The sequence below is a fragment of the Zootoca vivipara genome, chromosome 8, assembly GCF_963506605.1.
Source record: "Zootoca vivipara chromosome 8, rZooViv1.1, whole genome shotgun sequence".
Taxonomy (NCBI): Eukaryota; Metazoa; Chordata; class Lepidosauria; order Squamata; family Lacertidae; genus Zootoca; species Zootoca vivipara.
Window position 1 is genome coordinate 84,549,384 of NC_083283.1, and position 142,336 is coordinate 84,691,719.

A 142,336-nucleotide genomic window follows, 5' to 3' on the forward strand; every position below is an offset into this window, starting at 1 on the left:
CTCACTTTCCTGTTGTTGGCTGGTCCCAAATTTGTAAATGACACAAAACTTCAGCTTTTATTTATTTAAATTTTTAGAATATATACTATACTTTTTACCACATGTCTCAAAGCAACTTACAAAAAAGGAAACTTTTGTTTTCCTTGTCCAAAGCAAAATTTCCATCTCCAAAAATGTATTTTTGGGCAGGGTCGGTATTCATCCCTCCTGGGTGAAGTGCTATATCTGTCATGACTCTAGTCAAGCAGCATTTAGATGCTATTCTCAGCCTGGCATTTTTAAAAGCCTTTAAGTCCAATTCAGCATACTGCTAACACTGCAAAGTAGAAAAATTAGAATTATTTCTACCTTTTTGGATTTTTTTTTAAAAAAGTTTTACACTGTGGGAGGGTAAAAATGGGCAAACTGTTTTGGGGTGATGCTTGCAGCTGGTAGCTGGACAATTTTCTTCTTCTTTTCTGCTGACCGTCATTGTTCTCTCCCACTATGCCCCCAGAACAAGGTTACATCAAGGCACAGCAACATGGTCCCAAAATGTTTTTTTTTGGGGGGGGGGGAGATAAATGGTAAATATGCCCCCTGAAACTGCTTGAAGACTCTCCACACCTCATTTGAGGCTTGAGTTCTATATTTAGTGTGGAAAATACCTATTAGATAGTAAATATATATATTCACCTCTCAATCACATACTGACTCAATTTCAAAGCTGCATATGTTTAGTAAAGACATTGGAAGAGACTCTTGCACATCAGGAAAAGTTAGCTACTAGTACAGTACCAAAGATTGCTGACACAGCAAAACCTATGTGGATGCCATTCTCCTTTACATCACCTTCTATAGCAGTGAATTCCACTTCATGGCTACAAAATATGGTGAGGAGGACACCATGTAATGATGGATAAACTCCCCTTGGCTCAGTCTGAAATTGGCTTGGCACCCAGAATGCTGTAATATCTTTGACTTGTAACCAGAGTTGCCATCTTGATGGCATCCTTTCATTATATAATATTAAATTGTTCCTAAATGAAATAAAACAAATCCATCCTGGAAACGAATCAGAGCTTCAGGCAAACCTTCTTTGTCGTCACCAAGTGTCATCTTTTATAGGATCCATAAAACTCCAGAGCACTGGAGGAAAGGGAGACATGCAGCCCTCAAACTGACTGACCCCTAAGTAACTTATATTTTATACAAAGATAATTCATACGTACTCTCTGTCAGCCTTCCTTTTATTGCAGAAGTGCCTAGCCCTTTTCAGTCTGAGGGCTGCATGGTGGGCCTGGCCAACTCGCATTCTAGCGCATGCGGAAAGACAACATGCACAGCCCTCCCATGCTCCCCAGGGCCTTCTGCGCCTGCGCTCTAGTCGCCCTCTTTCCCTCCGCTGCTTCTGAGCTCTACTCTCTTTCTTCCTCCTCCTCTCCACTCTTGTGTGTTTGCAGCAGTGCCCCTTCAGTCCTCCTTCCCTTTCATTTTAAAAGGGCAAAAGTCTTGGCCATAAGCATTTTGCCTGGCCATCCCTGCCTGGCCCAGGCTACCTCCACTGCGCCATTCAAGCTGCTAACGTTCTGGCTGCACTTAACTTTGTTTTCCTGGAACGGTCATATCATATCATGAGTGCCACGGGGAGGAGAATCACTTCCACTCCGCTGTTCAGATGATGATGCCTCTAAAGAGGGCATCTTTGCCCTCACTATAATGGTGCTGAGAGGTTTAAATCTCTCTGCCCAGCCCAACACTATGACATTATCTTCTTCTTCACTTCTCCTCTTCTTTATGGAGGGCAGAAGCCCTCACCTGCTCCGATGTTTCCTGAATTGACTTGCAACAGGATGATTCCTTGGGTTATTAAGTGTGTGGTGGTGTACAGGTGGTGTACAGACTGTTAAGTTGTGGGTAAGCATAGCAGATGACACAGCAATCTCTCCGAAGCAGCTCTTTATTTGGAAGCTGGAACAGAACTGAACTGCATTGCCGAGCTGGCCTGCTTTTATAGAGGCTGGCTCAAACAATGTATCAAACATAATTCAAAGTTCCCTCCTAAAACAACTGTCAAGGACCTGAGGGAAAACTATATACACTAATACATAACACCCCTCCCCACCGAGAAAAGGCATTAGTTACATTTGTAATGGTTTCAATTAGGTACAAGAGCATAACAGTTTCAAGGTACAGTACATAGCTTCTATTTACAATGCAACGTTTCAAATGCAGTTACTGACATAGTCCCATAAGTAGGATGGCCGCTTGGTGACCCTGGTGGAACGCTGAGGGCCAGTACCAGTGTCCAGGGGGTTGGCCGATTCCTGCTGAGACTGTGGCACCACCGATGTTGGTGGTGAGTCCAAGTTTCCTGTCTACGTGACTGCCGAAGGAACCGCCATGTGCGGACTCGGCGGATGGTCAGGCACAGCAGTGGCTCTAGACTCTGGGGGGCCCTGCTGAACCTCTGACGTGGCTTGGCTAGGATCCACGTCCGCCGCTTGTGAGGGAGGAGTAGATTGAGCCTCGCCTTCTGTTAGAGCAGGCTTCTTAGTGGAGTGTGGGCTGCTGGCCTTGCGGATCTCCTGGGCAGAGAGTTCAGCAGCTTCTGCGGCTGCGGCCTCCTCCATGGTCTTCTGTAGCGTGAGGTCTGGCTTGGCGAGGAGGCGCTGTTGCAGACGGATGTTCCGGATTCCACAGACGACTCGATCCATCAGGGCGTCGTCCAGGTCCCGGAACTCACAATGTAGGGCGGCCTTCCTGAGAGCAGCGATGTAATTGCTGATGGACTCCCCCTCGGCCTGGTTCCTGTGGTAGAAGGCGTGGTGGTCAGCAATTTTAGACAGCTTGGGTGCGTAGTGGGTATGGAGCTTCTCTTGGAGCGTGTCCCCGTGATTCAGAGGCTGGTGCGAACGGCGGTAGAGGCACGAATGAAGCCATGATTCCGATGCCGACATGGATGGCGATGGATGGAACACAGGGCTCTAGCCGGAACGGTCAGCTCTGAATTGGTTCTGCTCAGTGATTCAGCTCAGTGATTTAGCTCAGTGATCAGCTCATTGCATGTCCGATTCTGTCTGTGCTCTGCTGTCCTTCAATCCCACCTTCGTCGCCAGTGTTAAGTTGTGGGTAGGCATAGCAGACGACACAGCAATCTCTCCAAAGCAGCTCTTTATTTGGAAGCTGGAACAGAACTGAACTGCATTGCCAAGCTGGCCTGCTTTTATAGAGGCTGGCTCAAACAATGTATCAAACATAATTCAAAGTTCCCTCCTAAAGTTCCCTCCTAAAATAACTGTCAAGGACCTGAGGACCTGAGGGAAAACTATATACACTAATACATAACAGAGACAGTGGCATGGTTCACACGTAATGCTAAGCCAAACCATGGGTTTATCTTGAATGAGCAAATGTGCAGGTTCCAGGCTGAAGATGAGAGTGCAGGATTCCCCAGCCAGTCCTGCTGCCGCCCCACTGCCTAGGGCAAAGTCGCAGCTTGGCTTGGAGACAGGTTCGAAGGTGATTTGCTAAGCAACAGGCAGCAATGCAGTAGTACCATTATGCAGGCTTACTTGGAAGTAACTTCCACATAGTTCAGTGAAACCTACTTCCAGTGGTATGCATATAATTGCTAAGGAAGGCTGCTGTTGTGTTTCTGAGTGATGTCACCAAGACAACCAGCTTTAGGAACTGAGCACCACGGTCTGGAATGAAACTATGAAACTACATCAACCGTTCAAACTACCCACCTTGGCAGTGGATCAATGATAAGTGTTTCACCGCCTTGCCTGCCGGGCAGACTTTAGCACAGAGACCTGATGAGGTTCCCTGTAGTTCTCTTTGGTTTAATGAGCTAAATAATAACGCACTACAGATGTTTGTGGTGTTGTTGTGTGTAAAGTCTCTTGCCATTCCAATGGAGCAGCTGTGATGTAATACAAGAGGGGGGCAGAGGCTTGGCTCCTCTGCTGGTGGACTTGGCTGAGCAGCCCTGAAGTCACATACAGGCCGAAGAGCAAAGGAGAGGTGAGTTTCAGGGAGCCCAGAGTTGTGAAATGGTTAGGAAATGTTAGGTAAAGCAGGGAGAGCCCTGGGGCAAAAAGGACAGCACTTTTAAACAAAGTCTGGCAGAGAACGCAGGGAGGGCTGCAAAAGGAGGAGCTGGTGGGTCAGGAGAAGCGAGGGGAGGGGGGAGGCTTCTGAAAAATATACCATTTTCTTTAATTTCAGACTGATATTTTTGAAGCCACAAAAACACTTCCGGTGAATCATTTGCCGCTGTTCGTTGCATGCAATAGTATCTTTGGGACCCCCTTGGACTCTGGGGTTGTCGTTGTTGTTTAGCCATTTAGTCGTGACCCCATGGACCATAGCACACCAGGCACTCCTGTCTTGCACTGCCTCCCGCAGTTTGGTCAAACTCATGTTGGTAGCTTCGAGAACACTGTCCAACCATCTCGTTCTCTGTCGTCCCCTTCTCCTAGTGCCCTCCATCTTTCCCAACATCAGGGTCTTTTCCAGGGAGTCTTCTCTTCTCATGAGGTGGCCAAAGTATTGGAGCCTCAGCTTCAGGATCTGTCCTTCCAGTGAGCACTCAGGGCTGATTTCCTTCAGAATGGATAGGTTTGATCTTTTTGCAGTCCATGGGACTCTCAAGAGTCCCCTCTAGCACCATAATCCACCCGGAGCAGGGGCTGGTAAGCCACTCCAGTATTCCTGCCAAGAAAACTCAATGGACTCTGGGGTAGGGGTTATAACTGAGGTCTTTTGACCAAGCTAACATGGCCAGGCTCAGCAGCCAGCATCGTTGCAGGAAGCACAAATGAACCTTAACAACTTTTTGGCAACGCTGACATACCTGCTCTTGGGAGCTGCTCCAAATTTATGCTTAAATTTCTAATTGCACCTGTAGATCAGCCAAGCCTTGTGTTAACTCTTCCTGTGTAATTTTTATTGATGTTCCTTTGTTGGCGCCAGGCTGTCCCTGTTCCGCTAGCCTTAGATGATTCCTTAAGGAACCCAGCTTGGCAAGACATGGAGCATAGTGAAATGCCCAAGGGACTCTGAAGCACTCTTGCTTGGGGAGGTGGGGCTGCTCTGTATGGGAGGCTCTGTGCTCTGCTGCAGAAAAGAAGGGAGGAGAAACCTGGGTAAGATGGAGCGAAAATGCTTGTTGTGCCTTTCTGCCTGCACGCCAGTGGTGGAAACACTTTTCTATCTCCCTTGACGTCTCTCTGGCTGTCAAGCATTAAGTGCAAAACACTGTATGCATGAAACACACACTCCTTTTTAAGAGTTGCACGACTCCTTACTCAAAGGACCCCTGACTTCTAGGTGGCATCCTTAAAACAAAACTGTGTTCTGTGCAGTTCTGCAAAATTTATGCCATATCTCCCACTCCAAACCCTTTTGGACATGTCATAATCTTCCTGAAAATGATGAAGGCTTCATTTATTTCAGTTTGCCTTCTCCATTTGCACTCATTTAAACAAAGATGAGTTGAAATCTAGGACGCATCTTACATCCAGGGGACAAAGAAATGCATGTCTGAGCAGAATGTCATCCCAGCTCCTCCCCTGGCAATAGCAGACCCTCCAAGTGTCCCTATTTTCCAGGGATACTCCTGTATTTACAGAAGCCGTCCCAGTTTCTGATTTGGTCCTGGAATGTGCTGCTTTTCCTTAGGGTGTCCTTATTTTCTTTTCTTTTTTTAAAATATATGTTTATTATTTTAACACATACAAAAAATATTGAAATATGTGAAAAATAAAAAAATAAAAAAGAACAAAGAACAAAAAATACAAAAAAATCTTTCTTTAACAATATAATCAAAACAATTTCTTCTTCTGTCAACTTCCTCCTTCCCCCCTTCCACGCTTCTATTTATAACTAATATAGCACTCTCTACTTCTTAAATAAATTCTTCTTCTAAGATACTCATTATACGTATTATTCTTGATCCATTATAACCACAAATTTCTAATATTTCAAAATATCATTTGGATCTAGAAATCATAATATTTATTTTACATTTAATCTTACTTCCTCCTTACTATATCTAATTGCTTCTTCAGCCTCTTTATACCTCCACTTCCCTTATTGTCCGTTATTAATCTTATATTTCTTCTCCAAATAAATCTTGAATTTCTTCCAGTCTTCTTCCACCGTCTCCTCTCCCCGATCTCGGATTCTCCCAGTCAGTTCAGACAGTTCCATAAACTCTATCAGCTTCATCTGCCAGGGGTGTCCTTATTTTCATTGAAGAAATGTTGGAGGGTATGGTAGGACAGATCGTGAAGCTGAGGCTCCAATACTTTGGCCACCTCATGAGAAGAGAAGAATCCTTGGAAAAGACCCTGATGTTGGGAAAGATTGAGGGCACTAGGAGAAGGGGACGACAGAGGACAAGATGGTTGGACAGTGTTCTCGAAGCTACGAACATGAGTTTGACCAAACTGCGGGAGGCAGTGGAAGACAGGAGTGCCTGGCGTGCTATGGTCCATGGGGTCACGAAGAGTCGGACACGACTAAACGACTAAACAACAACAACATGGTAGGATGTCCGTAATTTCATAGGAGAAATGGAACGGGATGGAGTTATGTGACCCTCGAGCCAAGGAGATAAGTAACTACACAACCTTTAGAAGACACCTGAAGGCAACTCAACACCCCCCCTCTATTTCCTACTTTGAGTAGTTCTTTTACATTGATGTAGGTATGCATTTTGGGCAGCATCCAACTAACACATTGTGTCAGTGCAAGTATTTATGCTTGTGCAACAGAACACCCTCCTGCCTTTTCATTCTCTCTAGCCTTTTGTCTGTCTTCCCCAAATCTGCTTGGGGTGTTGTGTTGGGGGAACCCCTAGAACAGATTTAGCAGGCATGCAGGGGAGGAGGAGAATTGCATCAGTAGAAATACTTGCACTGGCGGGACCTAGGAGTTGGATACCTCTTTGTTTGTGTGCCACTTGCTTAACAGAAATGGTCTAGAAAAAAAATATGTGTTGGCTCACCAGATGTCATGTCAGAACAACAACTATACAATTATTTTATTTATTTTATTAATTCAGCAATATTGATGATTGTAGAAAAATTCTAAGCAGTTTATAAGAAGTATTAAGATTATAAATGAAAAAGCTTAAAACTTTTTTTAAAAAAATACAATTATGAGTAAAAGAGAATAAAACACACCAACATCTGTGTGTCTGGATAAAGGTAAAGGTAAAGAGACCCCTGACCATTATGTCCAGTCGTGACCAACTCTGGGGTTGCGCACTCATCTCGCATTATTGGCCGAGGGAGCCGGTGTACAGCTTCCAGGTCATGTGGCCAGCATGACAAAGCCACTTCTGGCGAACCAGAACGGCACACGGAAATGCCGTTTACCTTCCCGCTATAGAGGTCCCTATTTATCTACTTGCACTTTTGATGTGCTTTTGAACTGCTAGGTTGGCAGAAGCTGGGACCAAGCAACGAGAGCTCACCCCGTCACAGGGATTCGAACTGCTGACCTTCTGATCAGCAAGCCCTAGGCTCAGTGGTTTAACCCACAGCGCCACCTGGGTCCCTCGTGTGTCTGGATAGGCTTGCTTAAATAAAAATGTTTTAAGCAGGCACCAGAAACAGAACAGCAAAGGCAGCTCCCTGATTTCAAGAGGCAGGGAGTTCCTATGTGTATGGGCTACCAGACTAAAAGATCCATTTATTACAATTGTGTAGGATTGTGTAGCACTTGAGGCAGTGCCAGTTCCACAGTTAAACAATCCTGGGCACCGTAGTTTACCCCCTCACAGAGTTATAATGCCCAGCAACCCTTAACAAACAACAGGGCCCAGAATTCTTCAATACAAAAAAATGTGCCTCGAATGTGCTTTAAAGGTGTACACAGGTGACACAGCTTAGATTTGGGTAGCCAGCACCTGAGCTCTTGTGTGGAGGGGCACTCAACAATGATTGAAAGGCTTGAAGAATATTTTGACACTGAAATTGGTACCACCATGAGTTTTCATGCTTCGTAATAAAGTTAATGTTACCTAGCTGTCAGGCCTTCACAGTTACAGAGCATATGTATTTAGGCATAGCATTGTGCGCTATGTAATTACATAGCAGCTCCTGTTGTTTGGTCCCAGCTCCTGCCAACCTAGCAGTTTGAAAGCACATCAAAGTGCAAGTAGATAAATACAGCGGGAAGGTAAACGGTGTTTCCGTGTGCTGCTCTGGTTTGCCAGAAGCAGCTTTGTCATGCTGGCCACATGACCTGGAAGCTGGACGTCGGCTCCCTCAGCCATTAAAGCGAGATGAGCGCCGCAACCCCAGAGTCGGTCACGACTGGACCTAATGGTCAGGGGTCCCTTTACCTTTACCTTTATATGATGTTTTGCTTCTGGAACTCTCTCCCCAGAGATGGGACCAAGTATTTTTAAAAATTTGCTTGTGTCACATACTTTATTATTCATCCAGGGCTTTTACGTTTTCATCTGCATTTAGGGATAAATTGTTCTTTAGGAGCCTGTTTTGCTGTTTTTAGTGGGCTGGGGCCCAGGTACTGCACAAGGCATATACAGCCTTTCCTCTGTTGTTCGAAAGACTCTGTTGCAACTGTGAGCTAGGTTTTACAGTACAGTAGGGTTGCCATATTTCAAAAAGTAAAAACCAGGGCACCCTGAACATTGTTGTTTAGCTTTTTTTAAATAAAAAAAACACATGCAAATTTTTGATTGACTTGTCTATGATCCATGACAAAGCACCGCCTTTCAGAACCCCCCCCCCCCTGGACTGCAGCCATAATCTTCAGTATCAAACTATACATTTCCCAGAGTTCTCTGGAAAGAGCTCTCTGAGGGCAGTAGGGGCCTCCTAACAACTCTCAGAACCTTTAACAAACTACAGCTCCTAGGATTCTTGGAGGGAAGCCAAGGCTATTCAAAGTGATATGATACTGCTTTAGAGATGGGGTACTGGACTCCAGTGTGATGATCACAGATGCTACAACTCATTTCTCTTGGCCTCCTTCCTTCCTTCCTTCCTTCCTTCCTTCCTTCCTTCCTTCCTTCCTTCCTTCCTTCCTTCCTTCCTTCCTTCCTAATACGCCATTAGTGGCAAGAAAACTGCTATTCTGAGGCTGGAGAAACTGATTGTTTCTCCAGCCTCAGAAGAAAAATTTCCAAATATTATTTTGTTATGAACTGTTGCAAGGAGCGGAAGTACAAAACATGTACCAAAATACACCATAGTCCTAGTTTCTGATCCCAAATCTCCCTGTCTATAGCTCAGCCATTCTAGCCACGAAACCACAAGGGAGATCAGCTGAAGGACCTCTCTCCTTTGGCTTGTCCTCTTCTTTCCTACTTTGATAAGTTAAGTGCTGGAATTGACAGGACTTGTTAGATATAGGGCATGTGGGGAGGGCACAGAGTCCATGATCCCCTTTTCTTGAAAAGTATTAAGTGTGGCCAGAAACAATCCCCCCTCCCCAGACATTTCACTCTTATGACTGGCTGAGTCCTTCCACCACCATCAAAGAAGTTATTTAACAACCTGTGTCAATCACAGCCTTTTCTCTTTGTGTGTGTGTGCGCAAACTTTTGCTTCCCTGTTCTTCCTTCTAGAAACTTCTATAGTTCTTCACCCACCCACTCCCATGACCCATTTTGACCTACCTGTCCTTGTGCCAAGGACAAGACTCAGCCTCGCTCGAAGAGCCATATATCTTGCTTGAGTCAGGGCAGACCCAGGCAGCTCTTTCCCTGACCTGGGGAGGAGGCATAGCCCAAGGAAGGTTGAAAAGCCCCAGATCAAGCTACTCTTCTTGGAAAAGAACCAAATAAAGGGGTGGGGTGAGGTGCTGGAACTTGGCTCAGATCTGAGACTCGGGACTCGCTCTGGGAAGGAAAGGGATCACTCGCGGATGGCACCCGTGTGCTTGCATAGCCTTACATGCCTTCATGTCAGGAGTATTATAAACATCCTTTTCCATGCTAGCTGAAGATGTCCACGGTGGGCTGGGTTCTTTCAAAGTAAGCTGGCCGGTGTTGCCAAACAGCTGCTTTGTGTCTGCAGCTCATTGGAGTAGCAGGACTTGTGTGCTTTCAGCGGCTGACAGGCCTTGGTTAACAACTCCCTTCTCCTTTTGTAAAAATGGGTTGCACAGCAGCAAGTTTAGGCATGACCCATATTTTGAAAGAGGAATTTTTTTTGTTTCTCCTGCAGTTTCATGAGAAAATCCCACTCTGAGTCAATAAACATAGAGGCTTATTTTCTGCGCAAAAGGAGGCAGGAAGTTTGTGTTGTGTGGGTGTGTATGTATATAGAATATGGATGGGTACATCTGCATTGCAAAGAGTGCTTACAGGGACCTCCAGGCTTACATAAAATTAATCTGGGATTATTTTTCTGAAAGATACACAGCACCTCAGTGCCCTGCTTCATTGCTACAATTGTGATCTTTAAAGCAAATGTAATTTGGGTGCAGCACATAAACAAGGAATCACTTTTTAATATTTGTAACCGAGCCTTTTTTAAAAGGGGAGATTAATTCACAACAATGGATGGAACATTGGAATCTCTCCTTGTGTAGACAAGTAACCGTTATCACCTATAAGTCCTATGCTTTTAAAATTTGGGGGAACGGCAACTCTACAGTTCTGACTCTACAGTGTGACATGGCCAGGTCCCTAGCATCTCTAGCTAAAATGGTCTCAGATAGCAGGGTAGCGGGGAATAGCTGGATAACTGCTGCTGGACAGTACAGACAATACCCAGCTAGATGAAACAATTGTTTGACTCACTATAAGGCAGTTCTCTTTGTACATACAAACGCAGGTCCTCAACATGGGTGTAGCCAGGGGGCGGGGCACAGCTGCCCCCCTAAATCAAGTAAATAAATTAAAATACTTAACTAAAAATAGAAATAATAAGAATATTTGAAATGCTTTGACAGAATTTTCTGAGCACTTGGGGTCAAAAGAAAGTAATTTAAAACAACTGTTGCTGAGACATTTCATTCTGAATCTGCTAGACAGAACCAGACAGAGGATCATAGAATCATAGAATCATAGAGTTGGAAGAGACCACAAGGGCCATCCAGTCCAACCCCCTGCCAAGCAGGAAACACCATCAAAGCATTCTTGACATATGCCTGTCAAGCCTCTGCTTAAAGACCTCCAAAGAAGGAGACTCCACCACACTTCTTGGCAGCAAATTCCACTGTCGAACAGCTCTTACTGTCAGGAAGTTCTTCCTAATGTTTAGGAAGATCCTAAACCCATGGTCCCCAAGATCTAAATTCAGCACTGTCCCTGCTGACAACAAGGCCTAAAAATAAATGAAAATTTGAAAAAGAAGTCATGTATAGATTCCACTAAGTAATTAACTGTGTAAGAGCAATGCGATCAAAACCTGACAGAAGACCTTATTTGAATCCCAATAACTGCATACTAAAACAGCCACCGACAAAGAAAGCTTGGTTAAAGACCACATGTTTCATGGTCATATTTTAGTGTCCAGAATGTTTCATATCCATCACACTAGTAATTTGTATAACAGCTTTTTCCAACTCTCTGGATCCTTTTGACTGCAGCTCTTATCAGCCAAAGCCACCATAGCTATACTAGGGGATGTTGATGGAGGCTGTAGCCCACAGCATCTGGGGGCTGCCAGGGTGGGGAGGGCTGCTTTATAAAAGCCCAGTAATGAAAATACTGTATGTTCATACATTTGCATAGAAGAATGCAGCCCAATGTATATTCATGCCAGGCATATTCATGTCAAAGAATCCTGCTCTCTCCACGGTTGTTTGGCATTTGCTGCACCCTTAGAGTTGCCAGTTCACAATGTTAAAAGCAAAACTAGAAGCTCCCACTATCACAATTATACTCTGTACAATTCTAAATTGTGCAGCAGTACTGTCACTGTATAGACTACTGAGCCAGCAACCCTATGCCCCAGGGCTCCCTTGCCCACATTCCCTATTCCTTGTCTAAACCTTTTCATTCTGTAAACTTACTTCCTGCCAACTACGGACCGCCTCCCTGTCCCTAGGAATCCTGAGATTCTGTTTTCTTCAGCCATATGGCTTGGATCCAGAGACTATGCATTTGGATAGCATATGACTATCCTATCTCCTTTCAACCCACATTTTACCAGCTTCTTCACAAAAATATCATGGTGAACTTTGTCAGAAGCCTTACTGAAATCAAGACACACTACATCCACCGCTTTCCCCAGATCCACCAAGCTTGTAATGCTATCAAAACAACAGCAACAAATTAGAGTCACCTGGCATTATTGATTGACTCTAAGCACAACTAAATCTGATTCCAACCCGTGTCTCCAACACCCGTGGAACACTTTTTGAAGAGCTGAAAGGACTTTGAAAGCAGCTGAACTCAGGACTTGCTGTGGCCTTTGGAACAGCAAGAACTTTGAAGCAAAGAACCTTCTCTGGGATCAGAGAGAGATGCTTACTCGCAACAAGCGTGTATAGTGTATGTATATAGTAGTGTATGTTTGCGTGTGCCAAGTAAAAGTGAACTCTGCTAAACAACGGTTTAATGTGGTGAGCTAATCTGCTTGACTGAAACTTCCATTTGAGGGTGAGGATCCCACCCCATTGGTAAGGTCCAGCTCGGGAAGCGCAGTCACTGTGTCACGGTCCGGTCGGCGGGCGGTTGAAGCCCTGGCTGAGGATGTCAGGACCAGAGGCAAGATGGTGGTGTAGAAGCAGGAACAGGTGCAGGGTTGAGGGTCCAGCAGCAGGCAGTTGCAGGGTCAAGGAGCAAGGCAGAGGCGAAGGTCTGGGAGTCAAGGAGCAAGGCATTGGCAAAGCAAAGGTCCAAGGGTCGAGGAGCAAGGTGTCGGCAAAGGCGAGGATCCAAGGAGCAAGACATCGGCAAGGCAAGGGTCCAAGGAGCAAGGCGTGGGCAAGGCAAGGGTCCAAGGAGCAAGGCGTCGGCAAGGCAAGGAGCAAGAGGCCAGATGCAACCAGGCAGGGATAGTGTTGCTGTGGCAAAGAGCTGAAGGGAAATGCTGAGCTTTTATCCCTCCCAGCTCCTGCCACCAGGTGCAGTGAGGTATCAAGTGGCCTCACCTGAGTGACCACTCCTTGCTTCTCCAGCACAAGCTGAGGCAGGCCCCAATCCTGCAAAGCACTACAGGCCCCAGAGCCTGACTCCTGCCCATACTCCTGACACACTGGGGGTATTGATCTGGAGGTCTTGAGCGCAGGAGGACTGTGGTGGTTGTACCCACTTTCAGTGGTGACGTGGTCCAGATCTGGCATCTATGCAGATTGTGCTATTTGCTCTTGGTTCCACTGACCTCCTGCTCCCCAAGTTGTCTTGAAGTCATTGCTAGATGCCTGAGTCACGACACCGGTTGCCAAACTGTAGCAGGTGCAAGAGCACAGTTGAGTTCAGGTGCACTTCCATGCTGTAAACCTGATCCCTTTGGAAGTGGGAGTGGGGAGTGAAACTGTCTAGAAGAGGCAAGTACACATCTCTTGAATTTTCGGTGCTTAAAAAGAAACATCAACTGAAACTCATGCATGCAGTTTCAACTGGATGATGCCTTGTATAGCTCTGGCTTGGATTTGAAATCAATAGTGGCTTCTGTTGTTTCGTAACATGAACTTTCAAGAGCATTCTAAGCAAATCCAAAATTGGCATCTCTGTAGAAAATAATGATTTCAAAAGTACCTGGCACTCCTGTTATCTTCTGGCATCCTGCATTCAAACTGGTAGTATGGCTGTTGATGAAAACCTACAAGCATGACTGCGGCAATGGCAGGCCCCAGCAGGCTTTCCCATGATGGGCCCTGTCTAGCCTCCCCACATCTGTGGTGAGCTCCAAGTGGCCTCCCTGTGGCCGCAGAGGGTCTCATGGCCTCCTCCAGCCATGTGAGATCATACACATGCATGCCCCCCCCCCAAAAAAAATTGGGTGGAACCTGGCGCCTGTGGAGAACACAGAACCTGTTAGGCATCCTGCAACTTTTGAAAATCTGCATATAAATGCATGAATGAAAACTTTTGTGTGTGCTAATAGAATCATGATCACTAGCACCAATACAAGTCTGCCATGCCTTTTAGATTCATTTGCAGGCTACCTTATTTCTCCAAGACCTACAGTGGAGTGCTGGGACCACAGCAGGGCAGGGAAGATGTGTTCTCACGGACATCACCTTGCCTACAAAGGTCCGTATAGTTAAAGCTATGGTTTTCCCAGTAGTGATGTATGGAAGTGAGAGCTGGACCATAAAGAAGGCTGATTGCCGAAGAATTGATGCTTTTGAATTATGGTGCTGGAGGAGACTCTTGAGAGTCCCATGGACTGCAAGAAGATCAAACCTATCCATTCTGAAGGAAATCAGCCCTGAGTGCTCACTGGAAGGAGAGATCCTGAAGCTGAGGCTCCAATACTTTGGCCACCTCATGAGAAGAGAAGACTCCCTGGAAAAGATCCTGATGTTGGGAAAGATGGAGGGCACAAGGAGAAGGGGATGACAGAGGACGGGATGGTTGGACAGTGTTCTCGAAGCTACCAACATGAGCTTGACCGAACTGCGGGAGGCAGTGCAAGACAGGAGTGCCTGGCGTGCTATGGTCCATGGGGTCATGAAGAGTCGGACACGACTAAACGACTAAACAACAACAACAAGGCCCTCCAAACTATATAGCCTCTTCTGTCAATAGGATGAAATAATGTAATCAAAACCTTATGGGAAAATTGAGAGCTTTGATACATTGCAGTCTGTTTGAATCCTTGTTCTCAAATTCGTAACACACCAGTCTAAATTTCTGCAGGGCCCTGTGTGAGGTGACTTATCCCTGCCTTACAACATGCTTGACACATCCTGCCCAAATGGATTGTCTTTAGAAAGGGAAAACAGAGCCCTAAAAGCACTTTCAGGTCAAAGTGAAGCACAATTAAGGTGTAAAAGGGACTGCCTGTTAAGTTCCTCTGCCACCCACACATAAATAGCTCCAAGGAGCATTTGGTCACATAACCACTAGGTTTGCAAAGGCCATTTCTCATGTAGGAACATGCAGAAGAATTTGCATGAGGAAATTAGGCAACAAGCGCTGAGAATCACCTTTGTTTTCCTGCTGCTGCTGCTAAAGTCTGCCCTGCACTTCTATTCTAAACCCTGCCAACTGTCCATTATGTGGAGCATCCATAATGAAGGCAGATATACAGAGAAGGCAGAGGAGACTGGACTTAAGAAAACACCTCTTTCTGACAGATCCACACTCAAATAAAGAGGGATGGCAAATACAAACAGCAGTGGAAAAAACCCAAAAACCTAATGTGTCTCTGCTAAAATAGTAAAGGTTCTATGCATAGGAGCCAACTCCTAGGGGCTGAGGTTCAGCCCCCCAATGAAATATTTGAGAGGGCTGGCCCCCCCAAAGTTGTTGGGCATTGCCATTCAAATTGCGTGTGCCGTATCTCATGATCAATTAGGTGGGGCGAGGCTTACCAGCCCCCCTATTTTATTCAGGTTTGCACCCCTGGTTCGATGCAAATGGATGGTGAAGTTTGAGTACAAAATCCTAACTCAAATGCTGACACTAGAGCTGTTCTCATCTTCCTGCATGTTTGGGACGTTTATCTGCAAAAGTGTGTATGCAGTTTTTGCAAAATGGATCCCAGTGACTGAAAACAGCTGCACAGACCTGAATCATTGTTCCTTATTACACTCACAATTTGCTTAACTGTGCAACTGTGCAGCTTGCACACTTGAGTCACTCCTATTTCTTTCTATGCCATTGATAATCTTCACAGACCTACTTTGAGATGCCTATCTGTAATTTATAATCTGTGGCTTTCACTTCAAGACTGGAATTTTATTGATATCTGCAGCACCCTGTTACTGATTTTAGTCTGCACTGAAAAGGAGGCACAGCAACCAAGAGTTTTGCAAGCTGCAACTTGTCTGATTCCCCAGCAGTGAGAGTTTTGTTATGAATGAACTGCATGTAATTGAATGGTACAGGATCATTAATTAGGTGTTGGTGCTAAATAATGAAACTACTTGAAAGATCCCAAGGGGCACATGGGCAATAGTCCTTAGCCTTTCCAGTATGTACAAGAGAAAGCAACAGAGTCAAATTTATGTAAAATAGCATGGTCTCATGACACATGACTGTAAATTTTTTTTGCAGATAAAGTTCCTCAGATTCAGAAAGACTCCACTGTGGAAGCAAGGCTGGGGCAGAGTCCTGTCTGGTCAAGTTGCATGGGATCAATTACAGTGTGTTACCTCCGAGGATCTGAACAGGCTGAATGGACGAGTGAAATCGACCACTTGTCTCCTTGATCCTTCGAATCCCCGTGATGGGGTGAGCTCCCATTGCTCGGTCCCAGCTCCTGCCAACCTAGCAGTTCAAAAGCACGTCAAAGTGCAAGTAGATAAATAGGTACCACTACAGCGGGAAGGTAAACGGCATTTCCGTGTGCTGCTCTGATTCGCCAGAAGTGGCATTGTCATGCTGGCCACATGACCTGGAAGCTGTATGCTGGCTCCCTCGGCCAATAATGCGAGATGAGCGCGCAACCCCAGAGTCGGTCACGACTGGACCTAATGGTCAGGGGTCCCTTTACCTTTAAGCTGCCCAGAGTGGCTGGGGAAACCCAGCCAGATGGGCAGGGTATAAATAATACTGTTGTTGTTGTTGTTGTTGTTGTTGTTGTTGTTGTTGTTGTTGTTGTTGTGATATAGTGAACAAATTCTTCACCAAACAAGGGGAGTCAGGGATGCTGTAAATACGTATAACCTGCACAGTAGAATGTACATGTGTGTTGTATACATATTATTAGCAGATCTTGCAGCTTGGGTGAATTAGGTTGAAAGAATAACTTACAGTTTCTGGAGTTCAAAGGCTTTATTCATGCAGGAACTGTTTACAGGATGAGTGGAGATGAGAGAAAGAAATTGCCAGTATCTTGTCTGGAAAGAACACTGAAAAAATGGCTCCACTTTTAGGGGTGGAGTTAAGTTAGACAAAGCAAAGGCTACAATCAAGTGCTGGCTAGATTGCTAGATAAGCGGTGTCTTCTTGTGGTTTAAATTAATGCATGCATGAACTACAAACTCAAAAGAAAGAAATGCATTTACTTTACTCCAACAAATGTAACCTTCTGGGAGACTGTTTCTGCATTTTCAAGATATAGCATGCAGCCACATGCAAATGTACAAAACCATTTTGACTGGAGGCTGCAGTAGGAGAGAAGCGGCATCTATGGCATGGTGCACCTTTCACCCGCTGAGACTGATGTGTCGCCTGCAAGCCTCTTCCAGATAGATAGCCTTGTCATAGGTATCCATGCTGTGAAGGTCCAGATTAGACAACTGCAGTGCATTGTATGTGGGTCTGCCTCTAAAATTGGCAGAAAACTTCAGTTTCACTCCAAATTCAGCTGTGATTAACTGGGACTGATCAACAGGAATATATTATGCTAGTTCTTCAACAGCTATGTTGGCTGCTGCGCCATTTCTTGAGAAATTTTTAAACTGCTGGTGCTCGCCTTCAAAGCCCTGCATAGTTTGAGACTCAGGTATTGTTTATTTATTTATTAAATTTCTTCACTGCCCTTCATCTGAGGATCACAGGGTGGTTTACAACATCCTTCAGGTATCTGCTCCCACCTGACAGGACCCATTGCAGCCGCAGGAGGGCTCAACAAGTCCCATTGTGGGCTTGAGAAGGCCTCCTTGAAAATTTTGGGGGGGGGTCCCCCTCCCAGATTGCATCTTTTCAGAAGATTATCCTTGCCAAGGCAAGCTGTGTGAGAGGCAGGAGTTGCTAAGAGTCCACTGCAACAGCTGAAAGCTTGTTCACATCTTCTAGTACTGCAGAGTCTCAAGTGATCAGCAACAGACACTAAATTCCTACCTAGAATTTTAGAATTCCTACTCTCCTAATACAGATGTTGATGGAAAGGTGGTCAGGAGCTATTCGACCATTTTCAGAAATCAGAAAAGCACATACAGTACAGGCATCCTTTATCCATTTTCTGCCTCTCACCTGGCAAAGGTGCAGCTTGGCTACATAAAACGAGAGGAGACAAACCTGACTAACAGAATATGTTGAGGAAACCCACCCTTTGTCGAGGGGGGAAGGTTCTTTGAAGTAGAAAGGTGTCACAACCCTATCTTGGCGAAAGATCAATCTTTTGAAATTCCAGTTCTAACAATGAATTAAGTTAATTTGCTGCCTAACCCGGAGGGGGGTCAGGGAGGGAGGGGCTGGCTGAGCATGATCCACACCATCAGCAAATATTGCCATGGATACTGAGTCAGATGCCTGGAAGGAAAGCTTCTACTTGGTTATAAGCAGAAGTCTAGAATAGGCGATACTAATTTCAGTTGATGTTGAGGAAAGATAGTGTACAGTGCTTTCACTACGGCAGGTTCAGAATGCTTATCCTTGCCTTATTAATCCAAGGAGAACCCACATAGACAGGGCAGGTTTGGGGTTTTTTTAAAATATGTGCAGTGGTTTTGGCAACGGGGCCCTATTCCAACAATTACTAGCTATCATGTCTAGCCAGAATTTACTCTGACATGTGCTGACGGATTTTGTAGCAGAAGGCAAATTCATATGGTTTGGGCAGCAGGTACCTTAAGGTAAAGGTAAAGGGGCCCCTGACCATCAGGTCCAGTCGTGTCCGACTCTGGGGTTGTGGCGCTCATCCCGCTCTATAGGCCGAGGGAGCCGGCGTTTGTCCGCAGACAGCTTCCGGGTCATGTGGCCAGCATGACAAAGCTGCTTCTGGCGAACCAGAGCAGCGCATGGAAACGCCATTTACCTTCCCTATTTATCCACTTGCACTTTGATGTGCTTCGAACTGCTAGGTGGGCAGGAGCTGGGACTGAGCAATGGGAGCTCACCCCGTTGCAGGGATTCGAACCGCCGACCTTCTGATCAGCAAGCCCTAGACTCTGTGGTTTATTTTTTTTTATAATAATTTTTATTAATTTTATACAAACAAAACAAACAAAACAAACATACAATATAAAACTGTCCCTTCGTTTTCCCTCCACCCACCGGTCCACCTCTGCCACCAGTGGTACCCGTGGGCTTTAAGAATCAAAGAGGTCCTTTGTAAGTTGGGTTTGGCCTCCCCCCTCCCTCCTCCCCCCACATCCCCCCCTGCCACTGAAAGGACAGGAATGGAGGAGCTCTGAGGATTGGTTTCCCCCAGCTCTTTCATAAACATACATAAACAAATATAAACATAACAACAAAAGGGAAGAGTTTTAACTCCCCAATTCTTATTATCCTAACATTGTAATTGTGACTTCCTCGATACTCTTCCTCCTGGTTTTCCTAACAAACTCTGATTGCTTATGGCGGGTTTTCTATTCCAAATTAAAATCCTTTTCTTATAATATTAACTCAATCCTCCTCCTTTTCCATGCTGCCCTCCCACAGGTCCCCTCCTGCCACAAGAGGAACCTGTAGGGCACAGCATTTCCAAGGTTCCATTATATCCCTTCCTCACCCCTCTGAGCACCCCCTGCCACTGAGTATCTCAGAGTAAGGAGAGGAGAGTAGGCAGCTTTCTGCCTAGACACCTAACTTAACTTACAAAAATTTACATTAACCTAAAAATTCTTTCCTAGCCATTCTTATACTCCCTCAAGAAAACACAACTTTTTTTCTTTCTTTTTTACACTCCATCTCCTTTCCCTAAGTCTTTTCCCCCAGTTGGATCAGCATTTCCGTTAACAAGCCAAGATTTCGAAAACCGTCTTTCAAAAGCCAAGACAAAACCTTTTAACTAAAATTTTCACCCCACACCCATTCTTTCCCAAATCCATTTCCAGGCCTTTGCCCCCCCCCGCCCCTGTCCTTCCCATCCCTCAAAAACACCACCCCACATTTTAACCCCTCCAGGATCTTCAATTCCATTGATCTTTAAGTTCCTTTGCTTCTCATTTTCTTGCTCTGCTTGTTTTTCTTCCTTTTGAAATCCATACTTTGCTTCATCCCAAACATATTTGTTATAGTCCAAGTCCTCTTCAATACTTTCATCAAGTTGTTTCTCCTCACACACAGTCTCAGACTCAGCAATCTCCAAATCCAAATTGTCCTCTAAGTCCTGAACTTGGACTTCAACCTCAACTGATGATAAATTGGGATGTTGCCGTTCCTTGTAAATGTCTTCCCATGTTTGTAGATAGTTCAGCACAGCCTCCTGGAAGGCTCGAGAGTACTTTGTTTTCATACTTCTCTTAACCGCAGACAAACAGGAGGTAGGGAACAAAGGGTGCTGGAAAATTCCTTCCTCAGACGATCGACTCCATTTTGGCTGTTCTTTTCCTTTGTTCTTTGACTCAATCACAAATCCATTCTTAATTCCAATTTAAATAGTTCTACCACGTTTTCAATCAATTTTTACTGTTCACAGCAATGCAATAAATCCACCCGGTCTTTTGACAGTTTGACAGCTTTTGACAGCTGTCAAAGCGCTCTTCCCCTTAATAATGCTGTACCTCAAGGGGTGCTGGACTCGGGAGCTGAGATGGTTCGAAAAGATCTTTTTTTCCTCTCGGGTCCACAGTCCCAAATACTTTTTCGTCGTTCGGCTTAGGTTTATTTAAAGCGCCTCCCAGTTTTCCATTAGGAAGAGACCGACTTCCGTTTCTTTAAAGTCTCTCCTATTTTTCCAATTAATGAATTTAAAGTCCAAATCAAAATTCCACTTACTTCATGGAAACCTTTAATTTTATTCGGAAGAATCCGCCGCTTGCCGGGTCAGGACTCGGAGCTTCGCTTCTCGGAGGTAAGATATAGCCCAAAATGGCTCCCGCGGTTCCACCCCGCCGGCTCTCGATCACTCTATTGAGCTCTCGGGCAGCGGGGGATCCGCAAAACGGAGCAGCCGCTGGGCGCGTGAGTCACCGGGACTCTCTACCCGGTGCTTTTACGGGGAGTCCGCTCGCTCTGCGGACTTCCCCCCCCCTCCGCGAGGCCAGGGACTTCGGCACGCGAAGTCCCTGCGTCCTTCTCTCCGCCGCGACAGACCGGAAGTCAGTGTGGACTCTGTGGTTTATCCCACAGCGCCACCTGGGTCCCTTAAGGATCACTTTCTCCCAAATGAACCTGCCAGCCAGGTGAGGTCATTATTAGCTGAGGGCAGCCTTGCTTTGAGGCCCATTAAGGGACACAAAGGACTGGTTGGTAGTGGTGGTCGAGGTGGAAGCTGCAAGTTGGTGGGGCTCCTCAGGGCAGCATTGACAGCAGCAGCAGACAGCAGAAGGCCCTCTTACAGCAGTGGTGGCAGCTGTTAGCATCAGAAGCCACTGCAGGTCAGGAAGGGTGTATGGGACAAGTGGAAAGGTGTGGTGGGTGGTGGATGGATGGATGGGAAGTCAATGTTCTCTAGAATGTCTTCTAATGTTTAATACTATGCACAGCTTAATAAATGTGCAGGAAATGACCTCTGTGCTCACCCCTAAATTGAACGTCCTACCCCCCACCTGGAGATCCACTAGCCAGATACATCAATGTCGCTCCATATTTAATACCACAGGGAACTAGTAAGATCAAAATGTTGTTAATATTGTAACACAGGAAATGTATGCAGTTCACCCCTCTCCTCTCCCCTGGAGATGGATAGATCCACATGGTTTCCAGAACTCGGTAGTGGGTTTTGTAGACGATCAAGGCAACAGCTCTGTCGCTGCTCTAGTGGTGGTTTGGAATAGGAGGAGGACTAGGGTAAGTGAGGGGGTCATTTGATGGTGCCCTCTTCCCCCATCTCATAGGACTGTTCCAAAATCTCTCTCCCCCCCCCAAGGGAGGGAAAGCTGTGTTGATTGACCTTGCTTATGAAGTATGGTGAGTTTGGGAAGCTTCCTTCTTTGGAAGGGAGAGTGAGCAATGTACTTAGCCAGCTCCGTCAGTCAGTAAGCTCTGCTGGCAGGGATGTGACTAAGCAGGAGCTGCCCCCAAAATGCTCCACAAAGCGCATAATTATAATGTTTGGAGTCTGGGAATTAGTTGTGATCCAGCCCTGGGGTTTTTTCGTTTTGTTATTTTACAAGCATGTCGCTGCACTGGTAGCTTTCTGTCAGTTTCACTTGCTGCGCAGGACCTGCCCTTCCCTGAACACAGAGGGCCTTACAATGTCAATGCATGCTTTCATAACCTCCAGGCTTGATTATTATAATGCACTCTACAGCCGGCTGTCCTTGAAGCTTCCCTTCGTGCAAATGCTGCCGCACACCTTATGGATGAGAGCCATCACAAACACATTCAGCTGGCTTGGTTCCAACGGCACTTACTGCATACAAATCGGATCTGATTCAAGGTGCTGATGCTCACCTATCTCTGGGTGATGCCTCTAGATTGTTCCCCCTGTCAATCCATCCTTCCCCAGGCCCTGCTTTGAATGACTGCTTTACTCAGTGACATGCAGGGTTTGGGGCTGTGTACATAGGCCTGTTTACTTCTTTCAAGAAAGAAGATTCCACCTAAACATTAGGAAGAACTTCCTGACAGTAAGAGCTGTTCGGCAGTGGGATTTGCTGCCAAGGAGTGTGGTGGAGTCTCCTCCTTTGGAGGTCTTTAAGCAGAGGCTTGACAGGCATATGTCAAGAATGCTTTGATGGTGTTTCCTGCTTGGCAGGGGATTGGACTGGATGGCCCATGTGGTCTCTTCCAACTCTATGATTCTATGACTCTGCACCCCGTGCACTCCCACCACAGGTGAGTTGCAATCCTGCAATGGAGTTTCTTAAGAAATACTGTGTTTTGCTGCAATTTTCCTCCAACCAGTTTTGATCTGATTCGAAAATGTAAGCCATAGGAAGACATTCATGCCCCCCTCTGGTATGGGCAGACTGCGGGCAACTCAGAAACACATCCATTCGTATTGAAGTGATTTGAGATGCTGAGCAGGGTGGGGTGAATGACCTTCTTGCATTTTAAGCTGCTGATGTGTACACTGCCTTTAAGTCAACTTCCTCAGGCAGTGGGGTGAAGGGCCCACAGAGCTTCACAATTTCCCCTCACTACAGACCTTCCAGTCGGGGTGCAAAACACATCGCTTCTTTTGGGCATTCAGGTCAGCTGGATAGTTTGCCTTTTCAGCGCTGTTTTTTTTGTATCTGTTTCATTCATTTTGCCTTTTTCATGCTGCCTGAAAAAGGCAAACAAATTATTTTAATTATAAATAACAAACGAATATCAAGTGCTTGTATTTTCTGCAAGGCAACCCTCGGTACAGTACAGTATCAATAAGGAGGGGAAAAGTTTTGCATCTGGTGTGGTGGAGAGCGGCTGTGAAATAGGTGCCACGGAGCATTGTGGGGCAGCACTTTCTGTGCTGTGCTCGCTGTGACTTGAAGGAGTATGGGATGAAGTTAGCCCAGGTCCAGGTCCAGGTTTCCTTCAACGGAGGCAGCTTTGCTGCCGCTGCCGCCATTTCGCTTCAGCCAAGCAGGCTGAGGCGGAGCACAACAGGCAGCGTCCCTGCCTGTCCTCTCCAGCTGCCCTGCTTCTAGAGGGGGGGCAGCTGCCCCCCTGCCCCATGCTGGGTACGCCCATGCCATATGTGCTACTTTGCAGGTAACAGCCGTCAATTTGAAAGGCTGTCAGAGAAAAAGAGCCCTGTTTGTAGGGCTCTCTGGTCCAGGTTTAGTTTGAAGTGAAAGAAGCCTGGGAGGGGCTTGAAGGTCAGCACCTCTCCAGAGGACTGAGAAGGGGCAAAGGCCACTTTGCCATAGCCTTCCCACTAGAGGGAAGTGACATGTATGCATTTAAATTACTGCATTTAATTCAGAATCTTAATTAATTAATTATAATAAATTACACCTATACATACACATTTGCACCGCCAAATCTGTGTACTTTTTCACTATGTGTAAGTGGCCTCTCTATTTTAGGTGCCAGTAAATGAGACACTCTTAGATTATACAGAGAAAAGTTTATCACTTGAGGGGGAAATGCCTGGGGTCTGAGAAGAACCAAGAATGCATTGAAAGGAAAGGCTGTTGTGGGAAATGCCTTCCTGCGCCGAGTGCCCCCATTTTGGGAGAGGCCTTTCAGAAATGTACTCGGGATAAGGAACCCAGGTGGCACTGTGGGCTAAACCACTGAGCCTAGGGCTTGCTGATCAGAAGGTCGGCGGTTCGAATCCCTGTGACGGGGTGAGCTCCCGTTGCTTGGTCCCAGCTCCTGCCAACCTAGCAGTTCGAAAGCACATCAAAATGCAAGTAGATAAATAGGAACCGCTATAGCGGGAAGGTAAACGGCGTTTCCATGTGCTGCTCTGGTTTGCCAGAAGCGGCTTTGTCATGCTGGCCACATGACCTGGAAGCTATAAGCTGGCTCCCTCGGCCAATAACGCGAGATGAGCGCGCAACCCCAGAGTTGGTCACGACTGGACCTAATGCTCAGAAGTCCCTTTACCTTTACCTTTTACCTCAGGTTAAGAACTTAATTCGTTCTGGAGGTCTGTTCTTAACCTGAAACTGTTCTTAACCCGAGGTACCACTTTAGCTAATGGGGCCTCCCGCTGCCGCCAATGCGCAGTTAATGTTCTCATCCTGAAGCAAAGTTCTTAACCTGAGGTACTATTTCTGGGTTAGCGGAGTCTGTAACCTGAAGCGTCTGTAACCCAAGGTACCACTGTAATTGCTTCGGTGCACTTCCTATGTCACCTGTGGGTCTTGTGTATATCATTCTGTGGCATACAGGCCATAGAAGAAGCAGAGCATCGAGGGGAGCCCTGAGTTCTCACCGCTTTCCCTATCACACGTGCGGTATTTAAAGTGAGCTGTGCATCCAGGAGCTGCTCATGACACAGGAAGTGTTCTGATAGCGCTGGCCACCTAATTTCTCCATGCATCTGGATTTGTGCATTTCCCAGGCCCCCCACACCACAGAGCCCAGGCCCCATCCCCATGGGATCCTGTGGCCACTTAGGTTTGCTTCATTACTTCACTGTCAGTTCTGATCTCTGCAAACCTTCGTTTCTTTTCAATTCCTTCACACCCAGCCCTGCCTGCCTGCCTGCCTGCGGTCCCTGGCACTTCTGTCAGACAGCTGGGGGATATGAATGGAAATAGTTAAAAACCGCACTTCTCCACCCAGAAGTGGGTGTTGCCTGTGTGAGAAAACAGTATAAGAACAGTAGGAAGTTCCAGCTGGTGAGAAAAACCTTGAAGCAGCACTGCTGGGGCATTTACATCTGGCAGGACCTGTCTTTTCCTTGGGACTGTAAATATACTGCCTGTGCAGGATGTCTGAGAACAAGAGGAAGGGCAGAGGAAGGGGCAGAAAGAACAAAGAAGGGGGGACAGAGGAAAAAGAAGCAGGCCCCACAGAAGGTACTTTCCATTTTTAGCACATTTTACTGCATCTGAACAAGAGAGCTTCTGAGCTAATGCAAATGTACCAAGATACTGTTTCTGTCTCCTTCAGAAATACATTAACTATTTAAAAATAGCAACAGAAAACTAATCTCAGCAGGAATCAAGGCAGGGTGTTTTCTGGAAATGTCCATGGTCACGACTCATAAAGTGCTGATTAGAACGTTTCATGCAAATAGGCTTTTTCTTGTGTAACATCCAGAAATTCCCTGGTGTAGCAGCCAAAGAAAAAGAGAATGTGTTTGAGAGACAGAAGCAGTAACAGACCAAACATGACCCAAGGAACTACTGTTGTTGATGCAGTTGTTTTCACAAGTGATGCGCTTACAATAATTCTAAATGCTTTGGTGTAATCATTATAACTCCAGATTGTTCTTACCTGGTAATTTACTGGCGCTGGCTATCAGATGTTGACTGTCAATTAGCGGGCTAAAACGGCAAGAGGGTTGTTCGTTCACCGAACGTATTCAGTGATGCAGAGAGCACATTTGTGCAGGTTTAATGCTTCCCTTTTTTGCCATAAAAAACAGAGCAACAGGCTGTATGGTTCAACAATGCCAGTTTATCTGGAAGGAAAATTTAAATGTTTAGTAAAGATGCAGCAACAAGCCTCTCTCCATCTCTCTCCACACACTTGAGTGATGATTTCTTGAAGCAATGCATCTGTCTGCTGATCTATCAATCTAATCATCTGTCTACACCCACCCACACAACAACAACATTGTATTGGAATGGTGAAACAGTTTATTAATCTCCATTGTTGCTATATTTTAAATTTCCCATTCTTACAAATAGTTGCCTTTGTAAGCACCCATGGTCACGGTCCTCTCTATTGTATCACAATATCTCTGTGTGGTAGGCTTGGCTGAGAGAGAGTAACTGTCCCAGGATTACTGAGTAGGCTTCATGGCTGAGCTGGGGGTATGAAGTCGTCATGCTCCTTGGGGTCTCAAATTTCAACAGCACCCTGTGTGACGACGGCCCTTTTTTTTTCTAGAAGTAAAGTACTGGTTGTGGTACCCCCTGTGCCCAAGCCAGGCTCCCTGCTCAGTGGGACTAAACTGGTTGTGCTCCTCAAATGAACTTGGATCTTCCTCTTTTTGTGTTCAAGACTGTATCTGCCACAGCACACTGCCTCTCTATTTTATATTTCTAAGCTCTCATCAGGTTATGTCTTAGTGAGCCTCTGTATGAGCCCTTTTGCTTTAACTCCCTATGCAGTTTCCCCCAGTGCATAGATGCCTTTAGATGGTTGCTTGTGCCCACGTTCCTGCTCGTTTCACTGAGGCTGGAGACGTGTAAGGGCAGTAATAGTAGCCAAATGGCATGTGCTATAAGAGAATAATACACACACCATAGCAGCTGTGAGTGTGAAATAGGTGTTTAAATATATGAAACTTCCCCCCAGTTATCAGCCCCCCCGCCCCAATATGGTTAGGTCTTCATAAAACAATAAACTTCCAGAGCACTAGATTTTATGTTATGCACTTCAGAATTCTGGGAGTGAGAATATTATGAATAATCTAAATGCCCTTTAGCAAAGGGAGGTGGTTTTTATTTTTTAAAGAGAGGATCAACAGCTGTGCTAATGCCTAAAGTGGAGGCAGAGAACAGACATTTATCGGCTGCAGAGGTGACTGGATTAGATGAAGGGCAGCTTGGGATGAATTTTAACAAGGAGAAATGTAAGGTACTACACTTGGGCAAAAAAAAAGGAAAGGCACAAATACAGGATGGGTGACACCTGGCTTGAGAGCAGTACATGTGAAAAGGATCTAGGAGTCTTGGTAGACCACAAACTTGAAATGAGTCAGCAGTGTGATGCAGCAGCTAAAAAAGCCAATGCAATTCTGGGCTGCATCAATAGGAGTATAGCATCTAGATCTAGGGAAGTAATAGTACCACTGTATTCTGCTCTGCTCAGACCTCACCTGGAGTACTGTGTCCAGTTCTGGGCACCACAGTTCAAGAAGGATACTGACAAGCTGGAACGTGTCCAGAAGAGGGCAACCAAAATGGTCAAAGGTCTGGAAACGATGCCTTATGAGGAACGGCTTAGGGAGCTGGGTATGTTTAGTCTGGAGAAGAGAAGGTTAAGGGGTGATATGATAGCCATGTTCAAATATATGAAAGGATGTCATATAGAGGAGGGAGAAATATTGTTTCCTGCTGCTCCAGAGAAGCGGACATGGAGCAATGGATTCAAACTTCAAGAAAGAAGATTCCACCTAAACATTAGGAAGAACTTCCTGACAGTAAAAGCTGTTCGGCAGTGGAATTTGCTACCAAGGAGTGTGGTGGAGTCTCCTTCTTTGGAGGTCTTTAAGCAGAGGCTTGACAGGCATGTGTCAAGAATGCTTTGATTGTGTTTCCTGCTTGGCAGGGGGTTGGACTCTTCCAACTCTATGATTCTATGAATGCAGCCCATGAAAACTTGCCACATAAATGCGTTCGTCTTTAAGGCACCACAAGCTTCATTATTGTTTTTGTTTGCAGAAGATCTCTCTGATCCTTTTCAGGGATAATATCCTTCAGCTCTGGCCTTTGCATTATGTTGCTAGATTAACTAATGTGGTTTATACAGGTAACATGTTTAGTTCCCATCTTTTACAGTATTCTGTCACTTGGAGCAGAGCCTGCTTTCCTTTCTGGCTGACAGGCACCTGTGTTCTCTTCTTTGAGCAAAGCAGGCTTTTGATCTTTTTATGCCTGAAACAAAACTTTAAAATTACATCCTCCTGCTATGCAGCTTCCTTTTTTTTTAAAGTGGCGCATACATTGTTTCATTACTGTACAGTATCATGCTATTTCATGGGAATGCTGGTGTAGCCTAATACGTAACTGCTGGCTTTAATTTGAATGCTAGATGTTTAGTGCCTTGGAACAAAGGCAGGCATCCCCAAACTGCGGCCCTCCAGATGTTTTGGCCTACAACTCCCACGATCCCTAGCTAACAGGACCAGTGGTTGGGGAAGATGGGAATTGTAGTCCAAAACATCTGGAGGCCCGAAGTTTGGGGATGCCTGAACAAAGGTGTTCCATAGTTATTGATAGATCTTTCCTCCATTGATTCCACTAACCCTTTTTGGTCCCAAATGCCTGTTGTTTTCAAGTTTGCCACAACTTTTCATGTGCCCCATTTTGGAACATTTTGGTTGCCCCTAATAAAGGTGTTTCCCAACCCTTCCAACTCTACAATTCTATGGTCCTAACTGGGGATTCTGGAGTTTTGATCATTTTAGTACTTCTTTGTATTGTTTTCCAGCTCTATTGTACCCTTTTTGAGAGCAAAGCTGTACATTGTGTTATGAGTTTGGGAGTGGGGAGGAGGCAGAGACCCTCTGAACCCTGGATCCAGCAAGTGTTAAAAGCTCACCAAGCCTTCTAATTCTGGGAACTAGCCAAACTAGCTTCCTGGTGAGGGGATGAGGGATTTAGGGGCCTGGTGCGAGACGGCAATTGAGTTGGGTCCCCTCCCTCAACTGAAAAAAAAACCCCGAGTTGAGTTTGGGCAGTGATGTGACCTAGAGCCAGTGTGGTGCCACAAACTCTGGATAAACCCCTGGAACCCCTGGAATCTCACACCGCTCAGAGATTGGGATGGCAAAACTATTTCCCCATGTGATTATATAATGACATTGCGACAATGGATGCATCGTTTTCAAACAACTTCCTAAATCTGAACTATTTTCACTGCCACAGCGCACTGAGTTCTTAAGTGAGCTTTCCACGACGACTGCAAGATCTCTGTTCTAAATAGTCACCACCAAACTAGTCCCCAAGCATGTCCACCTCTAAACCTCATCCAGAGAACTCTAGTAAAACTGAACCAAAAGCAAAGAGCATTGCCGGGTGTTGTTAGCAAGATCAATATCTTATTTACCCTCATTCAGACAGATTTTTCATCTTCCCTCTGATGTGAATTTAACATTTGTAGGAATGTGTATGTTAAATCCACAGCCTGTGGGAATGTAAGAATACAGCCTTGTTTAAACAAGACTGTGGGTGGTGATCTATCTTGTGTGGTGTTATGTGGCGTTTCCGTGCGCTCTGGCTTCCATCACGGTGTCCCGTTGTGCCAGAAGTGGTTTAGTCCTGCTGGCCACATGACTCGGAAAGCAGTCTGTGGACAAACGCTGGTTTCCTCGGCCTGAAGCCAGGTGAGCGCCACACCCCATAGTCAAGTTTGACTGGACTTCACCACCCAGGGGTCCTTTACCTATTTACCTTTAAATATTTTCAAAGTGCAAGTAGATAAATAGGGACCACTCCGGCGGGAAGGTAAACGGCGCTGTCTGCGGACAAACGCGGCTCCCTTGGCCTATAGAGTGAGATGAGCGCCGCAACCCCAGAGTCGGACACGACTGGACCTGATGGTCAGGGGCCTTTATTTTCCAGGGAAACCATCATGCCTGGGTAAGTTGAAGGCACTGATGCATTTTTTGAACAAGCAAAAAAAGGAAGGGTGTCTACCTGTGCACGCACAGGCAAATTAAAAATGAATAAATCAGTATCTGTAAGGGTGCAGCCAATAAGGAAATGAGCCAACCGAGAGACAAGAGCTGGTAATAATCACTCAAATACTTTTGAAGGGAGGAAATAGTGAAATGTGTTAGAAGTGGCATTTCTTAATCTAAGCAAATACCTGTACTTAGAGTGCTCTAGCTCCCATATTGTTGAGATTACAGTCATACCTCTGGTTACGGTCACTGCGGGTCACGTACATCACGGGATACGAACGCACCTGTCAGGGGACCTCCATACAGGGAGCCTCCACCTCTCCTGCTGACCAGCACATCGCCCAGCGAGAGCAGTGAGAGCAGCAGCAGGAGGTCAGGGGAGGGGGAGGAGGAAGTCAGGGGGGTGGAGGAGAGAGGGCTCAGAGATACTGCGGAGCCCTGGCACTGCCCTGGCCAACGGGCTGAGGAAACGAGGCAGCCACTTCCGTCGCCCCATTTAAAGCATGGTACTAAGCGTAAGGAGGGGAGTCGGCATTTTGGGGTGCCCAACCTCTTATGCTGGTCACATAACAGGAAATGTCCACTCCTGGATTCTGCGAGTTTCTTGGCATCTCTGCACTGTAAATACTATGCACAATAAACCTGTTAAAGACAGGACAGACTTTGGCGTCTTTACTCAAGAGTAGCCACACACAAGCCTTGACAGAGCCGAACCCGGAAGTACCGGAATGGGTTACTTCCGAGTTCGGCAATTTGCGCATGCGCAGAAGTGCCAAATGACACCACGCGCATACGCAGAAGTGCCGAATCGTGTGACGAGCATGTGCAGATTCGGCACTTCAGGTTGCACACTGCTCAGGTTGCGAACGGGGCTCCGGAACGGATCCCGTTCACATCCAGAGGTACCACTGTATTGTATTTTTGTTTAAATAGATCTGTTGCATTTTGTGTGATGAAATGGTTTATTTTAATGGACAGTGCTTGTAAATTACAGTCCTCCTAGATTCTAACAAAACGCCAGACATAATGCTCAATGTGCTTGCAATGCTACCATTTTTTGTTTTTTTAAAAAAAGCAAGAGAAAATATCTGCAAGAGTGCCTCCCCCCCCCTCCGTTGCCCGTCAGGATGTTATGATCTGCAGGAGAGACTCCTGTTATGGTGCTAACTGCCTTGGAGGTGCTGAGAGGTGCCCAGGAGAGAACCTCTGTGATGCTCCTCCTCAGCGGGAGAACTCCCTCCCTGTGGAGAGGCACCAGCTGCCACATCTTCACAGCTTCAGGCAGTTATTGAAGACACACTTCTTTCCCTGGGCCTTGCACAGTTAAACTACCTATTGCTGCCAGTGCCTCAGACCAACACAGCTGTTGTTGTTGTTTAGTCATTTAGTCGTGTCCGACTCTTCGTGACCCCATGGACCATAGCACACCAGGCACTCCTGTCTTCCACTGCCTCCCGCAGTTTGGTCCAACTCATGTTGGTAGCTTCAAGAACACTGTCCAACCATCTTGTCCTCTGTCGTCCCCTTCTCCTTGTGCCCTCAATCTTTCCCAACACCAGGGTCTTTTCCAGGGAGTCTTCTCTTCTCATGAGGTGGCTAAAGTATTGGAGCCTCAGCTTCACGACCTGTCCTTCCAGTGAGGCCAGCACAGCTACCTACCTGTAACTAATGCCTGGGGGCTTTTTTGATAAGAGTTGTATATTGGAGTGGGGCTTTTGTTTGTATCTATTTGTATTGTATTTTTTTTCTCTATAGCTTATGAAGGGCAGATAACAAATATAACTAATAATACTAATAACAACAAGAACAATAGTAGTAGTAGTATAGTGTGTGTGTGTGTGTGAGAGAGAGAGAGAGAGAGAGAGAGGGGGAGAGGGAGAAAGGTACAACTGAAAAGGCTGGTCATGGCTGTTTTAGGATGAGTGGACATTGCTACCTTTGCTCACATCCATCCTTTGCTGTTAAAATTATCATCACCATCATTCATACTCCACCTTTTTCTCCAAGGAGCTGAAAGTGGTTTACATAGTTCTCCCCATCTCAAATATCCTAACAACCCTGCGAGGTAGATCAGGCTTACACTTGCATCTGAGAGCCAGTGTGGTGTAGTGGTTAAGAGCGGCAGACTCGTAATCTGGGGAACCGGGTTTGCGTCTCCGCTCCTCCACATGCAGCTGCTGGGTAACCTTGGGCTAGTCACATTTCTCTGAAGTCTCTCAGCCCCACTCACCTCACAGGGTGCCTGTTGTGGGGGAGGAGGGGAAAGGAGAATGTCAGCCGCTTTGAGACTCCTTAGGGTAGTGATAAAGCGGGATATCAAATCCAAACTCCTCCTCCTCCTCCTCCTCCTCCTCCTCCTCCTCCTCCTCCTCCTCCTCCTCCTCCTCCTCCTCCTCCTCCTCCTCCTCCTCCTCCTCCTCCTCCTCCTCCTCCTCTTCTTCTTCTTCTTCTTCTTCTTCTTCTTCTTCTTCTTCTTCTTCTTCTTCTTCTTCTTCTTCTTCTTCTTCTTCTTCTTCTTCTTCTTCTTCTTATCTCCTTTTCCTTTCTACCCTTCTCAGAATTTAGATGGCAAGTTCCTTGGTGAAAGAACTCAATGGTTTCAGACACTAACAGTGCTGCCTGCTGGTGAGCTGAGTGGGGGTTTGAATCCTGGTCTTCCAGGTTCTGGGCCAGCCCTCTTACCACTGCCCTATATCCAATCTGCAGTTCATCGGCCGTGATTCTTTCTGACATACTAACAATAGTTTATTTATTTCATAAAATGTATACACCGCTTGATTGTAAAGAACACATACCCCTCAAAGCAGTTTACAAAAAGATAAAAGAAGAAAATCAAGGGGGAAAAATCACAACAGGACTTTAAAACAGAGAAAACCTAAAATACTAAAGTAGATTAAAATCACCTCAACTTTATAAGGACCTGGATAGGCTTGTCTAAACAAGAATGTTTTAAGCAGGAACCGAAAAGGGTACAGTGCCTAATCTCAATAGGCAGGGAGTTCCAAAGTTTGGGGTGCTGCCACACTAAAGGTCAAGTTCTTACAAATGCGGAACAGGTATTATTTGGCACCTGCACTAGTGCTAGTTCCCCGGACTGAAGCGGACGAGTGAGCACATGCCGAGTAAGGCAATCTCGAAGGTGAACTGGGTGGAATCTACACACAAATAAAAAACGTTCTGAAAATGCTTTTTAAAAAAAGCTTTTAAAAAAATACATTGAATTTTCCATAAGGCTCACTATTGCCATCTAGTGCCACATTGTATATTGGACTTAAAACACACTTAAAACGTTTTATTTGCAGCCGAATAACTGAGTCCCTGGTCCCAAGTTGTTAAGGGCTTTTTATGCTAATATTAACACCTTGAACTCACCCCAGTAGCAAATTAGCAATCACTGTAGATCTGTGAGCACAGGTTTTAGATGCTAACCATGCCTCGCTCCTGTCAGCAATCATGCTGCAGCATTCTAACCAACAGCAGCTTCTGGATCAAGTGCAAGGGAAGCCTTACATAGACGAGCGCCTTGTAGTATCCAGACTTGAAATAACCAAGGCATGAACTACTGCGGCCAGGAATGGTCCTAGCAGCTGAACCATGTCCTATTTGTCTCTATTTGTCTCCAGGAGACCTTTTCCTAATTTTTCATTGAGCTGTTTCTCCTCCCCGTCTCCCACCCTTTAGAGTGTTGTCCCCTAAGGAGCCTTGTGACTCGAATGTTTTGGCTCCCAAATGCCGCAAACCGCAAACGTGAGTGTTCCGGTTTGTGAACGCTTTTTGGAACCCAAAGTCTGACGCGACTTCTGCGGCCTCCGATTGGCTGCAGGAGCTTCCTGCAGCCAACCGAAAGCTGTGCCTTGGTTGTCGAAAGTTTTGGAAGTTGAACAGACTTCTGGAACAGATTCCGTTCAACTTCCGAGGTACGACTGTACTTCTGTAAACCTACGGTTCCTCCATGCTCATGAGACCTCTCACCACATGGATGGATGGTGCAATTTAGGAAAAATGTTGCTTAGCACATCCCGTGCTTTTTTTTCTGGCAGAATGTGCTGGAACTCAATACCGAGACCTTTTTGGGTCACATCCAGGGAGGCAGAACAAAGGAAGCTCTACTGGGCTGGCACTAGGGCACCCTTCTCATTGGCTGGCAAGCACCGTCCATCAGCTTGTGCACTCCCTCAATGAGCAGCTGTGCCAGGGCACTGTCAGGTGGGTGGAACCCTCCTTCTGGCTCCCCTGCCCTTCGTGCCTTCTGAAGTCATGCTCCTATTGGCTGGGTCAGCTCAGCAAAGACCTGACAACGATTGGCTGCTCCCTTAGGACAGGGTGGGGAGCAGCTTCTGGCAGGTATGCATTGCAGTGTGGGTAGGAGGCACCAGTCACACCTGTGCATTGGCCTCCTGTCTGTGGGGGAAGATGGTGCGCATCAAGGAATTATAAATGGTGGCACCATCAAGAGAAAGGCAGGGGTCCTCCAGTACTGTCCTCCTCCCCTCAGTGCCACCACGCATGGTTGCCCCTCCTCTTCCTGTGGAACCCAGATGTGCCAGTCATGGGAGTCCTTCCTTTCCCCTGGGGAATAAAAGGGACCCCCTAGGATCGCCTCGTGTTTCTCAAACTAGGGTCTCCAGCTGTTGTTGGACTACAACTCCCATCATCCCTGACCACTGGTCCTGCCTTTTTCCCCTAGAAAAACTACACTGGCAACATATATGCAGAGTTTACTGTATCAGATACCGTGTTTCTCATATTATAAGACATGTCTTATATTTATTTTTTCCTCAAAAAAACACACTATGTCTTATTTTCAAGGGATGTCTTATTTTTTTCCTCCTCCTCCTGCCGCGGCCGGCATTGCTGCTGCTCCTATCACTATGTCTTATTTTCGGGGTATGGCTTATATTCCTTGAATGCTTAAAAATCCTGCTATGGCTTATTTTATGGGGATGCCTTAAAATATGAGAAACAGGGTATATGAGATATAGTTCATGGTTCCGGAAGGACTGCAAGTGTCTCTTCTGCAAAAGACAGAGCATCTTTTAGAGTGTAAGAATGAAGTGATGATATTCTAGCTGAACTATTTAAAATTTTAAAAGATGATGCTGTCAAGGTGCTACACTCAATATGCCAGCAAGTTTGGAAAACTCGGCAGTGGCCAGAGGATTGGAGAAGATCAGTCTACATCCCAATCCCAAAGAAGGGCAGTGCCAAAGAATGCTCCAACTATCACACAATTGCGCTCATTTCACACACTAGCAAGGTTATGCTTAAAATTCTACAAGGCAGGCTTAAACAGTATGTGGACTGAGAACTCCCAGAAGTGCAAGCTGGATTTCAAAGGGACAGAGGAACCAGAGACCAAATTGCAAACATGCGCTGGATTATGGAGAAAACTAGAGAATTCTAGAAAAACATCTACTTCTGCTTCATTGACTACGCAAAAGCATTTGACTGTGTCGACCACAGCAAACTATGGCAAGTTCTTAAAGAAATGGGAGTGCCTGATCACCTCATCTGTCTCCTGAGAAATCGCTATGTGGGACAAGAAGCTACAGTTAGAACTGGATATGGAATAACTGATTGGTTCAAAATTGGGAAAGGAGTACGACAAAGCTGTATATTGTCTCCCTGCTTATTTAACTTATATGCAGAATTCATCATGCAAAAGGCTGGACTGGATGAATCCCAAGCCAGAATTAAGTTTGCTGGAAGAAATATCAACAACCTCAGATATGCTGATGACACAACCTTAATGGCAGAAAGTGAGGAGAAATTAAAGAACCTTTGAATGAGAGTGAAAAAGGAGAGCGCAAAATATGGTCTGAAGCTCAACATCAAAAAAACCAAGATCATGGCCACCGGTCCCGTCACCTCCTGGCAAATAGAAGGGGAAGAAATGGAGGCAGTGAGAGATTTTACTTCCTTGGGTTCCATGATCACTGCAGACAGTGACAGCAGCCACGAAATTAAAAGACGCCTGCTTCTTGGGAGAAAAGCAATGACAAACCTAGACAGCATCTTAAAAAGCAGAGACATCACCTTGCCACAAAGGTCCGTATAGTTAAAGCTATGGTTTATAGTATGGACTATAAAGAAGGCTGATCACCGAAGAATTGATGCTTTTGAATTCTGGTGCTGGGGGAGACTCTTGAGAGTCCCATGGACTGCAAGAAGATCAAACCTATCCATTCTTAAGAAAATCAGCCCTGAGTGCTCACTGGAAGGACAGATTGTGAAGCTGAGGCTCCAATACTTTGGCCACCTCATGAGAAGAGAAGACTCCCTGGAAAAGACCCTGATGCTGGGAAAGATTGAGGGCACTAGGAGAAGTGGATGACAGAGGACGAGGTGGTTCGACAGTGTTCTCGAAGCTACCAAAGTGAGTCTGACCAAACTGCGGGAGGCAGTGGAAGACAGGAGTGCCTGGCGTGCTCTGGTCCATGGGGTCATGAAGAGTCTGACATGACTAAACGACTAAACAACAACAATGAAGAGCCCATAGTGAATAAAGTCTGTGGGAGCGGACCAGATTAAAAAAGCTGCCTGGGGCTGATGCTCACTGTAATGCTAAGGGAATGCAGTCTGTGTTTTATGTAGTGCATCTCACCAGAGTCTGAAGTAATCCCAGTCTAGGTTTCTTCATACACAGTTTTGGAGCTTTATGGCCCGAGGCACTTGGAATTCTGGTGGCCATTTCTCATGCCTAATGTGAATTAGAGTTTGTTCTGAATAAAATGGTTTAGGCATCCTTTGTGTAGACAAAAGAACACATCTTACTTACATACATATCTTGAGCAAGACACTCAGCTTAACCTTCCCTGCTAGGTTGTTTAAAAGAATGAATAATATGGATTCGTTTAGTGTGATCCTTGAAAGTGTGAGGAACTACAGGAGACTTGTAAAGGCTCTTGTGGTTGTGTGTGATGTCTGGTGGGGCCTTTGTGGATCAAAGGAGACTAGCTGCTGTTGGAGAACCATTCTAGATGTGGCCCCAGGGCAGTTGCATTTGTTGTGCCCACATGTCTGCTCTGTTCATGTATATAAAGCAAGGGGTAAGGGAGTTTCTAATTAAAACAAACAAAAGGGGAATACAGGTGATGGGAATACCATGAGAATGGAGCAGAAATGTGAATAAGCAAACATGTCCACATCTATCATGCCTAGATCTATTCTGATCTATTCTAGATCTATCCTGATTTTCTGGTTGTTGCTCAAATGGACCCTTCGCTCACCCCCCATTTGTTTCTTTAATTTCATAGCATTTATTTACATAGTACTTTAGAATGTCCAGATTGCTTCATATTCATTTCCTTGTTGCATCCATTTCATCTGCTGTGGAAAGTAGGTCAGAATTATTATTTCCATAATGCAGATACTGTAGAAGAGGCAGGATGAGGCAGAATTGGCTGCCTTAGGACAAACACACACACTCACTTCGTGGCAGAAGCAAGATTCGGACCGGGGACTTCACTTTCTTTCTTAGCTACTGTGCAACTTGGCTCTCTAGATTCTTGAATTTGACTTAAGTGAGGCTGGAATGAAAATGCCAGATTAGACTTGACGATTCCTCAGGGTCTGATGACAGGATTCAGAAGGTTAAAGGAGCTTTAAGATGATCTACACTTTTGTTGATCATCTGATACCTGCATTATGGATTTCTTTTGCCTGCAGGCTGAGGATGAGGAATGTAGCTACATTTTACTGTGATGCGGAAATGATATTTTACTGTCAGGTTTTACAATTCTGTACATGTGCCTGGACTAGAGTTTTCCTGACAAGCAAATTTAATCTCTAAAATAAATTTTCAGGTTGCTTCTAGTATAAATTATGAATCAGATACCAGTCATGGATTCAGAGCAATATGGGGAGCCTGCTCAAGATCCAGGAGTAGTCATTTGGGCTAAACACTGTTACATTAAAAGTATGGTAAAAAAATAATAACATAGACCAGGCTTCCTCAAACTCGGCCCTCCAGATGTTTTTGGCCTACAACTCCCATGATCCCTAGCTAGCAGGACCAGTGGTCAGGGATGATGGGAATTGTAGCCTCAAAACATCTGGAGGGCCGAGTTTGAGGAAGCCAGAGCTAGGATATGTAGTGTCTGTTCCTTCTCTTGTGTCTGGGTGCTTCAGTGACCTATCTCACTGCGATCGTGCAGGGGCTGCGGAAGGAGCTGGCAGGTGAAGGTGTATAATGTGGCTGGAGCGTACCAAAGGATCAAGACTCTTTTTGAGTCATTGGAGAGATGCTTATGCATCCCTGTTCAAAATCCACAATGGATGCTAACTTTTAAGGTTATGTGCTGAACTCTAACCAAATCCACCCCAGCTTGCCACTGTGTAGCAGCCTTTTTTATTTTATTTTGGGAGAAGCATTGGAAGAATGTGTGAAGTCTATATCCCCCCTTGTTGTTTTTCCAAGAGGAACAGGGAGCTTTGTCATTGGTAGAGACCTTTCCTTACATAGGTTTCACACAAGTTTCTAGTCCTGGTCATCCATATGCAGGCTGACGGAGTTTGGAAACAAATCGTTACAGAAGATATGGCGCTGGTGAACAGTTAGTTTGCCTTTGCTGCAACCAGATTAGTAGCAGCTAGTGGTAGGGGCCTGTTTCAACCTGATCACCTTCAAAAGTTGTTAGATAATTTATTAGATAATTTTTCATATTCTTTGGTTTGTTTTTGACATTTGTTTTTGTTATGTTATTGCTGGAGGCCTTGGGCTTCCTTTTGGAAAAGCAGCGAACAAACATGAAATGAAAAGCTCTTAGTTCCTCTTTTTTTACATAATAGGGGAAACTAACCTAAAAAGGAAATCATGGGTTGGGATAAAGCAGATGGATGCTGTTCAGAAGAAATGAGTCAGCCATGGTATGCTTTGCCTCGGGCCCTGGGAAACAAAGGTAGGTCCGGAATAGGAGCATGTTGAGAATGTGGGTGCAACTGTTTGGATAGAAATGAGAAATAGGATCAGTCAGGGTTTTTTTTTTTTTAAAAAAAGCATTTCCTAACTGACATAGCAATCTTATACAGTAAGCCTGCAACTTATGCAACGTGTGTGCGCACTGAGCTTTAAGCATGTGGCAACAAACAAATAAATAAAAGGGAGTGGAGCATCCAGGAATAATAGCTTTGGCAATCCTCCCTGCCATTGAACCCAATGGGTTTTGACTTTACGCAATTTTGCCTTTAGGCACGATCCCTGGAATGTAAACCCTGTGTAAGCTGCAGGCTTTGCGTACTATCATCGCAACAGGGCAACAGAGATAAGCCCCTGTGGCATCACTGGAACGGTCGGTCACCATATCCAAAGTGTGCCAACTTCAGGAGGCGGAAAATAGGGGAGTGGAAAATTCTTGTCTGACGATGTTTTCATATATAATGGTTACTTTAAAGTTGCAATGTTTTGGCTTTTGGAGTGGTAGGATTCAGAGACTAAGGATATTTGGGGAGGATAAATGTTGGGTGCTTCCAGACTGTTGCTATTTGGGGGTGGGACTCAGTCACACACTGGCAAATTCAGTTGATTTGGAGCTCCTGAACAGGCAACCCACTTCTCCACAAAATTGAACTTTTTAAAATAAGAAAAGTGACGTGGAAATGTACTAGAAAGTGTGCTTGATGCAACACCATCACTTTCTCCTCTAGCTCCCCCTGCTGATTCTTGCTCACAATACTTTTCCTTCCTTCGGTTTCATGCCATTGCCACGTTTCCAGGTAGCATAGTCAGGTTTTGCAGGGAATTTTCTCACAAGGTAAGAACATAAACATGAAAGCAGAAGTAGAGCTTGCTGGATCGAGGCAATGGCCCACCTAGCCCAGCATCCTGTTCTCACAATGGCCACCCAGAGGATTGTGGGAAACCAGCAAGCAGCACGTGAGCAAAAGAGCCCTCTCCCTTCCTGCGTTACGTCAGAGCCCCTTGGTGCCACGGCCGTTTACATGACTAGCAATGTGTTATGTACTGAGCTGAATCATAGAACAATAGGATCCAGAATCAGCAGTCTGATTGGTCCGCAGGAGCCACCCAATCCAACTCCAGGTGGAAGTGAATCCGCAACCTGATTGGCCTGCAGGAGCAGCCAATCAGGCGGCTGGCAGAAGTGAATCTGCAACCTGATTGGCCTGCAGGAGCAGCCAATCAGGCTGCTGGCAGAAGTCAATCCGCAAACTGATTGGCCCACAGGTGTAGCCCTGAAGTAGCCAATCAGGCAAAGCCCATTGTATAAATAATGTATATCAGCAGATGGGTTTGGGAAAAGGGCATTCTTCTCTTCTTCTCCTTGATGACTGCGAGCTGAATAAAGAGCATGAAATTCACTCTCGACTCCGAGTATATTTCACAATGTTAGCTGCTGCCCAGCTGTTTCCGAGTGACCCCAGGATTCCATGATGGGATTCCAAGATTGTAAGATCTGGAACTGCTAGCCTAGCAGGTATACTTATCAAAAGCAGTTTAGTTTATTCAAAGACCTAATGAGGAGAATGAAGAAGTCTGCCAGTAGTCATCAAGTGCTTCCCTTAGGAAATGAAAAAAAAAATGGGTCTTGTGATTTCCTTGGCATCTGCCAGCAGCAGAGATCAGAGTGAGCCGGTGCTGTTTTCCAAGGCACTTGAGTTAGGAGCTGTGAGAAAGTCTGGGCATCTTCACACAAAATGGAATATAAGCTGCCTAAAGCACGAAGCATATTATGAATGAATGAATTTATTAATATGGTTGCAGACCAGCATCAACACGCACAATAGCACAAATCATAAAACATATCAAAAATACAAAAGGACAGTATGAATGAAGCATATTAGACTCCATATTACGTTATGTATTTTATGGGAATTCAGAGTCCATAATTACCTGCTAATGGGTTCCAGCAGGATTGGGATATGTCTGAGTAAGTTTAATATCTAGCTATTCTCCCCTGTGGACTTAGATTGGATGTTTTGGTGCATATGTTAATGGGAATGGAAGGAGGTGGCATTCATCCCACACATGATGCGCTCACTTCCTTCACTCAAACAAATAGAGAAGGTAGCTATCCATTCCTCCACCATTGCCCGACAGTCTTATCTGCAGAAAGACTTCTTAGAACTATATCCCAGTAGCATTAATTTAGACTTTTCAGGTTTTGCAGGGAGTTTTCTCTTAAGGTAAGAACATAAACTTTATAATTAAATAAATAAAATTTATAATTCATAATTAAATAAATAAATATAATTAAATGAAAGTAATTAAATAAATAAAAGTAACAATATTTTTTTTATAATAATTTATAAAGGTAAAATAAGGTAAACATTCTACTTGAAGTATTTAAAGGTAAAGGTAAAGGGACCCCTGACCATTAGGTCCAGTCGTGACCGACTCTGGGGTTGCGGCGCTCATCTCGCATTATTGGCCGAGAGAGCCGGCGTATAGCTTCCAGGTCATGTGGCCAGCATGACAAAGCTGCTTCTGGCAAGCCAGAGCAACACATGGAAACGCCGTTTACCTTCCCGCTGTAGCAGTTCCTATTTATCTACTTGCACTTTGACGTGCTTTCGAACTGCTAGGTTGGCAGGAGCTGGGACCAAGCAACGGGAGCTCGCCCCGTCACAGAGGGATTCGAACCGCCGACCTTCTGATCAGCAAGCCCTAGGCTCAGTGGTTTAACCACAGCGCCACCTGAGTCCCACTTGAAGTATTTACTATCTCTTTAAAAGCCTGTACTGTACCTTGATCAGTGGAACTGGCACTACTGCAGGTGCCCCATAATACCCATTCTTCTGCATTATTAATAACTTGTTTGTTTAGTGTGGCAGCACTTAAACTTTGGGACTCCCTGCCTATTGATATCAAGGATAAATCTCATTGTATCAAGTAGCATGTGATTAGCAATTGGTGAGAAATCAGAAAGGCTATTTACATAATCCTTCCACTACAGTCTCAGTTTGATAACAACCGTGTCCTTACTTACTTGGGAGTGAGCACCATTTAACTGATGGTGAGCAAAGAGGCAAAGGACCAGGCTGCCTGGGTTGGCTTTGGACGTTGAAAAGAGGACGCAGGAGTGACTTGTGCTTCCTCTTTCCACAGTTCCACATAATGTCTAAAGTGGTGCCTCGTGCTTCTTCCCCACTAGGCCATCAGGTGAGATTCACTTTTTGTGCTATTTTATGGTATTGTCTAGGAATGACTTTCAATCCATCTATTACTAATAGAGCACGATGCTTTACATTGTGAGATTTTAAAGTCTGTTTCCTGCCCTGAGCAGTTTCCAATCTAAATTTCAGCAGAAGGGAGGCAGCTGAGGGAGGGGAAGAGGGGGGCAAGGATATCAAGAGGTTGCGCCCTTCCATCGGAGGTCAAGGAGATAAACAACTACCTGACATTTAGAAAACACCTAAAGGCAGCTCTGTTTAGGGAAGTTTTTAATCTGTGATATTCTAAAGTATTTTGGTATTTATTGGAAGCTGCCTAGAGTGGCTGGGGAAACCCAGCCAGATGGGCATACCTGCCAAGTTCCTGCCAGAAAAATAAGGGATCAGCAGACCGGAAGTAGCGCTGCCCAGTTCCAAAATGGCCGCCACGCCAGAAATCATTTCTGCGCATGTCCAGAGACTCCAGACATGCGCAGAAGGAGCCTCCCCCAGGCGGTAAGTAAACTGGGGAAAAAAAAATCCGTTTTTTTCAGCTGGGAACGGCTGGAAAGAATGGGGGTTTCCTGGGGAATACGGGAGACTTGGCAGCTATGCAGATGGGTGGGGTATAAATGATAAAATAAAAATATAAATAATTGCGCCTACAACCATGCACTTACACATACTTGGGCTTTATTTATTTTATTTAAACATTTATAAACTAGCCATAATAAAAAAAATGGATTTGAGGGTAGTATACAAAGAATTTTTTTTTTAAATATGCCAGAGTTCTGGCTTCTAAACCATTTTCAAGGACAGCCTCCAGCATTTTATTATTTTTTCAACCTGGAGGTTACCAGAGCATGAATAATGGAGATCAGCCTGTCTCTATTTGGAGAAAAAAAAACCTGCAGCTGATCCAACTGCACCTTGATCCAACTCTGTCACTTCAGATGCAAGTGGTCTCAATGACATGGGGTACCTTCTACCAACTTGGGTTGGCTCACATTGGTAAAAGGCACCTGATGTAGTTGAAACCACTTGTATCTAAAGTGAGCATCTCTAAGCTGTGTACCTGCTCCATTCAGAACAGTCAATCAACCAACTATCTTACTGTGGAACCACAAACTCATAGTGCATCCATCCTATCAGGACTCAGCTTCAGTTTACTAACCCTTTCTCAATGCATTCCTGACTCCAGACAGCAGCTTATAGCTTGGCCCTTTTACAGCACTGCTGATGATAAGAAAAAATAGAAAAACAGACCTAGGTGTCATAGCTCCACTTTGAGGAGTGTGTACTGTATTGGCCTCACATTTTGCTGAGTACCTGAGCATTTTTTTTAAAAAAATAATCTTATCTGTTTCTGAATTGCTTTGTTCTTTTTCAGCTTTGTTCTTTGTTCTGGGTTCTGAGCCGCTCTATATAAATGAAGCTCTCTGTTCCTCTTTCACTATAACAGGGAATTTTTTTTAAAAAAACTACTGTATTGCTTTCCACACTTTTGACCAAAGTGGGTTAAATTTACAGGCCCAGAAGTCTACATACCATTTTCATTTTCTGCCAGAATTATTTTCAGAATGACGGGTATTGTGATTCTCCTGCAATGTCCGACTTTACCATTTTGGGGTAGGGACAATAGGAATTGCCGGTGGTGGAGAGGTGGTGGGAGAAAGTGCAGGGATCCCATGGAAAGACTGGAATCGGGGGAAAGTCACACACATCCAGCAATGACCTTGTTACCCCAAAGGTTATTGGTGGTGGCGGCAGCCCCTTCACTGATTTGGGGAGATATTGTGAGTGAGATCTTTAAATATGGACTTGCATAGGGAAGGGATGGTGCAAAAATCCCAAGGGAACACTGGGATGGGGGAAAATGTCACTCTATTACCCCAAGTGTAGTTGGTGGGCTGGACAGGCTTCTGCTCCCCATTTTTTGGGGGGGAGATACAAACACCCCTCAGTCAGGACCTTGTTACCCCAAGGTTTGCTGGTAGGAGTGGGCTTCTGCCCCTCTCCCCACAGATTCTTGGGGTTGGGGATACAAAGAGGATAATACACACAGGACCACATGACGAAAAGATACTTTCTCCAGATTACTGTGATTGGAGTGCCTTGGGGAAATAATTCCCTATGATTAAAATCTAGACCTGACCTGTCTGTCTCCACTTCTCCACTACTTTTGTCTCAGCCTCTGGTTATTTCCCCAATCAGTTTGGTTTTCTTAGGAAAGAGCAACTTCTGTGTGTGTGTGAGAGAGAGCGAGAGCGAGAGAGAGAGAGCGAGAGAGAGAGAGAGCGCAGAAGCCATAGAAGTACTTGGAAGCTGAGGGACTCACCACTATCCACCCCCCCCCACAAAGTTTCCTTCATTTTGTATGGGGGGGGGTAATAATGGATTTAAAGGTAAAGGTAAAGGGCCCCCTGAACATCAGGTCCAGTCGTGTCCGACTCTGGGGTTGCGACACTCATCTCGCTCTATAGGCCGAGGGAGCCGGTGTTTGTCCGCAGACAGCTTCCGGGTCATGTGGCCAGCATGACAAAGCTGCTTCTGGCGAACCAGAGCAGTGCATGGAAATGCCGTTTACCTTCCCACTGTAGCGGTACCTATTTATCTACTTGCACTTTGGTGTGCTTTCAAACTGCTAGGTTGGTAGGAGCTGGGACCGAGCAACGGGAGCTCACCCCATTGCAGGGATTCGAACCGCCGACCTTCTGATCAGCAAGCCCTAGACTCTGTGGTTTAACCCACAGCGCCACCTGGATTTAAGACCCAACTAATCTTCATACTTGGTTGGTATAAAAAATGGACTTGCTTACTGCACAAATGTTGAAGGCAATCAACTCAAGGAAGGCTACAGGGCCGGATGGAAGGGTTTTGAGAGACTGTGCAGATCAATTAGCAGGAGTCTTCACTGGGATTTTAAATTGATCCCTAGCCCAGGCTACTGTTCCATCTTGCCTAAAGTCTTCTATTATTGTCCCAATACCAAAACAAAAAACAAAAAAACCCAATCTGGAGAATCTGAATGACTTTCGTCCAGTAGCACTCACACCCATAATTATGAAGTGCTTTGAAAATCTGGTACGAAATTATGTTATTGCCTGCCTACCAGAGGGATTGGACACATTCCAATTTGCCTATAAAATGAAAAGATCAACAGAGGATGCCTTGGCGATTGCCCTCCATGCTGTTCTTGCACATTTGGAGCAGCGGGGGAGTTATGCCAGACTGCTATTTGTAGATTTCAGCTTGGCATTTGATACCATTCTACCGCGACGTCTGATGTCTAAATTGGGAAATTTGGGGCTCCCGTTATCACTCTGTGGGTGGATACTGGACTTCCTGACAGATCGCTCCCAGAGGGTCTGGTTGGGCCCTTATACCTCTAATATGCTTAGGACTAACACAGGAACACCACAGGGATGTGTGCTTAGTCCGTTCCTTTATACTCTCTACATGCATGATTGTGTCGCTGCTCACCCTAGAAATAGGGTTGTCAAATTTGCAGATGACACAACCGTGATCGGGCTCATTTCTGATAAGGAGGGTGAAACGGACTATAGGGATGAGGTGGAGCGGCTGACAGAGTGGTGCAGAGTTAATAACTTGCTCATAAATACAAAGAAAACAAAGGAGCTTGTGGTGGACTTTAGGAGACAGAAGAACGAGGTCCAGCCACTTTTGATTGATGGAATCTGTTTGGAGAGGGTAACAACGTTTAGTTTTCTAGGCATTGAGCTACAGGAGGATCTGTCCTGGAGTGTTAATACAAGGGGGCTTGTGAAGAAGGCGCAGCAGAGACTGTACTTTTTGAGAATTCTAAGGAAAAACTATCTTCCACAAAAGTTGCTGCTTGCCTTCTATCACTGTGCCATACAGAGCGTGCTCACGTACGGTTTATGTGTGTGGTACGGAAGCTGTACTCAGGATAGAGCAGGGCTGTGCAGAATTATTAAAACAGCAGAGAGCATTATTGGCTGCTCACTCTCCACCTTAGAACAAATCTATACCACCAGGTGCCATAGAAAAGCACTAGACATATCAAGAGATCCAACGCACCCTGGTCACCGTCTCTTCGAGCTCCTGCCATTGGGACGGAGATATAGAACAATGCAGGCAAGAACAAGCCGTCTCAGGAACAGTTTCTTCTCTAGAGCAATTTTGGCCTTAAATGGAAAGTCTGGACTTTGAAGTCATCTCATTTTACTTGTTATATTGCGTCGTATTGCATTGTTTTAATTAGTGTTTTGTAGTAATTTTGGATTATGTGGAATATCTGAGCTTTATCTGAGTGGGTGTGGCAACTGAGTCATTTTGTTGTTCCGGCAAGGGGACAATGACAATAAAGATTATCTTATCTTATTATCTTGTCTTATCTTAAATCCACTGGAGAAAAGTAGTTCTAAAAATCATTCTTCTAAACATATTCTTCAAGGTGTATGTGCCGCTCTCTGCAAGAGTGTTGTCCCCAGGCCCATCCTAGCCATAGAGGCTAGTGGCGCGGAGAACCACGGTGCCGGGCGCTGGAGGGCACTGGAAGGGCGCCAAGTGAGCGCAGGGTTCTGGCGATCTGGCCAGGACTGCGCTCCTTCTCCGAGAACTCCACGCTGCGCCTCCTTCTCGTTTCCCCAGCGCTGGGTTCCGCTCAGTCGAGCTTTGCCACCAGCGCGCGCCCAGCGCCCAAGCAGCTCTTGCTGGTCCCGCGGTGCGCGCGCTGGTGGCGAAGCTTGACTGAGCGGAACCCAGCACTGGGGAAACGAGAAGGAGGCACAGCACGGAGTCCTCGGAGGTGGCCGCTGCTGCTGCCGTGGTCCGCTTGGCACTCCCGGGCCCTTGGAGAGGCGCTGGAGGGGGGCGCTGGAGTGACCTAGCGCCAGGGCGCTGGGTGGGCTTAAGACGGCCCTGGTTGTCCCAGTCATCACTTTGGATGTGACACAGAAGTGTAGAAAGAGGATGCATCATTTTTAGTACTTCCAGATAATGTCCAAAGCAGTTTGCAGAAATGACATTGTGGAATATTCAAACCTTGTTTTTCTTAAGTATGTACAAGGTAGAAAATACATAAACACTGGTTGAACATTTCTCTCTCTCTCTCTCTCTCTCTCTCTCTCTCTCTCTCTCTCTCTCTCTCTCTCTGCATGTGTGTGTGTCCATGGAAGAAGCTGAAGGCAGTTTATTTCCTTTTCTATCCTGGTGTTTTTACAAAAGTATCTCCCCTCCTATTGACAACAATTGCCCATATTATGTAAAGAATACAGTGCTGGCCTGGGGCCTGAGACTCCAGGGTTCAATTCTGCTTTGAGCCATTAAGCGGGGTCTCTGGCACTCAGTGTAACTTATCTCATGAGGGTAAAGGAGTGAGAATATGCACCCTTGAGCTCATTGGAGAAAAAAGTGGTATACTGATGTAAAGTAACAAGTAAGTAAATAATAAACTCAGTTTAAGGTCTTTTGTAGCAGCCTTCATATGAAAAATTTAGTTAGAGACTTCATAACCAAGGACCAATAACCCACTGCCATCAGTTTACAGTACCTTGGGTTACAAACGTTTCAGGTTACAAACGTTTCAGGTTACAAACTCCGCCAACCCAGAAATAGTACCTCGGGTTAAGAACTTTGCTTCAGGATGAGAACAGAAATCGCACATTGACAGCAGCGGGAGGCCCCATTAGCTAAAGTGGTGCTTCAGGTTCAGAACAGTTTCAGGTTAAGAACGGACCTCCGGAATGAATTAAGTTCTTAACCAGATGTACCACTGTAGATGGAATGGTGATTTAGGTCTCTTTCCTTCTTTCTTTCAATATGTACATTTATATGTAACTGTATACAATGGGTATTGCTACTATTACAGTACTGATACTAATATTCTGTTTATATGTATGTACTGGAGTAATGAAGTGACTGGCTAATGTGCATAACAACCAGCCATTGTGCATTTTTCTGTGCCACCTCCAGATGTTTGGGACTACAGTTCCCACCATCCCTGACCACTGGTCCTGTTAGCTAGGGATGATGGGAATTGTAGTCCCAAACGTCTGGAGGGCCGGAGTTTGCCTACGCCTGCTCATAGAGAATGTACACATAATCTGTCCATGAAGAGGGAATTGTGCAGCCTTCCTGGTCGATATTGTTGTTGTTGTTGTCGTTTAGTCGTGTCCGACTCTTCGTGACCCCATGGACCATAGCACGCCAGGCACTCCTGTCTTCCACTGCCTCCCGCATACCGTAACTCTCCAACAAGCCTTGGGGGAAATGCATATCTGTACAACATTTCACACATTCTCTGATCAAGATACATAATCTCCAACAGGCCAGGGGAAATCTGCATATCTCGACAGGATTATGTGCATTCTCCAGGCATTATTAGGATCTTTAGGTTAGCTGGAACAGGAAACTAATGGCTTCTCGTTGCTACAACATATTTACTTGAGATGACTCTATAATTGTATAGAGGTCATAGCTGTTTTCATTTACAGGATTCCCATATATGGGAGCTGGGACTGCAATCCTATACATACCCCACCTGGGGTACTGTGTCCAGTTCTGGGCACCACAATTTAAGAAGGATATTGATGAGCAGGAATGTGTGCAGATGAGATTGACCAAGATGGCCAAGGGTCTGGAAACCAAGCTTTATGAGGGATAGTTGAGGGTGTTGGGCATGTTCAGCCTAGAGAAGAGGAGACTGAGAGAATATAGGATAGCCATCTTCAAATAGCTAAAGGGCTGTCACATGGAGGATGAAGCAAGCTTGTTTTCTCCTGCTTCAGAGGCTAGGGCCTGAACCAATGGTTTTAAGTTACAAGAAAAGAGATTCTGACTAAACAACAGGAATAGCTTTCTGACAGAGCTGTTAGACAGTAGAACAGACTCCCTCAGGAAGTGGTGAATTCTCCTTCCGTGGAGGTGTTCAAGCAGAGGTTGGATGGGCATCTGTCATGTGTGATCTAGTTGAGATTCCTGCATTTCAGGGGGTTGGGTTAGATCAGTGATGTCCAAACTTGGCCCTCCAGCTGTTTTGGGACTACAACTCCCATCATCCCTAGCTAACACGTCCCCGTTGCAGGGATTCGAACCGCCGACCTTCTGATCAGCAAGCTCTAGGCTCTGTGGTTTAACCCACAGCGCCACCTGCGTCCCTATTACTAACTTAGGTCCATTAATATTAGTGCCTGTAAAAATATATCTTAGGCGATGCAGAATAAATAAGAGGAAGGTCATGCTAAGATAACTGACATCAATAGCACGATTATTGACTTTTGACATGCTCTTTGGCATTAAGACAAATGAGGTCTCCATAATTTCAAAAGAAATTTTATTAGTGAAGTTTTATTAGCGAATAGTAATTATCAGGAAGCTTGCTATAAGCATCTTTTCATTATGTGCCAGTGGCAGGTTGGTTGAGGAGCTTTTGAATTTGTGAATCCTATCCTGGTGCATAGTTGGCTAAATTGCTACAAAAGCATCCAGTAAAGGTCGATAGACACAGCCGCCGCCGCCGATACCTGATGGTCTGGACTGTTTATCTGGTGACGGTGTGAAGGGGAAGAGGCATCTAATTACCTAATTGCTGGATTTCTGCACTCTTGCGACCCAGAGCCCTCCTTGTTTATCCTCTTTCGCAGGCAGACTTTCCTTTTGGGGTCCTTTCTGCTATTGTTCAGTATGAATGAATGAATTTATTAATACGGTATCAGACCAGCAACAACACGCACAATATCACAGATCATAAAACATATCAAAAATACAAAAGACAGTGTGAATATAACAAGGATTTAAATATAAAAATTAAAATTACTCATTAGCGTACCCCCTGTAGTTAGCATTTAGGGGTTTGATCATTATGGGATACCACATGCTTCCTGTGATTGATTGCAGACACACAGAATTTGGCTACATTTAACGTAGTCTTGGGATTCTTGTCCTCTAGCAGTAGTTTTAAACTATGGTGTTCGGATTCTTTCATGGACTTTTGCAAAACAGGTGTAATAAAAGTCAAACGTATATCCTCATAAAAACGACAACGTAATAGTACATGTGAAGCAGTTTCTACTTCCATCGAGCCACAAGGGCAGACCCGTGCTGGATATGGTTTACCCTCAAATCTGCCTGGTAGTAAGGCAGAAGGGAGAACATTAAATCTGACGAGGGTAAAAGACCGTCTGTATTTGGGTATCTGAAGACCTGACAGATAGTTAGCTGGAGAGAAACCTCTCCTGTAGTCCCTTATTGCTGAATGTTTGATCATTTCGCTCATGTGGCATTGTAATTCTACGTCCCAGATACGCTGGCGAATTATAGTCCTGGCTCTCTCGTATATATTGTTCAGTATGGAACACTGTCATTTGGAAAAGCCGAATGACCTTCTCAATTCCCAATTACTTTCTCTACGGAGATGTGCTTTAGCATTTCCCCACTTGGCAACAGCAAAGCTACTATATGGTACGTTCCCAGAATGAATAGGCAGGCACTAGAGCATTAAAAAAAACCCTGCAGTGATTGTAGCTGAACTGAGAGGAAGAGAGTCCGCCTCCCCATCTCTCCCCTTCCAAATGCTACCATTCAGATCTGCACAGGCTGTGCAGTCAACATCATGTCTGCCAACAACAGCAGCAGAGGTAAGAGAGAACGTAGCAAAGGAGATTGTGGTAGCAGCAACGCCAGAATGAGTGTAGGAATCATTCTCAGAAAAAGCCCTGCCTGAGTTTGATGCTGCTTTCCAGTTGGATGCGATGTGCATTTGTGTCTTTTGCGCATTTGGAGAGGGATGAGTGCTGTCATCCATGCTTAAGGAGAGTGGGGAGGCACCGGAATGAAAATGTGCAGAAGGAGTAAGGGATGGGAAGTGCCGTAGAGCCTGAAACTCGAGCATCTCTTTATGCCAAATGCAAAAGTATGAAATGCAGCTGTACTTCTGTGCTTTGACATTTGGGGGGTGGGGTGGGGAGAACCTCCCATTGTTAATGATGACTTGTAGTTAGATAAAGGGCCAGCTGCTCGTGAAATGAAGCCTTTAATAAATCCAGAGACTTAGTGGTCAAGAGCAAGGCAGCACTTCTGTTGTTGGCTTCTAACACCATTTGCTGGTGGAGAGATCCAGTGGTGATCTTAATAGAGCTGCTTTCTCTCTCTCTCTCTTTGCAGCTGTCCGTCCAAAGCTCAAGAAATTGAAGAGCTTGAATGTGGAAGTGGGAGCAAAAGTTTCTATGAAATGCGAGGCGAGTGCTGGAAATCCCCAGCCATCCTACAAATGGTTCAAAGATGGCAGAGAGCTGAAAAAGAGCAAAGATATCCGCATAAAGTATGGGAATGGAAAGTAAGTACAAAACTGCTTCTTTACACCCTAAAAAATGAAAAAGATTGAATGAGTTGTTCATATAAATGTCATCTTACACCTCCATTATTATTATTATTATTATTTTGGGGGGGACCTGGGTTAGCTAGAGGATTTCTAAATAGTAGTGATTAGGCTGAAATCTTCCTGCATGTGACATCAAAGCCCTTTCTCACACGGCCCAGTCCTAGACAGCTACTGTTACTTTGCATAGCTGCCAAGTTATCCCTTTTTAAAGGGATTTTCCCTTATGCTGAATAGGCTTCCTTGCGAGAAAAGGGAAAACTTGGCAGCTATGGTTACTTTGGTGAAAGAAATGCATTCATAACATGCTCAGACATGCTTGTTCTTATTAATGTCAGTGTTTTAGGGCTCAGATTCAGCGTTTGTAGCATTCTAGAGCTCAAAGAAAGTCTTTCTCCAAGTTTAACCTGTTGCTACATCTTGAGAAATACCAGTCTTCCTATAGTTTGCTACATTAAAAAGGTAAAGGGACCTGACCATTAGGTCCAGTCATGACCGACTCTGGGGTTGCGCGCTCATCTCGCATTATTGGCCAAGGGAGCCGGCGTATGGCTTCCAAGTCATGTGGCCAGCATGACAAAGCCGCTTCTGGCAAACCAGAGCAGCACATGGAAACGCCGTTTACCTTCCCGCTGTAGCGGTTCCTATTTATCTACTTGCATTTTGACGTGCTTTCGAACTGCTAGGTTGGCAGGAGCTGGGACCGAGCAACGGGAGCTCACCCCGTCACAGGGATTCGAACCGCCGACCTTCTGATCAGCAAGCCCTAGGCTCAGTGGTTTAACCACAGCGCCACCTGGGTCCCTAGTTTGCTACATTATGGAAGTTCTAAAGCAAGAAAGGTCAACTAAGGGAAATATTTTTAATCACATCCCTTAGAAGTGGTGATTAAGCTGCAAGGAAGATGGCATAAATTGTTCATTAGAACAAAACTGAACTGTAAGTCTGACATTTGCTCCTGGTGTTTAACAATAGCCTTTCTCAAAGCATGGTAAGGCCATCTGATATTAGCAAAACTTTGTGCGGTGTGTCAGTTTGGGGACAAAAATAGGGAAGAGGAGCCAGCTCCATACATACAAATACATCTTCCTTGATATTGTTTTTGATGTGTCTGGCCCTTGACCAATTATAGAATCAGAACTGTAGAGTTTGAATGGACCCTGATGGTCACCGGGTTCAACTCCCTGCAATGAAGGAATCTCAACTAAAACATCCCTGAGAGATGGCTATCCAACCTCCGCTTAAAAACCTCCAAGGAAGGAGAGTCCACCGCCTCCCAAGGGAGACCATTCCACTGTCAAGCAGTTCTTAATGTCAGAAAGTTTTTCCTATAAAAAAAGAAAAAGAAAAAAAGAGAGTTTTTCCTGATGTTTAGTCAGAATCTCCTTTCTTGTAACTTGAAGCCATTGGTTCGAGTCCTATCCTCCAGAGCAGGAGAAAACAAGCTTGCTCCATCTTCCATGTGACAACCCTTGAGATACTTTTAAGATGGCTATTTTGTGTCCACTCACGCTTCTCTTTTCCAGACCCTTGATCATCTTGGTTGCCTTCCTCTGCATACGTTGCAGCTTGTCAATATTCTTCTTAAATTGTGGTGCCCAGAACTGAACACAGTACTCCAGGTGTGGTCTGATCATGGGCGTAGCCAGATTTTTGTTGGGGGAGAGGCCTTTTGTTGTGGGGGGCAGAACTTCAGTTTGTTATGTATTTTTATTGAATGGGGGGGCAACTGTCCCTCCCTGCCCCCCTGGCTACGCCCATGGGTCTGACCAAGGCAGAATAGAGTAGTACTGTTACATCCCTTGATCTGGACACTATACTTCTGTTGATGCAGCCTAGAATAGCGTTGACTTTTTTTGATGCTGCATCACACTGTTGACTCATGTTAAGCTTGTGGTCCACTAAGACCCCTAGACGTTTTTCACATGTACTGCTGGTAAGCCAGGTGTTCCCCATCCTATAATGTGCATCTGGTTCTTCCTGCCTAAGTGCAGAACCTTGCATTTGTCCCTGTTGAAATTCATTTTGTTAGCTTGCACCCAATTTTCCAACCTCTTAAGGTCATTTTGAATCCCAATTCTGTCTTGGTGCTCTTTATACCAATATTCCCCACAAACATGGACCACATGTCACCAGGAATATTATTTCCTGACGATACCACAGTATATCTAGTTACCACTCTATTACCTGATACACATTCACAGTTACTTCTGCTTTTAGGAACACATGCTGTGGGCACTTGCATGACGACTCCACAGTAGAATCATAGAATCATAGAGTTGGAAGAGACCACAAGGGCCATCCAGTCCAACCCCCTGCCAAGCAGGAAACACCATCAAAGCATTCCTGACAGATGGCTGTTAAAGACCTCCAAAGAAGGAGACCCCACCACACTCCTTGGCAGCAAATCCCACTGTCAAACAGCTCTTGCTGTCAGGAAGTTCTTCCTAATGTTTAGGTGGAATCTTCTTTCTTGTAGTTTGAATCCATTGCTCCGTGTCTGCTTCTCTGGAGCAACAGAAAACAACCTTTCACCCTTTTCTATATGACATCATTTTATATATTTGAACATGGCTATCATATCACCCCTTAACCTTCTCTTCTCCAGGCTAAACATACCCAGTAAGCTAACGTTTTCATGGTTGACTTAAAACAATGGATTCTTAGCTCCTGTCCTCAAAAGCCTCTCTTCTGCTTGAGTTACAGTGACAACATTTTTAATGGGAAGCACTTGAGAAGTTCCATCAGGAGTTCAGCTACTTTCAGCCCGACTGGGCCTAAAATACTGCACACAATAGGTGCACCTTTTGGTCAGTGCTGTTCAATGGATATGTGTGCACCACCTTGTGTCTGAAACCTATTGACCACTAGACATAGATTTCTTCCTTCTGGCTTCTACCCAAAGCATACCACAAAACCCTTAGTCTCTACAGCCAAGCCCTAAAATACAACCGAATCTGTTATTACTTGTCAAAGAGAGACTCACAACCTATGGATTTACACCGGGCATTTATTAGACCCAGCAAATGAAGTGTGGAAGCAGGACCAATGGCCCAGCAATAACCTACTACTACTAGAAAGAAGAGAAAGTTACAAAACACCACTTGTCACCTATAGCTCCCAGCTAAAGTATCATTAGTTACCTGTTCTAGAAAGTGGTGCTTCATTCTCACAGACTTTGGGTGACAGGCCTGATCTTACCTACAGCCACCTCCCCCAACCTCCAGCAAGAGCAGGCTTCATAATGGAGAAACAGAAGGTCCTCCTACAGGAAAACCAGAAACCATCATTTCTACCCAAGCACACTATTACAAGACCTAATCATGTCAGCCTCGAGATTCATTCATCTGCTCATCTTCACCTGTCTTTCTGCATTCTGCGTAGGACAAACTGGTTAAGCATAAAATAACAAATAAACACAGATTTCACATAAAAAGCAGCAATACTCAGAAACAAAAAGGAAAACATTTCAACCTATCAGGACACTCTGGAACTGGGCTTAAGGCTGTGATTCTTGAACAAAGGAACTTCAAAGGAAAGCTACAGTATTAGAGCTTATCAAGAAATTCAGTTCTATTATCTGTGTCATTAATAGGGATCACACTACAGGGGCTAATTAGCTGACCAAGGTTACCCCGAAGATACTTTTGCCAATCTTCTTTTTTTGGTGATCACTCGTAGCCGAGTAAGATTGTCTTTCATAAACACGGTTTTAACAATGAGTCCATAAGTGACTGTGGAGCATAGCTGCCAAGTTATCCCTTTTTTTCAGGGATTTTCCATTATGCTGAATAGGCTTCCTCGCGAGAAAAGGGAAAACTTGGCAGCTATGCTGTGGAGGCCAAATCTGGATCCACACATCCTTCCACAGTGTGGACATTGGTTTCCGGGTGGGAGTTGATCACGGTGTGGATTTGCCAAGCGTGCCTTCCTCTTAGCATGTTTCTCCCTTACGTCCTGAGTTCGAGTGTCTTCAAAGCCCATGACACCTTTGGTAAAGGCTGTTCTCCAACTGGAGCACTCACAGGCCAGTGTTTCCCAGTTGCCAGTGTTTATACTACATTTTTTTAGATTTGCCTTGAGACAGTTTTTAAACCTCTTTTGTTGACCACCAGCATTACACTTTCCATTTTTAAGTTCAGAATAGCGTGGTTGCTTTGGAAGACGATCATCAGGCATCCGCACAACATGACCAGTCCAACGAAGTTGATGTTTTGTCAATATCACACTGTGAATGGTCACTGTCATTATTTTTACATTTACACTTTTGCATTTCATTTCAAGGCTAACTCTCTCTCTCTCTCTCTCCACCCAGCATTCCATACACCCAGTAAAGTTAACTCGGGTCTGTAAAAACTTATACCACAATAAATTGGTCAGACTTTAAGGTGTCACAAGTCTCTTTGTTGTTTATGATATATTCTGGATTGTAGATTTCATCCTGCACTTGATAGCTACATTCATTCAGTTGAAGAAAACAAGATACGTAATTGGATGTGACCCTGAAACTATCAATAATAATTCTGCATCCAATACCTTAATTAATTCAGACAGTTCATATGGTTAGCTTGTCCTGGAATTTGTTCCAAACCATTGCAGATAAAACATTTGCAGGGAAACCAAAATGCTTGTTTACAAAGCTATTGTACTACCAACTTAACTGTGTGCTTGTGGAACATGGATCACTTATAAACTCCATCTCCAACTCCTCAAAAGATTCCATCAACGGTGTCTCTGAATTTTTTTTTGCATATCACTTGGGAAGACAGGCAAACTAATGTCTGTATCATCTTCCAAAGCAACTACTTTATTCCCAACTTAAGAATGGAAAGCGTAATGCCAGTGAACAACAAGCTTAAAGATGAAGAAGTGTGCATGCACATGGAAGCTCATACCAATGACAAACTTAGTTGGTCTCTAAGGTGCTACTGGAAGGAATTTTTTTATTTTGTTTCTTAAAAATAGTAGTACAGTATAAACACCAACAACTGGGAAACACTGGCCTATGAGCACTCCAATTGGAGAATAGCCTCTACCAAAGGCGTCATGGACTTTGAAGAAGAAAGGAACTCAGGGCGAAAGGGAGAAATGAGCTAAGAGGAAGGCACATTTGGCAAACCCTCACTATGATCAACTCCCGCCTGGAAACCTATGTCCCCACTGTGCAAGGATGTGTGGATCCAGAATTGGCCTCCACAGTCACTTACGGACACACCGTTAAGACGGTGTTCATGGAAGACAATCTTATTCAGCTACGAGAAGAAGATGTGGGCTCTCAGACATTCATACAAAGTATCTTGAAGTTTCTTGGGTTTTATGAAATCTGGCTTTTGCTTAACACACTGTTCCACTTTCCCACTCAAAGTGAAATTGGGGCTTGAAGTATGCAGCAGCCCAAACATGCTCTGCTAATTGGATTACCAATGCTCTCCTGCTCTCTTCCCTTACACATAACCCCCCACCCCCACCCCAATCATGAAAAATGCAGTCTGTGCTTTGGTTGCTGTCTCACAGTGTTGCCTTTCTGTAATGTCTCACTATACCTTGAATATCATATGCTGGGATCAAACAACAGGGGTAATCTGCCACCATCATGTCCTGACTGTGTGGCTTCCAGGGGTACAGGTATTCTGCAAACAGAACGCTGAACTGGGTGGATATTTCTAGTCTAGCAGACTTTTTAAAAGCAACACAGTTTTTGTCAACCAAAATTATGTACTAACTAGAATAGTGTCAGTCATGCAATTTAGGCCATTGCCTATTACAAATGCTTGCCTGAAGTTTTGTTAACTGAAAACTTAAAATAGTGGTTTTTAAGGCCAGTAATAGTGACATTTTAAGGCCAGTTTGTGGCAAATGCCACATGTTATTTAAGGATCGTGTGCTTTCATATTGAGCAGCCTTCTCTGTTTCCCATTCCTCAAGCCAAATGAGTTTAACATCCCCTCCAGTAATGATGAGCCGTAATGGAAGTGAGTACAGTGTGCTTCAGAAAGTAGCAATTACCTGTTTGTCAAATCTTCTACTTTCCCATCAATTTACCACTTGCACAGCTTCCTGGCGCCACTGGGCAAGGGAGTTGTTCTTTTCAATGAATGTTTGCCAGAGTAGAGGGGAAAACTCCTTACTTGTGAGCTGCATGTTCTGTCACTAATTAGCAGCAGGCAGAGGCAAGTCTGTCTTTCTCAGAACAGAAGGAGATTTGGGGAGGAAGATATTTTCTTCCGCTCAGTTTAGCAGGAATTATTATATTGTTGCATTATTGCTCAAATCTTTTGCCATCTTATTCACATTGTAACTCTTTTGCTATCTTATTCACATTGCAATTAGCAGAATGCAATGTGAATAAGGTAGCAAAAGAGTTGAGCAATAATGCAATAACTTAATAACTCCTCTGTCCTTGAGTACCAGCATAGTTTTAATGATTAGTACAGCAAGAAAGGAATCCTTACTATCTGAACCCGACTTTAGCAAATTTGAGTTATATACATTCACTGTATGCCCTCCCTAGAAACCTCATGCCAGTTGAACCAGGACTCCCTCTTAACCACAGTAATTATTAGAGATTTGTTCTGTACACAGTTAACAAATCTGATTGTTTTCATTTTAATCTGATGGTTTTCATTTTAACTGTCATTTTTTTCGGAGGTGAATTGGCAGTTCTTTAATTTTTCATCCATATTTAGTTCATTCCTTTGTTTTTTTCATTGACTCCAATGGGATACCCAGCCAGTCTCCTGACATCTGTGCCTTGGGTGTTTTTCATCCAAATTGTTATTGTAGAACTGCAACTAATCAAAGAAGGGGCATTGAGTTTCGATGGATGCATTGTCTCAGGGCATTGCAATTCTCTTCATGGTTGTGTCCCAGATTATTCCCATTTCTCTTCCTACCTAGCTAACCCCACCCACTTTGATCAGTCACTTTTTCTTTCTCTCTCATACCCCCAACCCTTATCCATTCATACCCTCCTCGTGTTCTTTTGGTTGTTTGCTGAGGACTGGCAATTGTTTCCCCTTCCTTATGGCACAGTCCACTAGCATTAAAGAGGTGGTAAGGTCTACTAACTTCCCCAGTTGCCCTGTTGAGTCACAGTGACATTTGGACCACTGGGATGAGGGACACAGTGACTGTTCCCTTCCTTCAGTTATGTAAAATTCACCAGGTGTTAAAGGTCAGCCAAAAACAACAACCAAAACAGAAGTAATATTTATGAAACAGAAATGTTCTGAAATCTATAGGCAAATTGCTGTAAAGCATTATTAGGGATAGAAATGTCAAGCATGTAGAACAGCAGGACTTGTGAAAAATCAGCATGGTTTCTGCAAAGAGGAGTCAGTAATGTTTTTGAATGCTTGGTGGGAACACAATTTGACAAACATTATATACTTAACTGTAGAACTCAGGTGGCGCTGTGGTTAAACCACTGAGCCTAGGGCTTGCTGATCAGAAGGTTGGTGGTTCGAATCCCTGTGACGGGGTGAGCTCCCGTTGCTCGGTCCCAGCTCCTGCCCACCTACGGTAGCAGTTCGAAAGCACGTCAAAATGCAAGTAGATAAATAGGAACCGCTACAGCGGGAAGGTAAACGGCGTTTCCATGTGCTGCTCTGGTTTGCCAGAAGTGGCTTTGTCATGCTGGCCACATGACCTGGGAGCTATATGCCGGCTCCCTCAGCCAATAATGCGAGATGAGCGCGCAACCCCAGAGTTGGTCACGACTGGACCTAATGGTCAGGGGTCCCTTTACCTTTTATATACTTAACTATCTACATGTTTTGACCATTTATTTTCTATTAAAAGTTCTTATGAATTGTTGGGATAGCTCTTGTTTTTGTTTTCTGACCATATTCGTAATAGAGGGAAATAAGCAGTGGAGTTTCCCAAGGGTCTTTCTGGGAGCTGGTTCTGTATAGCAGGTTCAGCTTACATCTTACCACCAGGACCTGTGGTACCAGACCTGCAGTCAGTCACTTGGAAGACCAAAAGTCAGAGAAGTAGCTCAGGTAGACCAGAAAGGTGAGGTCCAACCAGAGAGGCCAGAGGCAAGAATATACTCAGGTCAGCTAAAAGTCAAGGTCCAGAGCAGTGAACAGAAATTAGTGCCCTCCAGAAGCTACTGTTGTGGAGTTTTCCAAATTTGGTACCACATTCACAAGTTTGTAAATACATCAAATCCCAGAGTCCTAGTCAGGCCTTAGGTTTACTTGCTTTCAGAGAATGCACTGAGAGGGAGTAGGGCCATAGAGTGCTGGCTCCACTTCTGACCTCTGTGCACTCAGCATTCTCAAGTGGGATTTTGTGTTTACCGGTAGTTGCATGCTTAAAATCCCCTTCAAACATGCATGCTGAGTGCATGAAGGCTGGCAGTGCAGCCAGCAACAATGGGGATGATGGCAGGTGGGAGAGGTATATATGACCCATTCTGTGAATGCAAATAGACCTAAGGACATCATCAACAGGTATGTTGTATAGAATTCTGATTCCAGAATTTGAAGTGCCCTGATGTCTCTGTTCACAGCTTAGTGCCTTTCTCTGCTCTGTGTCGCACTGCTCGATGATCTCCGGTGGGCTAGGGACAAAGGTGAGAGCTGTTTCCTAGTTCTGCTGGATCTCTCAGTGGCTTTTGACACCATCGACAATAACATCCTTCTGGACCGTCTAGAGGGGCTGGGAGCTGGGGGCACTGTCATACAGTGGTTCCGCTCCTTCCTCCTGTACCGTGTTCAGAAAGTGGTGGTGGGGGATGAGTGTTCAGACCCCTGGGCTCTCACTTGTGGGGTGCCTCAGGGCTCTGTCCTCTCCCCCATGGTTTTTAACATCTACATGCAGCCGCTGGGAGAGATCATCAGGAGGTTTGGGCTGGGTGTTCATCAGTATGCAGATGATACCCAGCTCTACCTCTCCTTCAAATCAGAACCAGTGAAGGTCCTGTGTGAGTGTCTGGAGGCGGTTGGAGGTTGGATGGCGGCTAACAGATTGAGGTTGAATCCTGACAAGACAGAAGTACTGTTTTTGGGGGACAGGAGGCAGGCAGGTGTGGGGGACTCCCTGGTCCTGAACGGGGTAACTGTGCCTCTGAAGGACCAGGTGTGCAGCCTGGGAGTAATTTTGGACTCACAGCTGTCCATGGAGGTGCAGGTTAATTCTGTGTCCAGGGCAGCTGTTTATCAGCTCCATCTGGTACACAGGCTGAGACCCTACCTGCCTGCAGACTGTCTCGCCAGAGTGGTGCATGCTCTAGTTATCTCTTGCTTGGACTACTGCAATGCGCTCTATGTGGGGCTACTTTTGAAGGTGACCTGGAAACTACAATTAATTCAGAATGTGGCAGCTAGAATGGTGACTGGGAGCAGCCGGTCTTGAAAGTATACCGGAAGGAGCGCCTCCACCTCCATTGTTCTGCCTGGACACTGAGGCCCAGTGCCGAGGGCCTTCTGGCGGTTTCCTCACTGCGAGAAGCCAAGTTGCAGGGAACCAGGCAGAGGGCCTTCTTGGTAGTGGCACCCGCCCTGTGGAACGCTCTCCCACCAGATGTCAAAGAGAAAAACAACTACCAGACTTTTAGAGGACATCTGAAAGCAGCCCTGCTTAGGGAAGCTTTTAATGTTTAATAAATTATTGTATTTTAATATTTCCGTTGGAAGCCGCCCAGAGTGGCTGGGGAAACCCAGCCAGAAGGGCGGGGTATAAATAAATAATAATTATTATTATGTGTCTCACTCCTATTTGTTTGTTTGTTTACTTTGCAGAAAAAATTCCAGATTGCAATTCAATAAAGTGAAAGTAGAAGATGCAGGTGAATACAGTTGTGAAGCAGAGAATGTGCTCGGCAGAGACACCGTCAGAGGCAATCTGAATGTGAAAAGTGGTAAGTTACAGAGTTTAGCCAAAATGATCTATTTAGTTTAGGTTTTGCTGTTGCTATTGTTGAAGGGGAAACATTTGAAATTCCCCTTGATATTTTATTCCCTGAAGCTCATTAGACCTGGGAACAAGAGAGAAGCACCGTCTCTGAGCATCTCTGAGCCTGACCAGATCTGTGAAGCTTCCCAGCCTAACTGAGCTAAATTCCAGTGACTGCTCTCAGTTCCAACTAGACCTGGATACAGTCACATAGTGCCCTGGACTTGGATAAAAACCGAGAAACACTTTTGATCTCCATTTAATTTTTATTAGCTGTTTGATGCAGCTTTTGACTTGAAAATCCAAACTGAAAAAAGTTCTGCCCAGTCCTAGTTCTAAGGTTTCTGTTCCTTTGCACCTGCTTGGTTGTTGCCTCTAATTCCTTCTTCATATAGAGGGGGACATAAGAAGATCCTGGCTGCTGGATCAGGCCGAAGGCCCAACTAGTTGAGCCTCCTGCTCTCACCCTGGCCAGTCAGATGCCCAGGGAAGGGCCACCAGCAGAGCCTGAGGGCAACTGGACTTTCCTCACTTGGGATTCCCAGCAGCTGGCATTCAGAAGCATGCTGCCTTTGACACTGGGAGGTAGAACACAGCCGTTGAGGCTAGCAGCCACGGATAACCTGATCTGCCATGAATTTGTCCAGTCCTCTTTAAAGTTAAAGTAACCCAAGTTGGTGACCATCATTACCTGCTCTGTATGAGGGAAAGTTCCTCCATCCCCTTGATCTTTTTGGTTGCATTTTATGAATCTTTTGAGGTGAGGTGACCAGAACTGTACACAGCATTCCAAATGTGGTTGCATCCTAGATTTGAATAACAGCACAATGATGTTGCCAGTTTTATTTTTTTAGTTGTTGATTTCTAGTATGGAATCCACCTTTTTCTCAACTGCCACACACTGAGTCAAAGTCTTCACTGCGACCCCCAAAGTCTTGTTCCTGGTCAGCCACCGCCAGTGCAGACCCCATGAGCAAATATGTGAAATTAAGGGGTTTCTCCCTTCCTTAATGTGCATCACTTTACACTTGCTTATATTGCAAGCTTATATTGAATTGCATTTTACATTTTATTGTCCATTCAAAATAACTTTTTGCTTTAACCACCCTGAAGAATTTGGTATCATCTGTAAACGTAGCTACCCTATGGCTTATCGCTGTCTCTACATCACTTATGAGCAAGTAAAAAAAATCAGGTTCCAGTATCAACTGGGGGGGGTCTCCACTTTCTACGCCCTTCTATTAGGAGAACTGTCCTCTTATTCTGTGCATCCCATTTCTTAGCCAGTTACTGATCTACAAGAGAACTTCTCCTCTTACTCCACTGTTAGAAGGATTGGGTGCCACCCCCAATCTCTGCTGAGCGGTAGCAAGATTCTAGGGTTTCCAAGTGCTCATCCAGAGTTTGTGCTCTTTTGGAGAGTTGAAGATGCTGTGGGGACTGTCATAGCTTTAAGCAATATGTTTTATTCACCTATTTGCACCTTCAGTCTGCATGGAGGGAGTCCAGATCTTACAGCATGGTCCTCTCAAGCAGGGCTTGCTCCCCCTAGCAGTGCAACCCTGGAGTCAAAGTAATCTCCCCCAGCCAGTCTTCAGCCAGCTTGCCCAAGATGGATCTCTCCCTTTGTTCTCTTCTTCTTCCCACCACACCTTGCTAAATACTCTCTTTTCCTGTCATCTCTCTCATACCTCATCAACCTTAGCAACTTCTGCCTGCCCAGGCCCAGGATTCTTCTTAGATGGTCCATCAATGCTTTTCGCCATGTTATTGCCTCTATCCCAGGTGAGGCCCTGTCTTGGAAAGGAAGCTTAGCCTGCATTTTTCCACTGGCCTTCAGTATTCCAAATAATCAATATCCTACCATTTGTTAATTTTTAGGTGGGTCCCCCTAAATCTATGACACCATGACTGCTAAGCTTATACAGGAGTCTTTTGTGGGGTACTTAGTCATAAGACTTTTGAAAATCTAAATACACAATGTCAACTGGATCACCTCTGTCTATATGCTTGCTGACACTCACAGGTCTCCAAAGATACATACATTAAAGGCACCTTATACTGCTTTAACAGTTATGACTTCTCTCAATAATCCTCAGAACTGTAGGTTGCTAATGGAATTGTAGGGGTCTCTTAACATCTATTAGCACAGTTCCATGATTCTTTGGGAGAAGCCATGACTATTAAAGTGATATAAGAGTGCTTTAAATGTATGGTGTGGATGTATCTTTAACAAGGTTTTCTATCAGTTTTCCAGGAACAGACATTAAGAACTGAATTTTGCAGGTTCCCGCCCCCAGATCCTCCTTTTAAAGTTGATCTTACATTGGTCACTTTCAAGTCCTCAGCTGATCTTTTAGGGACAAGTTACGTGTTTTTATTAGAAGACCAGCAATTTAACATTTGAGTTGTTTAAGGACTCTCAAGTGGAGACTTAAGATTACATTAAAATGAAGCCTGAATCAGTTTTAAAGCAGGAAACTGGGGGGAGGGGCTCTTTTTCCAACATGACATGCTTTCCGTAGAAAAAAGAAGACACAAGCAAATAAGAAAGGAAGATTTATATTTACATTTTGCGCTAGTGAAATTCCAAAACATTTTTGGCTATACAGCGATTGTATAAGTTACAGGTAGGTAGCCGTGTTGGTCTGCTGTAGTCAAAACAAAATTTAAAAAAATCCTTCCAGTAGCACCTTAGAGACCAACTAAGTTTGTCATTGGTATGAGCTTTCGTGTGCATGCACACTTCTTCAGATACACTGAAACAGACCCTTATATATAGTGAGATGGTGGGGAGGGGTATTACTCAGAAGGGTGGTGGGAATGGGTGATTGGCTGATAACAACTGCAATTGCTCTTACAGGAAAAAGCAAGGGGTGAGATGGATAAAAATGTATAATGAGATAAGAATCCAATGTCTCTATTCAGACCAGGTCTCTCCATAGTTTTAAGTTTGGTAATAAGTTGCAATTCAGCAACTTCTCTTTCCAGTCTATTTCTGAAATTCTTTTGTAATAAGACAACTACTTTGAGATCTTGTATAGAATGTCCTGGGAGATTGAAGTGTCCTCCTACTGGTTTCTCTGTCTTGTGATTCCTGATGTCAGGTTTATGTCCATGTATCCTTTGGCGTAGGGTTTGGCCTGTTTGTCCAATATAGAGAGCTGAAGGGCACTGTTGGCATTTGATGGCATACACAATGTTAGAAGATGAGCAAACACCATTACTGGCCCCAACAACATCAAACACCACCTCAGGACTATTGAATTGCTCATCTTCTAACATTGTGTATGGTCTCTAAGGTGCTACTGGAAGGATTTTTTAAATAGTGATTGTATAAGTTGAACTTATGTTGGGGGCCAAGCGCCACCATCCTCTTCATGAAGGCATCAAACAATTCTCAGACTTCATGACCCCTAGCCCTAATCCTGGGGTGCGGTGAGTTAGTACAACGGACTGTTAACCAGAAGGTTGATCGTTCGAGCCCACCCAGAGACAGCTGTGGACAGGATTCCTGCCTTGCAGGGGGTTGGACAAGATGACCGTTGGGTCCCTTCCAACTTTATAGTTCCATGATTGGGTCCCTTCAACTTTACAGTTCAATGATTCTCTGAGTCCGAGATCTAGCTGTGGCAGCACCAGCATGCGCAAGTGCTGTATTGCTCTCTCCCCTTTTCTGCAGCCCCCTTTGAGCACACACCCCGTGTGGATATATATTATGAGATCGTTAAGATGAATCCAATCTTAAGAGCAAGCCTCTCAGCTTGTTCAGTTAGACTTCATGCTGTTTGAGATAATTAGCAAAGATTTGAGTCCAGGACACTTCCTTGCAGTACATATAAGATTTAATAGCTCTGCCATACATTTGGAGATCCCTGTTCATGCAGAGGGAGAAGAGACAGCCTAATTTATTGATGTCAGCCGCCCTGAGCCCGGTTTTCACTGGGGAGGGCGGGGGTACAAATAAAATTATTATTATTATTATTATTATTATTATTATTATTATTATTATTATTCCTTTGGTGTAGGATCTCCAACTGAGTTCTATGAGGCTTACTCCCTGGTATGTGTGATTAGGAACGGAGACAGCATCAGATAATGGATCCTAATAATTATAATATTAAGAAGTCTGTGAGAAAAGTGGACTGGTGTTAGGACATGTTTGGGTAAAGTTTTTCATCAGCGTTCCTGTCCAATTTTATTCATCTCATATATATTTTTTAAAAATAAACATAATTTTATTAATCTAGATTTTCAAGTTAGCCTACAAAAGAGAACCATAAGACAAATATAAAACAGATCAAAAACATCTCTCTTTTTTAAAAGAGGGAGTAGGTGAGAGACACAGAGAGAGGGACAGAGCAAAGAAGCTGGCTTGGAATGGTTCGCCCCCTCACACAAACATTCCCAGCAGGCCTTACATTTTAAATCTTTCCTGGTGTTGGAAGTAAAGCTGATTACTCAGAAGTAAGTCCAATGGATGTTTCCCCTTAGCAGGTGTCCTTTGGGTCACAGGCTAGGGGGCAGGAAAAACTATTTGCCTTTATAAGCCCCTTTTACTGTCTTAACTGTACCTCAGTAGTTTTGGTGAAGCTGGATTTTACCACAGATCTCCGTGCTAAGCACATTGCCTGGTTTTAGTTTTGCCACGCATTCTTTGACCTACTGTACTTCCTTTGGCAACTTCCAACATCTTATTTATGTTCACTGTATATTGAAATATACAGTCTGTCGTTTTTCCTCAGGCACCTTTAAGTCTTTTATGGCTTATTGCCTGCCAGAGAGTACATTATATGGGACCACTTTTAACCTCAAACATTTACAACTTCATAAACTAAAATATACATTCTGGTTGACTCCTCAACATCTCACTGGAATGTTAAAAAAATCTAATTATCCATCTTTATCTCCTTATTTGAATAAGAAAGTCTTGGGTGGTTCTGTTGTCTATTTTTCCTGATGCCATCAAGAAGATGTATAACTGCACCCATATGTCATGGTGGGTCTAAAAGGACTTCACACAGAGCACACCTGCGTGACCAAGTGACACTTTGACTTTAGCCTGTCATGGGTGACAATACAACTTATGTACCATAGCTGCCAAGTAGCCTGTATTCCCCGGGAAACCCCCCGTTTTTCCAGCTGTTCCCAGCCAAAGGAACGGATTTTTTTGTTTTTTCCCGGTTGGCTGCAGCACGACTTCTGGTGCGGCGGCCATTTTGGAACTGGGCACAGCAGCATCAAAAGTCACTTCTGAGCATGCTCCACCCAGTTCCAAAATGGCGGCAGCGCTACTTCCGGTCTGCTACTTCCGGTCCGGTCCCTTATTTCTCGGGCTGGAACTTGGCAGGTATGTTATGTACACTATCATTATTGCAGTGCTATCGGGAACATGTTTGTTAGTTTATTCACTCTCTTGGAACGAGGTAGAATGAACAGTGTTACAGTCAGTATAATTGTCTGTGATGGGTAGATGTTACTGTTGGGGCTTAGTGGTCAAATTCTTGCATTGTGTTCTTCCACCTCCACACAATGACTTCTGCCTCCCAACCCATATATTTTTAAGAGTGTGAGTCTGTGGCGGCTGTGTGATACATGCTGCACCCCTTTGTATTTATCACTCAGTGTCTTGAATACCCTACAAGCAAAGTAGTTGCAGAGATGAGGGAATTAGACATGCATGATCGAAACATTCACAAAAAGTGATGGGCACTCAAGATTGCTTCTCTGGGGCATCAGTGGTCAACATAGGGCTCTCCAGATGTTGTTGGATACCAGCTCCCATCATCTCCAACCAACATGGCCATTGGTCAGGGACGGCACCTACCCAGGGCAATATAATCCTTCTTGAGACTCCCTAGGGCGAGTATGCTAGCGTCAGATGGTGCCAACCCAGGGACAGAGCCTTATTAGTGTTGGCATTCTCACTGTGGAATGTGGTAATGTTAGGGATGTGGATTAGGATATATTATTAGATAGATCCTATCCAAGCTTGTGTTAGCAAGCTTCCAATATCAGCAGAGTGACATTCCCCTTTTGTGCGCAGCAAAACGTGAGCGTTAGGCTTGCCAGAACCTCTAGAACAATATTATACTTCAATATTATACTTCAATATTATACTTCCTGGCAAATCCCCTTTGTCCCTCTTAAAAGAAACACATGACACAATAGTATTAAAATAAGATAGAGTTTACTCACATGACATCCTGAGTTAACAGCGTAATCGCAGAAAGGAAGGCTTACGTAGAAAAGTTACAAATATATACATCTGGAGACTACTTAGTAAAGTGAGGCTCCATCTGGTCTCTCTCTTGGCAGCAGGCCAAGAGGGAGAGCCATCCTAACTGGAGATTCTCTGGAGATGTGTTCCCGTTGAAGGAGAAAAGTCTAAGAGAGAGAATGGCTGCTGGCTAGGGGCTTTTGTCTGCCAGCTAATCCATCTGATCTGCAAATCTGGAGGAACAGGAATTTAGTCAGGTGTTCCCCCAGGTGAGTTCCTCTTAGTGGACACTCTAGGAACTGTTGTGACTTGTCTGCCCCAGTGTTCCATCCCACATGGAAGACTCTCCACACAGAGGCTCACCAGGTTCCTACTTTGATTCCATTTTGTCACCAGGTGAACAGCTTCCATTGTGTCATTGGGATATTATTTTATTCTGCTCTTTTAGATTTTGCTGGTTTTAATCTTCTGTTTGTATGTTTGAACTGTGTCATTGGTTGCTGTTACAATGTAAGCAATCCTGTGGTTTAAAGGTGGAGCAGAAATCTCCATAACAAATAAAGCAATAACTGTGCGACCACAGGCCATGGGTGGCTCTTCCTTCTCACAGCCACTTAGCCCAAGAAGTACAAATGGCAAAATAAGCATCTAATGTGTTTCTTTTCTTCCCCCAGTCACTACAACGCTCTCCTCTGGGCCTGGACACACTAGACAATGCAATGAAACAGTCAAGTCCTATTGCGTCAACGGTGGAGTGTGCTACTACATCGAGGGCATAAACCAGCTGTCCTGCAGGTAAGTGAACAGATTTCTTTTTTTCCTACACAAAATAACCCTTGGAATCCAAGAGGGTGAGTGCTCTGTGCAAGAGGACAAGGTGTGACATTGCCCTGATGGTCCCTTGGCAATGGCTAAGAAGAGGAGCAGGCTTAGCTAAAGGCTGTGTCTGTGGCGGCAGGCCATTCCCCCATTATCCTCAGTGTCTTGTGTACCATCAGCACTATAACAAAAGTGCATCATCTATGCTGGATACAAAAGCAGCACCTCTCTCTTTCTCTCCCCACTCCCTTCTTTCTCTGTCTGCTGTCTTCCAGATTCAGGTAGGTAGCCATGTGGTCTGATGCAGTCGAAATAAAAAATAAATAAAATAAATTTAATAAATTGTCCAGTAGCACCTTTATTATGTACTGAGCTGAATCCTAGAACAATAAGATCGAGAATGCAGCAGTCTGATTGGTCCGCAGGAGCCACCCAATCCAGCTCCAGGTGGAAGTGAATCAGCGACCTGATTGGCCTGCAAGAGCAGCCAATCAGGCTCTTGGATGAAGTGAATCAGCAACCTGATTGGCCTGCAGGAGCAGCCAATCAGGCTCCTGGAGGAAGTGAATCCGCAACCTGATTGGCCTACAGGAGCAGCCTGGAATTAGCCAATCACGTGGGGCCCTTTCGGTTGGGGACGTTGGGGAAAGTTTCATTCATTGCAATAAAGAGCATGAAATCACTACAGGACTCCAAGTATATTTCAACCTTAAAGGTAAAGGTAAAGGGGCCCCTGACCATCAGGTCCAGTCGTGTCCGACTCTGGGGTTGCGGCGCTCATCTCGCTCTATAGGCCGAGGGAGCCGGCGTTTGTCCGCAGACAGCTTCCAGGTCATGTGGCCAGCATGACAAAGCTGCTTCTGGCGAACCAGAGCAGCGCACGGAAATGCCGTTTACCTTCCCGCCGGAGCGGTCCCTATTTATCTACTTGCACTTTGATGTGCTTTCGAACTGCTAGGTGGGCAGGAGCTGGGACTGAGCAACGGGAGCTCACCCCGTTGCAGGGATTTGAACCGCCGACCTTCTGATCAGCAAGCCCTAGACTCTGTGGTTTATCTCACAGCGCCACCTGGGTCCTAGACTCTGTGGATTGCTACTGGACAATTTTTTATTTTTTATTATTTCGATTGCTGTCTTCCAGTTTCTTCCAGTTGCAGAAAAGGATCACCCATTCCACTTTTCTTCACAATTTAGAATCACTATTTCGTGGTGCAGTTTGGCAATTTTAGAGTGTGAACTTAATTGATTTAACCCAGCAACCCCCCTTTAGATGGGTATATTTACTCTAAAATGGGGTAAGCAACCCCTACTGGGTTTGGGGGCCCTCCTGCTCATCCTGCCACATAGGGCCCTGGAATTCTGCCCCAACACCTCCACTGTCATGAAGACGATCTCTTCCAGGGTACAAAGCCTGGATATTAATAGGCCAGTGTCTACCATTATGCCAAAGATGTCATCAGTCAGCAAAAGGGACGCATGTCATACTTTTCCATTTCTAGTGGTCCAAAGTGAAATAAATAATCATTTAGTCAAACCAGAGCTTCACTTTCTGTGTGCAGAGAGTGAAAATCACATAATTTGAAGGGCTCTATAAAAAGAAATTATAGATACAGTGTTTGCCTATAAATGACTATTTGCTAAAGCAAGTAGGAACTGAAAATTAGGAATTTTGTGTGGTTTCTAAAGGTTGTCTAATATAGACCTCATCACAGAAGAGGAATGTTTTTCATTGCTAGTTTTCAATGGTAATGGGTCTATATTACGCAACCAACATCATGGGTATTCTGAAGAAAAGGTTTGTTGAGAGAAAGGACTGTGGAGATTGAGGTTGCAATCCTACGAACACTTTCCCAGGTCTAAGCCTCAGAGAATACAGTGTGACTCACTTCCAAGCAAAAATGCATGGAATTGCCCTGTGAGCCACATGGAAAAGCTGTCAGGTTACAATCCTTTGGCAGGACATTAATCAGGATGGTTTGTCTTCTGGTTGTACCAGGCTGGACAGTTTCCCCTCGGTTACTGGGATGAGCACCTCCAAACTTTGCCTCCATTCATGTTTCTGGCATTTGCCATTTCCATAGGAGACAAGACAATTCCACATGCCTTTTCAACATGTCGAGAAATCCTTTTGGTTATCTAAGCCCAATCCATCTCACTAACATGAAGCCGTGCCAATACAGTTTTAGGGGGTTCTGCCAGCTTTAAGCATATACGGTATATGTAATTACAGTATGCAAAATGTAAACGCCACAACTGGCTGTATATTTCAGCCCATGCAAACTACTGAACTGGTAATATTCTGTACAGACCTTAAAACCATTGCTTTGTGGCAGAGCTGATGCTATCATGAAGCTAAATTGGTAGAGCATGAGACTCTTAATCTCAGGGTTGTGGCTTTGAGCCTCACGTTGCCCAAAAGTTTCCTGCTTTTGGGTTGGGCTAGATGACCCTTGGGTCCCTTCCAACAGTACAATTCTTTGATTCTAAACAGATGCAAATGTTTAGTTGACCAGTCAGCTTGCTAGCTTCCTCCCCACCTTGAAAGACTAAGCCTTCCTTGCCTATTGGCTTGGAGGGAGAAGAGGAAGAAGGGTCTGAGCAGTTGCTGGAGGAGAGAGGAAGAAAAACAGGCAGGTAACTAGGGTTGCCATATGTCCGGAATTTCCTGGACATAACCAGAAGCAGTGTCCAGGCGGAAATTGGCAAAATGGTCTGGTAAAATCCAGATGTATGGCAAGCCATGTCAGCAGTGTCGTTTTTGCCAATTTCCCTAAAAAAAATAGCTCAAAAAGTTCAACAGCTTTTCACTTACTGAAATATGGCAACCCTACTAACCACTGTTCTATCATTCTTCTGTTTGCTTCCTGGGAGAGAGTCTTTTGGGGTTCCTTTCAATTTGGGGAGGAGGGACTGTGCTCGTTTGTGATCCAGTCAAAAGGTGTTTGTGTTTGCTTCAGTTGGGACAGAGAGAGAATCTGAAGGAAGCTGGATTAATTTCTGTGCTGGTGTGTGTGGGAAAGGCTCCTTGAATGAGGATTCGGCTGAAATAGTAAAACAAAATAAGGTAGAACAAAATATTTTGGGGAGCAGAAATGAACATGTGTGGTGTGTGCAGGAGAGAGAAAACTTGTAACACTACTCCATTTTTAATCAGATGTCTATTTTGGGAATCCCGCTGTCTTAGTCCCAGTTTATATATCTTACAGAAGGCAAAGAAATGCTAGGTATTTTTTTATTTTTATTATTGCTGTAACTTAAGATATATTTCTTCCCGGGAATTAGTAATTTGGGGTTTTTCCCTAAGTACACAGTTCAGAAATTTTGGAATTCAGTCTCTTTACTTTAGTTTTGTGGTCCTTTTTGTTGTGTAGTTGTGCTCAGGTCAAGTCAGCTATGGAAGAAGATTATCCTTGGCTCTGATAACATTTTCAACTCTATTTGACTACCTGCTTGTGGAATTAATTTTATTTTTATTCCATCTTTCTTCCAAGGAGCTCAGTGCAGCTTACAAGGTTCTCCTTATCTCCCCATTTTATGTTCGCAGTAGCTGTAGGAATTAGGTTAGGCTGGGGGACAAAGAAGCTTCATGGCTGAGATTTGAACCTTGGTCTCTCCCCATTCCTAGTCATTTGGGAAGAGGAGGCAGGTGATATAGCAATGTAGATGATGATGTTTGCACTCCCTATTGATCTGAAACAAAGTATTTCTCCAAAGCCAGCTTTGGGCACATTCACTAACCAATCTTTGCAAGTTGCTAAATTCTTTGCCACAATGTTCATCTCATGGCAGGAAGAGCTATAACTCAGCTTTACTCAAGCTAAATACAGACGCTTGCTCTGCAAGTAGTGTCCCCATTTTAGGCAGAGTTTTCTGTGGATGTGCTAAGCCTAAGGCTAAGCAGAGAAGGCTTTTCTTATATATTTCCCTCTTTCCACTCTCATTTGTCTCTCATGGTAACTTTATGCATTTCCTGCAACTTCCTCTATTCTCCTTTCAGACTTAAGTTCTACATTACTCTATGCCTCTCCTCTTATCCCACTTGCCAGTTTCTTGCATCCTTCCTGATACTTTCTTCCTCTATCATCACCACCACCACCCTTCTATCTCCCTTTCTAATTTCCTACAACACTTCCTCTGCCTAGCCCCTTTCCCTTCAGAGGGAGACTTCCTCCCCACAATTTCCCTGCCTCCCTTTGCTCAGCATGTCAGGAGTTGGTGGTGCTGACCATAGCTGCCAAGTCTCCCATTTTCCCCAGGAATCCCCGCTTTTCCAGCTGTTCCTAGCTGAAAAAACAGATTTTTTTTGTTTTCCCCCGGTTTATTCTGGTGCGGCGGCCATTTTGGAACTGGGCGGAGCATGCTCAGAAGCGACTTTTGATGCTGCTCTGCCCAGTTCCAAAATGGCTGCAGTGTGACTTCCGGTGCGACGGCTATTTTGGAACTGGGCAAAGCAGCATCAAAAGTCACTTCTGAGCATGCTCCGCCCAGTTCCAAAATGGCGGCAGCGCTACTTCCGGTCTGCTATTTCCGGCCCGGTCCCTTATTTCTCTGACAGCAACTTGGCAGGTATGGTGCTGACATTGGTCCAACCAAAAGGCTACGGCATGACTAGAGGGTGGAGCAGGCATGTAAGGAGGTACTGGACAGGCTATGGTACTGAGGCCCAACTGAAAGTGGTCCAAGACTTGCAGCACAGTTTTGGGCATGACTTGGGGGAAATGGCCTCATGGGTCAAAATAGGAGCTCTACTTTGGCCTTCAGGGTTGAGGTTCACCGCTGATCAAATGAACAAATATCATTGCAGGCATTTAAAATCTGAAAGGCCTTTTTACCTCTGCAGAAAATGATCCCCAAAGACAGAGTACTTCCACATCATCCCTACTCTGAAATGCTCTGGCGTACCCACCAGCCTATCATTAAAAAGAGAATCATAGAATCATAGAGTTGGAAAAGACCACAAGGGCCATCCAGTCCAACCCCCTGCCAAGCAGGAAACACCATCAAAGCATTCTTGACATATGCCTGTCAAGCCTCTGCTTAAAGACCTCCAAAGAAGGAGACTCCACCACACTTCTTGGCAGCAAATTCCACTGCCGAACAGCTCTTACTGTCAGGAAGTTCTACCTAATGTTTAGGTGGAATCTTCTTTCTTGTAGTTTGAATCCATTGCTCCGTGTCCACTTCTCTGGAGCAGCAGAAAACAACCTTTCACCCTCCTCTATATGGCATCCTTTAATATATTTGAACATGGCTATCATATCACCCCTTAACCTTCTCTTCTCCAGGCTAAACATACCCAGCTCCCTAAGCCGTTCCTCATAAGGCATTGTTTCCAAGCCTTTGACCATTTTGGTTGCCCTCCTCTGGACACGTTCCAGCTTGTCAGTATCCTTCTTGAAATGTGGTGCCCAGAACTGGACACAGTACTCCAGGTGAGGTCTGACCAGAGTAGAATACAGTGGTACTATTACTTCCCTTGATCTAGATGCTATAATCCTATTGATGCAGCCCAGAATTGCATTGGCTTTTTTAGCTACTGCATCACACTGTTGACTCATGTCAAGTTTGTGGTCTACCAGGACTCCTAGATCCTTTTCACATGTACTGCTCTCAAGCCAGGTGTCTCCCATCCTGTATTTGGGCCTTTCATTTTTTTGGCCCAAGTGTAGTACTTTAGAAGGCAGTCACAATGAAGGCCCATACAGCTCATGCAAAGCCCCATGTCTTTACCTGCATGGTTTGATTCCACACCATGTAGTAGGCAGAGGATGATGTTTCACCTGATGTCAACTACCCACCTGTCAATGTGGCTCACAATGATTGTGGGAGATCAGGGTCCAGCTCACTAGCCAGATCCTACTTCCCACCCTTCGCCTTTTCATTAACATTACATTCTCTTGCGCTCTCTCTCTCAACTTAATTTGGATTTATAGAAATTATTACCCAGTAGGAGTGGCCTAGTCTGTTTTCATGCCTGAAGTGAAACTGGAATTGCGGCAGTGGCTTCTGGAGAGATCCTGCTGGAAGCCCCTGCTTCTCCTCCTCGCTTCTCTCATGGGATCCCACTGCTTTAGGCAGCTCTGCCTCATGTTCAGGCCTGCCCTGTCACGTGGCCAAATCTGATGCAGTATTTTGAGACGCCCTCATTCACTGAATGATCCCAGATTAGTTGGAAACACTGAATAAATCAGGAATCAAGAAACATAAATAAATAGGAGATATTGCCCTCACTTTGACTTTTTGTTCTCGGTGAAGCTGACTGTGTTGTGTTGTGATGTCACCCTAATCATTGCATGATTCCTGATTGGCTGGGATTTGCCATGTCATCCAGGAAGGTTGTATAATCAGAAGGGATAAGTGATGTCAAAGCAATAGTATCTGGTAGAAAACAAGACACTGACCAGGACTGGAAGAAAAGGAGAATATTCTCACAATCACCTTTTTTTGGGGGGGGAGGGGATACTTCTATCCCTGTCCTCCAGAACCAGTATTTCTGGCCTAAAATTTGAAACAGAATATGCCCATGGAATTTTAGCAGAGATGGCCAAAACAGAGAATTTCTGACAGGATAATTTTAGCCAAACAGACTTCTTGCTGAAATACGTTTGATTATTTTTCCAATGTGTATCAGCTGTTTGGTGAAACAATTGTTGCTGCAGATATGCTGACTGATGGCAAAGTAGCTTTCTTAATACTAACTGGGCACCTGAAATACAAGATAGGGTTGAGGTATGAAGCTGGCTTTCTCCCTAAGACAAGAATACATGAAGAAAGATAAGAGTTCTGTGACACTGAATGGACATGTATCCCGTTACTTGGTTGGCTTTCACTGAATAATTGTAGCTCATCTTTCAGGGATGGTTCTTGAACACTGTTTGAGGAATGAATGCTGATCCCTTTCTTTGCCCATCCCCCTACTACATCCTTCCCTTTCTTGTTTCCTGTCCATGTTGTTGTTGTTTAGTCGTTTAGTCGTGTCCGACTCTTCGTGACCCCATGGACCATAGCACGCCAGGCACTCCTGTCTTGCACTGCCTCCCGCAGTTTGGTCAAACTCATGTTCGTAGCTTCGAGGACACTGTCCAACCATCTTGTCCTCTGTCGTCCCCTTCTCCTAGTGCCCTCAATCTTTCCCAACATCAGGGTCTTTTCCAAGGATTCTTCTCTTCTCATGAGGTGGCCAAAGTATTGGAGCCTCAGCTTCACGATCTGTCCTTCCAGGGAGAACTCAGGGCTGATTTCCTTAAGAATGGATAGGTTTGATCTTCTTGCAGTCCATGGGACTCTCAAGAGTCTCCTCCAGCACCATAATTCAAAAGCATCAATTCTTCGACGATCAGCCTTCTTTATGGTCCAGCTCTCACTTCCATACATCACTACTGGGAAAACCATAGCTTTAACTATACGGACCTTTGTCGGCAAAGTGATGTCTCTGCTTTTTAAGATGCTGTCTAGGTTTGTCATTGCTTTTCTCCCAAGAAGCAGGCGTCTTTTAATTTCGTGACTGCTGTCACCATCTGCAGTGATCAAGGAGCCCAAGAAAGTAAAATCTCTCACTGCCTCCATTTCTTCCCCTTCTATTTGCCAGGAGGTGATGGGACCAGTGGCCATGATCTTGGTTTTTTTGATGTTGAGCTTCAGACCATATTTTGCGCTCTCCTCTTTCACCCTCATTAAAAGGTTCTTTAATTCCTCCTCGCTTTCTGCCATCAAGGTTGTGTCATCTGCATATCTGAGGTTGTTGATATTTCTTCCGGCAATCTTAATTCCGGCTTGGGATTCATCTAGTCCAGCCTTTCGCATGATGAATTCTGCATATAAGTTAAATAAGCAGGGAGACAATCTACAACCTTGTCGTACTCCTTTCCCAATTTTGAACCAATCAGTTGTTCCATATCCAGTTCTAACTGTAGCTTCTTGTCCCACATAGAGATTTCTCAGGAGACAGATGAGGTGATCAGGCACTCCCATTTCTTTAAGAACTTGCCATAGTTTGCTGTGGTCGACACAGTCAAAGGCTTTTGCATAGTCAATGAAGCAGAAGTAGACGTTTTTCTGGAACTCTCTAGCTTTCTCCATAATCCAGCGCATGTTTGCTATTTGGTCTCTGGTTCCTCTGCCCTTTCGAAATCCAGCTTGCACTTCTGGGAGTTCTCGGTCCACATACTGCCTAAGCCTGCCTTGTAGAATTTTAAGCATAACCTTGCTAGCGTGTGAAATGAGCGCAATTGTGCGGTAGTTGGAGCATTCTTTGGCACTGCCCTTCTTTGGAATTGGGATGTAGACTGATCTTCTCCAATCCTCTGGCCATTGCTGAGTTTTCCAAGCTTGCTGGCATATTGGGTGTAGCACCTTAACAGCATCATCTTTTAAAATTTTAAATAGTTCAGCTGGAATATCATCACTTCCACTGGCCTTGTTATTAGCAATGCTTTCTAAGGCCCATTTGACTTCACTCTCCAAGATGTCTGGCTCAAGGTCAGCAACCACACTACCTGGGGTGTATGAGACCTCCATATCTTTCTGGTATAATTCCTCTGTGTATTCTTGCCACCTCTTCTTGATGTCTTCTGCTTCTGTTAGGTCCTTACCACTTTTGTCCTTGATTATGGTAATCTTTGTACGAAATGTTCCTTTCATATCTCCAATTTTCTTGAACAGATCTCTGGTTTTCCCCATTCTATTGTTTTCCTCTATTTCTTTGCATTGCTCATTTAAGAAGACCCTCTTGTCTCTCCTTGCTGTTTTTTGGAAATCTGCATTCAGTTTCCTGTATCTTTCCCTATCTCCCTTGCATTTTGCTTGCCTCCTCTCCTCCGCTATTTGTAAGGCCTCGTTGGATAGCCATTTTGCTTTCTTGCATTTCCTTTTCCTTGGGATGGTTTTCGTTGCTGCCTCCTGTATAATGTTACGAGCCTCCATCCATAGTTCTTCAGGCACTCTGTCCACCAAATCTAAATCCTTAAACCTGTTCCTCACTTCCACTGTGTATTCATAAGGGATTTGATTCAGATTGTATCTTACTGGCCCAGTGGTTTTTCCTACTTTCTTCAGTTTAAGCTGGAATTTTGCTATAAGAAGCTGATGATCTGAGTTACAGTCAGCTCCAGGTCTTGTTTTTGCTGACTGTATAGAGCTTCTCCATCTTTGGCTGCAGAGAATATAATCAATCTGATTTCGATGCTGCCCATTTGGTGATATCCATGTGTAGAGTCGTCTCTTGTGTTGTTGGAAGAGAGTGTTTGTGATGACCAGCTTGTTCTCTTGACAGAACTCTATTAGCCTTTGCCCTGCTTCATTTTGAACTCCAAGGCCAAACTTGCCAGTTGTTCCTTTTATCTCTTGATTCCCTACTTTAGCATTCCAATCCCCTGTAATGAGAAGAACATCCTTCTTTGGTGTCATTTCTAGAAGTTGTTGTAGGTCTTCATAGAATTGGTCAATTTCACTTTCTTCAGCACCGGTAGTTGGTGCATAAACTTGGATTACTGTGATGTTAAAAGGTCTGCCTTGGATTCGTATCGAGATCATTCTGTCATTTTTGAGATTGCATCCCATTACAGCTTTTGCTACTCTTTTGTTGACTATGAGGGCCACTCCATTTCTGCTACAGGATTCTTGCCCACAGTAGTAGATATGATAGTCACCCGAACTGAATTCGCCCATTCCCTTCCATTTTAGTTCACTGATGCCCAGGATGTCGATATTTATTCTTGTCATCTCATTTTTGACCACATCCAGCTTACCTCCACTCATGGTTCTTACATTCCAGGTTCCTATGCAATATTTTTCTTTACAGCATCGGACTTTCCTTTCGCTTCCAGGCATATCCGCAACTGAGCGTCCTTTCGGCTTTGGCCCAGCCGCTTCATCAGCTCTGAATCTACTTGTACTTGTCCTCCGCTCTTCCTCAGTAGCATGTTGGACGCCTTCCGACCTGAGGGGCTCATCTTCCAGCGTCATAACTTTTATATGCCTGTTGTCTTTGTCCATGGAGTTTTCTTGGCAGGGATACTGGAGTGGCTTGCCAGTTCCTTCTCCAGGTGGATCACGTTTAGTCAAAACTCTCCACTATGACCTGTCCATCTTGGGTGGCCCTGCATGGCATAGCTCATAGCTTCTCTGAGTTATTCAAGCCCCTTCGCCACGACAAGGCATTGATCCATGAAGGGGCATTGATCCATGAAGGGTCCTGCATTGATCCTGTCCATAGCTATTGCTATCTACTATAAAATTTGGAAAAATCCTGAAAAATAATAAATCCAATATTTTCTGTTTACGATGTAAGAGAAAGAAAATATTAGAAGGTTTGGGAATTGGATCGTAGAAGATATCTTAGAGTTTGGGGATAGCTGCTGTTGCTTAGAGGCTGAGACTGCTTTGGGGTCGAGCGCCCTGCCTGTTAGCCGCTTAACTTACATAAAATAGACAACTGTTACAAAAATACCATAAGTCTCTATTGGTGTATTACCCAAAGTAAGCTACCAATGCAATTGTATACATGCCTACTCCAGCTGTAGGTCCCACTGGGTTTAATGGGGCTTACTCCAAGGTAAGTGGGTATAAGATTGCAGCCTAAGTGGCTTTCTAAAACTCAAACTCCCCACCAGTTGGAGGAAGAAACTTGGAAACACCCAAATATTCCATTTGCTGTTTCTCTAAAATTAAGGAAGAATATTGCTCCACAAATAGATTTGTGGGAAAGGCATAAAACATGACTGGCTTTATAAAAAACTAACATTCCATCCATCCAAGTATCTTTATTATTGTTGTTGTTAGTATTATTATTCATTTGACTTACCAACTATCTGAATGTCCACCTTCCCTTATGCTAATTGGTCTCTACGGAGCAGTTGTCTGCCTGGGGGTGGGGAGGCCACTGATGAGTTGATAATGGCCTCACATCATGTATTTCCTTGTAGGCCACGGCAACATCTTGGATTGTGAACGGGTTGGAAGTAAAATTGCCACCAAACTTTCTTCTAAAACAAAATTCAAAATTAATTTCATTAATGTCACAGGCGATGCGTTGCGACTACTCTAGAGTAACAACTCTCCAGACCTTTGCCTTTTCATGCTTTTATTAAGTGCAGGCTATTTACAGTGCTAGAGCTATACAGGACACATCCGCTTAGTCTGACCCAGAACCCTGGAATGGCGCATTCCGCGTCTTCTTCCAACATAAGAGTCTGGGCACCCCAAATCTCCTCCCGCGTTTCCTCCTGCGTAATTCCGGAACCGGAGGGGAAAAGGGTCTCCTTTCCATGTTTTCCTTCTCCCCCTCTTCTCCCCCTCTCTTCCTCTCCCACGTGCAGCAGGGGCTCTCCTATGCTGCCAGAGCCCCGTCTCCTCCTTCCTCCTTCCTCACTGGACTCTTCCCCCTCCCCGCTGGCGCTACTGCTGGTGGAGGAGCTGCTCCTCAGGATGGGGGGGACTCTCTGTACCCTTTGCCCCTCACAATTAACTTTTTTGGGACAAAAATAGTTTCAATTTTCAAATGTCTCTAACAGGTTCCATATATCTCTCTTGTCTGGATTTCCCCTAAAGAGACAAAACAGCCAAGGAATGAAAAACAAAGGCCCTCAGTTGCAGCAATGCAGACCCAGCATTATTTCAGAATCTGATTCCCCCGATCAGGATCTGACACAACCATAACCAGAAACAGGGCAAAATTACTGTAGATGATTTACAGAACAACAACAAAACAAAAAAAAGCAAAGGGAAGAGAGAAAGACATGCTCTCCAACCATCCTGGAATTAAGGAAGCCATCCCAGCTTCTGATAGGATCCCAGAATGTCTTGATTTTTCGTCCTGCTCTCTGGGGTGAGCCAGCTGGCTTGCGCCAGAGTGCCAAACCAAAAGATGCTCATTTTTAGGTTCTACACTCTTGCATGATTCACCTGTCTCCCGCAAGAGCTTGGGACCAAAAAACAAGCCTCCTGATTTTGTTCAGTGGGGTGTTGGAGGGTATGCAAAGAGAGGGTGTGTCCCAAGGTGCTTACAGTATAGGAAAAACAAATGTTATGGGGGTGAGTGAGAGGCAAGGGTAACCAAACGACCAAGAATAGCGAGAAATGGAAGAAGTGAATAAACGAGATGCATATGAGCAAGTGATATCTGTTTTAGCTTTGTTTCATTGGAGGATGAGGATTGAGGCAGTAAACCAAGTGCTTCAAAGAAGATGTGGATTTTTAAAGAAGAATCTGAAGGAGGGATGAGTAAAAAACTATTGTGATTCCTCTGGTCCTCAAGAGTCTTATGACGGAGGAATGGGGGTGCGGACGGAGCGGACCGCCCCCGGCACCACTATTCTGGTAGGGTGCCATCGCGGCGGCCTCCCCAGACACACACACACCACGCTAGGCGGCGTGCCCCCACAGCTGGCACGCCACGCCCACAGAACACACACCACACCCTTGCAGGCGGCACACCACATCCCTGGTATGCGTGTCACACCCCCAGGGGGTGCCAGCCATGCCCCCGCCTGCTTTTCACCCCCGGTAACGGAGCATGCAGCTTCGCCACTGTAGTCAAGTTTCAACTGTTGACTTTACATCACCCCTTTTCTCCCTTGGTCTTGCTCTCCAAATTGCTCTGATCAGTCGCCAGTACATTGGGGAATTTGCTGCACTGATTCTGGAGAATAGGTTCTCACTTCCCATTTCTCACATACCGTCACAGTTGCTTCGTCTAGGGATGCAAGATAAACTTTATATCTTGGAAATGAAGCTGTTAATTTAGTTTCAAAGTTCAGGCAGCCCTTAACGTGCATTTGAGATTTATGAGAGCTAGAATAATATAAGAGAACCTCCTTCCTTATAACGGTTATCAAATATCAGTCTTTCTAAGCCAAATTCTATTGTTTCACTGGAGTGACAACACAGGGCTTCTCTGCCAGTATGGTTTATGACTGGAACTTGAATATGGACTAAATTTTGCATGCTATTAATTTTTTTTTTAAAAAAATAGTCTATTGCTCCTTTCAGGTTATCTTTTGCCCAGATTCTTTACTATGCAGACCAGAGGCCTCTGCATTTCCTATACTGTACAATCTAAATAATAACCTTTAAAAAACTAGTTTGTACACAAACGATCAAAACAAATGGGAATATGAGAAAATTATTCAGGAATCTGCAGCAATATTTGACGTTCTACATTAATTGGTTTCAGAAAGGAGAAATTAATTTGGACCAAAAGCATAATGGCTAACAACATAATTCCTCACTTGATGAAGGAAAAGTTTGCAAAGATGTTTTTTCTAAATGTGATGCCTTTTTAAAATAATTGCTTCCCCCGCTGCTGCTTCTTCCCCAGATTGTGCTAATGGGGACTATAGCTTGGTTTCTCCAGGTGGAAATAAATTCGTAGCTAGAGTTTATGTATGTCACTGATTGGAGTTAACTTTACCAATATGAACCTGGGAAAAACAATATGAGGGAGCAGCATCTGAATCCGGAAAGCCCATGCAAGACCTGGACCAATGCCCAGATGAAGTGGTGGGTTGAGTGAGGGCAAATAAGTTGAATTTGACTCCTGGCAAGGCAGAGCCTCTGAGGGTGAGTGGTTACCATGCCTCAGATATAGGCCAGCTGCCTGCCCTGGACATACCTGCCAAGTCTCCCGCTGAAAAATGCGGGATCAGCAGTGGCGTGGTGGTGATGGTCGCCACCATGCGGCCACTACCAAGATGCATGGCTGCCAAGTACCCCGTTTCCCCCGGGAAACCCCCGTTTTTACTTACCTTTCCCCGGTGATCCCCCGTATCACTTCGTCTCCCATTCTTCTCCGTTATTTTCTCCTGCCGCTGGCCATTTTTTTCTTTCTGATTTGCCCTTCTATGGGCACAAAAATGGCCGCCACTGGCTTCAAAAGTCGCATCTACGCATGACCGGAAGTGCGTAGACGCGGCTTCCTTTGGTGGTGGCGGCCATTTTTGGTGCCCATAGATGGGCGGGGCAACACCGGAAGTTGCGTTGACGCACTTCTGGTCATGCGTAGAAGCTACTTTTGAAGCCGGCGGTGGCCATTTTTGGTGCCCATAGAAGGGCAAAGCGACACCGGAAGTTACGTCGACGCAACTTCCGGTGTCACACGGCTACCGGTCCCGGATTCTGCAGTCCAGGACTTGGAAGGTAAGCCAAGATGGCCACCGACATGTGGCTACCACCAAGATGGCCACCAGGCATGCATAGAAGCGACTTCCGGTGCCGCTCTGCCTGATTTCTGGTGCCCACACATGGGAAGAGCGGCACCCAAAATGCAGGCTCCCTGGCAGGTAGGAAATCCGGGGGATTTCCGGGATTTTTCTCCATTTGGGAGAACAGTGGGAAACGGATTAAAATCCGGGGGTTTCCCGTGAAAAACGGGATACTTGGCAGCTAAGGCCCTGGATAGGGTTGTATTCCCTCTGAAGGAGCAGCTGTGTAATTGGGCATCGCTCCTGGATCCAACTCTCTGGTTAGGAACGCCTTCCACTAGAAGTGCAAAAGCAGTGACTGTTCTACTGATGGGATGGCTTGATCACAGTAGTTCAAGCACTGGTAATTTCAAGATTGAATTACAGTACTATGATGCACTATGTGTGGGGCATCCCTTGGGGTCGGTATGGAAGCTGCAGTTTGTGTAGAATGCTGTAGCTCGATTACTGACAGGAGTAAGATCTGGCCAGGAGCAGTGGCGTCGCAATGGGGGTGGTGTTGGTGGGGCGGTTGCACTGTGGGTGCCATGTCTGGGGGGGTGGGGGGTGTGTGACAAGAAGGCACCCCGCAGCCATTGCGCCGCCGCAGCCGCATGTGGAGAATCCTTCATTCGTGGCTGCAGCAGCTAGCAGATGATCCCGGTGCCAGTGGCAAACCGCTATGTACAGCACATGTGTGGCGTTGCACGCATGCGCTGTACATAGCGACGCTGCACATGCGCTGTAGATAGCGGTTTGCCACCGGCTCTGCTCAAGCGCCATATGGACGGCGATGGGATCCCTCCGTCGCCGCTACAGCCACATGTAGAGGATCCTCTGTTTGCAGCTGCAGCCGTGAGCAGAGGATCCCGGCACCGTCCGTACGGCGCTGGAGCGGCGCCACCGGCAAACCGCTATGTACAGCACATGTGTGGCATTGCTACATACGAACGGCGCATGCATTGTATGTAGCAATGCCGCACATGCGCCTTACGTAGCAACGCCTCCCCCAGGTGTCACGGCGCCTTCGTTTGCCCCTGGCCAGAAGATTACATCTCTGCTCAAAGATCTGCACTGGCTGATTTGCTAGGAGCCAAAGCTCAAGGCCTTACATATAGTAAAGCCCTTAACAGCCTGGGACCAGTTTACTTGAAGCATGGCTTTGCCCCCTGTGTGCCTCACTCAGATCTATGAAACTTGGACTCTTGCAAGTACTGCACCATACAATGTTCACTCTACATCTGTAGGAAGGTCAGCTTTCAGTTTGGCCGCCCCTGTCCTCTGGACCTTCCCACCTTCCCACCGGCTGTTGTAGACAGCTGCTAAAACCCTTTTTGTTTTGGCAAGTCTATCTGGACATGTAAATGAGCTGTGAATACCTGTTTTAAAGTTTTGCTGTTTTTTATTTTTATATTGATAATTGTTTTATTGTCTTCTATGGTACACCACTTGAGGATTCTTTAATAAAGCAGCTTATACATTATTCTAAATAAAAAAGAAATATGGGATGGCTTACTACAGTATAAACACTCTCAGAGAAAGACAAAATGACCATCCTGTGTGCTATAATTGTTACATCCAAATAGTACAGAAATGACAACAGAAAGTGACTTCAGGTCCTTTTCACCCTCACAGAACTACAATTCCAATGGTCAACCCCTCTTCCCAGGGAATTCTGGGAATTGTGAGTGGGAAAGGGGTCTCCTTACAACTCTCAGCAGCCTTAACACACTACACTTCCCAGGATTCTCTGGGGGAATCTGTGACCGGGCATTCTGGGTTTAAAAGCACATGCAGCTTTGCCCACTAGGTGAACTGGTGATGTTAGCTTCATTCCTTTTCCAGTGCTTGTCCAAGGATTGCCTTTTAACTTATGCCAGAGCTATGTGCATTGCAATCCTGTGCATATTTACTTAGAAGTAAATCTTCCTAATTTCAATGGGACTGCAGCCTTGTGGTTAGAAGATACGTATAGTCAAAACACGGGTATTCCCCTCCGACCATGTTGTAAGAGCTTGCTCCTCCTCATTTGCTCACTTTGGGTTCGAGAAGATGACCACTGACCTTTTGTTTTGCTAGATAGTGTCTTTTTGAAGAGATGCCTTTAGATTTGTTTTCCTAGTCTGCATAACTTGTTTCCACTCACTTGTACTTTCCATAGCCAGCTAATTATATTGACAGATTGAAATTAGCATCAAACAATCTGAACAAGATATTGGCATGTCCCAGAGATCATTACTGTATCACACATAAGGAAGAATGATGAAAAATTGGGAACAGCACCCCAACACCACTTCTTGCCCCAATACAACACATTTAGAAATGGGGGCGGGGGTTGTTCAAATCCCTAGGCATGGACTAGTGGGCCTTCTCTTTTTTTCTCAGGGCTGAAACCAATTCCCCCCAAAGAGGCCTGTGCAGGGCTGGGGTACACTTGCCCCAGGCTTCCAGGCTTCGGAGGGCTGAACTGTCCGGGTGCCCCCACCAGGGGCCTGCCAGGCTTACCCTGTCATGCCAAGAATGAGACTCCCGCCCTGGGCTTCAGACAAGCTCTGCGTGGACCTGCCCTCTAGCTTGCATATAAATTAGAAGAATAAAGCCTTCGGAAAGCATGGGGAGGGAATGGAGCAATTGCACAGAAAAGGAGCTAGGTAGCCCCCATTTGGCACTGCAAAGATTAGATCAAGGTACCTTACATTAGATGCTTTCATATATTTTTTTTAATTCATCGCTGTGCACTTTTATTTCTAACCATAGCCTCAAGGATGATGCCAGCCTTGTTCTGTGATTTGTCCCCTTTTCCTCCTCCAGATGTCCAAATGGATTCTTCGGACAGAGATGTTTGGAGAAACAGCCTTTGCGATTGTACATGCCAGATCCTAAGCAAAGTATGTTTGAAGAAAAAAATTGCACCATACTACTTATAATCTCCTGGGTACAGCGCTGGATTTAGAATGGCATAGTGAGGGTGTTCTTTTGAGTTAAGATCTGGGTTAAGGTTTAGGGTCACAGGTAAGGGACCAACCCCAGGCACGTCAGAGGAGAAATCTCGAAAGGGAGCTGAGTTGGCAGCAGAAAGAGCCTCGTTTCAGTCTGATGTCATGCTATCTTGTTTCTCTCTCTTTCTGGTTTTCTTTCTTTTGTTAGGTGTCCGAACGAATTCACAGGGGACCAGTGTCAGAACTTCGCAATGGCCAGCTTCTCCAGTATGTCTCTTTCCACTTCTCTCTTTCTCTGATTTATCATAACACACTGTGTGACACCTTTAAAGCAGCTCTTTTCTGAATAGGAACCTTCACTTTCCTGCTTTGTGCTTTAGTTGTTGTTGTTCCTGATTCTAATCTGAACATAACTCTCCACTGGTGTATAGTTCAGGCAAAATCTAAATGCAGCAAAGAACGAGGCTGTGTGCGCATTGTCATTTACTTTGGCTCCAGTGTGCTCCTGCTGGTGGCTTTTGGATCTGTGCACAGGCGATATTACCCACAATGCAGAGCTATCCTGTAGTTGGTTGAGAAATAAATCCGAAAGCAAAACTTAGGCCACATTCACTTCACAGTTCAGCTGAGGTGTCTGTATTTGTGAGAGCAATTGCGCATGTGTGTGCTTCATGAATAGTAATTTGGGGGAAATTTGCAGGGGCTGGGAAAACAAACAGGTTAATGAGCATTGGGTGAACACATGCCTACCTCACCCGTTGTGTGTGCAACAAAATGCAAAAGCATCTTGAAACACAGTAGGAAGGAAGCAACTGCACCGCGTTTTAAGCTGCTAATGTGTACATAGCCTGAGTCCGGTTAATCTGTGAGCTGCCCGCAAGTTCATTATGTCACAAAGCATAATGCAAGGGGGTAATTTTTCTTGTCCTCAGAGCTATAACAATTTGGCAATTAGATGAAGATTGCACCTAACGCTGGACTTTAAAAACAAGTCCAGTCTTATTCTAAGGGCACTCTATGATGGCAATGGAGGAAGTGACTGCAGCTAAAAAGACATGGAAAGAACCAGCGTTGCCGATCTGAGGACTATATGATGCCATTTTGTATTAAGACAATGACACTATTAGTGACCCAACCTGTAGCCATCCCTATGTTGATCCATCGGTTCCCAAATGCCTGGCAGCTAACGTGAATCCCTTGTACCAACATGGGGACTCAGTACCACTGAGCAGTGCTCCACAGAACCAGGACAATCCTGTTATTTGCTTTTCCAGAAGTGATGTTCACTATGAAATATGGGTGGGTGCCTGGTTGTTTTTTTTACACATTGATCACTTTGAGAAAATTTGGAAGTCTTTGCTTGCAGACCCAAATTTGATATTATAGTTGATACCAAAAAGTCGGGGAAATGTAGGTAACAACACAAAAACAATTTTTGAAAAAAGCATGCTTTGGACCTTCCAGTTTCACCTCTGCTGGATTTGCTGCTCAACGCCTTAAATGGCACTGCAGCCTAACACAATCTGCCTTGCATAGTAAAATGAGGACTCGGTGGAAGGATAGCAATGGCTATAAAGGGAGGGTGGCTGGTGAGCATACTGCCTAATGCACAAGCTTGTGTATCGGCTTCTCCATGAAGAAGTGCACTTTGGAATATCGGTATCAGGTTTCAGGATGTGACCCCCCCATTTTTACTACTGTTGATTTTTAGTGGATTGGGGGGGGGGATATAAATGTTTAAATAAATGATATTTTCTGCATACATGGCCAATTTCATTGCAATGCAATCTTTTTCAAACAAATGATGCTTAAGAACAGCGATGCTCTTTTAAGAGCTTAGAATAGGAATCCCGACCGTATAAGTCCTACACTGTCATAAAGAGAATAAATGTCATAAAGAGTATTATAGTTTATAATAATAAACTATAAACTATAAACTAAAATGAAACAAACACAAAACCCAATAAAATAGTTTAAAAGTTCCAACAGAATACTTGCACTCGTGCAATTAAACATGAGTTATGCATGTTTAGTTGGCAGGAATATTTTTTTTCTAAATTCCACGGGCGTTTAGTTCCAGGTTCCGTCTTTGGCATTCCTAGTAGGGTTGGGAAACACTCCCCTCTGAAACCCCGGGGGGGGGGGGCTGCTGCTGCCAGTCATTGCAGACAAACCGGATGGATCCATGGTCTAACACTGTGCACAATCTCAGTCCTGGAAGACTGAGAAGGTTTTAAATGGAAAAAATTGGAGAATAATTTTTCTCTTACTTGGCCAGCCCAGAAGGAAAAGCGGAAGCTTTGGAAAAACCAACTTTTTAAAAAGAGGAAAATGAAAGATCCCTAAATGAGAGGGAGCCCTATTTAAATGAACAGTTGCCCTCATCAGAACCACTAGACTCTCAGTTGTGAGTGAAACTGGGGGGGGGGTTAAGATTTTGTCCCCTTTCAAGTTACAGACAGGCATTCCATTTATTTGTTTTGCAATGCAAAGCTAAAGAAGAGTTTGCTGAAATACAGGAGCAATGGTAAAAGTAACATTTCCATAGCAGTTTCTTTCATACAGCAATTTATAGAACACTGTTAGAGGTTTTCTAATATTATACAGGATGCAGGAAAATAAAATTTGTGGATTATGTGAGTGGAAACATAAATCCAAAATATTTCTTGAAGGGAGGGAAAGAATGAACCTTGATTGTTCTCTAAACCTTGGATCCTTGCCCAGTGGTTTGAATAATTTGTTTGGCATTCGTTACAGAATTGCTCGTACAACCATTTCATTTAATGATTGTTTTATGAAACTGCTTTGTAATCTTTGTTGCAACACAAAGCCTCAGTTTACGGCACTGTAGCTCAAGGAAAGCATTAGTTAACAGTTACTTCAAAATATTTTGAAGGGGTAATCTAGTGCAACATATTTCTAAAAGTGTTCAGTAGAAATGTAAATCAGGATGTAATAAAAGGAGCAAGCAGGTAAAATAAAAAAGCCTCTTTCCTGCAAATCTCAGTTAACATAGACTATAATGAGGCCAGAGACATCAGGTAGGCTTAATAGACCTGGGGGCAGAGAATCTTATGAAGAAAAGGAGGGCCATATATGTGTTTCCTTAGACCACAATCTGACTAGTTTACACACCTACCTGGAGAAGGCTAGGACTTCATTCCATAAAAGAATTCACTTTAGGACACCCTTGTTTTCATCAGAGAAATGTTCAAGGGTATGCATTTAGCTATCACATATCTTCTGTGTAACAGTGACCAAGCCTTTTTGTATTTTTATCATGGCCCACATACTGCAAAGAAGAGCCAGAAGATGCTATCTTTGGCCATGCATGGCCTAGAGAGGGGGGTGGGTTTTTAAAAATCATACCGTGGGGAACCTCAGCCATGTACCTCCAAATGCTTCCTTCTTAAAATTCAAAAATCACAATCCACAATTTCCTTCTGGTTGCCCCTGAGGTGCTTAGAGGTGCCTCAGTTTCTCATATTAAGCCCCCAAACAGCTGTTTCTCTAGCACTGTAATTCTAGCACTGCGGCGTGTTTGCTAGGTTAAAAGGTGTCATTTTCATTTCATTTATTTATTATTACGGTCGAGGACCAGCTCTTAAAAGTAAAATAAAATAAGAATAAAATAAAAATAAAACAGATCCCTTTGAAAAACAGTTTCCGGGAGCATAACGTATAAAAGTTGCTTTGAACAAGATTTAAAAGAAAATTATTAATTATATTATATTATATAACAGTGCTAAAAGTTTAACCCTTAAAATAGTGGCTGCAGAAAGCTGAGCCTAGCTCGCTCGGGGTGCCATTGAGGAAAAAATCAGACGGGCTGGGAAGAAAGTCTGTGTCTGCATATTTGGGCACAGAATCTGGCGACCGCCCTGGTTGTTTTCAGGTCATTGCCTAGCAAGAGCAGGTTGTATAATTGCTTTTCCGGGAGGCTTGCTAAGCTCACCAGTATGGGGTCCAGGATCTCCCTTCGAGCTTCTTGAAGAACAGATGCTCAGGGCTCCCTACTTCCCCCAATGGGCATACGCAGAGTCTTTGGGCGTATGGGATTTTTTTTGTAAAGCCCCTCCAGCACAGGCGTGGGCAATGCCGCGCTTCTGGCAAGTGTAAAAGCCCTTCTTGTGTTTTTTGACAGGAGAAAAGAGAGGTAAGGTGCCGGGGCGGCTATGTATCTCTCGATTTCTCCAGTTCTGTATTCAGGGTTAAAAGGTGTCAAATACAGAGGCTGATTAGTGCAGTAGATTTAAAAAATAGGGCTCTTTGTTGGAAATATCAGTTAACAATATAAAATGCAAGAAGGCATGCCTAAGAAATTATCTAACTCATAGAGGTAGGGCCCAAACCTTGATAGATTCGGAGTTAAAAGTCAAATAAGGACATAAGAAGCAAATGGCCAGCCTCCATACCTTTAAAGCATATTTAATCGGAAAACAGCAAGAGCAGACTAGAAATTATCTCCAGCAGCAAAATCTCCAAAGAAGCCAATAGAATCTGTAAATGATTTTCCCACAGGTGGTCTAACCAGTCCCCCTCCAGTGTGTTTGTAGGCAAATTGGGAAGTATCAGCTAAGTAGCAGGGGGAGTGATAGTTATCTTCAGGTAGAAGCAAACACCTTACTCTTCATGAGTGAAGTTCCTATGCAAATAGCAAGGTGCTCCTGGGTAACTGCACCCTGAGCATAGCTGTCAAGTTTTCCCTTTTCTCACGAGGAAGCCTATTCAGCATAAGGGAATTTCTCTTTTAAAAAAAGGGAGAACTTGACAGCTATGACCCTGAGAATGGAGGTCTTCCGCATGAGTATCATCTGTTAAGTGCTAAGAAAGGTGATTGGGGCTGAGAAAAGAAGATAATGTGAAGGATAAGTTTTTAGTGAGCGGAATAAGTGAGTTTGTACAACGCATTCAATAGTTATGTGGCACAGATAACTTTCCAGTGTATGGGTGAATTTGTAATCAGTTTAAATTTTCTTTTAATCTCAGGAGGGGTTTGATTCCATAATTTCTTTATATTTTGAAAAAAGAAATTCGCAGAATTATGTAAGCCCTCTGAAGGAAGGTGATAAAATTTAACTTCAGTAATAGCTGTAATTTGTTGAAAGCATTTCACACACATTGCCTGAGTAATTTTTACACCAAACCTATATATGGTAGGCCATTTTATTATTAGTCCTGTATGATCCCTCTTTTATTATTGACTTCATAGTTGTTGAATAGGTCAGGAAGTGTGCCAGGCATACTGTGCAGTCTGTTATTGTTACAATGAAGGGGAGGGTCTTAAAGCTGAGTGTTACGTCTGAGAAACACTGAGAAAGAACAGCTTACAGCAGGCGTCCCCAAACTTCGGCCCTCCAGATGTTTTGGACTACAATTCCCATCTTCCCCGACCACTGGTCCTGTTAGCTAGGGATCATGGGAGTTGTAGGCCAAAACATCTGGAGGGCCGCAGTTTGGGGATACCTGGCTTACAGCAACGCTGGCTTTTATCGTAGATGGAAAATGGAGTGAATCTGTGGCAGAGATCTGGAAACAAAAACCAGTAGAAATTACTTGAGGAAGGGAACTAAGTCACAATGTGGATTTCTTTGCGAGAATTTAGTGTATCAAAAGCAATGACAAATCTTAAAGATAGGAAATGGAGACATGTATGACTTGAATAATATAATATTGCTCTCACATGCACAGATCATCTTTCCCCCCTCTTCCAGCATGAAGTAGTAGCAGCAGCCCCCTCTCTCCTTCCCTATGTCGACTGTGTCCTGGTAGGTGGGTCAGTGGTTTTCCTTCCACACCCTTCTTCTCATAGGCAGCTGGATCACTGATTCTTATAACATTATACATTAATACTGATCCATTTTGTAAAGTGCCAAGTACATTGTTTCATAGGCAAAAATAAAAAAGTCCCTGCCTCCAAGGAACTCTAGGCTCTAAAGCAGGCATGCCCAAACTTCGGCCAAAACATCTGGAGGGCTGCAGGTTGGGCATGCCTGCTCTAAAGGATCCTCTGAAATTTCCAGTGTATGTCATTATAATAGAAATGTTCCAGACAGGGACAGAGCTGTGATGCTCTTCCTATGAGGTTGCCCTACTAGAAAGGTTTCCTCTTTCCCCAGGCTGTTTCAGAGTGCCTTGTGGCATTGGCTCCCTCTTGAAGAATTGTGGAGCTCACTTGTTTGGTTTTTCTGCAGTCTGAATGTATCCCCAGACCATGTTTTTCAAACTTTGAGTTAGGGTCAAACCTTCTTGAATCATTGGGATTCTTTTTCTCTTTGGAAAAAAAACCCAAACAGCAGCAGTTTTGTGAAGAGGGTCCAGGCTTCCTCAAACTCGGCCCTCCAGATGTTTTGAGACTACAATTCCCATCATCCCTGAGCACCGGTCCTGCTAGCTAGGGATCGTGGGAATTGTAGCCCAAAAACATTTGGGGGGCCGAGTTTGAGGAAGCCTAGAACGTTAACCCCTCCTGCACGTGCCAATAGTTCAAATCATTATTCCTCCATTACCCACCCAACTCCATGACTGTTGTTAATTTTTAAAAGAAGGAGAATCCCTAGTATGGGACTCAAATATTTGCTTAACATCACTTTTAAGTTGCTTCTAAGTTGCTTTTTAAAAAAATCATTCTTTGATCTCCCTGCACTTTAAAACTTGGGAAGTTCCCTATGGCCAGTTGTTAGAGAAGACATGGAATGGTTAAAATACCCTGATCAGCCAAAAAGGAGAGGAAAACATCAGATATCAATAAACTCCCAGGAGTTACGTGCAAGTAGCCTTGGCCACAATCTATAGAAACATGAAGGGAGATGGCTGATGCTCAGGATGCTGCAGAGATTTTAGCTTACCTAAAGGCAGGAGCTTGCTTGTGGTGGCCCCATCTTAACTGATATGATTACCAAGTGTAAATCTTAGGGCTTCAACAAAATGGCCAACATTTACTCTCTCTGTCCCCTTGCCCCAGGTTTTCCTTAACATCCAAACCAGGCTTCCTCAAACTCGGCCCTCCAGATGTTTTTGGCCTACAACTCCCATGATCCCTAGCTAGCATGACCAGTGGTCAGGGATGATGGGAATTGTAGTCTCAAAACATCTGGAGGGCTGAGTTTGAGGAAGCCTGATCCAAACTGAAGAAGAGTTCTGGAGAACTCAAAGGTTTGCTCACTGTGATTATTAGATTTGCTAATCAGCTGAAATTACTGTACTGTATATGATTTTTATGTCTCCTGTTTGTTGGGGAGTCAGTGCAGTCTTATGGGCCACTAACAGAAATTACATTTTTAAAAAACAAACCTTCAGTCAGGAATAGGACAGGGAATAAAATGGATTCAGTTTGCATTTAAAGTGTTTATCAAATTTGCCCTTTCCAAAACATGGTAGGAACCGAAACACAGCCATCCATCAAAATTCTCATTTATATGAAATATGCTATGCAGTTCTCCAACCAAACAACACTCACAAATATGTGTACATATTTGTGTACAAAGTGCACATAAAGGTTATATTTGTGCAAATAACATACAAAAGGTGCATCAAGTTAGATAAAATTGCTTGCAAAAATGTGTACATTAGTCAAAACTGAATGTTAAAATGTGTTTAGGGGGGGGGGTGTAAAATAAAATGCTGAATAATTTTCAAATGTTTCTTCCTAAAAGAAAATCACAAATTGCAGCAGAAATGTGGAAATATGAATTTAAGATTGAAAAAATGAGAAATTGAGAGAACCGAGATTGATAGATTCTTCCATCGCATTGAATCTTTACATTTCCACCCTCTACTTGCTTTTCTTTTCTCCATTTCCTGTATAGGTTGAGTCATTATGCACAAGTAATACTAGACTATACTTTTTATTCTTTCATTTGGGCAATAATTATAATTCTGGGCATAATTAATTGCCCCTTTTCATTTCTCCTGTTGTGTGAATAATGCAAACTGCTTTTTCCAAACCATTAATGTTTATAAGAGGTAACACTATTTCTTTAATGATTCTTGGTGTTCATAAATGATTTCTTAATTTAGTGCAGACTGTGGAAAATGCCTTACAGCTTGATCTTAACCACATTCACTTGGAAGTACAGTAAATTGATTTCAAGAGGACTTTGTTGTTCTTTAGTTGTTTAGTTGTGTCTGACTCTTCGTGACCCCATGAACCAGAGCACGCCAGGCACTCCTGTCTTCCACTGCCTCCCGCAGTTTGGTCAAACTCATGTTCGTAGCTTCGAGAACACTGTCCAACCATCTCGTCCTCTGTCGTCCCCTTCTCCCAGTGCCCTCAATCTTTCAATCTTTCCCAACATCAGGGTCTTTTCCAGGGAGTCTTCTCTTCTCATGAGGTGGCCAAAGTATTGGAGCCTCAGCTTCACGATCTGTCCTTCCAGGGAGCACCCAGGGCTAATTTCCTTCAGAATGGATAGGTTTGATCTTCTTGCAGTCCATGGGACTCTCAAGAGTCTCCTCCAGCACCATAATTCAAAAGCATCAATTCTTCGGCGATCAGCCTTCTTTATGGTCCAGCTCTCACTTCCATACATCACTACTGGGAAAACCATAGCTTTAACTATACAGACCATTGTCGGCAAGGTGCTGTCTCTGCTTTTTAAGATGCTGTTTAGGTTTGTCATTGCTTTTCTCCCAAGAAGCAGGCGTCTTTTAATTTCGTGACTGCTGTCACCGTCTGCAGTGATCATGGAACCCAAGTTAGTAAAATCTCTCACTGCCTCCATTTCTTCCCCTTTTATTTGCCAGGAGGTGATGAGACCAGTGGCCATGATCTTGGTTTTTTTGATGTTGAGCTTCAGACCATATTTCACACTCTCCTCTTTCACCCTCACTTTCTGCCATCCAGGTTGTGTCATCAGCATATTTGAGGTTGTTGATATTTCTTCTGGCAATCTTAATTCCAGTTTGGGATTCATCCAGTCCAGCCTTTCGCATGGTGAAATCTGCATAAAAGTTAAATAAGCAGGGAGACAATATACAGCCTTGTCGTACTCCTTTCCCAATTTTGAACCAATCAGTTATTCCATGTCCAATTCTAACTGTAGCTTCTTGTCCCACATAGAGATTTTTCAGGAGACAGATGAGATGATCAGGCACTCCCATTTCTTTAAGAACTTGCCATAGTTTGCTGTGGTCGACACAGTCAAAGGCTTTTGCATAGTCAATGAAGCAGAAGTAGATGTTTTTTTCTGGAACTCTCTAGCTTTCTCCATAATCCAGCACATGTTTGCAATTTGGTCTCTGGTTCCTCTACCTCTTCGAAATCCAGCTTGCGCTTCTGGGAGTTCTTGGTCCACATACTGCTTAAGCCTGCCTTGTAGAATTTTAAGCATAGCCTTGCTAGCGTGTGAAATGAGTGCAATTGTGTGGTAGTTGGAGCATTCTTTGGCACTGCCCTTCTTTGGGATTGGGATGTAGACTGATCTTCTCCAATCCTCTGGCCATTGCTGAGTTTTCCAAACTTGCTGGCATATTGAGTGTAGCACCTTAACAGCATCATCTTTTAAAATTTTAAATAGTTCAGCTGGAATATCATCACTTCCACTGACCTTGTTATTTGCAGTGCTTTTTAAGGCCCATTTGACTTCACTCTCCAGGATGTCTGGCTCAAGGTCAGCAACTACACTACCTGGGGTATATGAGACCTCCATTATCTTTCTGGTATAATCCCTCTGTGTATTCTTGCCACCTCTTCTTGATGTCTTCTGCTTCTGTTAGGTCCTTTCCACTTTTGTCCTTTATTATGGTAATCTTTGTATGAAATGTTCCTTTCATATCTCCAATTTTCTTGAACAGAACTCTGGTTTTCCCCATTCTGTTTTGCCCCTCTATTTCTTTGCATTGCTTGTTTTAGAAGGCCCTCTTGTCTCTCCTTGCCATTTTTTGGAAATCTGCATTCAATTTCCCGTATCTTTCACTATCTCCCTCGCATTTTGCCTGCCTTCTCTCCCCCGCTATTTATAAGATCTCGTTGGACAGCCATTTTGCTTTCTTGCATTTCCTTTTCATTGGGGTGGTTTTCGTTGCTGCCTCCTGTATAATGTTATGAGCCTCCGTCCATAGTTCTTCAGGCACTCTGTTCACCAAATCTAAATCCTTAAACCTGTTCCTCACTTCCACTGTGTATTCATAAGGGATTTGATTTAGATTGTGTCTTACTGGCCCAGTGGTTTTTCCTCCTTTCTTCAGTTTAAGATGGAATTTTGCTATAAGAAGCTGATAATCTGAGCCACAGTCAGCTCCAGGTCTTGTTTTTGCTGACTGTATAGAGCTTCTCCATCTTTGGCTGCAGAGAATATAATCAATCTGATTTTGATGCTGCCCATCTGGTGATGTCCATGTGTAGAGTTGTCTCTTGTGTTGTTGGAAAAGAGTGTTTGTGATGACCTGCTTGTTCTCTTGACAGAACTCTATTAGCCTTTGCCCTGCTTTATTTTAAACTCCAAGGCCAAACTTGCCAGTTGTTCCTTTTATCTCTCGATTCCCTACTTTAGCATTCCAATCCCCTATAATGAGAAGGACATCCTTCTTTGGCGTCATTTCTGGAAGGTGTTGTAAGTCTTCATAGAATTGGTCAATTTCACTTTCTTCAGCACTGGTAGTTGGTGCATAAACTTGGATTACTGTGATATTAAAAGGTATGCCTTGGATTCGTATCGAGATCATTCTATTATTTTTGAGATTGCATCCTAGTACAGCTTTCGCCACTCTTTTGTTGACTATGAGGGCAACTCCATTTCTTCTTGCCCACAGTAGTAGATATGATGGTCATCCGAACTGAATTCACCCATTCCCGTCCATTTTAGTTCACTGATGCCCAGGATGTCAATATTTATTCTTGCCATCTCATTTTTGACCACATCCAGCTTACCAAGGTTCATGGTTCTTACATTCCAAGTTCCTATGCAATATTTTTCTTTGCAGCATTGGACTTTCCTTTCGCTTCCAGGAATATCTGTAACTGAGTGACCTTTCGGCTTTGGGCCAGCCGCTTCATCAGCTCTGAATCTACTTGTACTTGTCCTCCGCTCTTCCTCAGTAGCATGTTGGATGCCTTCTGACCTGAGGGGCTCATCTTCCAGCGTCATAACTTTTATATGCCTGTTGTCTTTGCCCATGGAGTTTTCTTGGCAGGGATACTGGAGTGGCTTGCCAGTTCCTTCTCCAGGTGGCTCACGTTTAGTCAAAACTCTCCACTATGACCTGTCCGTCTTGGGTGGCCCTGCATGGCATAGCTCATAGCTTCTCTGAGTTATTCAAGCCCCTTCGCCACAACAAGGCATTGATCCATGAAGGAGACTTATTTTGAAGTAAATGCGTATAAGATTCAGCTGAAAATGTCTTGCATAAATTTCATGTCGTTGCAGATGTAACAGTATGTCCTGTTATGCTTCAGTCCTTCAGAAGTTGTTCATTTCAGTTGCAGTCCTGTACATGCTTACCTGAGTGGAAGTCACATTGAAGTCAATGGGACTTACTTTTGAGTAGACATGCATAGGATTGTATTGTTAATGCTATATATTGTGATTGGCATGTATGGCAGTCAAAAAGGGTTGGAAAAAAGGGGTGCAAATCTACTACCTCAATGTTGCAACAATAGTGAGAAGTAAAGATCTCTTTAGCAAGAACACACCTATACAGTGGAACCTCGGTTCATGAACACCTCGGTTTACGAATTTTCAGTTTACGAACGCTGTGGACCTATCTAGAACGGATTAATTCACTTTCCATTACTTTCAATGGGAAAGTTCGCTTCAGTTTATGAATGCTTCAGTTTATGAACAGACTTCCGGAACCAATTACACCCATGCTTCGGGTTAAGTACGCTTCAGGTTGAGTACTCGTCTGGAACGGATTAATCCACTTTCCATTACTTTCAATGGGAAAGTTTGCTTCAGTTTATGAACAGACTTCTGGAACCAATTGTGTTCATAAACCGAGGTACCACTGTACTTTAAAAAAAGTATATGTGATAAATGCCTATTCTAAAATCAAATTCCAGATGCCAATAGATATGCTTGCTTTTGAAAAAGCCCTTATTAATTACCATTGCAGATCTATCTAGGCATTCTTTTATATAGAATGTTTTAAAAAATAAAATGGTGGTGACAGTTCTGTATGCTTTGATGCTTCTCTTGTGATTTTGAAAGCTGATGTATTTTATTTTATTTTTAAATGATTTTTAAATATTTGGCAATCTCTCCTACAAACCTGTTTCTCTTTTCTCCTTTCCTTCTCTGTTCTCTTTCTGCACTGGCAGAGCACCTTGGATTAGAATTAAAGGGTATGGACGAAACCATTCATTTGTTAACCAGATACCATTACGAGCTGCCGACAGTCCTTCACATTGTATTTTGATAGCTTCAATGGGATGGTTTTAAAAATCTGTTCCTTGTTCTAGCACAAATTGGGCCAAATATAATACCTGAAAATACACTAAAGGAGTTAAATCCTAAATAATCTGCATGGGTTTATTGCAGCACTTTCCCCACTCACCTTAGTGGGAAACGCGTCTCGCTCCGGTGACATTAGTAGGCTACAGAGACTGGTCTGTGTCACTTTTCACTTCAGTGCTGCATGATGTTTGGATGTAAACTGAAAAACTGATCGTGTCATTCTGGAAAACCACCAGCTTGTATAGTGTGAGTAGTGGACAAACACTCCAGTAAGGAAAAGATTGGTATGAAAGAAATTAGGAAGTTGCAGGGATTCTACAAAGCTACCCTGGCTCTGAAAAAATAAACATGGGAAAGTCAATTTTTATTTCCCCCTCTGCCTCACCCCATTTGAAAAGATAGAACTAGGTAGGTTAGGAGTGGTGACTCTTTGACTTTCCAGATGTTGCTGAACTACAATTCCCACCAAAGATGGGCAGTGGCCAGGGATTATGGAAGTTGTAGTTCACAAACATCTGGAGGACCAAAAGATCCCCATCTCTGAGGAAGGCAAGTGTTGAAATGTAAGACCCCATAACAGCCCGGTCCTATTTCACCACCAGTAGCGCTAGGTTTAGATGAGTTCCCCAACAGCTGTTCTAAACATGACACAAAATGAAGTAAAACCCTGGGGTGGTAGGTTTCTGGGCTGTACCACTTCCAATTTCAAGTAGAGGGTATACTTACACTTTAAAAATACAAAATTCATTGCATATACTGGCTTTAAGGCCAAACCACATGTTTAAGAGAGATTTATGAAGGGCTCTTCTAACATACATTTCCTGCTGATTGTGTGTAGTAGCAGGCCAGGGAGGATTGGGTCCAAAAAGTGGTCCTGGGGAAGAGAATAGCCAACCTTTTTTCCTCTCAACAGTTGTTGTCATCTAAATTGCTGCCAGGTCCTCTTTGCTGAGGGGAAAATGCAGATAAAATACACTTTGGGTCCTAACAGCTTAGACAGAAAATGATGCTGAACCTTTCTCTCCAGTATGCTAGTTTCCTTTGCGGAAGGGAGAATTTTGTATGGGGAAACATCCAAAAAACCTCCCCCATCTCCAAGTGGTACAGGCCAGGATTCTATCACCCCTGCCCACCATAGGAGTGGCATTCATAGAGCGCATGATGGAATAGTGTGAAAGCACTTACTGGACATGCTCTTTAAAGGTTGAGTGTTCCATGTTAATGAGAACTGCACATGCAACTGGAAAATCAGGACTCCCAGCTGTACATGCATAGAGACCCTTTTTCACTAATGCTTGATGCTGGGTTGTCACTGCTGGGTGTGTTTTGCCTATGTGTGGCGGCATTCATTTAATGCAAGAGGGGCTAGTTTGAAACCCACCCACCCTTCCCCTCTGCTTACTCTGCATCATCTTGGGAAGAAGGACCATACCTGCCAAGTTGCTGTCAGAGAAATAAGGGATGGGCGGAAGTAGCAGACCAGAAGTAGTGCTGCCGCCATTTTGGAACTGGGCGGAGCATGCTCAGAAGTGACTTTTGATGCTGCTTTGCCCAGTTCCAAAATGGCCACCGCGCCAGAAGTCGCACTGCAGCCATTTTGGAACTGGGCAGAGCAGCATCTAAAGTAGCTTCTGAGCATGCTCCGCCCAGTTCCAAAATGGCCGCCGTGCCAGAATAAACCGGGGGAAAACCAAAAAAATCCGTTTTTTCCAGCTAGGAACAGCTGGAAAAACAGGGATTTCCCGGGGAATACGGGAGACTTGGCAGCTATGAGAAGGACATGATCCCATTGCCAGAGGAACTGTACTGGGGTCTGAATGTATAAAAAGCTAAACTTGGAGCATATCAGTAGTTTCTGTAGGAGGCTATAAAGCCATCCCTGATTATTATCAGCCCTGTATTCTAACCAATGATCTGCTTCCTGCTCCCCCCCCCATTCACTCAATCTAATAGCAAAAACAGCTTGTTGTGTTGCCACACTGCTGTAGTAATTTCCAAGAAGAAACAATTTCCCACGCTTAAACCTAACAAACATAAAAACGTGCTCACACCTATTCAAAGCTAGATATCTTATCCCAAACATCTCCCTCTGAGTATCCTCCTTGTTTCCTAAAGTAAGGTTTATGCGGCTGGTTTAAAAACAAACAAACAAATCATTCCACATATGTCAAGGCGTGGAACCTCCCAGTTTGGCCCATGAGGCGGTTTTCCCCAAATGATACCCTCTTGCCTCATATCTGATGCCATTTCCCACGGGGAACTCAGTTGCACAGATGACATACCTGGCTCAGTTGGCCTTGGGAAGAGGTGAGCACAGGGCAGGGCGAAGCAGTGATACCCAAAACACCCAGCAAACCTCCTGGCTATCGGGTGCTTGGGTGGTGTTGGCCAAGGGACCTTGATAGGCAGGTGGGTTATTGGAAGCACCCTCAATTCCGCTTCCTTCTGCCTCGCAGCTGTTCTAAATCCTTGCTGCACAGGTTTTCACATACTTCCTCCTCCTCTTGGCTATGTAGCACTGACACACTAATGAAGCCAGTGGAAAATTATAAAAGCGGAAAAATAGAGAAAGGGAATTACTATAACATCAGGTAGCTTAGGAAAAGCACATGTCTTTCTTGCCTCAATGACAGTGAAAACCAAATGCTTGTGTTCAGAGAAAGCTTATAAGAATACTTTCACTCGTCCGAAACATGGAACTTAGTCCACAGTGCTTGGTTATCATTTACCCACACAATCAGTTTGCATGACAGCCTATCTAGGAAAGAGAAAATGCTGAGAAAAGGAGGCAACACATCGACCAGTTCTTGGGCAAAATAGAACTGTTTTAATCTGTAGTTAACCATAAACCAGACAGTGATCCAGGGTAATCATCTGTTTCGGTTAATGCTTCTTCAGTTTTATAACTAAAATATATCAAATAAATATAAGTCAATAATCATGTCATACATACTATTAAATCATACATTATAATCAGGTCAATAGCCGGCATGGGCACGAATCTATACAGTGCATATTATTTTCACAATGCAAAAATACAGGAAGATACAACAATAAAACAAAAATACAACATACCTAGTACTTGCGTTACATTGTGAAAATAATATGGACTGAATAGATTCGTGCCCATGCCGGCTATTGACCTGATTATAATGTATGATTTAATAGTATGTATGACATGATTATTGACTTATATTTATTTTAGTTATAAAACTGAAGAAGCATTAACCGAAACAGATGATTACCCTGGATCACTGTCTGGTTTATGGTTAACTACAGATTAAAGCAGTTATATTTTGCCCAAGAACTGGTCGACGTGTTGCCTCCTTTTCTCAGCATTTTGACTTTAATTTGCAACACAGGGATTGTTTTATCAGCATTATCTAGGAAAGAGAGGCAAGTGCTTTCCAGAAGGAGGGTATATATAGCACAGTGAGCCTATTCCTGTGTGGAGTGTTTGTCCATGTTTCCAAATTACGACTGAATCTTGCAAAATTTCATACTGATAGCACCAAATAGACCTTTGTGAATTCATTAGCCACAGTACATTCTCATCAGGTTCTTCTTTGTGTGGTGGGAATAATAATAATAATAATAATAATAATAATAATAATAATAATAATAATAATAATAGTTCATGGGGAACAGCTACTTCCCACCCCATACCATCTGCTGACAAGAATGCTGTAATTGAAGGGAAAATGTGCCTACTTATGTATCAGACCATAATTGTCAATTACCAGGAGATCCACTTCTGCGAACAAACAAACTTGATGTAGAAAGTGGCCTTGAATTGACTGTGCTCCTGAATCAAAAACACTTTGAAATGACATTTGGAATTGAGGATTTTTGACATCCCTACTTAGCTTAAACTTGTGTTGCTTTTAAAAAATGTATTTCTTTCTAGGCTCACTGTTATGCAATAAACATCTTTTTGCCATCCTGCCTCTTCTTTTCAGCCCTCCCCTAGCCATGTGTGTACCTGTAATGCTCCGTGGGTGACATTTCTTCACATGCACGTGGTTTCCTCTTAACAAATTATCGCACAATGATAATTTGTTATTTTTTTTAAAAAAATCACATTCTAGCACATGCATGAAAGAGTTACTGGACCCTGGCTCAAATTTCTTATAATTTGAGTGGAATTTGGAGTTGCTGTTTACATTGCCTCATATTCTCACTGTACAAACCTGTATAAGTTTACATGTTATAAATTGTTTGCTGAACATTAAGGTCTCTAATTTCAAATGAAACTTTGTGATTCCAAATATTGCCACTACACAGTAATAGATATAACAACAAATGAGATTTGCAGCACAGGCCTAGACATGTCTACTCAGAAGTAAGCTCCACTGAGTGGAATGAGACTTACTCCTCGATGATTTGTATAGGATTGCGGGTGCTGCCATCAAATGTTTGATGTTGCAAATGGATGAAGACGGAATTTTTATGGAAGTCTCAAATGGTGGGTTGATCAAGCTCATACTTGCAGCCACATTTCATGTCAGAGATTAGGATTTCATGTGAGAGAAATAAGATTATGGAGAAAATTATTACCTTGATAGTTTTGCTCCTCCAAATAGTTAACAATTCACTGTTGAATTCAAGAAAATTCCTAATAAATCTTGGTGAGGACTTAATTTTCTCACTAGGAAGAATTATATTCACCAATCTGAGAATCAACATTTGAGTCCCTCCTTCCTTCCTTCCTTCCTTCCTTCCTTCCTTCCTTCCTTCCTTCCTTCCTTCCTTCCTTCCTTATAGCAGGCATCCCCAAACTTCGGCCCGCCAGATGTTTTGGACTACAATCCCCATCATCCCTGACCATTGGTCCTGTTAGCTAGGGATCATGGGAGTTGTAGGCCAAAACATCTGGAGGGCCGCAGTTTGGAGATGCCTGCCTTATAGGAAACAAATCCTCCCGAGGCATTTCACAATAAACATAAACCTATGTTGTTGCTGTTTTTTAAAAACCCCACAACCAACAAATAATATAAAACACTTAAAAGCCATCAGGCATCCTTCCCACCTGGCAGCCGGTGGTAGAAAACCCCTTGTGGCAGTGAGAAGAGTGGCAATCCCAGTTGGAGCAGATCTGAGGTTGTGGTCATGGAATTTATTTTATTTTGAAACAGAGTTAAAAGAACAAGATCACTAAAGAAATTAACTCACAGATAAATTGTTGTATTAAATCTGGCTACTTTTGCAGAGTACCAAGATTCTTGGGTACAGCGCTCTATAACAACACTCTCTCATAGTAAGGCTTGTTAGCTATTTATTGTAGCTGTGAAGGACAAATTTTCAAACTTTTAGAAATTATGCTAAATACAGTGAACCATGTACCAGTATAAAAGTCTTCAGTATGCGCTCTCTCTCTATATATGTGTGTGTGTGAAACATCTTCTATCTAGATACAGGTAGGTAGCTGTGTTGGTCTGCTGTAGTTGAAACAAAATTTAAAAATAAAATAAAATAAAATAGGTATCTGAAGAAGTCTGCATGCACACAAAAGCTCACACCAACAACAAACTTAGTTGGTCTCAAAGGTGCTACTGGAATGAATTTTGTAATTTTGTTTCTTCCATCTAAGCAGTCTCAGCATAGGGTTGTTCAGGGAAGGGAGGTTTAAATGTGCAGCATGAGTAACAGACTGAAAAATTTCCTGATAGGCAGCCTTTCTGTTTCTTGCAGCAAAACATGTTCAAGGCTGGTTCAGATCCTCTAGCTTCTGATGAAAGCAATGTGAATCTTGGGTCTTCTTTAAATTGGTAGATTCCAAGGTTGGGGCAGCCTGATACCAGTTAAGATTTCTGGTGTCTAATCTATGATATAAAGTCAAAGGAGATGCTCTTGCCACTCTAAAACCATTGTCTGCAGTACGTTCATATGCCTGTCTTAATATTGCAAAGTGCTGAAAATTTAGATCCGGCTCAGATGCCAGGGGCCTTGCTGAGATTTCAAATTGTAATGTGGGAGTGGCCTGTATACTCTTCAAGAGAATTGCATGGGCCCCCAATATATTTAGTTAGCTAGTTAATTTATAGACCACTTCGTATTTCAGCAGAAATCTCTAAGCGGTTCACATATCATAACAAAAGCGGTACAGTGGTACCTCGGTTTACGAACTGAATCCGTTCCGGAAGTCCGTTCTTAAACCAAAGCGTTCTTAAACCAAGGCGTGCTTTCCCATAGTAGCGGGGGACTCAATTTACAAATGGAACACACTCAACAAGAAGCGGAACATGTTCTGCTTCCAAGGCAAAGTTCACAAACCAAAAACCTACTTCCGGGTTTGCAGCGTTCTTAATCCAAGTTGTTCATAAACTAAGCCAGGCATAGGCAACCTCGGCCCTCCAGATGTTTTGGGACTACAATTCCCATCATCACTGACCACTGGTCCTGTTAGCTAGGGATCATGGGAGTTGTAGGCTAAAAACATCCAAACCAAGGTACCACTGTATTGGTATAAGAAATCAGTAGCTGAAGGTGGCATCTTTTGAATGTTTTTTTTTGGGGGGGGCCTGTGTCACCGCAATTGACCTCTCTCTGGCTGAGTCGCTGCTGCATTCAGGGATGGCAAGCAGGCAGGGTGAGGCCAACATGGTACAAACACCATTGCAGGAGCAATGGATTGGCTCCTGCAGCGCATTTGCACTGCACCAACCTCTCTGCCACCTTGCCGCTTCCCATAGCTGCCAAGTTTTCCCTTTTCTCGCGAGGAAGCCTATTCAGCATAAGGGAAAATCCCTTTAAAAAAGGGATAACTTGGCAGCTATGCCGCTTCCCCTCCTGGTTTGCAGCAGGAACTCACCTGGAGAGAGGTATGATGAAGCTATGGCTAATAATACCGTAATTCCACCTACAGCTCATCTTTGTAGCATAGATCACAAAGCAGGCAGAGAGGAAGGTTTTGGGGACTGGCATGTACAAACTGGTGAAAAGCAATTGCTTTCCCTGTTTCCAGCTTTGCATGTCCTGAGTATAGAGAGATACTCTAACTAACATCTCAAGTGAGAAAAAGACTTCTCATCTTACTGATAGTCAGTGGGATCTGCCCATTTAAGCTGCTTTGAGCTGGATTTATAATAGCACATGCCCATTTCAAAAAGCAAGGTATGGGTTTGAGGGCCTAAGGTGTACCTGGAAATCCTGACAGCCAAAGTATAAACCTCCTGAGTGCTTATATACTTGAAAGGTAACACAGTAGTCAAGCCATATAATCCTCAGGTATATTCACACCTGAGGCTGAAAGAGAAGTCTACAGTGCCCTTCAGTTCTATGGCATCAGAATGAATAGCAGGAGGGAGGCTAAAAGGCACTTTAAGCCTGATATTTGAAAACACTCTTTTTAAGGCTAGGTTTGATATCTACTTTTTGGAATGGAATTTAAGCTGTAAATTGTTTAGGATGTCTTAGAAATCTTGATCGCCACATAGGTCACTATTGAAACTTCCTTCCTGGTCCTAAAGTGGGAATGAGTTTTTCTTTCACCATTTGTCAGGCAGTAGAATCATAGAATCATAGAGTTGGAAGAGACCACAAGGGCCATCCAGTCCAACCCCCTGCCAAGCAGGAAACACCATCAAAGCATTCTTGACATATGGCTGTCAAGCCTCTGCTTAAAGACCTCCGAAGAAGGAGACTCCACCACACTCCTTGGTAGCAAATTCCACTGCCGAACAGCTCTTACTGTCAGGAAGTTCTTCCTAATGTTTAGGTGGAATCTTCTTTCTTGTAGTTTGAATCCATTGCTCCGTGTCCGCTTCTCTGGAGCAGCAGAAAACAATCTTTCTCCCTCCTCTATATGACATCCTTTTATATATTTGAACATGGCTATCATATCACCCCTTAACCTTCCCTTCTCCAGGCTAAACATACCCAGCTCCCTAAGCCGTTCCTCATAAGGCATCGTTTCCAGGCCTTTGACCATTTTGGTTGCCCTCTTCTGGACACGTTCCAGCTTGTCAGTATCCTTCTTGAACTGTGGTGCCCAGAACTGGACACAGTACTCCAGGTGAGGTCTGACCAGAGCAGAATACAGTGGTACTATTACTTCCCTTGATCTAGAGGCTATACTATTATTGATGCAGCCCAGAATTGCATTGGCTTTTTTAGCTGCTGCATCACACTGTTGACTCATGTCAAGTCTGTGGTCTACCAAGACTCCTAGATCCTTTTCACATGTACTGCTCTCAAGCCAGGTGTCACCCATCCTGTATTTGTGCCTTTCATTTTTTTTGGCCAAGTGTAGTACTTTACACTTCTCCCTGTTAAAATTCATCTTGTTTGCTTTGGCCCAGTTGTCTAATCTGTTCAGGTCATCTTGAAGTGTGATCCTGTCCTCTGGGGTATTAGCCACCCCTCCCAATTTGGTGTCATCTGCAAACTTTATCAGGATGCCCTCAAGCCCATCATCCAAGTCATTGATAAAGATGTTGAACAAGACTGGGCCCAAGACAGAACCCAGTAGATGCCAGCAGTGACAGATGATAAGAATCTCTGGTTTTGGTGCCTTCCTTTCTGAGTAAAGGCCACATCCTGATCCATTCAGCACCTCTACTTGGTTGGGTGACTCACAGAGGACTCTGGGAAGTAAAAGAGGGAACTGTTGGGGTTGGTTTTTTTTTTTTGCTAAATCCTAGTTATGAGGAACACCCGGTCAGTTTTCAGATGCCAGCAAGCCCAAAAGTAAAATGAAACCACCACTTCACAGAGAACAATCTCTTCTACAACAAGATGTCTGCTTTGGTGAGAATGGTGCATTTTAAGCTTCTTAATCCCTCGCAGGATTACTGGTAGCCCATTCTTAAGACATGTGCTGGCTTGCAAAATATGTAGGATGGCAAGCATCAACAGAACGACACAGAGCACAGCAGTGATTTGCCAGTGCAGCCATGGTACATCAGCTGCACCAGCAAATTCACATTGCATCACCAATGTTAAAAGTAGGACAAAATGAAAAATGAAAAGAATGAATGCATCTGAGCATTTGCTATATGCATCCCCACAGAAGGCACAGACTCATAATACGTTTGATTGCTATTCTTAAATGAATGGTGAAAGAAGTGAAACTACTGAACATGAATAAGTAAAAGGTGAGAATAGGTATAAATGCTCCAATCTTGCTTCCTGCAACATTTAGACTGCAATCCCATGCATGCTTACTCCAAAGTAAACCTACTAAGGTAAACAGGGCTATCTCCCTGGTAAGTGTGTTTGGATTGCTGCCTGATTGCACTGTTGCATATCTTTTAGGGCATGCTATTTCATTTATCGGTTCAAATTTCACAGCACAGCAAAAGCTTACCTTTCATACTTTAGAGTGCATTACTCCTTTATTTCTATAGCTGTGTTCAAATAGAGGAGCTTACACTCCTATTGTGGAATAAATCAGAAGTTCATGGCAGTGACGACACCCCCCCCCCCATTAGCCTCCTTGTTAGTTCATACCACTTTTTGTGAAATAGCTTTAAAAGTGAAGTAGAATTCATATGGGCTGAAAAGTTACTCAGTGGATGTGAAAGAATTGAATTGGTCTGTAAGACTCTAAAATAAGGACCTGATTAAAATTTATGCGCAGGTATGTGCAACAAGTGGACGCGGGTGGCACTGTGGTCTAAACCACAGAGCCTAGGGCTTGTCGATCAGAAGGTCGGCGGTTCGAATCGCCACGACGGGGTGAGCTCCCATTGTTTGGTCCCTGTTCCTGCCAACCTAGCAGTTTGAAAGCACATCAAAGTGCAAGTAGATAAATAGGGACCGCTCAGGCAGGAAGTAAAACGGCATTTCCGTGCGCTGCTCTGGTTCGTCAGAAGCGGCTCAGTCATCCTGGCCACATGACCCAGAAGCTGTCTGTGGACAAACGCCGGCTCCCTCGGCCTATAGAGCGAGATGAGCGCCGCAACCCCAGAGATGTCCGGGACTGGACCTAACGTCAGGGGTACCTTTACCTTTATGTGCAACAAACTTCAGCTGCTGGTTTGGTTGCAACCCCCCCAAAACACACACACACACATCCAAAGGGATCATTTTCAGTGGGTGATGGAATTGTTAAGCAGTCCTCCCTCCTCCTGCTTCTGTACTCTAAGTTGTCACTTCCAAAAGCAACTTTTCTGCAACAAAAGCAGCCATGAGAGTTTTGTGATACTTGTTTGCCCATAACATTTGATTAGGCCTTCAGACAGAGCTTTTAATGCCAGACAAGGTAACTGCCTTAAATTAGGAAGTATTAGGAAGACAAAAATGAATATGTGTGTGTGTGTTTCTAATTCTATAGAATCCAAAATATTTCATATACCTAAAATATGTGATTATTGCCTATAGCGAAGGGCTGGTATACTTCATTACAAAACTTCGGTTTGGGAGGGGATCATTTTCAAGGTCATAATCTTCTCTCTTTTATGAAATTGTAACAATATTATGCATGTGTACCCAACAAGTGTAACTTGAGAATTATTCGGAACAGACTACAAACCATGCCTTCATGGATTTTTATAATTTATATTGCCTTATCTGCAGTCCATTCCCAGGGAGACTATTCAGTCTCTCACCCCACTCACACTGGGGCCGTGCAAGCCTGACCCACATCCAATTCAGGGCCTGATTCGGTGATCTGGATCTGGCCCTGATTAATTTTGGATCAATCTGAGCCCAGTACAACCTGATCCGGAACTGGAAATCCAAACCTCGTGTTCATCTTCACTTAAACTCTGAAATCAAAATGGCCATTACTTTTTTGATTTTTTTCACGAAGGTGTATATTGGGAGACATGGTAGCCTCTCAAGAGAGGATTAGCCTTGCCAAGTTTCAGACAGTCATTTTCTGCTTGTGTTTAAGTTTGTATCCCCCCCCCCCGAAAAAAGAAACTAATTTAATTAAGACTGCACTGCACTGGTGTATGTAATATTTCCCTGTATGTGTGCTGCTTGCTCACTGACTGTGTACAATGAAGTCACAAGACTTACACACAAACACAGTAGACTAAGTATTAATACAGAAAACAGAACACAGCTGTAAATAAAATGCAACCTTAAAAACCTAACCTTAAAAAGTTTTTGGGGTAGTGGGGGAAACAATTGGTTGTTTTGTGGAAGGCTGGGACTGGATTGATCGGGAAAGGATGGGAGATCCTAAGCCAATACTTCAGCTGGTGGAACAGCTGCATCAAGCAAGCCATTGGCACTCTACTCTCGTATGAAATGCCCCAATGAGAGAGAGACACAGTTGTTGAAGAACCTCATTTCAGACAACATGGAGGCAGATATGCCAAATAAACATACATACATTCATACATACATACATGACTGGCATTAGAGACCAGATCTACCATTTCTGGGAGATTTGGTGACTGAGTGGTTGTGAGACATTGTTAGACCTGGCCTCTCAGAAAATTATCTTCCAGGTTTGCTTCTCTCTTGTTTCTCAGTGGGTGAACTGTTCAGTCACAGTTGTAGCACCCCATTCTTTCCCTGGTTTCCTTCCGTCTCCCAGCCTTTAACCAGGTGCACTTCTGCTCCAATTGACTTGAACAGTCCCTGCATTTCCTTAAAGCAAAACCCCAACATGCCAGGCTCACAACACTGGGCTACACCTTCATGGTGGCCATATGCTACTCTAAGCCTGCCTCCGCCCAGCAAAATGTGTGTACTAACACTGAGTTACTTTGCAGGGTCGACATAACCCATGCTTTCTCAGCATCAACCCCACCCTCTGCAATATGAGCATAATAATGATGGCCTTTTTTGCATTGGCATTAGCCCAGTATATATATATATTTAATGTTTGTTGTTGTTTAGTCGTTTAGTCTGTCCGACTCTTCGTGACCCCATGGACCATAGCACGCCAGGCACTCCTGTCTTCCACTGCCTCCCGCAGTTTGGTCAAACTCATGTTGGTAGCTTCGAGAACACTGTCCAACCATCTCGTCCTCTGTCGTCCCCTTCTCCTAGTGCCCTCCATCTTTCCTAACTCAGGAAAATAATTTTTGTATGAAATAAGATATGAGTCAGAAAGATATTTGCTGCTGCCTTTGTCTTGGAGCTACTACATGTCAACCACAGCAACACTACAATTCTGGGGAGCAGAATTGCTTTCTGTGGGGCAGCAATTGCTTCTCCACCATTAAAGACTATCAGAAAAGTCTTAAGAACAAACCAAGATGTTATTGTTTCGAAGACTATATAATTCATGTTTCATCCAAACCTTCTCTTTGTCTTATTGGCTAGATCTTCTTTCCTACAAGTCAGTTATTGCTGGCACTTCATTCATTGACCAAAAGTACTGAAACGTAGGAGCAGGCTAGTATGTCATAAAAACCAATGGGTGAACATAGTGCCTGCAGATGGTGTCTCATATCTCATGTCCCTCAAGTGCTAGAGACATATTAAAAAAGGAATGTTAAATATTAAAAAAGACATATTAAAAAAAGGAAAAGAAAGCTGAGAAACTGGAGATTGTGGCTTATTCAGGGGGGTCTTCCCCGCAGACACCCATGTAGGCAATCCATTTCTCCCCAGCAAGTAATCACTTCCAACCATTGGTTCATCTGCACAGCTTCTGATAGCAGCATAGCTGCCAAGTCTCCCGTTTTCCCCGGGAAATCCCTGTTTTTCCAGCTGTTCCTAGCTGAAAAAATGGATTTTTTTTGTTTTTCCCCCGGTTTATTCTGGCGCGGTGGCCGTTTTGGAACTGGGCGGAGCATGCTCAGAAGCGACTTTTGATGCTGCTCTGCCCAGTTCCAAAATGGCTGCAGTGCGACTTCTGGAGCGGCGGCCATTTTGGAACTGGGCAAAGCAGCATCAAAAGTCACTTCTGAGCATGCTCCGCCCAGTTCCAAAATGGTGGCAGCGCTACTTCCGATCTGCTATTTTCGGCCCGGTCCCTCATTTCTCTGACAGCAACTTGGCAGGTATAGATAGCAGAGAGGCTGGGTCTAGACACATCCAAGAAGTGTTTTAGTTAAATGCGTTGTAAATTTAAACAGGGAAATCTGGTGGAGAAAAACAGGACTACACAATGTTATATTGCATATCCAACGCATATAAATTGCTTCTTTACCAATGTAGCTGAGTCCTGGATCCTCTCATACTCCTCTGCTGTTCTTAGAGGCTCCAGTAGCCAAAAGATACACAGTGGTTCAGTTTCTCTTCCACTGTCTTCTGGTTAGTTGTGTGGGTTCTGTGACTTCTAAATGCTACCAGAGTTGAGATGTTGGACTGTAATAGTGGACTCAGAGCGAAGTGTATGTAGATATATATTTCCTTTGGCCTATTCGTCAACAAAAAATGGAACTCGGCAAGTGTTTCCACTGTGGGTCAACATGAATTTTCTGCAGTATTTGAAGGACATTTGTGAGTATGAAAAGACGCCACTGACATAGTGCCAAAAAAGAGAAAAGAAACAAAGTAGATCAATATATATACAATGTGGATATTGTTTTATGTGTTATATTTATTATTTTATGTAGACATAATTATGTAATTTAAACAACTGCAATACATTTCATCATAGTGGGGAAGAATGACCATGTGATCTGAACGCCAGCTTTCTCCGCTGTTCAGGTGCTAAGCGTTGATGGGCAACTTCAAGGCCCCTCCTTTCTCTTCTCAGGGTTGTTTATCTTTAAACCAGACTTGGACCAGATAGCCCTTCAAATAGAGAGGTTCTTCAAATGCAAGACTACTCTCTGTAAAGTAGAACACAGGACCACTCTATGAACACGAGACCCTTGTGATATGGAAGAACTGCTATGCTCTTACTTGAATGCTGTCATACACCGGGTATTCTACAAATAGTTGTTCAGAAAAGAAGTAGGTTTGTGGGATTATTAGAAAACATGGAAAGAAAAAGGAACCCAATGTGAATGGTTTTTTGTTGGATTTGATTCACATGGACAGGAAATAGTAAAAGCAAAGGTTTGGAGAGAAGTAGAATATCTACACCTAATGTTGGGCTAGGAGGACAGATTTTAGTGTATAAATCAGGAAAAGAGCCTATTGGGTTCCATCTCCTAGTGAGAGGGTTGGTATATTCAGAATTCACATTTTTAAACTGATATGTGTTTTTTTTTAATTTTTAACTGCTCGTTGTTTTTGTGTCATTTGCAGAAGCTGAGGAGCTGTATCAGAAGAGAGTTCTAACCATAACTGGGATTTGTGTTGCATTGCTTGTTGTGGGAATAGTGTGTGTGGTAGCTTACTGTAAAACCAAGTGAGTGACATTTATTAATACTAAAGAGAGCTTTTATAATGCATGGACAGTTTATGCCGTTCTTAAAGTTCCAGTTCTTATCAGCCTAAAATACTGTTGTGAGTAACCTGAGCTCTGAGTAGCGTCACTGCAAGGATTCCAGCGCTTACCCAAGGATCAGTTTCACTGGACACTGGACACTGGACCTATATGCAACCTTACTAAACTTTAGGGAGGAAAAGGAAGGGATTGGGTCTACTGTTGGTCCCACCAGTGGGTGAATGCCACCACCCACCGGGAGCTCTCCCCACCCCATTGCCACATACCCTCCAACTCAGCGGCGGCGTAGAAGTGACTTCCAGTGCCGGTGCCACCTGATTTCCAGTGCCCAGACATGGGCAGAGCGACTTCCGGTGCCGGGCTGCCCGTGTTTGCATGTCTGGGCACCAGAAATCGCTTCTGCGCATGTCCAGATATGTGCAGACAGCCGGGAGCCAGGACATGGCCGCAGGCAGGAGCTTTACAGGATATTTACGGGATATAATCAATTCAGGATAACAGTGGGAAACGGTAACAAAACATGGGGGTTTCCCGTGAAAAACGGGAGACTTGGCAGCTATGCATTGCCGCCTTGCTCCACTTCCATTCCCCAGCAATCAACACCAGTGCTGCTACTCTGACACCCTCAGGTGCCATTGTTGGCACCCATGGTAAGTTACATTGTAAACCATTTTTAAAATATAGGCAAAAAGCTGTTGAAGTGTGAATTGGAAAATCTTTAAACAAAACAAAACAAAACAAAAGTGGTGCAAAAGAACTGTAATAGTGAAAGTTTACTGAAGTGTAGATATCATCATCATCATTTACTAATTATTACTAACTATTTTTAGCTGCTTTATCTCACTCAAGGCAACCCAAAATGATTTAAAACCAAACAAAAAACTCCACATAGAGAAATTGAAACCATATGTAAGCCAATAGGCTCCCTCTCTCAATACATCAATGCACAAATGGAAAACCATGCCTCTAAAGCAGGCATCCCCAAACTGCGGCCCTCCAGATGTTTTGGCCTACAACTCCCATGATCCCTAGCTAACAGGACCAGTAGTCGGGGAAGATGGGAATTGTAGTCCAAAACATCTGGAGGGCCGAAGTTTGGGGATGCCTGCTAAGTAGTGCTAAGAACAACTTCCAGCTGAAGTAATTGCACTACTGTTCTCTTCATGCATCTCCAGTGTCTTATCTAATTTGATAAAGTTCCCATATGCAAACTGCAAAGATTGAGCGCAAGCCAAAATTTCTAATTCCCAGCTGCTTGTCCAAGGGGGACCCTGTCTTCCTTGGCACGAGGATGCAGTAAAAAGAGCTGATCATTGTCAAACTTTTTATTTCCCTATTTTTTTTTAATGTCCATTTCATTTTCAAAGGTTTACATACTTTGCCATCAACAATACATTTAATTTTTCCATTGACTTCCCATCCCTTCCTCCATGATGTTCTATGTTTAATGCTGTATATTTTAACTTATAACACTCCATATGTACATCCTAAGTTATTGGCATTAATGTCTTTCTACTGTTGCTCTTATTTCAAATCCCACTGGCATTTTCCTGGAATTACAATAGTTCTTTAGATATTCTACAAAGGTTTCCAATCCTCAAAGAACATTTCGTCATTTTATTCCCCTATTCGTATCTGATTATCTTTTCGGGGTGAAGGCAAACATCAGTAAAATGTATTAATCTGTTTAACTCTTTAGAAAACAGAGGAATCAAATGCATAACCATTTGCGGCAAAATATGTGTCCAGCCCATCAGAACAGAAACCTTGCAAACGGACCTAGTCACCCCCGGCTGGACCCTGAGGAAATTCAGATGGCTGATGTAAGTAGCTTTTTAAAAAAAATTCAGGGTGTGGGAACCTCTTAAATGGCAATGGGGGGAGGGGATAGATCAAGGACAGAGAGGGAAATGGTGCTGCTATATGTGAGGAAGGGAGAAAAGGACACTGAGAGACAAAGGCACAGAGCTTGCTACTTCAAGTCCCTGCAGGTGCATAGCAGCCGAGTGGGCAAGCAGCAGCCCACGAACACACCTGGTGTGTTGCCTAGGGACAGGGGAGAAAATTCATTGCGTTTAGAGGTGGATCTATCAAATTCACACTTTCTAGAACAATCTGAGAACCAAAACACAGAACCTTCCTTCAAAATTGGCAATTAACTGAATTTTGTGATGTATTTCTCCAGTCAAACGGTGTTTACAAATATGCATATATTCACAGTAAAGGTTTGCATGAAAAAGGAGCCTGTTAGTGTGGAGATAATATAAAAATGCATCGTATTAGGACAAATTGCTTGCAAAAGTGTGTGCATTATGTAAAACTGCACTTTAAAAAGTCGGTTTGGAGAAACTCACACAAAAACGCTGAATAATTTTCATTGCTGTGGAAATGTGGAGAGCTGAATTTAAGATTGGAAAATGAAATGTGGAGATCACTGAAATTTGCAGATCCTTCCATCCTTTGTGCTGCCCACTTTGACAGCCACGGTGTGTCTTCAGGCTGCTCCCCCCCCCCAGCCGCCTTGCAATGCTGTCCTCTAAGGATAGCGGGGGAGGGCCTTCACATAGCTGCCAAGTTTTCCCTTTTCTCGCGAGGAAGCCTATTCAGCATAAGGGAAAATCCCTTAAAAAAAGGGAGAACTTGGCAGCTATGGGCCTTCATCATGCAGCAGCCCCCACCTTTGGCTCAATTGATTGGAGAATTCCAATTTGCTATTATAGCTGTTTCTTTTAAAAATTGCAATTTAATCTTACTGCTTTTTGTCATATGCAGCTTTGAGAGCCCTGTCCTGGGCTAAAAGGCTGGGTAGGAATTAAACATGATAATAAGTGTCAGCTTCATTTGGGTAGCCTGAGATGAGCATCTATGCATTTCAGTTGGTGCTATTTGGTGTGTGGAAAGGGGTTTCATTTCCTCCCTGGCTTAATATTTTGGCAAGGCTTAAATATCTCTAAAGAGATCGGTTTTTTTGCTCGGGTGATGCAACTATTGCTGTTATATGCAAGTTGTCTCCTCTGGTGATCTGTGTTGCTCTGCATCTTTGGTGTTTTGTGCTTTGCTGCTGGGGAGATGCCAGCGCCAAGAGATTAGCATTACAAGGTCATAAGCTTTTAAAAGCAATCAGAAGCAGCACTTCCAGGCAGGCTAATTGTTTTGGAGGTTCTGAAATTGAAGAACAAAAGTCAAGCATATTTAGGGCAATCTGAATTGGCTGGCCTAATTCTTATCCTCTGTAAAGCATAATGTAGTATAATGTAGTATGGTTTATAACAAGCCTATAAATAAAACAATGTTTTCAGCTTAAAATTGATGTCAGATAATTTGTGACTCTCCACCCAGTATATGTCGAAAAACGTTCCTGCTACCGAGCATGTCATACGAAGGGAAGCAGAGACCACTTTTTCAGGGAGCCATTCTTGCTCACCATCCCACCCGTGCTCCACGGGGTCTCCGACTTCAAGGCAAAGGTACTCCACATCCCAGCTTCAAAACTCAGCTTTGTCTTAACTTACCTGCCTATTGATCTGTGCAGATGCCAACATCTGGGAGTGCAGAAAAGCCCTTCAGTTAATGACATGATGGAAATGTTCCTTGCAGGCCTCTGGCCTCCTTTGCAACAGTTTAATTTCAGTAATTGACTTTTGCTTGTGCCTGTGGCATTTTGCTTTCAGATCTCACCTCCCTCATGCTAGCAGGGTCCTCTTGTCTTTCTAGAGGCAGAGGCAGTCAGGAAGGGGGGAGCAGCCTGGCGCTCTCTCTAAAAACCAGTTATGCCCATACCTGCCAAGTTGCTGTCAGAGAAATAAGGGACCGGGTCGGAAATAGCAGACCGGAAGTAGCGCTGCCGCCATTTTGGAACTAGGCGGAGCATGCTCAGAAGTGACTTTTGATGCTGCTTTGCCCAGTTTCAAAATGGCCAACGCGCCAGAAATTGCACTGCAGCCATTTTGGAACTGGGCAGAGCAGCATCAAAAGTCGCTTCTGAGCATGCTCCGCCGAGTTCCAAAATGGCCGTCGCGCCAGAATAAACCGGGGGGGGGGACAAAAAAAATCCGTTTTTTTCAGCTAGGAACAGCTGGAAAAACGGGGATTTCCCGGGGAAAACGGGAGACTTGGCAGCTATGGTTATGCCCCTTTGAGTGTTTCTGTCCAGCTCTGAGAGGGTTTGAGCACTCAGAAGGAATGGTGGAAGGGGTGATGTGGGTCCCAAAGAAAATGCTCCGCATGGAACTCTGTGCTCTTAACCCCTCCATGCCCATGTATATGCAAAGCCCATTTCCCGGTGTGGCGAAAAGCAACATTCTCTTGGGGTAGGTAACACAGGGCACAGCCTCCTTTCTACCCCATCCTCTTTCTCCAAGAAGCTTAGAGCTGCATGCATGGCGTTAGCCCATTTTATTCTCTCACAAGTCAAGCCTGCTAAGTAATTTGGGTGGATCTATGCCGTATGAGGCTGCTGGGAGGGATCAGAAGTCACGTCTTGCTCTGGTTTGATCTGCAGACACGGAAGCCACACTTGGAGCTTGGAGCAGACAGAAAGCCTGAGTTCAGACTGCCAGTCTGGGATTATGCTGTCTTCAGTGGGAACCAGCAACTGCAACAGCCCTGCCTGCGTGGAGGCTCGCGCTCGGAGAGAGGCTGCCTATGCTCGCGAGGAGCAAAGGATCCCCATGATGCAATACAGAGACTCGGTGGATTCCCTTCGAGACTCGCCACATAGTGAGAGGTCTCGTTTTCTGTTGTTATTTTCGCTTGCTATTCCCACTTGCTTGTCAGTATGGCTGGTGTTTCACAGACCTGAAAAGCAGAGAAAAGTTCCCCCTCGCACAATGTCCAGTCTCTCTCATGAAACTGTGAGAGAGAAGGAGAGGGAGGGTGAGAGCTTTGAGCATCAATTCCAGAGTCAAGATGAATAAACTGAGTTAAAGGTTTTTGTTTTTGTTTGCAACACACATACACGAGTGCACGAGTGCACGAGTGCGCGCGCGCGCACACACACACACATTAAAAGGTCATGTAGGATAATGGCTAAGGGGTCGTCCACACTTACTTTTGCTCTGCATTTCTAGGTCTGGGCTTTCCAGGTCTGTGTCCGACAGTTTTGTTTGTTTGCCCCACTGCTTTCCCTGCAAAAACCTTGCTGCTTAATGCTGAATTGGAGTAAATGGCATTCTGTGGAAAACTTGAATTGCCATTTGCTCTGATTCAGCAATAAAGAGCAGATTTTCTTAGGGAAAGCAGTGGGATGACAACAACAACAACAACAACAACAACAACAACAACAACAACAACAACAACACTTGGACATAGACCAGGAGAGTGAAGAAAGTGTGGCGTGAAAGGTAAATGTGGTAAATGTGGATGTGCATTGACAATAAAGGTAGGTAAAGGTAAAGGGACCCCTGACCATTAGGTTCATTTGACCGAACTCCATGAGAATTCCCACCTTGCTCCTGTCAGTGTGGTCATTCTTCCCAGGCCCCGGGGACGATGACTTTCTCCCTGCCACCTCTTTCTATCTCATTGTAAATAAAACACACAGACAAACAGGAAAAATATTTATGTGCAAGTTGGGCTATTAGAAAGCATTAACTCAGGCTGGATTTAAAGTTGTGTGCTAAACGGGGTAGGGTGGGGAGCTTTTCATTGTGACACTTCGGCTTGATCCCAATGCCCTTGTTTCTTCTTCTAGGTACGTATCTGCCTTGACCACCCCAGCACGCCTGTCGCCGGTTGACTTCCATTGCTCAGTATCAGCCCACATGCCCACCTTTGAGATCACTTCTCCTAATTCAGCTCATGCAGTCTCCCTGCCTCCTGCAGCATCCATTAGTTTCCAGGTGGAGGAACAGCAGCCATTGCTCCGAAGGTACCAGATCCCTTCCCAAGATATGCAAAGGTACGAGAGTTACTACCAAAGAAGGAGCTACCTGAACGAGAGCACGGGGAGCATGCCCTCCAGCCCCTTCCGCATCACGGAGGACGATGAATATGAGACGACGCACGAGTACATCTCTGCACTAGATCAGCCAAAGAGAACGGGCAGCAACAGCAGGCGGTGGAGAAAATCTAAACTGAATGGGCACCTGTCACACAGGGGCAAAATGCTTAGAGACTCCTTTTCAGTGAGCAGCGCCTCGTACAGCGAATCTGATGAGGAGCTGGTGGCCGAGAGCACTCCTTTCTTAAGTATGAGAAACATGGAGGCAATGGACCCTGATTCACCCCCTCTGTATCGCCTGGCCGAGAGCAGGACTTACTATTCCTTCGACAGATGCAACACACAGGGAGGAAGCCAACCGACACATAATAGCAGATCCAACCAAGATTCAGCACCCCCTTAGAGGCCACACCGACTCTTCCTCATGCCCACTCCCATGAACACACCAGGACCGAGGAAGGGGGGGGGAGAGGAACAACAGAAAAGACAAATTTTTATTTTATATATAAAAAAAGAAAAAAAATATGAAATGTTTTATTTTCATTTTAGCAATGATGTCTTATAATAGCTAATGGCAAAGACCTTTTTATAAGGAATCTCTATTTATACGTAACATCTTGATTTACAGCTTCTGAGAAAAGAAGAAATCAACAAAAAAAATTGGAAGAGATGGGCCAATTTTTGACTACTTACAAATCATTTAAAAAAAAATCGTGGTGCCTTTTGCTGTACGCTAATGCCAGAGTCCACAATGAAAATTACATTTAAGCATTCTTGAGATCATGAGCTTTATGTTCAGGACAAGTTGTTATGGAATATTTTAATAAGCACTTTTCCATTTGAAGAAGAACACCCTTTTAAATTGCTTGATATTTGGATGTTGGTAATCTAGTGCTTTTAAAGTGTTGCGCACACATACACTTTCTCTTTTGTGCTCTCTCTCTCTCTCTCTCTCTCTCTCTCTCTCTCTCTCTCTCTCACACACACACACACACACACACACATACACACACACATATGTGTCAATGTTTCCATAAGTACCTTTCCCTTTCAGGGAAAATAATATGTACTGGTAATTACGTTTTTAAATACAAGATAAGTAGGAAGTGAAAAAAGCACACAGTAGCAACGGCCCTTACAATATAGCGCTTATTCTAAACAGATCCATGAGCAAGGGGAAACCAGATAATCAAACAAATTAAATACTTCGAAACAGTGTGGTTAAATAGGACTACTTCAAGAAATGCCGATTCTGAGATCTGCTTCAGCCCTGCTACTGAGCACAAGCGCTAGCTGTTCATCAGTGACTCTGAGCATCTGCTGTCTGTTCTTCAGAGCCAAAAAAAGGTGCAGCCCAGATGCTGATGCTGGCTTGGTCATAAAACAAACTTGGAAGGTCCAGGGGCTGTTGATGACATGTGCGCACCTATTTTAAAAGCCCAAAGTGAGCTAACAATCTCTTGAAGTACATCACCCCGAGCACTAGCTGTCTCCTCCTCCTCCTTGTCACAAGTAGCGTCATCAGCATGCTAGCTCTTGCCGCTACCTCCCCCCCCCAAAAAAGAAACAAAATAAATGCCACTACCAGTGTGCCATGTTTTGTAAAGACAGTTGTTATTGCAACGTTCTGGCGTTTCATAATGACTTTCTTAAAAATATATACCAGTATCTCTATATTTTAGACAGCCGCACAGCATCCCATTGTGTCACTAGCAGCTCTGAGACAACTTCTTTGTACAACTGGCAAGAGAACTCCCATGGCCGAGAGAGATCCCTCCATTCCTTTCCGTTCCTCGTGGGGCCCCCTGGTTTACATCCTAGCCTGCCTCTTTTCTTTTTTTCTCTTTTGACTTCTGCATGTCCTTTGCATTTCAGATACTGTAGATTGGATGCATGGAGAAGCTGTGACTGAGAAGATTAAAATACAATTGCCAGTGTATTTCTTTTAACTTTTAGCAATAAAGTACTTTAAAACCCTTTGTTCCTCATCCACAACAGGGTCCAATAGAAACGCTGCTAATTTGTCATAAAGATGATTGTAAAAAAGAAAAGAAAAAAATGCTCTGGATTGTCTGAATGTCAGAACTCTTGACTGTTTAACACTTGAACTTTTTAAATATTATAAATAAAAGTAAGAAATGACTACCAAGATTCTAAAATCAATTTCACAGTCAGTGGTGAGAGAGAAAATGAAAGACTGGGAGCCATTATAGGTCTCAATTGGATCTAGACTAAAGTTCTCTGATTTTGTAATAGCAGACCTGGCCTAATCACCATCCCTTTCCTTCTGGGCTGTCAAAGCCAATTCTGACTAGGGATGGAAGGATCTATCAATCTCAGATATCTCAGTTTTTCATTTTTCCAATCCTGAATTCAGTTCTCCACAATTTGCAGGAATGTGTGATTTTTTTAAAATAAAAAAACACATTTTCATTTTAGTGTGAATTTCTCCTAATAAACACATTTTATACACAATTTTGACTATTGTACACATTTTTTGCAAGCAATTCCCCTTAATATAATTCCTTTTTCTTTGTTATCTTGACTAATATATTATTTTTAACAACAACAATGGTAATTCTGTGCACACTTTCCTGTAATATATCATTTTTAAAAAGCATTAGTTGGTTGGAGAATTGCATTGCAAAATTCAGATAAGTGCAAATTTCAAAGGATAGTTATATTTCAGTTCACATATTGTTCCAGAAAGTGTGAATTTGAGGGTTTAGGCTTCCGACGTGTAGCAAATTGAATCTCCCCTCCATCCCCGGTTCTGACACACCAATAATCTGTCCCAAATTGGCATAAAATTGCAATCGTATTAAAGCTGCACTCCTGTACAAATTTCCTCTGGGAAAAAAATAGCATAGGATTTGAATGCACCTACCATTTTATGGCTTGTTCAGCCAGTTCTTTTTTTTTAAAAAAAAAGGGTTTTGCAAAATGAATAACCTCACTTTTTATATTCTGCAAACAATGAGCTTAAACTACAAAAGAAAATAAATACCCCTTCTCCCTCCAACCTCCAAGCAGGGAAAGTCATTGTTCCAATGCCCACGTCATACAGGTAAGTATATTGATGTCTGGATAGCTGAGATGTCATGAGCCTCAGGAAGTTCCTATTTCCTTTTTCTGGTGTAGGTTCAGCCTTTGAACAGGAGAAAACTTATGAAAATCTATTCTCAAATCACACTCTGAATCATGATTTTGCAATAAAATGCAGCTCTGTCTAGACTCCAGTAAGGTACTGAAGTTCCATTGAGTTTCATCAACAGGGAGCCTTGTTGTTCACACTGGGTAAAAGACACAGGAGCCAGCGCTGACCTCAGATGAGGCTATGTTGAAAATCATGAGTTTTTCAGGCTGGAGCACAAGGCCCTGGACCTAGCGGGTAGAAGTGTGTGATACCTGCTGAGTGCGTTGAAATGGCAGCTATATTTTGTCATAACTACAACCAGATCCATCATGAAATGAAACGTTTGAAAGATGAGTTTTGTTTGGAGTAGTTTATTAGTGCTGCATACACCAGCAGCAAAATGTGTGTTTGTGTGTGCTCTTCCTTGCTCTGAGCACAGAGTGCCTTTTTAGAAAAAAAATCTCTGAAATGTTTGACAGGATGGAAGTGGTGCAGTCTTTAAGCAGCAAGTGCAGCCCTAATAGCCATTTTTGGTATCCCATTCCCCTTTTGACATTTTGTAAAAAGATGGACAGGTACGTTGGGGTTTATTCTAGATTTATTGAGATTTTATGCGACTTCTGCTTTCCTTTGCGTGAAACATCATATGCAGATTCATTCACCAAAGAGCCCATAAAGTTATTTTAATGTTTTCATGCATTTCTACATAGGTTTTATTACGCCTACCTAATAAAACAGATTTCTTATCTGCATCTGCCTGATTTCTTTAACACATTGCCTTGTTTTATATATATAACTGCCAAGAGTCTAGTTTTCACTAAAGCTTCGTAAGCGTTTTTCTTTGCTGTGATACAACAAGCATTTGCAGATTGCTTGTGCAATTAAACCAAATAAACACTTAGGAATGCCCACAACATAAGAAGCCAGCAATTATTACATACAGAAATAAAAATGATTGCATACAGAGTCTAGCCAAGCTCCAGACTCTCTCTCACACACTCCTGAGGGGAAATGGCGCAGGGGAGCATGGCTCCTAAAATACCCTTAAAACAAGGCTACATTGTGGCATAGAGTGAAGGGAAGCCTGGAAGGAAAGGATGCTGCTCCAAAAACCTGCTTGGATTTCATGGAATCAGAGAATTGCAGTTGGACAAGGGTCAGCTGGTCCAACTCTCTGCAATGCAGGACTCTCTTGCCGACGTGGAGCTTGAAGTCATGGCTCTGAGATTACGTGTCTACCAAGAGCTGCACGATGACCTCATCTCACTCCATGGGCTTCCACAGGGTGTGTGTGAGAGAGGCAGATAGGCAGTGCCACCTTTGCTGATGTCACATGACCCCCATGTGACTCTTTGCACCTGGGTTTGGGACACATTCTATTACTTCAGTGGCTAGCGGGGGGTGAAGTTGACTCTCAGACTCCAGTATGAACATGGAACGCAATGGAGTCTGAATTTGGAACCGAGTTTTTTTAAAAAAATTATACGTAAGCTACCATATTTTTCCGTATATAAGAAAATATTTTCCCGCAAATTTTTTAAGTTTAAAATTGGGGGGTCATCTTATATATGGGATGTTGCAATTAAATATATGATGCCACCATCCATATTCTCCCCCCCCCAGCCTCCCCTCACTATTGGCCTCATGACAAACCCTGGCCTTGTACTCCATAGCTGCCAAGTCTCCCGTTTTCCCCAGGAATTTCCCGTTTCTCCAGCTGTTCCTAGCTGAAAAAATGGATTTTTTTGTTTTTCCCCGGTTTATTCTGGCGCAGCGGCCATTTTGGAACTGGGCGGAGCATGCTCAATAGCGACTTTTGATGCTGTTCTGCCCAGTTCCAAAATGGCTGCAGTGCGACTTCTGGCGCGGTGGCCATTTTGGAACTGGGCAAAGCAGCATCAAAAGTCACTTCTGAGCATGCTCCGCCCAGTTCCAAAATGGCGGCAGCGCTACTTCCGGTCTGCTATTTCCCTTATCTCTCTGACAGCAACTTGGCAGGTATGTTGTACTCCCCGCCCCCAGCAGCCCCCACTCCGGACATTGTCCCTTCCACCCGGTTCCCTCAGCCACCCCCTGGCTACCCAGATCCCCCACCCAATTCCCCAAGCGTACTCACTCAGGCAGTTCTGGCTGTCACAGCTCCTCGATCAGCGTTCGCGCCTGCCGGCGCTCATGAAATAAATACGGTACATACCATAAATACTGAGACAAAAGTGCAACACACAGGCAGGAGAGCTGGCGCTGGAGCTATAGTGGTGTTACCCTGAGCTGACAGGAGCAGCCACCATTACACAGCTTGCCTCACTGTTTGATGCTTAAATATATGGTACTAAATATACCGGTGTTTTGAATATTTAATAAAATATCAAAGTTGTTCTGTTTGGTGTTTAAAATATTTATTTCTTAATTTGGGGCTCAAAAAATAGAGGCCGTCTTATACATGGGGGCGTCTTATAGATGGGAAAATATGGCATTTCCGGGGGGGGGGCAGTTTATGAATGTTTGCCAAGTTTTGTTGTTGTTGTTACTTGTGACATTAGGCATTGTGGGAGGAAGGCCTGAATAGTCCCAGCTTTTCATCCTCATCATCCATTCTGAGTTTGTTGGAGTCACACTAGATATGGCAGCTGGCTTTTATAGAGAGAACAACTAAGAGCTCACCAAGTCCCATGAGCAATGAGGGGGTGGGCAATTCAGTTAATTCCTCCACCCCTCTCCCTCCATCCTCACATTTCTCAGGAAGGCTAGTGCCTCTGTCTGAACAATGGGGAGGGGTGGGTGTGAATAGCTTAGCAGAGTGCTTGGGCGAACTTGCACAGGGTTGTAGCTTCAGCCAGACAGCCCCTAAATGGCTAACAGACATTTCATTCTATCTCTTTTCACATCTCTGTGAGGTGCCCAGATAATTGTTTGTTCCTGCAATTGTGGGTTTTCCCCCCTTGGGGCGCTCTGGGGGAGCAATGTAATTGGCTTGTGCTCCTGGCTCAGCAGGTGTACACTTGTGGGTGCCTAGCTGGGTGTGTAGAGAGCTCCAGTTTCCTTGGTGCCAGGAAGTCTGGGGAAAAGAGCTTGCAGTAAGATGACTTTCCAGGGCCCTGCAGCTAGCCAAGACCAAGAAACCACACCTTTTTTCCCAGGATGAAAGAGAGGGGAGGAAAAGTGGGTGCTAATAATAATAACAACAACAACAGCAATAACAATAACAACAACCAAACTGCGGGAGGCAGTGGAAGCATAGCTGCCAACTTTTCCCTTTTCTCATGAGGAAGCCTATTCAGCATAAGGGAATTTCCCTTAAAAAAAGGGAAAACTTGGCAGCTATGAGTGGAAGACAGGAGTGCCTGGTGTGCTCTGGTCCATGAGGACACGACTAAACAACTAAACAATAATAATAACGAATCTAAGGAGGAAGCCCAGGTGGCGCTGTGGGTTAAACCACTGAGCCTCGGGCTTGCTGATCAGAAGGTCGGCGGTTCGAATCCCTGTGACGGGGTGAGCTCCCGTTGCTTGGTCCCAGCTCCTAACAACCTAGTAGTTCGAAAGCACGTCAAAAATGCAAGTAGATAAATAGGAACCGCGACAGCGGGAAGGTAAACGGCGTTTCCGTGTGCTGCTCTGGTTCTCCAGAAGTGGCTTTGTCATGCTGGCCACATGACCTGGAAGCTATACGCCGGCTCCCTCGGCCAATAATGTGAGATGAGCGCGCAACCCCAGAGTCGGCCAAGACTGGACCTAATGGTCAGGGGTCCCTTTACCTTTACCATTAAGGAGGAAGCAATGTGGATATGCATGTGGTGGTAGTCAGGGAAAACTGGGAATTCAGTGGTCAAGTTCATGATCAGATAGAATTTGAGTTTGTGCTATCTTGGGAGCCTGAGAATTTGGGTAACAAAACTAAAGTTGGAGGGTCTTCCCAACCCTAGCCCTAACCCTAAGTAATAATAGTAATAATCATTTATTACCCGCCAGGGGAAGAGGGAATATGATAGTGTTCTTGTACATATTTGTAACTTGCACCAGCCTGTTGTTCTTTCTAAACTCTGAAGTGGAGATGAAATACCCGGAAACCTGTTTCAGCAATCCACATCTCTTTGCAGGCTAAACTGAAAGGGTGACTCTTTCTGGGCTGGGGTTCCTCAGCCCACCCGAAAGGAATAAACGTGCAGTTTCCTCCACTGTGGAGGAATATATGTGTGGGTATCGTTTCTGCTGAATTGTCGAAAGTCATCAGAAAGAGCACCAGGCAGAGTTTTGGATTAATCCACTTTATTAACAGGTTCATCATCATTTGTACATGATTCTTAGTTCACCATTTCAAATAAAACTATCAAACTGTACAAAAACAAAGAGATTTAAAAAGGGGGGTGGCAAAACAGGATGGCGGCTTCCCCGGTGGTACGAAACATGGAAACTCAACAATTTATAAATTCTCAAAAGCTGTGAGAACCCAAACAAATCTCTTTTACTATCTTCATCTTAAAAAGCTGCAAAAATAGAAACTGTAAATTACTGTAATTAGCAGCTACAAGATCCTTTAAAACTGGAACTTGATTAACTGTGAGCATGTCTAGAAAAGAAGATGGAAATGAGTCGATCGGTAAATAAAGTGCTGAAGGCCTTGAAAACGCAGTGGAGTCACTTCTACCACAGCAAGAAAGGAACAGAAGCACAGCATCCCATTGAGCGAGTATATTTATGCTTACAGCAAAATGGAATATGTACAGCTATCTGCGATGAGCAGCTCGGTCCCCCACCCTCCCCACGCACGTCACTTAGCTTGCAGTTGCCTGGATGCCCATGAAGCAGAAGCAGAAGGGAAGGGGCACAAGAGAAGCAGCAAGAGTGAATTCCCTCTTTACGGTGGCTGAGTGCACAGCCAGCTGGGATTTAGTTACAGAAGAGAAGAAGAAATGTCCATTAAGCTACTAAATATTCAAAACGTTACTTAGCACTGCTAAGATCCCTGTATAGCAAAGTTATTTTCTCCCTGCCCGTCTTTTGGGCACTCTTACCTTTACAAGGTTATATATTTGACACCAAGTTTTAAAACACTACGTACATTTTGGCAGTAGAGCAGATAATGCAGTTATTGCAAAACACGGGCCACTCATTGAGTTCTGATGATAGCATTTGATTTTACATGTACCTGTAGAAATTCTGCCCATTGATTCTGTTTATCTGCTGTCCTAGTATTTCTTGACTTGTATATTGTTAAGGACTGTGGCACTGGTAGTAGTTAAAGGAACAGATTTGGTCGTGTCTCCATGTTGCTACAGCACTGCAGCGGTTGCTCAGTGGAAAATCCAGCTGTTTATACAAGGAAACACAGCTGGCAAAAGAACATCCCAATCCTTGTATGGAAAACTTGTCCATTTATTGCATGCACAGTAAAGGGAAATGTCGACAGTGATAACCAGTGCAGACAGTCTATGGTCCTGGAATACTTAAGCACCAGAAGAGAAGCTTCTTTGAATTCTTTCTGCTGTAGTATTTGCATTATGTACTTAATGCACACCCAAGAAACTATTGTGCTCGTAAGTTTCAGTTGAGGAGGACAAGATACCACTTTCTGGTTACCTTAACCTATTGGTTACCTGAAGTGTTCTGGTCTACCATGTCTTTCTCTGCTTTGCTGTTTACCACCGTCAACTGCCCTTGGCTTATGGAAGGGCTGGAGTAAGTCTTCCTCAAGGAAATGTCTTCAGCTTCCATTGTGAAGAGGTTGGCTTCTATTTTTTCCAGATCATCTGTCCCGGCCTTTATCTTCGCACACAGAAGATTGATGTAAGTCTCATAGCGGCTTTTCTGTGAAGGACAATGAAACAGACCAAAAAGCCTGAGAGAGAAAGTCAGAAATGACCAGAGCAATAGATAGAGAGACAAGTGCTGGGGATTTCTCTTTGTGACCAGGAAGATGTGTTTGCTTCAAGGACGGGTAAGGTGTCAGCAAGGGAGCGACTACAGGACCCTAATCTGGTTCATTACATCACATGAATTGACATATAAATCTGCTCCATCCCCACATTTATCTGAATAATTTTGGGGAAACTTCTTTAAAAATCCATATAAATTTAATTCTTTTTTAAAAAGTTAAGTAATTAGGAGGTGGTTTAAGAGTTCTCCTTCTTCCCTCTCTCCCTTTCTTCTTCCTTTTTACACCTACCAGCCCTGGTTTCTGCCACAGCAACTCCCTGAGAGCAAGGACACAGCATGTAACCACCATGCACAGGAGGAATTGCAGTGCATTTTCCAACAGGAGCAGCATGCTAGCTTATTCGATGGTATGGAAGGAGGACTAGTGATGGGGAAAATGGCTTCCAGCTTGAGCTTCCATTAGTGTACTTTAGAAGTGGACTTACTCTTGCATGCATATTTTCTATCAAAATATGCATTTCGAAATACATTTTGGTTCATTATTGAACTGAGCTTTTGAAGGAGAGCTAAATCTGGATCCATGCCAGGATTAGTCCAGGAAGGCTTAATCAGATCCCTTCATCTTGAAATGCACAAATGCTTAATTCCTCAAGCATCATTACATGCACTTGAGAAGGTGTACCTCTTTTGGACAAGCCAAAACCCCAGTCATTCTCTCCAGGTTTATCCTATCTTTGTCCCACAGATCATTTGTCACCTGGAAAGCCTCACCTCAAATATTAAGTAATGCTCTTTCAGGCGATATTCTTCAGCCTCTTTCGACTTCAGGCCTTTCACTATTGGGTGTAGTTTATGCTCCGTTAACTCATCTGCAACTTGCCTCATTTTATTCTCATGTGACTGTAGCTGCTCATCCTGGAAGGCGAGGAGGAAGAGAGACTGACTCAAGTTCTTTAGAAATAAGCATGTATGCAAATATCTGAATTGGGTGCCCTGAACGGTTTGGGATCATTGTAGCGGAGCCTGCCTGCCCACCCGGGTCATCAGGCCTTTTCTATATCCTGCCACCAGCAAGGGTTCAATTAGTGAGTAGATATCAGGTGGACCTCTCTGCAGTGCTTTCTGGACTCTGGAACTCCCTGCCCCAGGAGTTCTACCTGGCCTCCTCTGTGAGGCAAGAACTTTTATTTCAACAAAGCCCATAGGCTTAGCTGGTTTCTGGGTGATCTCTCAAACTTCTTTCTTCTGCTCATTTTAGATTGTATTGTGTTGCGTTGTATTTTTAATTGTGTTGATTGTCTGCCACCTTTATGCTGCAGAAATAGTTTTGGAAATATTAGATATGGTTTTAGAATGAATATTAAAGAAAAGAAATAACATAAATAAACATGGTGGAAGGTAATGGGTGGTCTATCACCACTAGCAAGTTGACCCTAATGTCAAAGTTGCCACAAGGGAATCACTCTAAGGGTGAAAGGGTAGCTGTGGGAAGATCCTGGCTCCCTCTTGTGGGAGAGCTATTTTGGAGGACTTGGAGAGGAAGCAATAGTCAGGTTCACAAGCATAGCTGCCAAGTACCCCGTTTTCCCCGGGAAGCCCCCATTTTTACTTACCTTTTCCCGCTGGTCCCCTGTATCACTTCGTCTCCCGTTTTTCTCCATATTTTCTCCTGCCGGCAGCCATTTTTTTTCTTTCCGATTTGCCCTTCTATGGGCACCAAAAATGTCCACCGCCGGCTTCAAAAGTCGCATCTACGCATGTCCGGAAGTGCATAGACGCGACTTCCGGTGTCGGCGGCGGCCATTTTTTGTGCCCATAGATGGGCAGAGCGCACCGGAAGTTGCGTTGACGCACTTCCTGACATGCCTACAAGCGACTTTCGAAGCCGAGGGCAGCCATTTTTGGTGCCCATAGAAGGGCAAAGCGACACCGGAAGTTACGTCGACGCAACTTCCGGTGTCACACGGCTGCCGGTCCCGGATTCTGCAGTCCGGGACATGGAAGGTAAGTTCACAAGAATGACACCACATGCCTCTTCCCTTCAACAAGAGAGGTCGGGAAGGGTGAGGACAGAGGGCAGGCAGTTTGTTTTATCCCAGATTGCAATCTTGCTTCATTGTAGCACTATTATCCAATCAAAAGCACAATAAGAGCAAATTAAGAAAAAATGGGCCACGATGAAGACTTATGTATACATTCAGCACTTAGTTAGATGGCTTTCTGCCATATTTGTACATACACATGCTTTTTCCTTTTACCTGACAGAGCTTGGTTGTTGAAGATGGCAAGAGAGGACGGCAGAATTTTTTCATGGAGCAAATAGCAGCTGGAAATGCAGGGGCAGAAAAAATGGCCGCCACCAAGTTTATTCTCAGAATCCAGGACAGCATTTCTCCTTTGCTTCTATGGAGACCAGGCAGGGTGGAAGGAAGAGAGGGCCATTACACACAAGAGTAGGAGAGGCAGGATGTGTCAGAAGTGGGGCGGGAGAGAGAGAGAGAACACACATGCCAATATGATAAAAGTGAAGGGAGACTCAATACATTTCTCTTCCCACTAAGCAGCCTTTCTGAACTGCTGGGTGTGCATTGAAGCCTTTGCTAATGACTTGAGATCCAAACAGTTTGGGACCAGATTATCTGAAAGAATGCCTGGTTCAATATAGACCTGCCTACCCACTTTAATTGTAGCAGGGTCACCATGCTTCCTGTGGGAACCCATTACACAACCACCAGGAAAAGGGTCTTCTCTGCATCCACTTTGTGAATTTAAGGTAAATTAAGGTGGTTGGTAGGGATGCGGGGGGCGCTGTGGTCTAAACCACTGAGCCTTGGGCTTGCTGATCAAAAGGTCGGCAGTTCGAATCCCCGCGAAGGGGTGAGCTCCTGTTGCTCGGTCCCAGCTCCTGCCAACCTAGCAGTTCGAAAGCATGCCAAAAAATGCAAGTAGCTTAATAGGTGGGAAGGTAAACAGCGTTTCTGTGTGCTGCTCTGGCGTCGGTGTTCCATTGCGCCAGAAGCGGCTTAGTCATGCTGGCCACATGACCTGGAAAAAAACTGTCTGTGGGAGTGGACAAACGCCGGGTCCCTTGGCTTGTAAAGCGAGATGAGCACCACAACCCCAGAGTTGTTCACGACTGGACTTAACTGTCAGGGGTCCCTTTATGAAATAAGGTGCCACACAAAAGTCTTGTGGTATCTTAAAGACTAACATGTTTAGTCTAAGCTTTAGTTGAGTCTAAGACTGAGCATTCCCACATGGGTTCTGTTGGAACACTTACGGCGCTTGGAAGAGGAACACTCTCCAGTCTGCAGTCTTCAGCTTCAGCACATTGGATTTTTTGCTATAATCGGAGGCTTTTGTGGCTAAGGCATGGTGAATGCGGATGGCATTCTTTAGATCTACTTCAGAAAGATCTTTGTCAGGTTTGTATTCATCCTGTGAAGGAGAAGAGAGATAACAGTAATAGCAACTCCGATAGAATCATGCTGGAAGGGACTTGCTAGCTTTCCAAAACTGTTCCAGGCAGGTGTTTATCCAGTTTCTCCTTAAACACACACACATACACATCTCAAATGGAGAAAATAAAAGACAGAAGAGATTAATCAAATGACACCCGGCCAGGGACCCAGGTGGCGCTGTTGGTTAAACCACAGGGTCTAGGGCTCGCTGATCAGAAGGTCAGTGGTTCGAATCCCTGCAACGGGGTGAGCTCCCGTTGCTCGGTCCCAGCTCCTGCCAACCTAGCAGTTCGAAAGCACGTCAAAATGCAAGTAGATAAATAGGGACCGCTCCGGCGGGAAGGTAAATGGCGTTTCCGTGTGCTGCTCTGGTTCGCCAGAAGCAGCTTTGTCATGCTGGCCACATGACCCGGAAGCTGTCTGCAGACAAACACTGGCTCCCTCAGCCTATAGAGCGAGATGAGCACCGCAACCCCAGAGTCGGACACGACTGGACCTGATGGTCAGGGGCCCCTTTACCTTTACCTAGTTGGCAATATTAGTCTCATGGGAAAGGATAGAAGGAACAGTGGCTTTGATTCAAAGAACCATGAGTGGCAGGAGTTTGTTAGCACTGCTCTGTGAATTATTGTTCTAGAATAAAGTTTTGTGCAATGTTGCCTATTGAGTTGCAACATATGTATTATTAGAAACCTGAAGCATGATGCAGGCTGTAGTGTTTAAGTGTGTGGTGTATTTAGGCAAGTGATGTGCGCTGGGGTCAGGACCCATGTTGTTAGATAAAATCAATGGGGTGTTGCAGAGAGAAAACGCGGGTGGCTGTGTGCAGATTTAGTAGACGCGGTGACCAATGTTTCGCCCTACACGTGAGCAGCAAGTTGCATCAGTGCCAGCAATACGCAAATCCTTGGTTAGCCAAGAGTGTGACTTCACTGAAATGTGCACCACACAGGACAAATCCTTTTCCTTCAATAAACTTTATTGTTACAGACCAGTGAAAAATTGTGCTCTATACAAGTGGAAGGAGCTTTTGTGACGCAGCTCTCGTTTGACACCCCCTAGTGCCATTGACGTCAGTGCCTGTGTCCACGCACACACTTGCTCTCCTCCTCCTCTGTCGTGTTCCAGGGGACTCTCGCCTGGCCCGGATACATGGCTGTCCAAGAGGTTCTGAATCAACCCCTGGTGCACTGATCCATTACCCTCTCTCACTCTGCATGGGCTCTTTGTCAATGCCAGCCATTTCCCTCGTGGTGGTTGTGGCCATTTCTTACATGGGTTCTCCTCCACAAAAGTTAACTGGTGTTTTCCTTAGACCCCTCAGCTCCTGTCCTCAATCTTGCATAGCCCCACTAATATTCAGAAGTCCAGTCCACATAGCCTTGTACTCTTGTATGATCGTGTGATGCAGTTGGTGAACTCCTGGCAGTTGGACCTCATCATGCTAGGGTTCTTCTCAATCTGCCTTTTTCTGGGCCCACACATCCATAATGATATGTGGGTGGTGTTGGGTATCTTTCAGCAGGTGGGTAGTGCATGCTGTATGCTTCTGGTGGTGATGACGCACAGACATTTCTTGTCCTCCTATTATTGGTGGTTACACCTAAGGCAGAAAGAATAATAGAACAGATCAAACATGACAGAGCCAGCATACATTTTCTGAAATACATGTACACTTACAACATTCAGGTACACAAACAGCCCATTTAAACAGTGGTACCTCTACTTACGAATTTAATGCGTTCCAAACACACATTTGTAAGTCGAAAAAAATTGTAAGTCGAATCCCATAGGAATGCATTGGGGGAAAAAATTCATAAGTCAAAGCAACCCTATCTAAAAATTCGTGAGTAGAAAAAATCCTATCTAAACAGCATCCAAGATGGCGGACGGAGCTCCATTCGTAAGTAGAAACATTCGTAAGTAGAGTTATTCATAAGTAGAGGTAGCACTGTATGGTGATTCTCAGGTACAATGTGCTGATAACTTACATTTCATCAAACAGGTTGTCAGTTCAGAGAAGTCCTTGAAGTCTTTGTGGTCATGCCTAAAGTTTGAGGCGTCTTACCTGTGCATTGAATGACAGAAATATATCTGTAATATTCAGTACATAGATCAAGGAAATTATGCTAAATAGAAAACAATTAAAGCCAACCAACCATCAGATGAATAATTGCCGTTATGCCATTAACAGAAATTCCCACCGCGAAGTTCTTGCCAGGCTTCTGGGAAGAAAGTGTAGTACACACACAGAGTACAGAATTACTTGTAGAAATACACACTGTCATATTAATAGATGATTATTAAGCATTGCTAGAGAAAACTGACACCAGACCTCTCTGAAGGTCAACCAGAGGACCCCTTCCATGATCATCTCTGAGAAATGGGGAGAAAAGTGTGAGTCCGGGCAAAATTAAAGCAGAAACATTTGAAAGCATTTCCCAATCATAAGTGATGTTTTCCACATGGTGGAAATGTATAAAGGTGTCAAAGAAATAATGGAGGATTTTTAAAATCAAGGATTCTAAGCGACAAAGTCCAACTGCAATACCCATTGGTATTTTTTTTCTTCTATCAAAAGCATTGCAGGGGGTTGGGTCTCTTCCAACTCTACAATTCCATGAAATTCTGTAGGCCAGAAAAATAAAGTACTGTACTAGACTCTTATATTTTAGTCCTTTATATGTTTGCAAAAACGTAGAGATTACCAGCACCACCCAAAATCAAAGAATAGGTTGGTAAACTGTTGGACTTTGCAGCAATGGCTAAGTTGATACTTAGTGATACGATAGCCATGTTCAAATATATGAAAGGATGTCAAATAGAGGAGGGAGAAAGGTTGTTTTCTGCTGCTCCAGAGAAGTGGACACGGAGCAATGGATTCAAACTACAAGAAAGAAGATTCCACCTAAACATTAGGAAGAACTTCCTGACAGTAAGAGCTGTTCGACAGTGGAATTTGCTGCCAAGGAGTGTGGTGGAGTCTCCTTCTTTGGAGGTCTTTAAGCAGAGGCTTGACAGGCATATGTCAAAAATGCTTTGATGGTGTTTCCTGCTTGGCAGGGGGTTGGACTGGATGGCCCTTGTGGTCTCTTCCAACTCTATGATTCTATGATTCTATGACACATTTCCTTGAATTTTGGGAATGAAAAGAAAGACAACACAATAGCTTGATTAGATTGCAATTTTTTTATTAAATATAATGAAAGATGGGTTAATATCAAATATGAGTTATGGTTTTTGCAATGTTCCAATAATAATTAATTACAATAGCTAATAATGTAGCTTAAGATATAATAGGTATGCTGGCTTCTGGAGAAATTCTTATTAACTATAAATAATTTTTTTATCATCATCATCATCATCAATTTGGACTGTTTTTAATAGAAATCCCATCTACCATGAGTGGTTAATGTTTATGCGAACCTCTAAAAGAGTGGATCTATTTTTTATCTGCAGTAGTATTTGTAAAACATATTTAACACATATGTGAAAACTGTTCAGTTGGTTTTTTTCCAGCTATCTTTGTTTTCAGGTTGTTCATAAATGAAATTGTACAGACTTTAATTTTATATACAGTATTGGGACTTCCGTTTCAGGTTATGAACTTGTAGAGTCACTCCCCTGGGCTCTCCAAAGTCCGTCCCCCTCCTCAAATTGGAGATAATGGGGGATAGCAGGGGATAGTCTCCCTCTTCATGCCTCCGATGAAGTTTGTTGTGTCCCATTTCTGCAATTGTGTGTGTGTGTGCGTGTGTGTCATTTAGAAAATACCTAAAGGCAGCCCTGTTTAGGGAGGTTTTTAATCTGTGATATTTTAATGTATTTTAATGTGTGTTGGAAGCTGCCCAGAGTGGCGGGGGGGGGGGGGGACCGGCCAGATGGGTGGGGTATAAATAATAATAATAATAATAATAATAATAATAATATATTATTATTATTATTATTATTATTGTGTGTGTGTGTGTGTGTGTGTGTGTGTGTGTGTGTGTAATCAGCACAAAATTGTGACACTCTGCCTCTTAATGACTGATGGTTTGCTTTGCTGGGGGCACTGTTATACAGTGGTTCCGCTCCTTCCTTCTGGGCCGTGTTCAGAAAGTGATGGTGGGGGATGAGTGTTCAGACCCCTGGGCTCTCACTTGTGGGGTGCCTCAGGGTTCCGTTCTCTCCCCCATGCTTTTTAACAGCTACATGCAGCCGCTGGGAGAGATCATCAGGGGGGGTTGGGCTGGGTGTTCATCAGTATGCGGATGATACCCAGCTCTACCTCTCTTTCAAATCAGAACCAGTGAAGGCGGTGAAGGTCCTGTGTGAGTGTCTGGAGGCGGTTGGAGGTTAACAGATTGAGGTTGAATCCTGACAAGGCAGAAGTACTGTTTGTGGGGAACAGGAGGTGGGCAGCTGTGGGAAACTCCCTGGTCCTGAATGGGGTAACTGTGCCCCTGAAGGACCAGGTGTGCAGCCTGGGAGTCATTTTGGACTCACAGCTGTCCATGGAGGTGCAGGTTAATTCTGTATCCAGGGCAGCTGTTTATCAGCTCCATCTGGTACGCAGGCTGAGACCCTACCCGCCTGTGGACTGTCTTGCCAGAGTGGTGCATGCTCTAGTTATCTCTCGCTTGGACTACTGCAATGCGCTCTATGTGGGGCTACCTTTGAAGGTGACCTGGAAACTACAATTAATCCAGAATGCGGCAGCTAGACTGGTGACTGGGAGCAACCGCCGAGATCACATAACACCGGTCTTGAAAGACCTGCTCCCAGTACGTTTCCGAGCACAATTCAAAGTGTTGGTGCTGACCTTTAAAGCCTAAACGGCCTCGGTCCAGTATACCTGAAGGAGCGTCTGCACCTCCATCGCTCTGCCCGGACACCGAGGTCCAGTGCCGAGGGCCTTCTGGCGGTTCCCTCGCTGCGAGAAGCCAAGTTACAGGGAACCAGGCAGAGGGCCTTCTCGGTAGTGTCACCCGCCCTGTGGAACGCCCTCCCACCAGATGTCAAAAAGAAAAATAACTACCAGACTTTTAGAGGACATCTGAAGGCAGCCCTGTTTAGGGAGGCTTTTAATGTTTAATCGATTATTTTATTTTATTTTTCTGTTGGAAGCCGCCCAGAGTGGCTGGGGAAACCCAGCCAGATGGGCGGGGTATAAATAATAAATTATTATTATTATTATTATTATTATTATTATTATTATTATGCAAGTTTCTCAGTGATCATATTCCAATTTGCATGTCAGCCCACGAGGTGCAGATCAAGGAAGTTTGTGAAAGAAATTGGACTCAACAAATTCATCTCCCCTCCCTACCTAATAGTGAGGAGGAGTGGAGGGGGGCAGATATTTTTTCCTTCAGGAATTTCTTTCTTGCAGGGATGTTCCATTTTGCCAGCATTTGCTAACTGAGGAATATAATTGCGCAAGTCTCATGGGGACCTACTTTTTGGTGCCGAAGGCATCAATAGTAGTGTCATTACCCCAAAATGCCTGAATCAATTAAAACTTTTTTTTGCTAATGATTATTTTAATCTCTTTTAAAGGTCATCTCTCCTCTGCTGTGACAGGGGAGTTTAAATTAAATATTGTGACACTTAAGACTGAAAGCATATGTCTAATCCAGCGTCCCCAAACTAAGGCTCGGGGGCCGGATGCGGCCCAATCGCCTTCTAAATCTGGCCTGTGGGCGGTCCGGGAATCAGCATGTTTTTACATGAGTAGAATGTGTCCTTTTATTTAAAATGCATCTCTGGGTTATTTGTGGGGCCTGTCTGGTGTTTTTACATAAGTAGAATGTGTCCTTTTATTTAAAATGCATCTCTGGTTTATTTGTGGGGCATAGGAATTCATTCATATTTTTTTTCCAAAATATAGTTTGGCTCCTCCACAAGGTCTGAGGGACAGTGGACTGGCCCCCTGCTGAAAAAGTTTGCTGACCCCTGGTCTAATCTTTTAAACCAAGCACGACACACATGGATGACAACAGCCTCTCCCCATTTGGGTGAGCTTTCCTTTCCAGTACTTTCAGTTCTGTGAAGGATGTGGGCTTTCCCTCTTCAGTGCTGAAGGACAAATTTTACAAGGTTCCAGCCTAACCTTCAAAAAGATACCTCACAGCACTCAAGCAGGGGGTACAGGGGGCTGAGCAGGCTTGCAAACGGCAGCAACCTCCGGGTTGCTGAAAGGAAGTGGTAGAGAGCAAAGAAGAAGAAAAATCATGGCTGCTCTGTGGCAGATGAGTGATCAGCCTGGTGCTCTCCCTGAAAATCAGCTGCATCCTTTTATTCTTCTTTTTTAAGTTCACAAAAACGTTCAAAAGAAACACTAGAAGTCTCCATTTTCCTATGACATCTGCTACCTCCCCCCCCCCAAAGGGAAAACGGCTTACCTTAGAAAATAGGGTCAAAGTAGCAAGTGGCATAGGGCTCCATCAAAGATGGGAACGGCCTACTGCCCCCACCCTCCATTTGAGAAGTGAGCGACGCTCTTCATGTACCGACCACTTGCAGCAAATCCCCCAGGATCCCCAACGGCAAGAGATATTGTGAGTACTATTGCCTGGTTGTGTCACTCGCTTAACTTTCTTCTGGAAAGGAAGACAGACCTGGCAAGCTACTCCCATCTTCTCAGAGGCTTCCCCACTACCTGGCCGGTCTCCCCCTTCACCAAGGAGACTCCCCCCCCCTTAGAATGGAATAGAAGGCACCAGAGAGCTCAGGAATATGAGCAGAACTGAGGGGGGGGGAGCCTTCTGAAATACACTCGGAGTCGAGAGTGAATTTCATGCTCTTTATTCAGCTCATAGTCATCAAGGAGAAGAAGAGAAGAAGAATGCCCTTTTCCCCAAAACCATCTGCTTATATACATTATTTACACAATGGGCTTCGCGTGATTGGCTACTTCAGGGTTACACCTGTGGGCCAATCAGTTTGTGGATTGACTTCTGCCAGCAGCCTGATTGGCTGCTCCTGCAGGCCAATCAGGTTGCGGATTCACTTCTGCCAGCCGCCTGATTGGCTGCTCCTGCAGGCCAATCAGGTTGCGGATTCACTTCCATCTGGAGTTGGATTGGGTGGCTCCTGCGGACCAATCAGACTGCTGATTCTGGATCCTATTGTTCTATGATTCAGCTCAGTACATAACACCTTCACAGCAGGGTGTGCCCACTTTGATTTTTGCCACAGCCCACCTTTACCCACCCTTTATTGTCACAAGTATCTGGCTCACAATCTTGTGAAACAGGATGCTGGATTAGATGGGGCCCTCAGTCAACTCCACTATATGCTGAATTCATTACTTATGGTGTTTGTTTTAAGTGAAAATCCTTGCACTGTGGAGAGTTAACTTGGTGGGAACCCACAGAACTCTCAGAGTGTTAAATAATCCGTACCTTTTGCAAATACAAGATGGTTCCTTTCAGAACAGCATAAAACTTCTTCCATCCTCTTCTTCCTCTGGGAGCTGAAAAACATGCAATTCAGGTGATTGCAGCGTTGATATGAGACATCACAGCAGATCCACAGAAATACAATTTTTGAACTAATCCACAAAAGACTGCAATTATGATGGGGTGAGGGGGTAATACGGTGAAGTGATTATCAATAGAAAGGGGAGAGAAATTTAATCCAGTTAACATTTAAAAGTGAATTTAATATATTTGCACTTTCTGAAACAACGTGAGAGCCAAAACACACTTAGCTGATTCTTGTGGTGCAGTTCTCTCAACCACCAGTGTTTATGAAAATGAAAATTAGGCAAAAGTGTGCATGAAAACAAACATAGTGAAAATAACATTAAAATGCATTATATTAGGAGAAATTGCTTGCAAAAATGTCAAAAGTGCATAAAAATACATAGGTTAAAGTAAAAATCCATGCTAACATGCTGAAGAAATCTTATTTTTTTTTTAAAAACAAACAAACCCCAAAACCACAAATTGCTGCAGAAACATGAGGCATTTTAAGGAAAACTGCCACCATTAGCCTTGGCAAAGGTCTTCCCATTAGTCCATGTGTGGCCTGTTTATGTGCATAAGGACCTGTTTATTTCACACCCAGCAATGGTGTGAGAGTCACTTTCCTATGGCTTCTTCTCATGCTACTCCAGTAACATTGGTGGGAATGGTGGTGAGGAATTCCAGTAATTGCTTCCACCTTTGGCCACCTCATGAGAAGAGAAGACTCCCTGGAAAAGACCCTGATGTTGGGAAAGATGGAGGGCACAAGGAGAAGGGGACGACAGAGGACGAGATGGTTGGACAGTGTTCTCGAAGCTACGAACATGAGTTTGACCAAACTGCGGGAGGCAGTGGAAGACAGGAGTGCCTGGTGTGCTCTGGTCCATGGGGTCACGAAGAGTCGGACATGACTAAACGACTAAACAACAACAACAAGCATTGTCTCATCTGGAGATAGCAGCATTTACATTGCCAGGAACCATACAAACAAATCCCGAAGTTACCAGTGTGGTGTAAGGAGAAGCCATGAAGAAGGAAATCCCATGCTATCACCAGTAGCTAAAACAACCCTGGGAAAATATGAAGGGTGATACATCCCATGCTTCCTTGTTGTAGCCCAGGCGTGCATCAGTGAAAAGCCAGACTCTCTCCCTGAGCCCAACCATTTCAAAACAAGTGTCTCTGCCACTCTACTGGACATCTCTTGCCCTTCAATACGTACTTCTCTTCCCATCCATGTCAGCGTGGGTTTTCCGAGTGAGGATGCCATGCTTATAGGTTACAGCATTCTGGGCCTGGGGGACATCCAGGAATGGATTGCTGCCATCAACTATCCTCGCCAATTTCTTTGTGCTGGCACCAAATTTGTCATCCACCAGTTCCGACAAAGACTTTCTGAGCTCATCTTCATCACTTGGAAATAAAGTGAAATAGAGACGTTAAATAAAGAAGTGGTGAGTGCATTCACACTATAATTCTACAAAGATTCAGGAACAGTGGAGGAGGGTTTGCTGGCCTCTTCCATGTCTGTGCTCCTCAGCTGCTGAGACTAACAGCATCGATTCTCCTCCTCAAGAGAAAGAGTTGCAACAGAAGTCTAACTTATGGCTAATGCACATATTGTGTACTATCTGGCAGGAAAGCATATCTGACAGCAGAAAGATCAAACCAGAGCATGAAGGTAGCTCTACCATCTGCTGGGAAATCTCTCTGCTTAGATGTTGAAATGTCCTAGATAGTGTCCTATTTTATCATCAGTTTACACCAAAGGGTGTCAGTTCTGGAAACCATATACCTGTCTTTCAAGGCTAATGAGTTCGTCACCTGCCTTGGGTATTTTTGAATGGTGTTTCTCCTCCTCCTTCCTTCCTTCCTGCATGCGTTTATTTATTTAACCAGATGCTCAGATGCACTTTCTTTGAACTCACTTATATAACACTTCCCTCAAATGCTAGTGTTTTACACACAGCCAAATGGAGATAGACAGCTAGCTCCCTCCAGTGGCTCTTTTAAATTAATATTTCAGTGGAATGTACAGTATATTGCCACACTCTCTCTCTCGAGTAAAACTGACTTTAGCAAAAAGAAGACTATGTTTTGACGACCCCAACAACAACAACAAAAACCCATAACACCTTTCTCTAGTGCTCTGAATACTTGAAACTACACATCTGCCAAACCGTCCTGAAAAATGTCATTAGCTGGGCATGTATTTCCTCAGAAAACCAGGTAACAAGCAAATTTAAGCTTTTTTAGACCCAACCTGTACAAATTGTTGTGACCCACGAAGCCATCTATTAGGCTGGCAGGAGAATGATCATATACCCCATTTTACAGTTGCAGGCAATAATATGTTTATTAAACTCCTGCTGGGCTGCCATACCTGGCTAGAGGATGGCTGTTCGTTTGATGGGTCAGAAATAAGGATGCTGGCCGTTGGGTTGGGGTGTTTGGAAATTTGGGGCAGCCTCATAAAAACTAAGGAGCTAAATTCCCTCAACTGCTGGGCCCACAAATCTGTCAGAATAGTTTCATTTTAAGAGTTGGCAACCCTAGTCCTAAATTGTGCAGGCCTGCTTTCCATGCTATTAAAATGACTCGAACTTGATTTTGCCTTAAAAGATCATTATGTAAAAGCTGAGCACAAATCCCTGTGATGTAATACTAGGGCTATATATAGATGACTTTTTCCTAGTCAGATTGCTTATTGACCCATTTTCTTCCTATGGCAAATGTCCCTGCTGCTTTTTGAGTGGCTGTTTCAACCAGCCAATTAGATAATGACTGTAATCTAACTAAATATGATATGCAGTGCTCCCCGCTCCAAAACAATGTGAGAGCCATATCTTCACGATATTTGGCATTTTCAGAAGGAAATAAAAAACACTTTACAGTATCCTTATCCACAACTGTACTCAAGCAGTTTTTTAAAAAATGAGGTGGCGGGTGCAGGGGCGTAGCCAGGATCAAAACTAGGGGAGGCAAGCCATGGTCGTTCAGGGGCGGGGCCAAGGCACGGGAGGGGAGGGGCCACGAAGTGGGAATGTGGGCGGGGCTAGAGGGCCAGTGAGCCCAATGACATTGTGGCGGTGGCGGCAGCGGCCACCTTGTGCTTCTGGGGCTGGCAGCGTTGGTAGCTACCCTGCTTGGCTGGAGAGGATGGAAGGGTCGGGCAGGCGAGAGGGGGTGGCAGCGCGGGCGAGGGCGAGGCAAGGCATGGCCGCAGCCACGACGGCTCCAAGGCGTTGCTGCATATCAGCATATTTCAACCATGTCGTGGGTTCAAGCCCCACCTTAGGAAAAAAATCCTGCATTGCAGCGGGTTGGACTAGATGACCCTTGTGGTCCCTTCCAACTACAATTCTATGATTCTATTGATATATTACCATAGCATATGCATCATTCTGCTTTCTTGAATTGTCCTACTCCTAGGCATAGCAGCCAACTCCTAGAGGCCTAGGTGCCTCTCCCCCCCCCCCCAATTACTGGTAAATACCGTATTTGAAAGAGTCACCCCCCCATGTTGATGGGCTTTCTATGTGGGGCTTATCTGCCCCCCCCCAGTATTTTATTAAGGATGGAAGAGGGAGGGAAGGAAGGAAGAAATAGAGACAGGGATAACTCATATTTTTGGGTGCCTCTGGGTAACGCTGTGATGCTGGAACTCTGCAGCAAGAGGAGTCTTGTAGGCAGCTTTCTCTCTGCTTGATTTACAGCAGGCACGTCCAACAGGTAGATTTTGATCTACCAGTAGATCACTGGATGTCTGTGGTAGATCACTGGTAGGTCACTGGCACCCCTAAAAAAAGCTCACCCAAAATTTTCCTCCTCCCTAAAAAAAGTTGAACTATGACCTGAAGCCCTAAACAAAAATGGGCCTCCCTCCCTCCTAAAAGAAGCTCAACAAGTTTGACCTAAACCCCAAAAAACAGGGCTTCCCTTCCTTAAAAAAACTCAACAGCTTTGACCTGAACCCCCCAAAAGGGGGTAGATCACTCCCAGTTTTTAACTCTGTGAGTAGATCAGAGTCTCTTGGGAGGTGGCCACCCCTGATTTACAGTATACAGATGCAGGAGGAGGGGCAGGCTGGAACACCTGTGCTTTTTATAAACATCACTGTGTCTGTCAAAGCTACAGGCCCCCCCTTTCTTATTCACTTCCTTTTAGCCTTGCAGAGCCACCTTAGTCAAATTGAATCCTCTGCACCCTCATTAAATCGTCAATAGAACTCTTAATGTGATTCCTGAATGCTCATTAACAACTCCCACTCAAGAACAATAGGGTGAATTGGTCAGCTATCGAAACTTGCCTGGGGATATCTGCTCCATTGTCTTAACTGCTTAACTATTGGTAGCCACTTTGCTTTATTTATTTGATGTGTTTTTGTTACAGCTGTGTGTCCCCCCCCCCAGCAAGCGGAGACTTAGCTGCTCTTGCTAAAGCAAAGCCCTTTCCACTTCAGTTTTTGGAGG

General features: G+C 44.2%; 2 protein-coding genes across 3 annotated transcripts in view; one reads left to right on the forward strand and one right to left on the reverse strand.

The window, feature by feature from the left end:
- Positions 1-25,124: 25,124 nt before the first annotated feature.
- NRG2 (neuregulin 2) lies at positions 25,125-118,886 on the forward strand. 2 transcript variants are annotated; one of them, XM_060278136.1, is made up of 10 exons: positions 25,125-25,326; positions 51,084-51,255; positions 61,047-61,165; positions 68,095-68,215; positions 85,228-85,304; positions 111,857-111,959; positions 113,698-113,821; positions 115,338-115,465; positions 116,500-116,724; positions 117,691-118,886. In XM_060278136.1, exons 1-10 carry the CDS (start codon positions 25,239-25,241, stop codon positions 118,340-118,342), a joined length of 1,809 nt encoding a protein of 602 aa, XP_060134119.1. In that variant the 5' UTR covers positions 25,125-25,238; the 3' UTR covers positions 118,343-118,886. The 2 variants fall into 2 exon arrangements, with proteins under 2 accessions (XP_060134119.1, XP_060134120.1); XM_060278137.1 differs by lacking the exon at positions 25,125-25,326 and adding an exon at positions 41,888-41,946.
- A 7,766-nt stretch (positions 118,887-126,652) lies between these two features.
- The window catches only part of PSD2 (pleckstrin and Sec7 domain containing 2), a 40,825-nt gene continuing 25,141 nt past the window's right edge, over positions 126,653-142,336 (reverse strand). The window contains exons 9-14 of the mRNA XM_035103483.2: positions 139,087-139,277; positions 137,799-137,869; positions 130,230-130,387; positions 129,208-129,352; positions 127,721-127,864; positions 126,653-126,880 (exon numbers count right to left, since the gene is read on the reverse strand). Of these exons, the coding sequence (XP_034959374.2) occupies positions 126,659-126,880; positions 127,721-127,864; positions 129,208-129,352; positions 130,230-130,387; positions 137,799-137,869; positions 139,087-139,277 (931 nt within the window). The 3' untranslated portion in view covers positions 126,653-126,658. The remainder of the gene's footprint in view (positions 126,881-127,720; positions 127,865-129,207; positions 129,353-130,229; positions 130,388-137,798; positions 137,870-139,086; positions 139,278-142,336) is intronic.

Excerpts from the sequence above, each read along its gene's own strand:
- NRG2 (XM_060278136.1), top strand. The coding sequence starts at position 25,239 with ATGTCTGAGAACAAGAGGAAGGGCAGAGGAAGGGGCAGAAAGAACAAA. Across the intron at positions 61,166-68,094 it reads CAATCTGAATGTGAAAAGTG|TCACTACAACGCTCTCCTCT; the intron begins GTAAGTTACAGA and ends TTCTTCCCCCAG. Across the intron at positions 115,466-116,499 it reads TCTCCGACTTCAAGGCAAAG|ACACGGAAGCCACACTTGGA; the intron begins GTACTCCACATC and ends TTTGATCTGCAG.